Genomic DNA, 131,984 nt, shown 5'->3' with positions numbered 1-131,984 from the left:
TCCACTCTTGTGAAACTTTGGTGGAAAGACAGACAATGCACAAGTAGAGTTGATGTTGATGAATGGGGAAGTTTGAGGAGCTGTAAAAGCACATCAAGGGATCAGGGAAGACTTTCTGGAGAGATTGACATTTAATCTGAGATCTCAAAGATGAATAGGAGTTGGTCAAGTGAATGGTGGGGATCACAGGATAGAAAGAGTTTTTCAGGCTGAGAGAAGAACAGCATGTGCAAAGGCCGTAAGGGAAGGGCAGTGGGACTGGAGCAGAGAGAGCAAGGGAAGCATGCCAGAGGAGAGGCTAGGCTGGTGGCAGAGGCTGGGGCTTTGTGGCTTGTGAGTCAAGTTTTGGATTTGATCCCCTGCAGACCCATGGTGGTCCATCAAGTGTCAAAGTGGAATTAATATGTGTGGATGGAGGGGACACAACAAGATATTATTTGCATTTTAAAAGATAACATTAGCTACAAACAAGAGCCAGACTCAGGAGAGCAGGCAGAGCTGCTGATGGCTTAGCCTTAAGAGGTGGCAAGAAGCTAGAAGCAAGTGGCCCAGATTTGATATATTTTCAGGAGGTTGAACTGACTGGACTTGGATTCTGATTGAATGAGAGGGATGAGGGAGAGGAGGAGTCAAGGACAACTAGTAGGATTTGGCTCGAGAAGCTGAGTGGAAGATGGTACCATTCTCTCAGATTAGGATCAATGGACGGGACAATCATGCCTTTGGTTCTACACATAGAGTCACCCAAGACGTTGAGAGTCAAGATAAGGGAGTACAGGGAGTTATGGGGCCTGACCCAGTCAACGGGTCAAAGAAGGCTTCCTAGTTGGGCTAGCTGATGGCAAGGCCATGACTAAATGCGGCTGAGGGTCCAACATATGAGGTTAGACCTAGGATGGGGACCTTGGGGGATGTGGAAGCTGAGAGAGCAGGAGGCCTGGAGACTTAGAAGAGGACTCAGGGTGGCCAAGTCCTGGGTGACTCTAGCCTTGGTTGGTGACAGACGGCTGGGCTGGGCTAGGCTGGGCTGCCCTCTCCTCCTCCGATAATTAATCCCGCACGGGGGCCGCGGGCGATGACAGGGCTGTCTAGCGTGCACTTAAGCATTAAATGACCAATTTCTGTCAGACTAACTTCCCCAGCCTCCCCGTCCCCTCCTCTGCCGCCCACCTCCCGCCTGCACCCCCTCCCTCCGCTCCCTGCACTCTGAGTTTTTCAGCAACTGATGGCTCCTGGTTCATTTCTGTGGAATTAATTGGTCCCTGAATGAATTCTGTTGACAGGGCAATTTATCATGTGTTTGGGCTGACAGTGCGGGTGTCGGGGGGTAGGGGGGGTGGGGAGATGCATGTGGGGGCTGAGATGAAGGGGAGGAGGGGTTCTGGGTTGGGGTGAATATTGACCATGGATTGGAGTCTGAGAGGTGCCAGCCCAAGGGCTTGGGGTGCCACAGAGTACCCCCAATCATGGCTTCATCCTTTGCTACACATCCTCTATCCCACAAGTTTGAGAGAAAACCCTAAATTGGAGAAAACACTCCAAACTTTGTCTGGCGTCTCCCAACCATTCAATCATCTCCAATGGAGCTGCCTTCATTGGGGAAATTTAGCACCACCCTACATTAACCCTCTGAAGGCAGGAATGGGGCCTGGGGCTGTGGGAGAGAATAAGGGAGTGTGTGTGTGCATGCATGCACGCACACTGATGCACTCAAGGAGCCAAGGACTGATTAGTCTGGGGGAGTAAGGGGGCTGGTCCCCAGGGAGTTGGGCGCTCAGCCGGCCTGGCTAACAGGGGCCTAAGGGACTGGCTAATTAGGGTATTGGGATGGTTTGGGCAGGCAGGGTTGCAGGGGGAGGCAGGAAATGTTGTTGGCCCCAAATAGCTGCTTTCTTTGTTTCCCTCCCCTTGTACCCTATCCTGTGCCCTCAATGGTCCCCACCATTCTCCTGTCTCAGTGCTTGCAGCCCCTACTCCTAGAGACCTCTGGGCAGACACTGGGAAGAGAGATAGGAGAAGGCAGTCCTAACTCCCAGATGGGAGAGATGGCAACAAATAAATAAATCCATGACTCCTCCTTTTCCAGCTTGAAAAGCCCTCCATCCCCTTCCCCATCTGGATGTACCCACTCCACCTCCACAGAGCTTTCTTGCACTCCTCCTGCCACGGAGACTACCTGAGAACCTACAGTATACAACTACAGAAGCCTAGAAGGTCAAAGTAGAAAGGCATCTTAGAAGCCGTCTGGTTTTACACATGAGGAAAGTGAGCCACACAGAGAGAGGGGGGCTTGTTGAAGGTCATACAGTGACCTTGTGAGCCAATTTTTGGGTCCCTTCTGCTCTCTACTTGGGGATGCCTCCATACACATATGCTTTCTGTTCCGCCTCTAGGTTGCATATGAGGGCTGGGAATTCCTTGGGGAGTGACTCTTCCATAGGCCTCTTCCCATGGCAGTTGAGGCCATGCCTGGGCACTTGGGGATGCCCAGTCACAAAGAGCAGACCATGAGAATGGGCCTGAGGTGCTGCTGGGGGTTCCATCAAGTAGGAAGGCTACAAGGAGGAGGAGGATGTGGATCAAGTGGGGGAGGGGAAAGCAGTGTAATCTTGAGGGGCCTGGATGCTGTGTCCTGAGAGATGGTGCCAGCCAGGGCAAGGGGAGCCAAGGACCTTCCACCAGCTCTCCCTGCTGCTGGCTGGCAACATGCCCCTTCTGCTCTTGCAGACTCCCTTCTGAATTACCAAGGAAGATTCTTCCAAAATTCTTTACCCTCCTCCAGGCTGGCCCCAGTCCTGCCCCTGCCACTCTCAGCAGACAGCAATGGTGTCTCCTGCAAGCTCTCTGAGTGACCCCAGCAGCCCCCATCCCCTCGTGATCTTCCTCTCCCCAGCAGAATTCTCTGGTTCCTCCCCACTCCTCACCCCTATGCCTCCCCGCATTCTTTCAGGCCTCCTTCCGCAGCTCCTCATGGCCCTGTCTTAACAGCCTCCCCCCATCCTGCTGGCTCTCACCCTCTGCCTCAGCCAGCAGGCTCGTCCGCATAGCCCTTAGCCTGAAAGAACACTGCCTTGAGCTCACGGACATCATCTCCTGCCTCTCCCTTCCAAATCTTCCAAAAGAATTGTTCATACTCCGCCTCCTTCTACTTCCTCAGGTCTTAGCCACCCCTTTCCCCAGCAGCCCTCCGCCCACGTTCAGAAAGCACCAACTTTCTGATCACCACGTATCCCCTAGTCACCCAATCCAATGGCCTTTCCCTCAGTCATACAATCGAAAAAAGCAAAATTTGGTTTATTCATTAAAAATTATGCTTATATGTCAAAGGCCTGTTTGTCTCTTTACTTTTTTAAATTTAAACTTTATTTTTCAATAAACTCAAAATTACATTTAAAAAGCACACTCACAGAAATCTTACTCTTACCTGGTCCCCATCCACACAGCTCAAAGACAATCAGTTTTGTTAGACTGTTGTTTATCTTTCCAATGATTATGTATATATAAGGAAATGTGATAAAATTCTTATTTTCCCTCTTTCTTACACAAGAAAGTGTGTCCATTGTTCTGCACTTTGCCTTTTTCTTAAAAGTATAACCTTGTCATGTCTCCAAGTCAGTGTCCTTCCTGAGCTAATCCTTAGTGTGGACCCCGTCATCTCTTGCCTGGACATTGTAGTGGGCTCATACAGGTCTCCCTACATCCACTGTCTCCTCGGATCCCACTGCTCATGCAACAGACAGAGAGCGCCTCTGAAAACGCAGATCTTTTTCACCATTCTCTCTTGCTCAAAAACTTTCCAGGGCTCTCATTGCCTATAGAAAAAAATCCAAAGTTCATGTCCTCCAGAACTGTTAAGTCAGAAACTTTTTGGTTGCAATTGGCATTCAACACATTTGCTTAAGTGAAAAAAAAGGAGAATGTATTGGCTTATGACCCTGGAAGTTCAAAAGTGGTCTTGCTTTAGGTCTAGCTGGCTCCAGAGGGGCGAATGATACCAGCAGAGCTCTTTTTCTCTCTCCCTCTCAGCGCCGCGTGTCCCTGCCTGACTGTGAGGGTGACTGCATTCTCAGGCAGGCCCTTTCCACATGGTGGGGGGCCGTCCCAAGGGGTCCAAAGATCTCATCATTGCGGCTCACAGTCTTCAAAAGAAGAAGAGACCCTTTCTCTTCCAATCCCCAATAACAAGCCATCTGAGAGGACTCTGCACCCAACTTGAGGTCTATGTGCTTTGGACAGGGACATGGGGTCCCCACTGGCCACATGGGGGTCTCAAGCCCACATCTATGGTCAGGAGCTGATGGGGCTCTGTGATTGACAGTCCCACAAGAACTACACAGGATGGTGGAGGGGCAATTTCCCAAAGGAAGGAGGGGTGCACCCTTGATGCCCCATAGGGACAATGGTAAGTGCTTTGGGTTGTAAGGAGCAGAGAGTCACCTCAGGTTATGGTAGGAGTTATTCGAGGAGTTCTGTGCTCACGAATCTTACGCTGCACTGCAGGAGAAGTAGGAAGAGCATCTGCCCTCTCTCGCACCCCCCCGTGAGCCACTGAGCCATCTCTATGGGCCACCCTCCTCTGCCGAGTGTTTAAGGATTCCTACTGTCTCTCTCCCTCTGCTCTGGGCTTCTCTCCCTGCCTCAGCCTCCTGCTTAGTCATGACTTCTTCTTCGTCATCACTCCATTCGTTTCTTTATTATATATTTGTTGAACATCTCCCTTGGGCCAACCCCTGACCCAGGCATTAGGGATAATCTGCGAGCAAAACAGACAAAAACCTGTCCTCGTGGAGTGCACATTCTAATGGGGAGGATGGGATTTAAACCAATAAAATGTAATCTGTCAGGTGGTGGTGAAGAGGTTGGAGAGGCAGGGAAGGGAACAGAGAGTGATGGTGGGGTGTGTGCTATTTTAAGTTGATGAGGGAAGGCCTTGTTGATAAGGTAGCATTGGAGCAGAGACCTTAGGGACGTAGGGAGCCGGTCATAGTGCCGTCTAGGGGAAATGAGGTATCAAGTGCAAACGTCTTGAGAAGGCCCGTGCTTGGCGTAACTGAAGCGCTTGGGGTAACTGAAGCACACAGTACAGAGGCCAATGGGCTCAGAGCACAGTGAAGGGGGGAGATAACGGGAGGTGAGTTAGGAGTGGGGGGGGTGGGGGTGGGGGGGCGGACAATCAGAACATGTAGGGCCTTGAAGGTCAGGTTTAGGATTCTAACTTTGACTCTGAGGGAGAAGGGGAGCCACTGGAGGGCTCTGAGTGGAGGAGGGGCGTGATCTGCTTTACATTTTGGAGGATCACTCTGGCTGCTGGGAAGAGACTAGACTGGGGCAGGTGGGAGAAAAATGGAAACAGAAAGACCAATTAGAACTTTTTTTGCAAGTCCAGGTGAAGGATCATAGTGGCTTGGACTGGGATGGTAGAGTGCAGATCATGGAAAGTGGTCAAATTCAGGGTCTATTTTAAAGGTAGAGCTGTCTGGTTTGCTGGTGGATCAGATGTGGGATGGGAACAACAGGAGTCAGGGAAGATTTGGGGTTTTGGCTCAAGTGACTGGAAGAATGGAGCTGCTATCTTTTCTAAGATAGGAAGACTGGGCAATCCCCTCAGGGCCTCCACTGGGCTTTGCATCTCATGGTTAATGGCCTCATTCTCTTCATACTTCCCAATTCTGTGTCCTAAGAGAGCGGAACTGATGGGCTTGGCTTGGATTTGTGCATGAATCCAATTCTGTACTGGTAACAGTGTCATTGGTACAAATATGGTGTCCATATGGGGAGGAGGGGCTGTGAGAGGGGCAGCTTCCTTAAAGGAGCCATTGTGACAGATATCATCTTGACATTTCCAGCAGTGTGCTGGCTCTCAACTACTTTTAAGCTTCATCCCCTGCCACCTCCCCGACCCCCTCTGTCTCTCCCAGGCATCTGATACTCCAGCCGCATTTTGTCTGGTATATTTCCATATCTCCATGTCTTTGCTCCTGCTGTTCCCTCAACCCAGGACACCTTTCTTCATCCGTTTCTAGCTGTCATACTTGGTGCACCTCAGCTGGGTACTCTGTGGGGGTGGGGTGGGGACAGGACTAGCAGAGTCAGATTTAGGTGAGTTCTGGGGGAAAGTGAAGCTAGGAACGGGCCCTATTTGTGTTTGGGCTGGGTAAATGGGGCTGCCGTTAGAACAGGCAAGGTATGGGCAAGGACTATAGAACATGTTTTGGCGGCCCTCAGGCTGATTCCAAGGAGAAATCAGCTCTCCAGGAGGAATATAGCATCAAAGCTCCTGGGCAGAGGTGGTCACTGTAGACAGCGGACCCTTGCTGTCTAATTTGGTATGAAAAAGACCAGAAATAGAATAGAAGGTAAGAAGTTCTGGTGGGACCCAGGTAAGAGGCTCTGGCTCCCCTTTTGATGGATTGAGCAGGGCAGGGCTCCTAGTCTGGGGTACCTGGAGGCAAAGCCAGGCACTGGGGGCCAGGTAGCCTGCAAGATATAATGATGGCAGCATTGACTGGGCCAACCCATGGTCCAGACAACTTCCGGGAACTCACTTGTGGGGCATCAGCAATAGTAAGGAGTTCTGCCATGCTAGGTTTTGACAGGTTCTGAAAAGGATCTCTGAAGTGGGGTGCACATCTTCCAGGGGTGCAAGATAATTCATTTAGATGTGAGATGAGAACATTAGAACTTCTATTTCTATGTATTCCAGTCTCATCCTTTTCCTATTTTATATCTTATAAAATTCATGATATGTTAGTCCAGTAGTACATTTATGAAATTTGTAAATAAGTAAATATACTGGGAGTACATGTTCAGAATTCTTTTTACTGCCAGGGTGTATGATCAATGAAGTTTGAAGACCACTCTTCTAGGAGACTGGTGGTCAAGAGGGGCAGCACCGGGCAGGGTGGAAGGAGGGACTATCATTTGCTAAGATGGGAATAGGGAGGAGACACAGCTGGGGAGGGAGAAGGAAGAACATGGACTTGATGAGGGGCTTGCTGATTTGTTAGGGGGTCCTGCAGTGTCGTGATGGGGGTGAGGCTGGGCAAACAGGCTTGGGGAAAGATAGGCCTCTGGAATCCTGGTGCCAAGAAGGCAACTGGGAGACGCTGCCCCCAGCCAAGGGGAAGGTCACTCCTTAGTTTGCCTCCAGGCCCTGCTTGCAGGCCCCCAGCCATCCCTGGGAGCTCAGAGCTTCAAGAGCCTTTCAAGTGGGAGGAGGCAGAGAAGGAAGCTGAGCTGGGAAGGTTTCCCAGGGGCAGAGAAGGAAAGCATCCAAGGTCAGGGACCAGGTGGAGCTGTGGCCTTTGTGGGAGGGCTGGAGTTGGGAAGTTGCCGAAGGCATGGAGAGGGGATCCTTGTCAAGTATCTCAGGGGCAGCCTGTACAATTCTGACAATCGCTCCCTCCCTTCCCAAAACAAGAACAGAGACACACGGACAGATACACAGATCCTTCACTGCGGACCCAGGCAAAAGAACAATAAGGCACAAGAAGAAACAAACGGTTCTCCTACTTCCGCACCCCCAAACCCATCCAGAGACGTAAAGACCCACGCAAACGAGCAGAAATGGAAGCCACCGACCGACGGGGCGTAGGCGTCTGCGCGCCCTCTCCACCAGTCCTAGCTGCTGCCCGCCAGGGCCCCGGGACTCCGCAAGACACAGGGGGCGCGCAAGGTCCTTTGAGCAGGCAGGTTCTCTCCGAGTCACCGCGGAGCTAAGCACTGTCCGGGCCCAGAAGTAAATGCGCAGCGAGGAAACTTGTGGCACGGGTCTGCGGTCTCTGTGGTCTCTGCGCGGACTCGGGGGATAAAATTGCTGCAGCGCGGATAAGCGGAGGAAGGAGACAGGACAGTAGACAAATTCCCACCCATAGGGAGAAGGCCTCAGACTGAGAGCCTACACCCTACATCTGGGTGCGGGTGGAGAGGCAGGGCGACCGAATCAGGCTGGTATAGACGCGTAAGTCGAAGTTGTTTGCAAAGCGAAAGCTCCCTGCCCCAAGGGCGGGGGTGGGTGGGGATGGGTGGGGGACGGTGGCTACTGAAAGGTAGGCTCGTGTGGGCTTTTGCCTGCTTCTAGCTGCCGCCAAGAGGGCCTTGGCCAAGGGGTGGGAGGGGGGTCGCAGTGGGGGTATAGTTGGGAGGATCATTGAGGGGGTTCTTTAGGATCAACCAATATGAGGGGAGGCCTGTCCCAGAGACAGGGAGAGACAAACCTGGAGCCATGGGGAGTGACATACAAAATTTTATTATTATTTATTATTATTATTATTTATTATTATTTATTTCTCATGTGCACAAAAGAAAGAAAGAAAAAGAAAAAGAAAAGAATCAAAACGAACCGACGCGCTGAAAGTGGCTAAGGAGACCAGAGCTGTCGAGGGATCTTTCGAGGATTCGGCTGGGTGCCGGGTCTGGGGCCCCCGCCTGGCCAGCCCCACAAGGACTGGGATGGGCCGGGCCTCGGAGTTCGAACCTTGGCGCCCTCGCCGCCCCGCTCCGGCCACTGGAGCCCGGCTGGGCGCCGGCACTTTCCTTAAACTATTCTCTTTTCTCGTTTTCTTTTTCAAATAAAAAGGCTCGAAGGGGAGAGAGATCTGGGCGAGGACTCCAAGCCTTTTCGGATTTGTTCAAGGATTTTTATTTTTATTTATTTTCACTTTTATTGACTTTGTTTCTGTTATTTCGAGTCGTCACGATCCAGGGTTGAGGAGACATGCAGGGCGCATCGCCGCTACCGAGAGAGCAACTACGGGGCGGGGCGGCCCGGCCGCCGGTGGCCCAGGGCCCGTGGGGCACGGCCTCGAGGGGGCAAGCCCGGGGGTGGAGCTGCCACCTCTGATCTGGCCTGCGAGGGCGAGGCAGCCGGGGCAGGGCTGGGGGGAGAGGCCGAGGGAGGGACAGAGACAGAGAGACGAGGACGGAGACGGAGAAGGAGGGGGAGAGAAGCAGAGAAGAGGGAGAGCTGGAGAGAGGGGAGAGACGCGGAGGAGAGAGATGAGGAGGAGAGAGCGAAAACACGGAATTACAGAGAAACAGCCAACAAAACAGAGGCGAGAGGAGTCCACAGGACCATGTTCGTCATTTTGCATAGAGATTTCTTTCGTAATTTTTTTGTAACATAAAAAATGCCCCCCTCCCCCAGGACGTGCTGTGCTTTAGTGGGCTTGTAGCTGTGTCCCCCCCTCCCCCCCAGCGAGCGGCGACTCTCACAGCACAGACAGCGGGGCGTAATCTACAGGCAAGGCGGGCGGGCAGCGGGGACTCTACCGGGCGGGGCGGGGCGGAGGGGGCGGGGTTATATACAAGGGACTTTGCCTTCACACGACACACACCGTCTTTCTACAAAGCAGCAGCCTGTTGGGTTTTTGTTTTGTTTTTCCATTTTGCATCATATTAAATAAATGTAGACTTTTTGCGGTTCTGTTCAGTTCCTGCCAGAGGAGGCGGCCAGGGGCGGACGGGTGGGTGGGGGTGGAGCGGGCAGCCCCCCACTTCCACGCGGCCGCAGCCGGGACGCCAGGTCAGAAACTGCTCCTACCACTGGCAGATCGAGAGTCTGTGCTGGAGGAGGGGACCTCAAGTAACCGCTCCGGGAAGACCAGTGCCCGCGGCCTATGGAAACTGGTCCTGCGGTAGGCAGGCACCGGAGAGCCTCCGATGGGCGGCGAGTTAGGAAGGAGAGATGCAGAGCGTCGTGGGATGGGAAAAGGACGAGCAGGAGGGGAAACTGGGAGGTCAGCAGATGGAAGAGACGCTGAGCTAGGAGCAAGGCGGGTCTGAGAGTCTGGTCACTAGTAGGAGTGCCTGGGCCTTGGGGAACCGGGCCGTTCAGGTGGAGGAGGGAATAGCCAAGAGCCGGGCTCAGGGGTGTGGGCTGCTGGGGCCTGCGTGCCTTGGGTCCCAAACTTGGAAAGACCTGACGACCCCAAACCCTGTCCCTACAGCCCGGCCGCTTTCCATTCCACCTTCTGGGGCTGTGCACACTCGGGAGGTGGGGGCAGTCCGGCTGGCGCGGGAGTAAGGACTTTTCCCCGATGGTTCTGCAGGAGGCTTTTCCTCCTTCTGTAGAAAATCGTTTTGTTCCTAATTTCCTTCTCCCAGTCCCTCCAGCGAAGCCACCCGGCGCCGGAGCGTCCGAGGCGAGCTGCTCCGGGGCTGGGCCGCGCTGCAGTTCGCGCTGATTGTGTGTCACAGAGACGTGTCCCCCGCGCGCAACGGCGGGCCCGGGCAGAGTCCCGCGGTGTGGCCGGTGGGCTCCGGAGCTGGCTCGGGCGAGACCGAGGCGAACTGGGTCGGGCCTTCCTCGCGGCGCCGCGCAGTCCAGGCAGGTGGGGAGGGGCGGCGGGCGGGGTTGGGGGCGGCGGGCCCGGGCCTGAGGGTCCCGCCCGCGGCTCCACCCGTCCTGTCTGCCTTCGACGAGGTGATGTGAAGGGCTGCAGGGGTCCTGGGATGGGGGTGGGGCTCGGGCGGTGGCCAGGAGGCTCCGCGTCGCGTCGGTCCTCCCTCCCTCCGGGGTGGGTGGTCAGACGGGGACGATGTGGAGGCCGAAGCTGTCGGCCTGAAGCTTGATGTGGTCCCCGCGGTAACTAGTGGCGGTCATAGGCAGCGGCAGCAGCGGCAGGGGCGGAGCCCCGGGGGGCGGCACTATAATAATAAGGGGAACCTGGAAGTTAACACAGGAGAAGAATGGGCTGGGTGAGAGGACAAACAGGAGAACAAAAAAGGAAAGAAAAGCAAAGACCTCCCGGGGCTGGGGTCTGGCGAGATCCGGGCAGGGAGACCTTGGCGGGGCTGCGGGGCCAGGCGTCCCCAGGAGAGCCTCATTCATAGGGACCCGATCGGTGACCGCCGTCGCCCAACTGCGGACCTTTCAGAGCGGGGCCGAGATGGGGGCGGCGCAGAGCCTCCCAGCGACCGGGGAGGGAAGCGGCGAGAGGCGCGGGCGTCCTCAAGGGATCCCGGGGCCTCGGTGCTGCACTAACGAGCCTGCCCGGCGTGGCCCCCGAAGGTCGGGTCGCGGGGAGTCGGACCCGGGCCGGGAAAGCAGCACGGCCGAGCTGGCCGGCGGGCGGACGCGCTGAGCCGCCGGCCAGCCAGGTGGCGTACTCACTTAGTAAGGCGGGGTTGCTGAATCTCCAAGCCTCGTTGTAGGCCGTGTACTGGGGGTGGCTGTACGGGTTGCCGGAGAACTCGCTCCCTGCGGGCGGGTGGAGGAGTGGGGATCAGACACGCGCAACGCCGGGGCGGACCCGACGTGCCCAGCTAGCGGCCTCCCCTGGGTCCGAGGTGCAGGTGCGGCGGGCGGGGCAGTGCGCACTGTAGGCGTGCGGGCCAGGCGGAGGCAGAGCAGCCTACCAGGTCCGCCTGGGGAGAGCCCGTGGTGGTGGTGGGGGGTGCAGAAGCACCGACGCGCCTCGCACACGGGCGTGGAGGGGCCAGCCGGGCCGTGCTGGCCCGGGGCTCTCCCGCGGAGGCGCTCCAGGCCACCCAGGAAGGGTTTGTTCCGGGTCCGGGCGCTCCTATCCCGCTGCGTTGGGGGCCAGGACCTTTTTAGTGGAGACTCTGGTTCTAGGAGCCATAGCCCCACGGGGTGGCAGCAGGGGAGAGTGGCGAAGAAAGGCCCTCGGGACACTTTGTCCCAGAAAGTCCTAAGAATGGCATCTCAGCACGGTGCCAATGCAAGGGATGGGGGCTATGCTGGGAAACACCACCCTCCCGCCTTTCCCTCCAGAGATTCGATACATGGGTCACGCAGCAGGGGAGGGAGGAGGCGGGAAGCAGGTGCACTGCCCGCCGGTCCGCAAGCGGTGAGCGGAGCGCCCCGTGGGCTGGGAGACGTCGGAAGCTGCTTCCCTCCCTCCGCGGGAGAAAGGCCAGGCCTCCGGGTTTCCCCCTCGCCCTTTCTCCTGTGTGATGACCCCAGACTGTTTACAGTGATCCCTAACCGCGGGTTAAGTAGAGGAGAAGGGGGCCCGTCTCGGAGAGGGAGCTGGGGTGGGGGTGGGAGATGCAGCCACTGGAAAGCCTGTTTATTGACGAGGAGGGAAAGCATGCGTGCAGCAGGATAATGAGCTTCTGAGCTCAACTGTGACCAAGAGGAACTGAGCTATCTCCTTCCCCATCGCTAATGAAACAAGTGTAATTTCCTCATCAGCACTAGATTCTGTTTAACGACTCCCCCCTTGCCACCATGAGCTCTATGCAGCTCCCCACATCCCCACCTCCTTGCAGACTTCCCCCACCTCCCTCACCCCCACCTCGCTAAGACCTTCTCCAGCCTCCACCTACTCATGCCAGGACCTTCCCGGAAGAATCTCCTTGCTCTCAACACTTCTACTCCCTCATCCCAAATCTGGGCGGGAATCCCCCCACACCTCCCGGCTTTCCTTACCCAGTTCCTCTAACTCCCTTCAGTCCCGATTCTACACCATCCTGCAGCAGTCTCCCCCTTTGCCATCCCCCGCCCCAGCCTGCTTACCCAGGGCTATCCCTGGATGGTGGGTCCAGTTACCCTCTTCTATCCATCACCCCTCCCATGAGAGTTGAGATTTAGGGAATGGGCACACAAGAGGGCAGCCAGCGGGAGTGTGTTGCAGGCCCAGTCTCAACCTTCTTAAGACAAGAGTTTTTGGTGTTTGTGCGAATAGGAGCTTCAACTCTGTTTGGCTTCAAGCCCAGCTCCCAATCTGGAGTGAGGGGTTGGGGAGAGCCCAACCTCCAGCTGCAGTCACCAGACCCTAAATACAGCCTCTGCCTCTCTGACCCATACAGCCCAAACCCACCTCCTCTCAGACAGGGGATGGGTCAGAGCCCCCAGGAGCAATGAGGGCCCGGGTTCCTCTGAGATGTGGGGGTGCTCTAGCTTGTCTCTCTGAAGCCAAAGTCTCTGGTTCCTGCCACAGCCTGCCCTCTCTTCCTTTTTCCTTAGGGACTAGCTCCCTCCTCTCCCTGGTGTGGGGTCAGTTCTTGACACTAGTCTTTCCTCTGGGTTGATGTGGACCAGGGTGGCTTTGTCTGAATGACTGACATGCCCCTAGAAATGGTTCTTGGCTCCAAGTTTCCATGGAAACCAGGGCAGGCTCTTCCAAGCAGTGTCAGCTGGCTGGGGGTGGGCTGGGGCACTGAGGGCGGAGCTGAGGCTGAGTGCTCCCTGGGCACAGGCTTGGGTGGGTGGGCACTGGGGTGGGGGCCATGACATGCAGTAGGGTGCACACAAGGGGGCATTTCTGCAAGCTCCCGCCCGGGGTTGCTCAAGAGAGAGGGTGAGGGATCCACTGCAGCCCCAGGGAGAGAAAGGGATAGAAGGGCAGTGGTTTGGGGGAGGGGATATTGGGTCTCCCCCACCCCCAGCCTCAGACTACAGACCACTCAGCAGCTCACCCACAATTTAGTAACCCCCACCTAAGTTAGGCAGCTGCAGCATTGTCACCTACCAGGCACCATTCCTGCCAGGGTTGAGGTGGGGTAGCTTCCCTGGCCAGTGGGGGGCACGTGAGGGGGATAACCAGGCAGAGTGGTGCTCGCCATGTCACGACCTGGAAAAACACAAAGGGGAAGGGGTGAGGCCTGGAAGAGAGGGACCTGCCTCTACTCACACCAGGGTACCCCATGGAAAGGAAACTCTCGGAAAAGAAAGAGCTGTGTGCAGACATGTGGGGGTACATCTGACTGAGCAGGTCCACGTGTGCCTTTACATGTGGCTAAGCTTGTTACCTAAATGTTTGTCCTATGATCAGCTGAGTGTATGCACCTCTGCTCTGTGTAGCTCTGTGTCTCTGTGCATTTGTGTGTGTGTGTGTTTGCCTTTGCTTATGGCTCTCTGTAGCCCAAACCCAGCTGGAGAAGGGAGGGCAATGACCTGGTTTTACTCCTCCTTCCCAGCAAGATATTCGGCTGCGGTCTCTCCAGTAGCCAAATGGACCTTCATCATCTTGCTCACCTCTCCCCTCTCTAACACCTAACTTTCCTTCACGCTTGGAGGACACCCCACCGCCACTCACACAGGGCTGATGGGTATTCCTTGTCCTCTCCAAGTGGAGCTGCAGGTGCTGGGCCTGGCAGGTGTGGAGAGCAGGGGACCAGCCAGTAGGCTATTTTGCTGTTAGTGTTTATGGCATTTAAATGATAGAAAACCATCCCTGAAGCGAATCAAGAGCTTTGAGCCAACAGTGCAAGTGGATCAGATCAAGTTCCAATGAGCAAAACCTGTTCCCCCAACCAGCTGCTGGACTTCTGTCCCTGGAGGCCTCTAGCTAGAGTCTGGAGCGTGGGAGACAGGGCTTTCCTTAGCAGTGTCTTGGAGTGAAGGCAGAGCAAGTCAATATTAGGGAGATACCCATGGTCCACAGACATCACCTCTGGAGCACAGCTGCACCTGAGCGACCTCCCTTCCTTGCCTGCCCCCTCCATCACCATGACGGGGTCACCACTTCCTTTTGCAGTTTAGTATGCTCCAATCTCTAATGACAATAATTTACCCTCTCCCCTCTCCCACACTCCCATGCCCTAGAGACTACTTTATCCTCTCCTGGGTCTCCCGGCTCCCATTTATCTCCTCCAGATTCACCTTATCCTCCTCTTCAGCCAGTACCTCTCCCACTCTAGTGCCTCTGTCCAGCCCTGGAAGGCAAGTTGTGGCTGGAGGAAGTCATAGAAGGAAGCATATCTGGGCAAATTCACTTGCTTTTCGTCAGTTGCCCTAGTCCTCATCCTGCCGATGGCTATTCCAAAGTGCCTCTCTCTCCTTGCCACTCTGCCCTCGAAGGCGAACTTACCCCCTACTTTTCTGAGACCTGTGAGTTTGCTCACTCCTACCTTAAAGCATCTGAGTGAGTCATCCCTCCCTAAGTAGACAGAGATACACCTTAGGTGTTTGCATTTCCAGCTTCCCGCTGTACATTCTCATTAGCTGTCCCACTGTCACCTCAAACCTGACAGGAATAAAAGCAGACTCTTCTTCCTTCTCGAAGGGACCCTCTGAAGACCATCTGACCAAATACTTTGGGATCCTTCTTGTTATAGCCTTTTTCCTCCCCCTCTATATGAGTCAGTCGCCAAGTGTTGTCAATTCTCCGCTGCAACGTCTGTTATATCTTGCAGTCTCCATTTCCTCCACCACCTCTTTAGCTCAGTTCCTGAGCACCTGTCCTTTGTTTGCCACAACATTTTTTTTGCTTAAATTCCCTGCTTCACATCCTTCCCCCCTGGTCTATCCCAAATGTGGATGCTGGGCTAGTCCTCGTGAAACATTGCTTTCATCAAACCACTTCCCTTGTAAAAGCTGTCATTGATTTTCTGTATCTACAGTTTGAATCTAAACCCTGCCAGGCTTCCAAAACCTCCCAGGTACTCTCCCCACCCAACTTTCTTAGCTCTCATTCTCACCCCTCTTTGTTTAGTTTGGCTGTTTTCACTGGCTTGTGTGCTGTGAAACCTCTGTACTTTTGTGGTATCATTTTCTTCTTCTTCATAGTTTCCCTCTCCTTCCAGCACAAGCCTTAAAATCCCTGCTCACCAAGGAGCTTTCTCTCTTCTGAACTTCATAGTGGCCATGCTCCATGGTTTACTATGTCATTATGTTTCGTAATGCATCAGCCCTGTTGTTTCACATTATGGCTTGCTTCCTCAAACAGATCATAAACAAACTGAGGCAGGGTCCTGTCTTCTGCTCTGTCTTGCAGAGTTGAGAACGTGGTAGGTGCTCAATAAATCCTTGTTGACTAATTCTCTATCACTCTATTTCACTTATAGCCAATTCCAGGTGAGTTATATTGTTTTCTATATGTTTCATTTATGTTGGTCTCCTATGAAGAGGTAAAGGCTGGGACAAAATGTAAATGTTGGAATCTGATTTTTCTCTAAAAATGGTTTGCACAGTGGATTATGAATTTTTATAGGATTATGAAAGATTTACAGTGAGGGACTCGTGTATCGTGACTCAGCTTTATCATACAATAGAATGATCTTCCTCTATATCTATCTAATATGGTTAATATCTTACATTTCCTAAAACTCAAGAACAAACAACAGAGTAGAACTCTCAGACAAGAGATCATGTCAGACTCCTAGAGAGATAGAAGGAAGAATTTGTGTTTGCTTTGTTGTGGGTTTTCTTTCATTGACACTTCTGTTGTCAATAAAAGGTACACTTCTCCTGACCATCTCTCAGCGGAGTGGACCTGAAGTAGGCAAGGACAGCAACATCTATCAGTCCCTAGAGAGATTAATAATATGGCATTTACTGGTCAAAAAAGGCCCAAGACAGAGGAGAGTAGGGAAGAGGCAGAGGTTTTGAAATCAGAAAGATGCAGAAACCCAATTCTTCCTGGTCCTGTGCTCTTAACATCTACAAAGCAGCCAGAAAAGAAGTATACGCTTCTTAATAAACAGGAATTTCAATGCATCTGAATTCTGATTTTCAGCTGCATGGTTCCTCCAACCTGTCACACATGAATTCCTTGTAATCTAAGGTTTTGTCACACAATCCCTACCCAGCTTCAGGAGAGAGGAAGAAAGGCTAGATGACTAGACAGGTGTTTCCAGCTAACCTCGCGGCACCCCTATTGCAATCTTTATTTCTATGGGCTTTTTCTCTTGTGAAATGGTAAGGCCAACTTCCACCATATAGAAACTTTTGCATGCTGAAAGGTACCCACTGAACTGTTGATTGAAAGGCGCGTTTCCAAGTTCTATTTAAAAAACTGAATCTGGGAAGTGCTATGCAGACGTTTTTAAAATGTGAGAGAAGAGGCCGGTGATGAGGAAGAGCGCGGGATCCTGCTGTTCTATGTACAGCTGTGCTTCTGCTGCTACAGATTCTGTAATATCATCATCACCACAAAGAGGCACCCATTCAGGACCCCTGAGCCAACAAAGGTGCAAGCCACTGCATACAGAACACTCTCAATCGCTTCATTAGCACACAGGTGACGCCTGAAGAGCAGGAAAAAATTGACCAAACCCTTGCGAGAGCTATATATTCTTCTGGAACACCATTGTCAATAATGGAAAACACATTCTGCAGGAAGTTTTCAAATTACTAAGACTGTCATACCATTTGCCCAGCAGCATTCTTTGAGCAAGCCTCTTTGAGTGAGAAAATATGAATGGGTAATGGAATCTGTGCAAGGAAGACCCGACAGAGCGCTGGGCCTTGCATTACTACAGACGTATCAACAAATGGGAGCGGAGACAAACTCTAAAACTGTAAGACAGCACAGCCAGGTCCTTAAAACAAACAAGCAAAAGCACAGAAAGAGGAGAAAACAGCTACACGGCAGAATACATCAGTTATAAAATATGTGTCATCCAACAGAAGACAGGAAGCAGTAAAGTATTTGCTTTGCTCACTGACAATGCCAGTAACATGAAAACAGCACCAAGAGTCACAAATGGATAAAACCCCACAGATTACAAGAGGATGGGCATTTCATGTTGGATATTGCTTCTTAAAATTACAAAGTTTTAAAGATAGAAGAGCTCTTGAGATGATCAGTCTAACTTCTTTGTTTTAAAGTTGAGAAAATGGAGGCACAGAGGCATAATGACTTTCCCATGGCTACACAGCTAGTAAATGATAAAGCCGAAGTCTGAAGCTGTGTCTGTACCACACTGCCTTTTAATGATTACATGCAGCCAGATACTCCCCAAAAGAGTCAAAGAAAAGGCAAAGAAGTCATCCCACAAGCAAAATCTCATATCGTCACTCCTGTTATTAAGCTGAGGCAAGAGAAACAGGACACAAAGAGTAAAATACTGACACGGAAAGTCTGTAGTAAAACTCCAGGGGTGGAGTATTAATCTCCTTTGAGAGTTTTCTAAAAAGCAAAGAGGCTTTTCAAGAAACAGTAGTAGTTGAGAATCTTAAAGTACCCAGAAGTGTTACAAGCACTGTACTTGATGAGGATGTCTTCTCAGTTCAACTGCAGAAGTCCCTGAAGATTCTAAAGCCAATTTCTGCAGCAATCACTGCATCTGAATCAGACAGTGCACTTTTGTCAGACATTCCTTACCAAATGGGCCAGATCAAATCAACCGTTCTGGAGAATCTAAGTGTAGTTCCTCTTACAAGTACAGAGAGAAGCAAAGGGAAAGACTTTATTAAGAAATTAGAAAAATTTCAGTCATCAGATAATTTATGCTGTTTTGTCAGGTCTAAGATTCAAGGGCAGAGCTGTGTCTTTACTTGCACCTGGACTAGCGAGCATGCATTGAGCGCCCACTAGATGCTAGGCACTATCCTAAATATTCTCTGTGTATTATCTCATCGAATCCTCATATCAACCTATGATGTTGATCTGTCTTTAATTTTCATTTTATAGGTGAGAAACCAAAACTCAGGGGGGCTAAGTATTATGTCCAAGATTTCACAGCTAGTAGATGGCAGATCTTGGACTACAGACAAGTGGTATACTTGGGAATTGATCCTAGAATGACATTCTCAAATGTTGTAGACCCAGAAAATAGGTATTTGGTCCAGGAAAGTAACCTGGGCCTATGCTCAGTGAATCCTTCCTATAACAGAACATCTCATTGCTTCTTGTTTCCTGCATATTTCAGATTCTTCCATTTTCTACAGCAAGGGTTTTACATTGGGGTTCACTTATCCTGTAGGACTCCATAGATACACTTCAGGGAGTCCATATAAAGCTATACATAAAATGTTATAGGTATACATATATAATATCTAGATGGTTTTTATCATATTCTCAAAAGTATTCATGACTCAAAGATTAATAAGCATTGTTTATAAGACCAAAAGAACCTCTGTTCTTTGGCATAAGAAAGATATTAATTTATTTGAAACTGTGTGAACTGTCCCCGTAAAGAAGATCACACAAAGAACAGCAAAATAACATATGAAGGAGCAGAGGAGATTATCCCATGTCAAGGAAAATGTCAGCCTTGGGAAGACCAAGGAAATAATAAGAAGGAAGGAGCCAAGAAGCAGGACTACTCTGAGTGATGGCTCAGACAATGAGACTTATTAGACATAGATGTATACAGCAAAAGTTATATTCAATGAGTTTAGAGATGCTTTTCCTCGGCATCCTTCTCTGAAAATGAGCACTTTTGCTATCTACTTGACACTGCGGAGGACCCTAAGGCAGGAAAACATAACTCTTGTTTTACTATCCTCTCTTCAAGTTTTGTCTGCTTCTCATAAGGTGGTGAAAATGAAGACATTAGATTGCTTCAAGGTTGGCAGTCTGTGCCTGCATTTGATGCAAGCATTTGTAATACTTCCAAGAATACACAGTTATTAAATTTGTAATTACTGCCTAAATATACTGTACATTTATATTTACTATACCAATTATGATCATTTTATGACCAATCCAAGTTATACATAATGCACTAAAGTAACAAATTTTAAATCTATAACAGATGCTTTAAAAGGAGAGGGAAAGAGTTTTCTACGTATTTCATTTTGTTTCTTATTTCCCAGGTTTACAAATCTTCCCAAAGGTTTCTCCTCTTGGCCAGGGGTACCTATGTGAGGGCCCCCAGCCCTAGGCACTGTCTTGGCCCCACAGCTCCTCATGCTGAGGCTTGCCTGCTCTGGGTTCCAGCAGAGGGGGCTGTGCTGCAGCTCGGGGTAGCTGCTCTTCTAGCTGATCTTACTTCCCGCTGACAGCTGGACCTCTAGTCCCTGGAGTGTCCTAGGCAGGGATGCTGCCCAGATCTGTGTGGGCTCAGTGAGGACTGCATCTCACCAGCCAACCAGCTGGACACAACCAGTCATGCTCTTCCCACCCCTTCTCCTCCCAGCTCACTGCCCACATCTGGGCTGTGGTAACCTGCTGGCCTAGGGCCCCACAAGAGGAGGCTTCCGTCTAACACAGCTGGACCATGGATGGAGCTGCAGCCTCAGGATCCTGGGCTAAGGCTAGGGAGAGTTGGGAAGAATCACATTTTCAAAGAGCTGAAAGGGAACTTGGCTATCTTCTAAGCCTGCTCTCTCATTTTACAGAGGAGGAAACTGAGGCTCAGAGAGAGGGGAAGACACCCTAGCCCTCCCCTCCTCTCACTTCTCCTTGCTGCCTAATCTGGCTCTATTAGCAAATTGCAAATGAAGGCTGGAGTTGGGCAGGGGCTGGCACTCCAGAGGCCGGGCCCAGGCTCACTGATGGGCTCCCAGCAAGAGAGCCCCTCGTGCTGGGTGGGCAGAGGTTAAACCTGTTTGCACAGTCTCCCAAGACTCCAGCTCTCCCAGTTCCTCTCTGGCTTTATTTTGTTCTCTGAGAGCACTGAATTGTCAGCTCTAATCCTTCCGAAAGCGCAGCGTTTTTCAGGCGCTCTGTGTAAGTGAAACCCTAATCCCAAGGAAAACGGCCACTTAAGCTGCTGGAGCATTAGGCTGCTTCCCCAGCCTGCCCCGGGATTTCCTCCCTCCCTGCCTGCCAGCCCAGCACCACCCGTCACCCGCCACCCGGGAGGAGAGGCGAGGATTCCAGGCTGAAGGCGGCAAAGCCCTCTCAGAAGTAACAATAGTAGCAGGGTTTGCCTCCCAAAGCTCAGAGTTGAAAAAGTGCTGGCTTGTTTGTCCTGAGGCTACAGCTAATAGTGGGGGAAGGAAGGATTCTGATCACTCTGGGGAGGGAGTGGGGGGGTCTTCCTGTTACTTTGGGGGGTGGCTAGCTCTCTGGGGGAAACAGGCTTTAAGGTCTTGCCTAGATGGCTTTGAGGCCATCAGGACATTTCTGAGCCCTTGGTCCCAATACATACCTGTAACATTCACTGAGACACCACTATTGAAGATTCCTGGTCATTCAGAAAAGGTTGGATTGATTGACTTTATTTAGCCAATATCTTCTTCTTAGAAAGTGCAAAATAATGGAGGAAACAAACTTACTGCCGGGGATCCCCCTTTTGGAGAATTCTCCTTTGGGACACCCCAAGCATCTCTAAACATCTCCAGCAGCTGAAAGGTTGCCGATGACCTAGCTAATCATGAAAGCAATGCCCAATGATTCCTGCTAGGCAGCCCTCTATCAGCCTGAGTTGGCTACTATACACACTTGAAATAAAGATCATTGATTTCTTGAAAATATTTTGATTCAAATTCAAACTGGCTTCTCTCTCTGATTTCTAAATAAATTAGTGAGACCGTGGTGTGGAAGACCAAGCACAGTCCATCTGGCGTGCTCAGGCTTTGGGTCTCATGGATGGAGGGAAGAGATGAAGAGAGGAGTCAAGAGGAAGCCCCAAGGTAATGGGCCAAATTTGAGCTCAGCTTAGAAGACCATGGAACTAAATCTTTGCTAAGATGCCCGGGAACCCTTCCTATCTTCTTCATCCTCCCCATGTCGCTCCTCCCCTCTCTAGTTCCATTAGCAGCCCTACGTGCTTCTGCCCAAGGCATCCTGCGGGAGAGGGCAGTTGATTGCAATTGGGATGGCTGCTGGGCACAGACATGGACATGGGATTGAGGCTGGAAACTGGGGTGGTACAGCTTTTATTCTGCTCAAATTTGACATGACTCTCCCAGTCCTAGTGTGGATTAATACCCCTTCTTTTCAATATCCATCCCCTCTAGAGGTGGACTGGATAAAGGAGGACAGGAACGAGTCCTGATCTGCTGACTCCCTCTGATGCAGGTCCAGGGCACCGGTATTATCTGTCAATGTCTCATTGCTATGGAAATGCCCCCATAATTAAATCAGAGCTGAGGCTGGGGGTTGGAGGTCCTTGGGGATGTGGCTGGAGGCCTCAGGGATGTTTGGAGGAGGCTAGCTTCTTACTGTTGGGCCTTCTCAGCCTAGATGAAGAGTCTAGGGCTCGTGGGTGCTGAGGAGGGGCCCTGTGGCTCAGTTTGGCCTCCACAGTAAAGGGCTCTGACTTGCTGCCCTGTCAAAGTTGCCCTAGTCCTCTCCTTTCAAGGTTGGAGAGGAACTCTGATGTCTGTGTCCTAAATTCCTCTAGCTAATCAGGGGTTTTGAGCCGACAGACAAGGCTAGGAGGCTCCCAGCCTCCTTCAGAAACATTTCTCAGCCTTTATTGCCCTCTCCTCCCCCAGAGGGGCTGGCCAAAGGCTAAGCTGTTTGTTTTATGGAGGGAAATGCTGTCGCATTGGAAGAGGGTTGTTAACTACAGGAAAGAGGCAGTTTCTGGAGGTCCTCAGGACTCCCTGAGTGGTAGGAGGAGGGATTCCCAGGGTCCACATCTCCATCTGCTAAAAGGCCACTTCGCTGATCATCGCAGATGTGGACAAGGAGTCTGAGCCTCCAAGAGTTCACAACTCTTTCTCAGAAGCTGAGCCCACACTGCCCTCACGGGCCCCCAGGATGCCGGGGGCCAGCCTCTGCTTTTTAGCTTTGAACTTTGCCTTACTGGCCTCCCCCACCTCTGTTCAAATTTGCCAGCTTCCAAGAGACCAGCATCTTCTGCTGGCTCTCCTCGCCTTGGGCACTTCTCTCTTGGGCAGCATCCACATTTCTTCCTGGATCTTAGCTGTAGATTCCCTCAGAGCTGCAGTCTCTAGGCAGCAAGAGAAGTTTCTCCCAAGCTCTTGAATAAAAACCACCATCCCCCTTCGCCCCCAGGGTGGGGCAGCTAACAAGGCTCTTTTTTCACCAGGGAGGATGTAGTGTCCTTGTCCCTGGCTCTCTAACATTCAGACATTTTTCCAAAGAAAAGGGAAGATCCTCTGCTGAGACTCCCAGTCTGGGAGCTTGGATAAGCAGAGAACAGGCTCTCCTTTCAGGGCTGCCCGAGGCTCAGCTCTTTCCATGGCTCCTGGACCCCAAAACAATAAGCTATAGGTGTGGTCTTCAGTCTTCGTTCTTTTTGATTTCCATTATCTGATGATTTGCAGAACGGTGGTGGGAAAGGGGATGGGATCAGATTTGTCATAAACACAAAACACACTTTTCTTTGATCTTTTTTAGAATATTAAACACACTTATTTTGTAGTTGCTTTTGGAGTGTTCTATGATCTCTAGTTCTTGGGGGTGTTAATTGTCCTATTTATTGCTTCTGCTAACTCTCCCTCGTGATAGTCCGTATTCACATGATGTGTGTAATTTTTATAGTGAGCTCATCTTCAGCGGTGGATTTTTTTTCCTGTGGGAGTCCCATGTGCCCTGGATTGTACAATGTCTCTACAGAGAAGGTTTGCCCTTCTTCCTGCTGGGGTTTCTGAGTGGCTTACTATCCTGGACAAACTTTTACGTAAGTTCTTGGCTGGGATTTCCTGCCACATATTCATGGTATAAATTAAGGCTCTGAACCAGGGTCAGGTTTGGGATCTCCATTTCTCATGGAGACATTTTTTCCCTCACTAGCCTCCCTGGGCCATTGGGATGAGTTGGTGTGTTTCCCTTTATGGGTCGTGTAGTCCTGCTCTGTTCCTGGGTTTATGTAGGGTAATACTCAGTTCTAGCTTCCTGCTTCTCTTGGGCTCAAGGTCATGTCTCTAGACTGATGTGTGACAACCCCAGCCTCCCCCATTAGGGTCCACCTTCAGCGTGATGCTAGCGGTCTCACATGTGGCTCTGACTTTGAGTTTCCCTCTATTTCTGGCACCAGAGAGTGAGGTTTGGTTGTGTCTTAACAATTCTTGTTGTTATATTTTATCCAGCTGTGTTTTGGTGAGTTCAGCCTGCCTTGTTTCTGGACATCAATCTCATTCCTCCATTACTTCTCTGGGACTCAAATGAAGGTGGCGAGAACTACACTTGCAGAAAGCTCTCCCAGTGCTTGGGGGTGATGCCCACTAGAGGCCAGTGTAGCTCCCTTGGTGCAGCAGCTCTGGGGACCGGTGTAGTCCTCGCCTTCTAGAGAGAACATGGAGAGCCTCTGCACAACCCCTGACTGCCTCCAGCACCGTCTTGCTCCATTTGGCCTCCAGGGTAGGGAATCTCACCTTCAGGGTGGACTTTCACCAGGCCAAGGGACTCTCTAAATGCCCAGAAGCATCTCCAGTGACTTTAGGAGTCCTGAAACTAGTACTCATATTCTCCTCCCAGATCAACATTCCTGCCAGTGTCCCTCGTGCTCCTGTATGGCTGCAGACCTGGACAGGCACAGGAAGGGAGGGGTCAAGGTGAGGAGGTCATGGGGAAGAGGATCTTTTCTAAAGTGATGGGAGACAGGAAGGAATAAAGGCACCAGCACACAGTTGGAGCCAGAGTCCTCACTGAAGAGGCCCTGACCCAGAGATCCCTGGGACTTCCGAGGGCTTGATGGTGGCCCGCCGTGGGCTACTTTGGAAGGATAAGAAGTTGGTAGAAGGTACCAGCCACAGCAGTCAACCTGAGGAAGCCTGGCCCAAAGTACCCCCAACCCACTCTCTCATCTAGCTGGTCCCTTTTTCCTTATCACTTAGGGGAGACTCGGCTCTGTTCCAGACCAGCAGCCTAGAGCAGTGGGCTGGAGAGAAGAGATGCCGCTGAGCTAGAGCAGCCCAGCGGCGGAAGGGAAAGTGGGTGATAAATTTAAATAACCAGCTTGACTTGGCAGCTTGCTGAGTTGTGATGCAGTGAAATTAAAATCTCGGCAGAACTTGCAAACACTACCCAGAAAAATCAGTCTCTCTCCTTGGTTCCATGATGGAAGGTGGGGAGGGGAGGCTATCGGGCCAAGCCCCAGCCTCTGGCAGCCACCCTTGCTTGCAATGTGATTAGCTGTGTCCTGGCCCACTGGGCCCCACTCTCCCCTCCACACAATAGTCCAGGCTCCTCTCTCCTCTCAGTCCTGACCTTGTGGAACAGCTGTATCAAGTGGCTGGTGAAGTTTGAAATCAGCCTCCAGCGCCAGGAGGTGGCAGGAATATCAATAAGGTCGGCTCTTTAGGTTGGGCTGGGACATTCCTGGGCCAGTTTCCTCAGGACTCATCCCTGAAGGTTTGCAGCCTCAGCTTCCTGTCCCCCAGGGAAGAAGATGAGCTGGGTGCCTGAGACGTGGGGGGTCAGGAGGGCTCCTTAAACACTTTGGTGCACCCAAGCCAGGCCGTGGGCACAGGATGACCTCCCTGCTCTCTCGCTGTGAGCACACACCTGGCCAGAATCATCTACCCGAAAGGGCCTCCCCTCTGCTTCTTCCACCAAAGCCCTTCATATTCTCCAACAAAATAAACTTTTTAAGAATCTTTGAGGGGAATTTCTACAAATACACCCAAAGCCTCTCCCATATCCCAGCCATGCTTGGAGCCCAGTTTGCACAGATGCCAATATCTTTCTAGAAAAACTCACCCAAAGCCCACCTCTCTCATTTCTGCTCTCCTTGCATCACTGCTCACTGCTACCCAGAAAGTCCTGGCCCAAAAGCCAACACGCTGGACCCACTTCTGAGATGGCCCATGAAGTTTCTGGGCACTGCCCCATTTCTCACCTTGACAGTACCTCCAGCAAATTCTGTTTGTCCCCATAATAAACACATCATGAATCATTCATCTTTAATAGATTATGCAAATTAGGAGGACATAAAATCAACAAAGATCAATAACTGCAGCCGTTTAATTGCCAGCAAAAACATTTTAAGAATGAGCATAATCTGCAGCCCTTTCTCGGGTAATAGAACCATTAATCCAAACACTGGATCTTGGCCTAAATGTAGAAAAATCCGTCCCTGCCCCCGCCCCCTCCCACCTCCCCTCCCCCACCTCTCCACACACTTCTCTCTTTTTTGGTAATTTCCAGTCTCTGAGCGAGTTTCCCCGTCATTACCACTGGTGAACAGCTCCGAATGTTAATGGTTCTGCTTTTGTTACTCCTCGCTTGATTGAAATGTCGCATTCAGATTGAGATGTTAGTGCTAACTTGCCACCTGGGAATGTCAAGCTGGGTCTGAAATGAACTTTTCTCACACTTGGATCCAGATGGATCAGCCGGAGATGTTCCCAGGCTGAGCTGGGACCGTTCCAGGGCCATGGGGGGGAGGCGGGCGGGGGATGCTCAAGGTGGAGGCCCTTTTCTGCACCAGCCCCAGTTCTCCTGCAGCAGGAACCCTACTCCGAAGAGCCATCTCTCCACCCCAGGAAAGCCCTGCCTTCTGGCCTGTGGCCCGGGGCACGGGAAGCACAGCTGGGCTTAGAGAAATGTCTCCTGGGCTCTCTTTCGCCAGCTGCCTGGGGTGGGAGACCTTTAAGAAGTGACCGCTACTGCTCTCAGCATATCAGGAAGAAGGCAGCAGGCCTGGCCTGGGCCATCTCTCTGCCTTTGGTCAGAATACCCAGCAGCTCAAAGGGCTTCCTAGTTGGGCTAAGGAGGACTCATTCATGCCAGGGGCCAGTTGATAATAGACTATGTCCTGACCCGGTGAACCCGGCTAAAGTTGTCACTCCCAAAAGCCCCGTCCAATTCTCCAGCACTGCTAGAATGCAGCCTCTGATTGCCTAGCCAAGACCTCAACTCTGTCCAGGCTGGAAACAGTTGTACCAGGACACCTTTTAAGGGAACCTGGGACAGCTAACAACAAGGCCCCTGTTGGAGGCTGGGTGGCGCATCTCAGGCCTGAGTCATGCTCAGGTCAGCTCAAAGTCAGACCCAGGGCCCTATCCTACAGCGGGGCCATGCCTGCTCCCTGTCTTTGCCATTGGCTGTGACGCCGGCTGCTTGCAGCCCTGCTGCCAGGTCCCCAGGCTGCCTCCACTCGCCTTACTCGGCAGGTAACACCTCAGTGTCTCCCAATCCCCACCAAGACCCTTCTCAATCATTCTGTCTCCCAAGGAACAAACGGCACATTGGCTTTAGTGACTCCAGGATAATTAGGTGAATTTTAATAACACCTCAATGTGTGTCTCTCCCACTTGGGCACTTTCCTGGCCCAGAAACCCTACTGCAGTGCCAGGCACCTTCCACAGCCTGCAGCTCTGTGGCCTGGAGCTTCATCAGCTGGGCCTTCCCTGCACCACACCTCGGCCTTCTTCCACTCTAGCTGCCTCTGCAGCTCCTAATCCATGGGAGCGTCTAGATTTGTACCCCTCCCCTTGCATTTGGCTGTGGGATAGGCTTGACCCCACCTGGCCTTGAAATCAAACCTTGGTCTTAGTGATTTCTCTGGGAAGCGGAAGGGCTAGAAGAATTGTGCTTATCTTTAACCACAGAGCTAGTTGCCATGCCCTGAAGCCTGAAGCCACAGCCACCCAGGCTGCCCAGAGGGAGGAGAAAGCAGGTCCCCCAGGAGCCTTGGGAGCACAGGAATGTGGAGGCTGGACACTGGGCACTCATGCTCCATTCTTGCCAGGCTGGCCTATTTACCCTCTGCATTCTTCTGCACACATCCCAGCAAGAGGCTCACAATTCTGGGCACCTTGGTGGAGGCAAGAAAAAAGGCAAAGAGCAAGGCAAGAAGAAGGGCAGAAAGAACCAGCAACATCCCCTTCTGGCTTTGACCTTTCCAAGCTAGAGCTCACAGGGACCCTGACCACAGTTTTTTCTTCTCACATCTGCACACGTCTGTTCAGGAAGCACCCTGGTTTTTGGAGGCTCACTCTCTGCAGATATCATGGCAAGAGGCCCACTTGTCACACTGGGCCCCAGATGGCATAGACTGAGGCACCCCCACTGAAAGCAGTGCCCCCACCCTCCTGGAAGCCGCCTTACCGGTCACAACGGGGTATGTCTGCGTGCCTGACACGTTGCTGCCCAGCTCGGGGTTGGTGGATGCAGATAGACTTGACTTGACTTCATCAAGCCCAGGGGTCAGGGCTGGGAGGGAGTACTCGTTCCCCTGGGGGAGAGAGAAAAGCGACAGCTCTCTATTGACGCACACACGCCACTGAGAAAGGGCTCAGTGTGCAGATGGGGAGGAGGACCGGGGAGCCCTCCCAGATGGGGTGGAAGGAGATGGCCTCGCAGAGGGAGGGGAGAGAGGGCGGGGCAGCTCGGCAGATGATGGAGAGTTTTGTGTGGCTGGGGGTAGAACTGACTTCGTGAAGCTGGAGGTGCAGCCTATACATTATCGGTGGTTAGCCCAGCACCCTTGAAACTTCTGTAGCATCTCCTGCCTAAGAAGCCCCAAGGGCGGAGTGTAGCAGTGGGGATCCCCCTGCTTAGAGGCAAGGGGTGTCTTAAGGACCCCCTGGAGTGCGGGGCCCTTGGGGAGGAGGGGTGAACCATGACACGATGGCAGAGGCAGTAGCTGGGGGAAGGGCCTAGTGGGGCCTCCAGCCTGGCACTGCTGGGCTGGGATCGGGTGCTGGTGCCCCTTTTTTAAAAACAAACAAAGACAGCCCCACGGGCCCCTTGCTCTCTGCCTGTGCACTGGGGTATGAAATTGGGGAGGGGGAGAGTCCACATGGCTAACAGAAGGGTGGGAGGGGGCCGGTCATTGACTCTGAAAGGGTGTCCTGCCCGAAACACTCGGGTAATTGCCTTTTTATTGCAGCCACCGCCAAGCCAGACCCCAGAGCTGGGCAGACCAGGAGCCTACACAAAGCAGGAAAAGTTGCTCTGATTAATATTACGTTAAATTAAAACTGATTTTCTGCTCTTTCGGGTCCGTTTTTTTCCCTTCCGCTTCCTGGCCCCCCCCAGAGGGCCCCCTCCCCTCCTTGGCTGGATGGGATTGCCTCGTCATTTCCAATTCCTTCTCGTATTGATCTTCCTGTAGAAATCAGTTTTGTAATTAGCTGCAAATTAGGCCTTCTACTGGGGGTGAAGCTGCCCCCTGATTTATCACCAGAGTAATTCGCTGTGATCGGAGAGAAATTAAAATGAACTCAATTAGGCTTCGGATTTGCTTTATGGGCCCTGCTCCGAGTTTCAGGGGGAAAAATGACTGTGCTGGTGTTTAATAGTCTAATGAAAGTAAATAAAGGTTATTCATTGTAATACAGCCGGGGACTCGGGGAGGGTGCACTGAGCCGCCCGCCTCGGCCGGCTCCTCCTTTGTTGGTTTATGGCTCAGGGCACCTTAAAAAGACTTTTGATTTTTGTTTTATGAAGACAAACAGCTTATGGGATAAAAGGACGGGCGGGGAGAAAGGCGAGTAGCTGGGAGCTCGTGGAGTCCTGGAGCGGAACTGTGCCGTGTGGAGCCTGTGGGGCTGCGCTGGTGTGTGCATGTGCGTGTATGTGTGCAAGCACAGCAGACTGTTGTGCTGCGGTTGTGGGCCTGGCCTGGGCCGTAGGTGTGGGAGGAAAGGGTGTGTGCTCCCGTGTTTGAGCGTGTGCACGGGGGGCTACACGGATGTGTGGGTGGAGGCGGGTGCTGGAGGTGTGCTGGGCTGGTGGTCTGGAGGGATGCCTGCCTACTGGCTGGCGGGCTGTGCTGTGAGCACCTCGGGCTGTGTGGTGGGGAGGAAGCAGGTGGGTGGAGTGCCTGTGCACACGGGTAAATGTGAGGAAGTCAGGAGATACATGTTTCTACGTTGTGTGTTGTGCTGGTGTGTTGTGGGCTGCATCCCATGCTGTGGGTTCTGGACTGTTCTGTATCTGTAGGAAGTACTGGGTCTGAGAGGCTGTCAGCCTACCTAGGGTCACACTGGACAGCTGGATTGGGGAGCAGGAGGCAGGCACAGTGGGCTCTCCTCCTGACACTGGGTGAGCACAGATTTTCTGTAGGACCTCGTGGGCATTTTGTTAAGGGACAGGGCAAGAGGATGTTCCTGAGTGCCCTGCCAGAAGCACGGATGGCAGGGCTGGAAGGGACCTGTTATATCATATGTTCAAGCCCTTCATTCTACAGATGGGGAAACTGAGGCTCCGGAAGGGGATAAGACTTACCCAAGGCCATACTCGCACCCAGAACTGATCATTTCTAATTACTATATACCTTAATGATTTTTCTTAACTCTCCGTAATGTCCTCTTGTGAGTGTGTTCATACAGCACACACACAGTGCACCTATATGTAGCACACACGATGCTGGGCGTGCACATGGCTGATCCATACGCACTTTCTCCAGAGGCCTGTTCTGCCCAGCGTCTTTCCACTTCTGCAGGTAGAAAGCTCCTTCCTCACCTGTTCTGATTTGATGTGCTCTGATGCCTGGAAGACGTCAGGGTAGGAAGGACGCTCAAAGACCCGATCCAAAGCTTCCAGCTGCTGCTGGGTGAAGGTGTCAGCTCGCAAGTGCTTCCGCAAACTGTCCACGCCACTCTGGGAGTCTCCATTGGGGACTGAGCCCTCGGACACATCTGGAGAACACACGGACACTCAGGCCATCAGCACAGGCCAGCAGAGGCACAGAGCAGTGCAGTGGGCAAATGGGGCAGGCATCTGGCTCAGCCCCCAGGGCTTTGCACCCCTGTGAGGACCCCCTTACTCTCAGCTTTGAGGCTGGAGGGGCTGGCCATGCCTCAGAGATCTGGCTGAGGAAGCCAGAGCCTCTGAAGGACCTGGGAAGAGAAAAGGAAGTTGTCATAGCACAGAGGGCAGGAAGGACTAGGCAGAGGTGGAGCCACAGGGGCTCCCAAGGGCTGTCTGCCCAGGGGTGTCTCCCCTGAACCCTTTCTGTTCCCGGGCCTGAGTCAATCTGGGGGAGGAGCTGAGCGTCTCGGACCAGCATTATGGAGCCTGTGGAGAATTGAACTCGGCTCTGAGATGAATATCAGTTCCACTGACTCCAAGGGTGGAAAATCATCAAATCTCCGAGGCTGAGTGTAACATGGAGACTCAGCGAAGTAATTAACTTCACCACTGAGGGAGGAGGGGCTCTGAAAGCCAAGCCGAGGCATTCTATTTGCTTTGGGTCATGACTGAGACCGGAGCAGGAGGACAGCAGGAGGAACGTGAGCTGTAAAACACCGCCTTGGGCAGAGACGAAGGACAGGGTCTTTGTGGATGCTCTTGTGCCCGGCCGCCCTTCTCAGCCTCTGTCCCTCACCTGGACTCTGGCTAGGTCTCCATCAGAGGCCAGCTCCTTGGCCACCTAGTTCCTCCTGCAGGTTTCCACAGGGAGCTGAGACTCACTCCATGAAGGAAAGGGCACAGTGGTGCCACACTAGTGTCCACTCCCTGGGGCTGCTGGCCTGGCCTGTCCATGTCCTGCTCTACCCAGCTTTCTCACCACTCTACCAGCCTTGCCTCCCGTCCTTGCCCTCCCGCATTGGGTTCACTGGAGTTTTCAGAGTGTTTTCTGCCACCTCTCCCTGAACCCCCACCCTGCAACTCCCCTGCCCGAGGCTGGGTCCTCCCTGGATGCAGCTTGGCCACTCCTTGGCTTCCCTCAGCCCAAGACCAGCTGGGGAGCCTTGGGCCTGGGGCCAGCCTGTGCTGTAGGCCCCAGGGTGTTCCTCTGGGACTGTTATATATATCAGTTTATAGGTGATTATACGATATGATCTAATCAATATTGCATTATATACAGTAACACCGTACAGTATCATTCGGGAGACCATAGAAAATATTACATATTGATTAACCTCAACCTGCAGCCATCCTCTCTTGCTGGCCTCCCAGATGGAGCATGGGGGTCTGCTTTCCAGATGGGGTCTCCTATCTTCCCTCCTCTCTATTCTGGAGGGGGTGGGAAAGCAAAGAAAGTGTGTGTGTGTCTCTGTGTGTGTATTAAGTCTGGGGTGGACAGACAGACACAGGGGCAGCCTTGATGGTATTCCTATGTTCCCTATGTTCCTATGGACACAAAACTTGGTTGTCATGTTTCTTTCTGTGTAATGTCTCTGGAATGATTTTCTGTCTCAGAGGGTGTATGTGTCTCTCTATATGAGTTAGGGTGGGGCATATTTATTTTTCCCTTTTGTGTGAGTATTTTCTGTGTATATGCATTTGTACATGTATAAACATCCAGATAAACAAGTGTCTGGGTATGTGTAAGTGACAGAGTGAGAACCTTCCTAAAAGGATATGTGTGTTTATGTGTGGGATTGCATGGGGAGCGTGAGCACACAACCCCCATGTTTCTTCTGTGCCTACTTCTCTTTCAAGGATGTGCCATCATTCTAATTCCACCTCTTGGAGCTATTTGCATGTTCTACCGTGTCTAATTCTCCCTTGCTGGAGTCCTCCTATCTTTTTGGAAAGCCCTGCTCACAGGGCCGAAGGAGGCAGTGAGTATCTTTGTGTGTGGTTATTGCAGTGTCACCAATGGGTCCTAGGGAGTAAAGTGTGCATTTGTCTGTGTGTGCTCACACACTTTGTGCATGAGTGTGTGCATATGTGTGGGGAGACTCATACCATGACCCTAAGTAGATTTGTGTATATGCCTGTGTGTGGCGTGGCTCAGCCTGTGTGTATGTGTGTGTGTGTGTGTGTGTGTAGGGGCTGAACTGGAGCTTTGTCCTCAGGTCACTGGCTGGAGGAGTCTCTTTTCCTTCATTTATTCTGGGGCCCTTCAGATCTTGACAAATCTGTCACTCTAAATTTGCGAGAGATTATGGTGCTCTCTCCCCAGCCCGCAGAGAGGTGATATATGATATCTGCTGCCCCTATTGATTGCCTGATCTGGTGGCAGAGGCCGGCGAAATGAACTTGAAATGAACATCATGCCTCAACTCATTGTGCGTATAATACACTACTTAATCCCACATTTTTCAGCCGCTATGGAATTCAATTGATCAATCATGTTCCACTGATAGTACTGTTTTAGGGGTTATTGCTGCTCCCTCCACTCACTGACCTTTTTATTTATTTATTTTTTTGTATACGCAGGCCCTGGTGATAAGACAGGTTACAGAGGCAGCAACAGAGAGAAAGGGGGAGGGAGGCAGGAAAGGCAACAGGAAGCCTGCTACTGGCAGGGAAAGGAAAAAAGAGGAGAAGGAAGGGGTGGGGGAGAGGAAGAGAAAGAAGGTGCTAGAGGAGCAGGAAAGCAAACTGGTGTGATGAAAGCATGCAGAGAACCCCCAAGAGAGGCTGCCGGAAGCTTGAGGAAACTCCCCAAAGGAGAAGGAAGATGATGAGGAGGCAGGAAAGGCAGCAGTAATCAAGAATGGCGAAAGAGCACACAGAAAGTTCCAGGGGAACAGGGAGGAGAGGCGCAGGAGCAGGGAGAAGGCAGTGGCATTACTGTCGGGGATAGGGAGGCAGCCCTCCCAATCAGCCACAGGGCCCATAGGCTCTCACAGGCTCTCTCCAGAGGATGGGGTGGCACCCTACGAAGGCAATGAGGAAGGGTGGGAGGGAGGAAAGGAGGCTGGGAGAACACTGGGGTCAGAGGTGCAAGGAGGAGAAGCTCAGGGAAGGAGGAGGCACAGAGGCAGCAGAAGGGCAAAAAGAGAGAGAAGAAAGAGAAAAAGCTTCCCATGCTGGAAGCCTAGGGAGGTGTTGGCTGGGGTGAGGGCACTTGCCACAGGAATAAAACCAGCTGGCTCTGCTTTCCTCCAGCCTAGGTATCCAGCAAAAGAGGGCAGTCCAGGGCCTGGATGGGGGTGGGTTTGGAGGGTAGGGTGTGGAAGAGGAAAAGGAGTGGAGAAGGAGTAGAAAAGAAAAGGGAACACAGAAGAAAGACTAGAAAAGGAAGAGGAAATGAAGCGGTTGTCAGTGCCAGTCACTTGGAGGGTCCTCCACAAGACAATGGAGAGAAAGAGCTCAAAGTGGGACTTCCCCAGGGTAGAATCTCAGAGGCGACAGTGAGGTAGAGAGATAGAACTGAGCTATAAACACTGGTAGGCCCAGATACTGAAGGGCTCTCTGGCAGAGCTGGGCTAAAATAGAGATGAGGCAGAAGCAAGTCTTGATCTAGGCTTCAGAGTGAGCAGGGAAGGAAAGTGTGTAATTAGATAGCGTCCATCCCCTCGTGAACTCCTTGTGGCCAGGCACCATGACCAATGCATCTCTGTGACTCCAGCGCCAGGCACGGAGCTGGGCAAAGAGTTGGTACTAATGAATGATTGAATGAATGAATGAGGCTCTCCTGGGTGGCAATCAAAGCCAGACCCCTGGCAGAAGGTCTGTGGACTGGCCTGGCACCCCTGGTCACCCAGTCACTTGTCAGGCAAGTCCCATGCAATCCTAGCTATTAGACGATGTGGGAAGAACCCCCCAGCAGGCCCCTGAGCAGCCTGATGCTCCTTCTTCACATGCCCCCACTTCTTGTGGGTTTCTAACAGCATTAACTCTGGTCCGTAGGAGGCCCTTCCCACCCTTGTCAACACCATTGTGTCCACCTATGGTGCCTCTAACCAAGGGACAGAGAACATTATGTTCCTAGTTAAGAGCAGAACTTAAACTTGGAGCTGCAGAACTGCCATCCAAAGCAGGTGGCAGAGGTTGCTTGAGAACAGGGCCCAGAAATGGCCTCTACATTGGACTCCCCACACCAAGGCCCTGGTCACAGAGAGCACAGTTGAGATAAAATTGGTCTATCTTCTTGTGGTGGGAGCTGGTTCCAGGGAAGGCCTTTCCTAAATAAAGAGAGGAGGCCCTTGGCCTTCACCTTGATGGGATAACAAGTCAGGGCTCCAAGAAGAAGGCTGGAGTGTGGTGGCCATATGTCCTGAGCTTTCTGGAACAATTCTGATTTCCAATATTCTTTCCCACTCTCCTATGTTTTCAGATTCAATTTGGAAAATGTGGTTGCTGTAGGTCCAGTAACACCTCTAGAGCAAGTAAGCGGCCATGTGCTAGTCAGTCTCCATTAGAGAAGGAGTCAGCCCCATTCTCCTGCTGTCCCCTGCCCGGCCATTAGCAGCTGACAACACTGAGAGCTTATTACATGCCATCGAATCCCCCCAAGAACCCCAGGAGGTAAGTACCGTCATACCTATTTTAAAGATAAGGAAACCAAGGTGAAGAGAGGTTAAGTAGCTTATCCAAGGCTGTGCAGCTGGTAAATGTCAGGATGTGAAGTTAGATCCGACTCCAGAGCCTGCCCTAGACATCATTCAACTCTGCTGTCTGGGTGCCAAACCCAAGGCCCCAGCTGAGGGCCACTTGGCCCTATCTGGGAACATGGTTCCCCTCCCAGCATCCCCACTTCTCTGCCTTGCACCCTCCCTACACTGAGGCTATGGTCCTATGGTCCTATGGTCCTAGGGCCTATGGTCCCTGAGCTGGCTGAGCACAGACTGAGGCCAGAATGATTAGGGGACACCTGGTCCATATTCTTCATTTCACAGTAATGAAAACTAGCTGGTTGGGGGGTGAGAGGGGCGGGAGGGGAGGTGACCAGTCTAAGGTCATACAACAAGGTGGCAGGACTCTCAGGACGGGAGCCCCTTCCAGGTGCTTCGTCCACTACAGCATGAGCACTCTCAAGGAGAGTGCACATCACAAGTCCTTTCTGGAAAGAAGCAGGATATAAATAAATTAATTAAATTAAACAAACTGCTGAGTTAAAACTTTGACGTATATTGTTCTTCCAAGGGGAACAAAGGCTCACGCTGTCTTCTCCTCTGACCGCTCCCTATATGCTTAGCGGTTAAAGAGAAGCTTTCATAGACATTAGATTACTGGAGCTTCCTAACCACTCTCCAAGGTAGGTAGGGATTATAATCCTCTTTTTACTGGTGAGGAAACTGAGGCTCAGAGTAAATGAAGTGCAGGTTAAATGAGGGTAAGTGGCTAGCTCAAGGGCATATCCACCTGGGACCCCGCCCAAAGAAGGTGCACCACGGACAGCCGTGGACTGAGCAGCAAAGAGCAGCAGCTGCCTCCCAGCCAATGTCCAGAGCATGGGCTCCAGCAGTGGGGCCCCAGTTTCCACGCAGATGAAGAGAACTTCAGACAAAAGATCTTCTTGACTGGGAGGAGAGCCACCAGCATGGTCGCAGTGGTTACTTCTTGATCATGAGCAAATTATTCTCTTCTCATCTTAAGTTTTTCCATAATGTCCAGGCTTTGTACAATAAGCATGAACCACTTCTAGAATCATTAATAAAAATGTCTTTTACTCCTCCACAAAAACATCTGATCTCCTCATTCACTAAGCCTTGTCACTCCCCATCTATTCCTGGGCTGCCCTGGAGCAGAGCCTTACTGCCCACCTCTCTGACCCCAGGCCAGAACCCTCTGGATGGCCAACCATGAGTAGGGTTGTCCAGTGAGGTCTCGTCAGCTTGGGGAGGGAGGTAGTCCCTGAACACCATGTCTTAGGGATGATGGCTAGGGACAAAGGACAAAACTGAAGTGTTCTGTCCTCCTTGTGTGTTGACATTCTACTTGAATTCCCAAAGTAGTCACTGCAGGGACAAGAGAAATTCTTGTGCACTGACCGAAAGGTAAGTGGGGGTGATGGTAACAGACAGAATGCAATAATGGCATTTCCTGGGTGGGGAAGCACCAAGGCCCATCAAAGTCCCCCAAGTCAAGAGGGGCTGCCCAGGGGCTGCCCACAAATCCCCAGAAGAAGGAAGGAGGCATTTGAGAGGAATTCTTTTAAAATATAGTAAAGAACTACATTAACTTCAGTTTTCTAAGCCCAGATACACATATCTACCTGTCTACGGGGAAAGTGACAACATTTGGGCTTTTGCATACACTCATTAAATCCATTCAACTTTACGAGGCACGCATGATTCTTCTTCTCATTTTTTAGAGGAGAGGCAAAATGATTTGTTCAACATCATCAAACTAGTAAGTAGCAAAGGGCAGATTTGAGCCCAGAGATGTCTGACTCCAAAGCCCTCTCCACTCTATCAAATGTGCCTTCTTCATCCAAGTTCATCATCATCATCATTTATTGAGCACTAACTATGTACTAGGCAGGCTTGAGGTGCTTTACACACATTATCTCTAATCCTCACAGAACACTTGCAAAAGAGATACCATTAGTTCATTTTACAAATGAGGAAGCAAGCTGAGGGAGAATAGAAAACATGGGCAAGATTACACAGCAAAGAAGCAATCCCGGGGAGAGTAACTCAGTTCATCCGCAGACAGAAAATGACCCGATACAGGAAGAGAAAAGGGGGGGTAGGCGGGGGGAGCAGTGGGTGATCGGCCTCAACCCCTAGGGGGCCAGGGGAGCAGGAGGAGTCAGAGGCCAGCTGTGGTTGGGGTGGGGGCTCTATGCAAACATTTGCTCCATATCATTCTGGACTGGCAGCCTTGGCTGCCCTCTCTCTTCTTGCCTTAGCTCTTCTAACACTGCCTTCCTTCTCTGAGGGGTTCACCCCCAGGCCACCCCCAGTCTCCCCAGCTGCCAGTTGTTGCAGTTTCAAACTCAATTGTTCTCCTCGGTACTGAGGCAAATGGAGTCATTAATTACCTTCTATCGGCTGGGCTGAGTTCAGAATGCGATCAATATCCCCGCTTGTCATTCAGGGCAGCCGGCCTGTGCAGCCCCTGCCCCACCCCCATGGCAGCACAGGACCGCGGAGGTCTGGGCTGCCACCCTGGCCCTCCCACCAGATTGAGAACAGGGAGTGAGGTGTGGGATGCTGAGGAATGGGGCTGCCTTCCAGACTGGGAGAAGAGCAAGGATTAATGGAATGGGGAGCGAAGGAGAAAAGAAAGAGAAGGAGAGTGAGGGAATGAGGAGAGGAGGGAGTAGTAAAAGGAGGGGAGGAAAGACAGGGGAAGCCACGGTGATGGGAAGCAGGCAGAAACGGAAAGGAGAAATAGGAAAAGGAGGAGAGAGGAGAAAAGGGGTGTGCAGTGTGCTGGGAGGGGCTGGAGAACGTGCTGGAGGAAACACTGTTTGTCCAAGGATGACATTCCCCATTGCCTCCCATCCTCAAACTGGACAATCTGTGAGACTGCCTCGGCCAGGAACCCCAAGCTAAGCTCAAGAGGAGGGCACAAAGAAGCCCTTGGCAATCCAGCCCAAAACTTAGGCTTTGAGCAAGACTAGGTTCTGCCCAGCCTTCCAGCCCTGTCAAACCACCCGGTATCCTTGACCAACCCCAGCTTCTAAATACTCCATGAGTACATAAGAGCGTGAAGGGCGGGGGTGGCTGCCTGGCCTGTCTGGCTGGGCCCATCTACACCCATATGCCTCTGTGGATATTAACTGCATTAGTGGCCCTAACATAACGCTGAACTGGGGGTGACATCTCCTGGGTTGAAATCCTGGCTTTGTGATTCACGTCCTATATATATATGACCTTGGCCAAGTCCCTCGAGCCTCTCTGGATTGAGTTTCCCCAGTGTATACCAGAACCTTGCTAGCTCCTCCCTCAGCAGTATTCATTTCTCCTTTCTCTGTGTTCCAGTAGCCATATATCCAAACCTCTATTGTCGAAATAATAATAATAACTAAAATTGATCCAGTTCCTATTAAGGTACCAGACACCATGCTTAACTTACACCCACTGATTTAATCCTTACAATAACAGCAACTGACATTAAGTACTTACTATATATTAGGAACCCATCTAAGAATTTTACATGTATTAACTCACTTAATTTTCACCATAACTTAAGCAGGAAGCTTCTATCATTGTCCCCATTTTGTAGATAAGGAAATGAAGTGTAAAGGTTCAGGAACTTTCCTAAGGTTAGGCAGCTACAAGTGATGGGGAAGGCAGAAGCAAACCCAGGCAATGTACCTCTGGCAGCTGAGCTCATAACCTGGAGGAACCTAGGGCCAAGGAGGTTAGGCAACTTGCCCCAAATTACTTAGTGTAGTCAGCAAGTGGCAGACCCAAATTTAGAGTCTATACATATCATAGTTATTTTTTAATGTTTGTTTTCTCCACTAAACTATGACTATTTTGAAGGCAGGGACCCATCTTTTTCATTTTTGTAAACCTAGCATAGGGCCTGACACATAACAGGTGATGAAAAATATTGGCTGATTTGTCAAAAAGAATTTCAAAAGCAAAGGTTGATAAATTCTTAATCTGCCTTGCTCAGTGGTTTACCTTTTAGAAGGAAAAAGAAGCAGCAAAGGAAATTGCTACTCTGGATTCAGTGTCATCACATTTTACAGCTGGAAAGTACCATGGAGATCATTTAATCCAATTCCCTCCTAGAAATTAAAAAAAAAAAAGGCCCAGGAAGGTTAAATAATTTCCCATGTCACACAGCTAGTCATCGTTAGGATGGGAACTGAGGTTCTCAGCCCAGTGCCCTTTCCACCATTCCAGGCTGATAAATTCTGACCAAGAAAGAAAAACTGACAAAAGGGAAGTGATGGGGATCTGGGGAGAAAGAACCATCTCTAGAGTTGACAGTAGGAAAAGAAGGGAGCATCGGACAAAATCTGATTTGAGGAAAGCCAACTGATATGTGTTGAGGGAAAGAATGGTCATGTGATCCCATGGCAAGAGATTCTAGAAGGGGATATAATTCTATAAGGACAGGATGCTCTAAAAATGAAATTCCGCCTCTACAAGCTCAAATAATCAGCCTGACAAAGTAAAGGGAGTGGGAGTGGGGGAGGGGTGGAAAGAGAAGGATGTTTAAGGAAAATCATTGTTGTTGCACACGGATAAGCTTTAAAATATGATGAGCCTAGATTTTAAAAGGACATGTACATCGAACAGTGGAAGATTATGCGGCCATTAAAAAATCATGTTTTCGAAGAATATTTAATGATATGTGAAAATGCTCCTATATAATGTTAAGTGAAAATAGCAAGATACGAGCTATATATACAGTATCATTCCAGTTTTGATAAAAATTATAAATATAAAATTATGCATGCACAGGAAAAAAAAGACTGTAAAGAATATACTAAATTCCAACGGTGGTTACCTCTTGATGATGAGATTACGTGTGATTTAAAAAAAATTTACTGTATCTCCCAGATATTTTGCAATGAGCATGTATTACACTTATTATCAGACAAAAGTAATTTTTTTCTCCTCTTATAAAGGACACAAAACAGACGGAAGGAGGGGACTACAACCAAGGATGGATATGAGAGGAGCATGAGCCTGTCAGGAAGACAAAAGCTCAGAACAAGCTGAGACAACAGAAAAGGGCTGGGCAGCTAGGTTTGGAGGAAGAACAAAAAGGAAGGCAGGTTCAGGCTGAGTGCTTGGGAAGAGGAGGTGATAGTGAGAGAAACGAGAGAGAAGGCAGAACTTCAGCTTCCCTTTGTCTTCTCCACCAAAGAAAAGAATCTCCAAAAATGGGACCAGCAGGAGTTGCCCAGGTCACGAGAAGCCAGGCAGGTAATTCCTAACCATTTCAACTGAGTTAACTTTCCCAGGCCCAGAAAATTCATATATCAGAACCCTGGGGGAAAAAGTAGATAGGATCCTAAAAGTTTTATTGATAATCCTTGAGAAGTCACACTGAAAGGCTGAGGCAGTGACAAATGCCATCCCTTCTTGCAAAAAAGGGAAAAAGGTAAACTTATGCAAACAACACTAATAAATTTAATGTTAGGGTCTGGAAATCTTTTAGAAGAAATGATTATACAGTTAGTTTGTAGGCACTAAAAAAGAAAACGGTGATACCCTGAAGCCTGCAGTCACTCACCAAGAGTAAGTCGTGGCACATTAACTAGATACCCATGCTTACAGCAAATGCCATCCCCACTTAGATTCCCTCAGTTACCCTGGTTGGAAGCAACTGCTTTTATTTTAAACACTCATTATAGCGCTTCATACCTTGATCATAGCATCTATCTCATCTTGCTCCTATAATGATGTGCACACTGCCTTGCTACTAGATCAGAAGCTTCTTGAGGTCAAGAACTGTGTCCTATTGACCTTTGTGAATCAGTCCTGCCATGCTTTATACATAAAAGGCACTCACTCTGCTCATCAACTTAAACTGGATTTTTTAATTGATTAAGGAAATGCTGTGGATGCAGCATGTGAATATCAACATTACACAGAGAATCTCCTCCCTAACTTTATGGGCGAGATGAAGAAAAGTGAAACGGTTGATGGCTGTTGGGCTTAAATAGTACGTCAAGCATTCGTTTATCACAACCAGGAGACAGCGCTCCATTGTGGGCCAAGCGGCTCTCCTTTAGTTTAAAGGAAAAGAACTCTTAAACAAAACCTACTGGTATGATGACATAGAAGACATCCTTATGATCTCAATTGGGGGAAACTAAGAGCCCAAACCAACAAGATGAAATTCAACAGGGATAAATGGAATGCCCTATGTTTAGGTTAAAAAAAATCAATTACACAAGTGCAGAATGGAGTAGACCCGACTTGATAGCAATTGATGTGAAAAAGATCTCGAGGTTTTAGTTGACCACGAACTCAATATGAGTTTGAGTTTGACATGGCTGCTAAAAAAATCGAATGTAATCTTCAGCTACATTATGGATGTAGAGTCTCCAGATGGAGAGTGGCAATGGTTCTACTGTACTTGGCATTGGCTAGACTGTCTCTAGAGTTTAGTGTTCATTTAAGAGGGACTTTAACTGTCAAGAATGAATTCAGAGATGGGTAACCAGGGTGGTGAGGGACCTCCCTCAAGCGCAGGGATCACACCACATGAGAAACCGAAATCCACCCAGGACTCAGCCCCGTGTTTTTCCAGGTGCTCAGTAAATCAGGTGGAATGAATGGAAAGGAGGGAGTGAGGGAGGAAGGGAGAGAAGAGAAGGTGTCAAATGGAGATCTTTACCACCACTCTTTGTGTGTGGTTAATGTCCTTACCTCTATTTTAAAGATGAGGAACTAAGTTTCAGAGAGATTATGTAATTAATTAGCCAAAGGTCCCAGAGCAAGTAAGGAAGGGAGATGGAGCCTGCATCCAGACATTTGGATTCTAAGTCCTGTACTCTTCCCTCGACACCACACTGACTTAGTATAAAAGCAATGCTGAGTATAAAGGCAATGACAACTGTCCATCTATGCCCAATGTCCAGGCAGCGGCTGTGACCTGTCAGGCAGAACTGCTGGAGGGGAGAGTTCTATCTGAATGGCAGATAAGACCAGATGACCTGTAAGAGTCTGTCTCTGCCTTGTCACCACTCTCAGCCAGCCACTGGCCTCCCTCCATATGGGAGATGTCCCTGGAGACAGCCTCTCGAATCTTACCACTCCCAGTCTGGAGTCCCCTTTCCTGCTTGCTCCTCTGGCCTCTTCAGGATTCCCGTTGAACACTCAGCTGCATGGTTCAGCATTTAACTAACAGCTCCTTGTCTGGAGTGTAGCCTTGTTCCCCAAATGGATCATAAGTTCCTTGAGATCCACGTCCTGGTTATTTGCTCCTCTCATACATCCCAACACAGTGGGCACTTGGGCCCACATTGATACAAAGGTCTCCAGAGAGGTAAGTTTTCTCAATATTCGACCTATTTATACGTCAAAGCAAATCACAGACACTCAGCTCTCTGAAATGGTTTACAGGAAATCTGCCCAAGGACAGAGGGATGGCCTGAGTGATCGTTTAGGGTCCTCGTATTTCCTAACCAACCTGTAGAGAAGAGGGAGATATGGGGAGACCTAGAACCCGAGAATTGTACTAGTGCAGCTACTTTCCTGTTTTGAGTAAGTTAGCTTCCCTTCCCTCCACCCCCCCACCCCACCTCCCTTACCTGTAGGAAAGAAGGGCATGGGCACCCACTGCCAACAGAGCCAGCCTGAGTGTGTGTGACTCCTTATGTGAAGAAGTAGAAGCAGGGTGAGCTGGCACAGATGGGGGAGGAGCGGAGGGAAGGCCAGAGGCAGTGGGAGGAGAGCCAACAGGTAGTGGGGGAGAGAGGACAGATGCACAGGGAAAGGGGAGGGGTGCGTATTGGGTGGGTTTGGGTGAATTCCCCAGTGATCAACTACCCTGCCTGAGAGCATGCGCTGTGCCTCCTGCTGGCCTGCTGGTAGAGGCTGGGGCTCCAGGCTCAATGACCACCAGTGGGAAAGGATTTCTGGCCCAGTGTCTGTCTGTGTAGGACCAGAGTCCTCCGTCAGTGTCTCTGGGCTCTCAGGGAGGGGCTGAGGCCTTCTGCTTGATGCTGGGCTCCAGCTGGGGCCAGAACCAGTTAGAAACCTCTCTGGAGCCAGAAGGGAAGGGGGCTTTGTTAGCTCAAAGGACACAAGCAAGGCGAAAAATTACATACCAGGCCGCCCTAAGTATGCTTGTTTAGAGAAACTGCTTGCATTTATGAAGTCTTTGGTGCGGAAAGCAGGGTTGCAAATGACTGCATCAGAGCGACAGTAAAGGCCATTAATTTCCTGTTATGTTTTCCTGTGTTGGGGGCTTTATTAATTTAATTTTACACTGTCGAACAACAGCGAGAGCTGACACTGCCACACCGCCACGGCTGGGGTTTTCTTTTTGTGTGTGTAGCAAGGCTTTGCCTGACATGCAAATCAACGCTATTACCGGAACCAATAAAGACGTGTGGAGGGAAGAGGGGAGGGATAAGGAGGGGGAGGAGGGAAGGAGGGAGGGGAAAGGAGAGAGAAGGGGAGAGAAAGGGCGAGAGCCATCCTTGGCCAGTTTCTGCCTCCCTCCGTGCCTTACGTCTCCTGGCTTCCTGAGCATCCCCCACAATCAGCAATTTCTGCCCATCCTTCACTTTCCCTTCTACTCTTTTCCTCCCTCAACTCTGCTTTCAGATGACTCTACCTCTGTTGTCCTCCTCTGTCCCAGTCCTGGTAGAGCTTGAATAGGGACATAAGTTCCAGGGAGAGCTGAGAGATGGGCTCTCCTCACTGCCCGTGCCCAGTGGAGGCATGTCATGAGAGCACAGGGGCAAGAAATGAGATGTTGCCAACCCCGCAGTTGGGAGCAAACACCTTTGCTATAAACTTCCCTTTCCGGTCATTTTTCCCCTCTAGACTCCCCTCTCCTCTAAAGTCAAGGATCCCAGCCCACGTACGCATTATTAGTGCATACACACTCATGTGCTTGTGTACGTGACGAAGAGTCTAGAAAGGCAGATATGCTACCTTGTTTAAAAGTCCCTCTGAGAGCTCCCATATCCTAATCTTGTCAACCACTTATTTCCTTTGAATTCCCCCCCAAAAAATTGTCTCTAATTGTTTCTCCTCAAGAGACTTCAGCAGCTTCCTTCAGAAGCCGCAAAGTACCCAGCGCCTCTAGACTAAGTGCTGGAGAAAAGTGGATCCCCAGCATCAGAAAAAGGCAGGGTCCTGGGAGACCACATTCTGGTTTCTTTTACTACCTAGACCTCATCCCTACCAGCCCAAGACTACTGGCACTGCCCCTCACCCAGAGCGGCTGCCACTGCTGGTTGCCCCAGTGGTCCACACTGCCCTTGGCCCAGCTTATCACACCATCAGTCCACCCCGATGTCCACAGTGCCCATGTGTCTGGGTTGGCCACGCCACCAAAGGAGATGGAGATGGGGGTGGGGTGGTAAGAAGGAAGAGAAGGAAAGCTCCTAGAGTCCTTCCTACCAAACACCCGTCTGCATCCCTCCATCCCAGGCTTCAGAGTCTGCCGGAGCCTAGGGAGCTCCGTGTGAGTCAGTGAGACACACACACACACACACGGGGGTGGGGGGGAGAGAATATGTGTGTGTGTATGTGTGTGTCCGTGCGTCTCTCCCTCTGACAGTGGCTTGCTCGTACTCCTGCCTGCACTTTCTGCTTCAGGAGCTGTTTGGTAGGCTTGGAGAGGCTGCTGGATGGAACCCAGCTCTCCCTAGGAGGAAAGCATAAACTTCATAAACTGCATTTACTTTAATGCAGGTTCCTGGGGCTGCTTTCCTCAGGCTTTTCTTCCCTCCCCTTGTCCGCTCTGTCTCGATCACATTTTATCCCTGCCCCTATGTGCACCCAGACCTCTCTCTCTCACACACACACACTAAAGCCAGTACTCCTGAAAAAGAGGAAGCCTGGGGCAGGAGGAGAATGCGCAAGGTATAAAAGCTCTGTTTAAGGGAGAAAGCCCTAGAAAGACCCCGTGGGATGCCCATGCACTTGTCTCCAGTGGAGAGGAGCACAGAGGCTGCTTTCAGGCAGGCAGGTGTGTGCCTCAGGGAGGGAGGGATGCTGACATTTCGGGAGATGGCCAAATTAGGAGCCACCTGAAGGCTGGGCCACAGGGCTCCAAGGAAGGGAGGGAGAAAAGGCGAGGCCTCCGCACAGGTTGAGGTTTGTGAGGCCTCCCTTGTCTGGTGTTGTCAAGGTCAGCAGGTTCGGGTTCATCGAAGGGTCAGGATGGTTTGAATTACTGGCTCCGCGGCAACTCTGCTCTAAGGCTCGTGATCCAGGCCTAGCCCTCCCCCAACCCTCCTTGCCTTTCCACCCCCACGGGGCAGAATGGGGAGGGTCCCCTGAGAGCCCTACGGCCACCAGGGGCCTGAGGAAGGCAGGCAGGGGAGGGGTCCTTCCCTGGACTCCAGGGCTCCTTTTTGTGTAGCCAGGAATGGTCGGGGAGGCTGCTGGGACCCACTCCTCTAACAGACAGCAATCCTGGGTGTCCCCAGCCCCCCTTCTCTCCAAACCCCTTTTCCAAGGGGGCCTCCATGTCCCTGCCCCCCTGGCCTGCAGAGGAGGAGGCACCCAGGGAGGCGAGCCCGTGAGCAGCATGCCTGGGGGACAGCCTCAGTGCCCGGCTCCTCCCTCCTGCGTCCAGAGCCTGTGCTTGCTTAGGGGAGAAGGGCAGAGCTGAGGCAGCGGATTTCTCGCTTGGTGCCCTTGCCAGGTGGGGGAAGGAAAACGATGCCTACCTGCCATGGTAGGAAGGCAGTTGCCAAGTGGAAGACTAGGAGTTGAAGACATACTCTAACAAGATGGGCATGCACACACGTGTGCACAGGAGTGTACAGACGCGGGAGTGTGGAGGAGGACCTGAGGCCTTTGCTGGGAAAGTTGTAATACTGTGTTTTCCCCACCCCAGTGTCCAGTGGTGGAGGACACATACGGCCGCCTCTACCGCGAATCTGTACGTTCTCTCCTGGGGGGTGGTGTCGACCTGTCTATTCTGACTTTTTGGCACTTCATGAAAAACAATACTCTTTCATGTTAAATCTCAACATACTTCCTTAAACAACTAAACATAATTCTTTATCCACAACAGCATGAACTGGTTGGGAAACTAAGGTGGTTGATGATTTGGCTGCAGCCTCTGATATAAACACAGGGATTTATGTATAGATTCATGCACCTGTGTCAGCTCCACACAGCATGGCTACACCCTGCTATGTCCCCACAGAAAAAAGTGAGTCCATGTGTGCACAGGGTCCGAGACAAAGGTCTTCATAAAGCACGGACATAACCTATACCTACGTCTGTATAATGACATGGTCAGTATTCAACAGGCTCATGGCCAATATTACCCAGAGAGTTTGGCTAAAATATGCGATCCAACTAAGATAGAAAAATTCCTTCCTCGGGTATGAACGGTCTAATTTCCCAGGTTACTAGGAAGATATAATCGTAACAATGAATGTGTGTTCATAAGTGAACTTTTTTTTGGTGTCTTAGAGAATGCTGACCTTTGAACCTTAGTTCTTTCTTGGACTGGAGTGGACATTAGCCAAGTTTGGATATTTGTTGGAGAATGCACATAGGCTGAGCTTTGTTAATACTGTCAAACTCAGGCACTTGTCTAGACAGATGATTACCTTCAGGTAGATCTGGTTTCTGGACTTTCATATGACCTGCCTCATGAGGGGCAGTCTGGGACCCATGCTAGGTAGGATAGTATGTGTGAAATCACATGATTCCAGCAATGATCCACAGAGTTCCTCTCCTTAGAGAAATGCAAAGTCTGCTGGGCTTCCCTCTGCCAATATAACACCTTCTTAAAGTGCCCAGCCAGGGCCTGGAGGAGAGTGAAAGCAGAAAGAGGATCTACAAGTCCCCACCCACCGTGTAAGCTCACTTCAGAGCTCTGAGAAGGGAATCGCATGGCTGGGTGGGTATGTGTGTGCACAGATTAGGTGGTGAACAGATGTAACTGTGCCCAAGTGCCGGGTTTAGGTTAAGGAATCAGTGCAACCTCGTTTTATTTACCCAACGTAGTGCAACATCACCGTTGTCTTCTGGGCCCTCCTCAGCACCCCTCCCAGCTCCTTCAGGCTGAATCCTGTCCCACTAAAATGGTGTGTACTCAGCGAAACTTCCCCAAGCTCTTCCCATGCAGAGAATGCTCAGATCCCTCTCTGCTTCTGCCAGCCCCCTGCCTCTGGACCAACAGGCACCGTGGGCCTGAGAGAATCACGCTCTGGCTCCTGCCTCTGCCTCTACATGTCCGCCCATGCAAGGCTACCAAGGGGCGCTCACCTGCAGACTTCCCCCAGCAGCCTCCTCCAGGACCGCAGGCTGCACCCAAAGTCCCAGGGCCTGGCAGCTGGGCAGTGGCAGCCTCTCCTCTTCCCTGGGGTCCTCTTTGCCTGCCTTTTCTGACACCAGCACTCCTCCCGCTGTCCCTCCAGAAAGAGAGCGGGGAAGAGAGGACGGTGACCAGGGCACGCCTGGTTTACATTAATGAGATACACCGAGTGTAATCCAGCCATGGAGGCAGCCTACAAAAGGAGGCGATCGCGGGCGGCCAGGAGCAGAGCCGCTCAGGTAATTGGTTTATCTATCTGGAAGCAGGGGGAGCAATCTCAGCACAGACAGACTAGCAGTAAAGTCTCTTCCTTAAGGCTATTTCCTTTGTCTTTTCAATTGCTTGCACATCCATGTGAGAGAGGGAGAGAGTGTTAAAGAGAGAGGGAGAGGGAGAAATGTTAATTTGTGAATTAATGGCTTTTCTCAGCGGAATTGTAAATTCAAATGTCACCTCACACGGTGACACCACGGCTGGTCTGCTGAAGAAGCAATGATAAGATCCCCCACCTCCCTCGGTGCCCCTCCCTCCCCAAAGATAGCTGTGGAGTGGAACATGCTACTTTTAATTTGCAATAACAACACAACAGAGGTATGCGGTAATGACTGCCTTCTTCCACCCTCCTCCTGGCTTCCTTCCCCCCAGTCCAGTTGGCTCCCCATTTCCTCCCTCCCCACCTCTTTGCTCTTCTGAAGCAACACCTCACCTTGCCCTGGCTGCCCCCCACCCCACCCCAGCCAGGGCCTTATCACATGCTGGGGGGGGGGTGGGGGCGCCTTTAGAATTGACGATGCTGCAACCCTCTCTTCTCCTTCAATAATCAGGGAATTAATGACCCTGAAGTTAAAGTGAGGCTGATACCGAGGCCCTGCCCAGCGTTGGGAAAAAGCCTTCATTGTTTTCAAGCAGGAGGCGGGCAGCAGTGAGGGAGATTCATGGATGGAGATTGAATATGCAATTTTCTTTCACCTTGCCAAGAGCTGCCCCTGGGCTGTGCCTGGCCTAAATTTTTCCTTTTACCATCTCTGCCTTATCCGGCCCTCCCACCTCCCTTCCATTCTTTCCAGAAAATTACCTTCAAAATTGATTTCCACTTTTACAAACAAATATAATGGGAACACAGGAAAAAACTTGGGCCGTGATGAATTAGGGCTGTCAGGTGCTTCCAGGTCTCCTTTGCTTTTGTTTTACTACCCGATCTGCTCTTTGTTTTTCCAAGGGCTGGAAAAAGTGCCCCCATCCACTGAGTGCCTGACCCTCCAGGCCCCCAAACCCAGCAGTGGCCCATGGCGGAAGTGATCTAGGCCCTAGACTCTGTTAGCCTCTTGGTTTCCCAGCCACCTCCTCCTCTTCCACTCTCTGGCCCTTAGGAACCCACTCTAGGAAGTCTCTAACCCGCCCCCCCCAGCTATGTCCCCTGACCCCCACACCATGTTCCCTCTGGCCCCCATACCTCTTAAAGTCCAGACCAGATGCAAACCTCCACCTCCTCTAATGTGGGCAGGATCAGTGTATACCTCGACTAGAGCAAATAAGAGACAGACAGACACTAAGAGATCCCGAAAGACAGGCAGGTAGAAGACCAGGGGGCAAGACCACAAGATTGGGAGGCCAGGCTCCTCTTCAAAGAGCTGCGAGGGTTCCAGGTGGCACCTCTCACAGCCTGAGGGTGTAAGGGTTCCCAGCTCCCAGCTGCCTAGCCTTGGGCCCCAGGCCACCCCTGGAGGCAGGCTCAGAACAGCCCACCCATTTGCCAACAGAATGCAGGGTGATGCCTACGGGCCCTTTGGGCAAAACTCTATATGCACACCTGTGCTTCATGGACCCTTAACACACTCAGGCCTGACTTAGAGCTCTCTCTGCTCACTGGCGTTGGTGGACGTGCACCTGCTCACATCTGATCATCTCTTCAAGTATGTACACTACCCAGAAAACTGCACGCCTGCCTAGCGCATGGCCTTCCACATCCCCTCTCACTCAAAGATCTCAGAATGGTAGAAAACTCACACACACCCGCATTTGCATAAACCAGGTAAAAAATTACAAACATACATTTCCCAAGGTAAATATATAAACTTGCATGTGAGAGCAGAAATGCACTGCAATAGATAGAGGGAGGGATGCCTCCAAGTTAGTACAGAAGGGCTCCTATATTTATTTATACACATCTAAAATGCTGGGGGATGATAAGAGATGACATGTGGCCCAACCAAAGACCCCAGAGCAAATGAGTAAGCAGAGGTGGGCAAGGGCCCTCCCAATCACACAGGGGAGGCTGACATCTTCCCCCCACCGCCCTGGTCCCATCCAGGTTAACTTATCCCAAGGTGAGCTTCCCCAGGCTGCCCTACTTAAAAGGAGCTGCACCAAGGTTAGGGAGCCTGTGCCCAAATAAGTTTCTTTCTGACACGACTTCATTTCCTCTTGAGACATAAACCTGCCAATTAGGCCTTCCTCCCCAAACACACAATGACCCATCTTCCAAGATGGAGTTGGCTCAACACTCTATAGCCATGATCTCATGTCCTCTCTATAGTCCCAATGAAGTGCTGTTACCACCTCCATTTTACAGAGAAGACTGAACCCATGAAGGTTAAGTGACTTGCCCAAGGCACTGAGATTGAAACCCGGCTGTGCCTCACTCCAGGGCCCACATCCTTCCCCACTGGGCCCCACTGCCCACCCGTGCTGCCCTCCATGGACTTCCTGCCGGCCTCCACCCTGAATCCTCCTTCCTGGTGGGGTCCTGCCTTCTCTTGCCTGCCGCCAGGGCTCCTAGACAGGGCAGGCGCTGCTCATTTCCACAGCCTAATCCCTCATTCGCTCCAAGTCCAACCTGAGCAGCACACTCCAGGACTTCTAGGAGGGAAACTAAGGAACTAAACCGCTTCTTCCAGTTACGGCTTCATCCAAAGCAGAAGGGAGCTATTAAAGGCAGCGAGAGGACTCAGCTGTTTGCAGCCGTACAACCTGCCCTGCCTGCAAACGCACAACTGCACCAGTTTGGCACCACTCAACTGCACAACTCATTGTGCACCTAATTAATGGAATGCAGAATCCCAGCCCCCTGCAATCCCACACATCAAAGGACGATACCAACACTCCTCCCCTCACACAGATCAACAGACTCACACCATATGACTTCATTTGGATTTTTGGACAAGTTATGTAATTGCTCTGTGCTTCAACAACACTGATGGACAGCAGTGCTTTGGGCTGCAGCCGAAAGCAACTGGGTGAAGGCAAAGGACTTTGGTTTTTCAACCTGAAAAAAAAAGACAAGAATCTCTATCCTCCAGCCACGTAAGCCAGGGCATGCAACATTCAGGGAAGTGGTGTCCCTTGAAAGGACCCTAATATACTCACCCGTAATTGTAGCCAAAAAGAGGTAAATATTTTAGCAGGGTACTGAATAGGGGTCTACCTTCTCAGACTGATGGACAGCCAGTCTTCCGGGTGCTTTGTGACAAAACTTCCTCATCTACCCCTCGTCTGTCACCTATCTCATTCTGGGAGTTCCTGGACTCCTGGAGGCAGGGGTGTCAGAGCTTCATCACTAGCACATTTTTCAAAGGAAAGTCTGGAGAGTTTTCCACACTTCCACAGGCCAAGGCATGAGAAGGCCTCTCAAGCAGGCTCCCAGTCACTGTCAGGTTCCTTTTTCCCCAGAGTCACAGCCGATAGGCCCGTTACTAATACCCCACGGATCTGAGCACTGCAGATACTAATAACGCTGTCCTTATTCCGAGTGCCAATGCCAATAATGCGTTGGGTATTATCACTGTGAACACCAATAACTGCCGCTGAGATAGTCTCCATAATGCCAGCACACGCTGCCGTGATTGTCCTCGCTAATGCCCACCACCGTGACATTGTTAGAGCTGAAGAATAGGCCGAACTGTACCCAGAGGCAGGAGCGGGAGCGGCTTCCTCGAGGACAGAGAGGCTCACAGCTTGCCCTCGGGGTGGGACATTTCTAGGTAGATGCCAGAGCGTGGGGCCAAAGGAGGACCAGCCTAGCCAGGGCAGCAGGGTCCTTCTGGAGGGAGACATGCCCCTCCACTCTCCAGAGGTCTAGTCTCCTGACATGTGTCCCGTTCCCATCCCAGCACCCCTCAGTGCCCCAAGTCAGTTTTCTCTTGTGCCTGCAGCACTGGGCTGGTAGCTGAAGGACACACCTGAGTGTCTGTGCAGCCCATGCCCGAGGCTGCCTCCTGCAACCGGCCTGCCAGCTGCTCTGCTACCTTGGCCTGACTGCAGAGTTGGGCTACATCATCTTGACACATAATTATCTCCCCTATTCTTAATCATCTGAGCTGCTTCCTAATGCAAACAGGGCCTGGCTGCTTGGAGGCACCCAGAGTGGGGGAGGGGGAGGATGGGCTGTGAAAGGTCTGCCTTTGCTCTCGCCTTTCCTTTCCTCTCCCTTCCCACCTGGGTCCAATGGATCAAGTGTGTGTTGGGTGGGGTGGGGGGGGGGAGGGCAGGTGGTTGCAGAGGGGGAGATCAGGGAGAACTGGCCTCCTTCATAGGTTCTGGCCTCCATCAGGGAAAGGACCGTTCCATCTGGTCTGGGGCTGGTGAAGAGGAGCAGGGAGTCAGAGCAAGAGAACCACATGCCCCTAAAAGAAGCTGGGCTCCTGATCCTTCTTGCCACCTGGCTAGGCCTAGGAGGGAAGTGCTTAAGCAGTAAGAGGAAACTTACAGGCCCCCATTATCCTTCACCTAGAAAACTTCAACTGCCTCCCGAAAGGACTCCCCTCTGCCATCACCATCACCCTGCTGGAGGACGGTCTTCCCAAACCCAGCCCTGCTCTTTTCCCTTCCTGCGCAGACACTTTCAGTGGCTACCCATGCCTGCAGAAAAAAGTCTAACCTCCATATATGGTCCAGTCTTGGCCTGATCTCCTGTGACCCTAACCCATCGACTTAGCCTGACCTCCCATTACTTCCCCTCATGCCTTCATCCCAACTAAAGTGCCCCTGTATTTTCTCACCACAGTACCTTTGGTCACAAGGCCAGTCTATCACATAGAATTTCACACTACAACTGTCTTTGAACATGCCCCTCATCCATCCCTCAGGCCCTGCCCTCAAATTGCAGCCTTTCCTGGCAAGTTACCCCCTCCCCACTCTGAGCTCCCACAGCCTGCAGCACAAGCCTCGATCACAACGCAGATATCAGATGGGCCTTTCTGCTCTCTGGGCTCACATGTTTTACACGCCCCACTAAAGGGTAAGCACCTAAAGGACAAGAATCATATCTTGTTCTGCTTTGGGATCCTGTAGCACCAAGCCTTTCTTGCAACTGATGCACAGGAAGGGTTCACTGAGTTGAATTGACTTGAAACAATGAATGTGACCAATTGCTCAGAGAGAAGAGCACTCTGTTCTGGGCCAGCCAGGCCCAACCCAGGGTGGCCACAGCCTCACGCCAGTGCCTCCTTACCCCTGGCCTCCTTTCATGGCCCATAGGAGCCCAGGAAGCAGAGGGCATGATTGGATGATTGGCCCCAACCACAGACCAATGGGGGAGAGCAGAGAGGAGATCCTGTGGCCTCCCCTGGCCCCTGGACATCTCACATTCTAAAAAATGCGGGGGGGGGGGGGGGGGTTAAAGGAGAAACCCTTAGGGTCTGAGACAGAATCTTCCAAACCACTGAGGGTGCCAGGCGCTTGGCTAAGGCCTCAGTGTGGGAAACCCCCAGGGAGAATTGGGACTCAGGGCGTTTACCCAGCCTCCCCCTGCCCATCAGGGGCTGCCGCCAAAACAACCACAATGAAATTTAGTGAGTGGCAAAGGCCGTGGCAGCCAAATGGGTTTGGATATTTTGGAAGAAGGAGAAATAGAGCCAGACAAGCTGTTTTCCTGTGAAATGAGGCCATTAGGGCTTCTGGAAGGAGGCCAGCACCAGGTCATCACTGTCTTGCCAGACCCAGGCCTCTCCTACACTCTGTCCCTCCTGCTGGAGGCCAGGGCTCTCACACTCCCTTTTCCCTCAGCCTAGGCCCAGGGAATCTCAGCTTTGTCCCTTTTTTCTGTTCCTTACCCTCTAAAGCTGCCCCAGTCAAGAGCTTGTCTATGCTTGGGATGACTATATGATTTATTGTCCAAACAGGACATTTTTAGGAGAAAGAGGAGATGCTGACTGGTCAAGATGCAGAGACAAAAGGCATAAATTGGGATGTCCTGGGTTAATTAGATGTATGGTCACCCTCTTTATGCTTATCTTTAGAGGATTCTGTCTATTTCATGGGAGGTACCCTTAAAATCATATGCCTTCCTTAGACCAGGAGGTTACTGCTTCCCCAGCAGGGACCATGAGATTGGGGCAGGAAGCAGGCTCCAGACTGGTGTCTCCATTTGTCTGGGCCTGCCAGCCCTGTGCCCTGGCCTCATGCATCAGAAGAGAACCAGATGGTCACTAAGGGACCCCAAATATACAATTGAAAAACACCTTCTCCGAAGCTCATTGCCACCACCCTCTCCTCTTACTTCCTTTCCCCTCTCCCCCTCCTCTCCACTCCCTTCGTCCTTTAACTCCACACCTAACAGTTGTCTGTACCTTGAGGAACTATAAGGAATGAGGGGAAAGGCCAGAGAGGAGCCTGAGTGGAGCCTCCTCCCATGGAGAAGAGTACAGAGGGCCCATGTCCAGCTCCCTGAGTGGTTATAAAGGGCATAACATCCATGTGTCACAGAGAAAGGACACTAGGGTCAGCTGTACATGGCATCACTCCCCATCTCCTGATGGGCTGGGATCAGGTGAGGACAAGGAAGGTTGGCCTTTCATTCTGGGGTCAGGGACCAGCTGTTCCCCTACCTCCAAAACCTTCCAAAGGTACAGGGTTCATGCTTCTCCTCCTGGCATCCCACTGGGATATTCAGGGTGAGTCCCAGAGGAAGATGAGGTAGTCAGGGCTGCTGAGCATATGGTGAAGCTGATGGCCCCACCAGCAGCCTGCCCCCCTCTCTCCAGGAGCCAGCAGGACAGTGGGGGGACCTGGGCTTTGCTACTAAAACTGATCTCACAGCAGAGCAGCTGCGAGGCCAGGCCGAAACCGGAGCTCTGAGTCCAAGGACAAAGCATGCACAAGGGAAGCCAAGCCTCTTCCCTCCTCCCTACCTTCATCACGTTTCCTCTTCTCGCCGTTAGAGCGAGGGATCCCCAGGATCCCGTTGATGGAGTAGGATCCCACTGGATCATTGGAGGCGCTGGAAACAGGAGGGGAGGCCGTGCTGGGAACTGGACAAGAGTAAGGAGGAAATACCATTAGGAGAGCAGTTGTGAGTGCAGGCCAAAGCCCCAAAGCTCAGGCAGAGAGAAGCAGAGGGAGTAGGAGGGATGGGGAGCTCACATCCCCTTCATCCTCTGAGGTTTAGGGGAGTGGCATTGCTATGTACAGTGCAGGGTATTCACTTCTGTCCAGCCCCGGGCTGAGTGGCAACCAGTCAACCCCAGGCCTTCTCTGCAGACCTATAGATTTGACTGGAGCCCTTGAACTCACTTCCCTGAAGATGGATGGAAACGCCAAAGCTGACTGAATCTAGAAAGCAACTCGGCAGTCCTGTAGAGAGAACAGCTCCTAGGATGCCTCCTTGCACAGCTCGTCCAATCTCTGGGGCCAGGCAAATCCTTCGAAAGAAACCCCAGCTCACTGTCTCTCAGTCTCCTGGGCTGCGTCTTTATCAGTCCTGATTTAGAGTCTGCGGCTTTCTAAGATCTGTCTCTGATTCTCTAAGAGACACAAGAATGGTCCCCATAGTCCCCAAGAGTGTTTAGCTCCTCTTTCCCAGTTGCTTCTGGTCTTGGAATCACTTGAGAAGTTCCTAATTTCCCCCTCAGGGCACAGGCTAGTGAACACATTCACTCCATGGTGATCAACTCAGGTACAGCCCGGCCCAACCCTCCCTCCCAGCACACGCTGTAACCCAGGCCCTGTAAACAACAGCTCCTGCCAACTCCAGGAGGGCTGGGACCGGCCACTTCTACTTCCTGCTGGTCAAGAGAGAAGGGAACAGCTTCCAAGAGGGGAAGCAGGATAAGTTTAAACATAGCCCAGCTCCTCAAACCCCAGGCCTCATCTATGGCTGTAGCAGCACCATGCACCTTGGGCCAAAGGGAAGACAGTATGTGTGTGTGTGTGTGGGGGGGGGGGGGGGGGGTGGCAGGTGCTCTGGTAGACCTGGTCATGTCTCTGAGAAGACATGAGCAAGGGTCAGTAAATAAGGAGGTTAGAGAAAGGCAGAGAGTTACCAAGGGCATGAGAGAGACACAAAGAGATCAAGAGAGACAAACGAAGAGGAGGGAAAGAGAGAAAGAGAGGAACAGGTCCAGAGCTGCACCTACAGAGAGAAGAAAAGAGAAAGGGATAGGCAGAGAGAGGAAGGAAAGGGAGAGAAGGATAATTTTAAAATTAAGAAAATAAAAATGGAGTAAGAAGGTTGATATGAAAGAGGGCGGGGACAGGTAGAGAGAGAGAATCAGATAAAAACCAAAGATAGAGAAGGAGGAGGAAGGGAAGGAGAAAAAGAGCTAAAGGAAAAATACTGACTGAGAAAGAGAGGAGAGAGACAAAGAGAAAGAGAGAGGCGAGACACAGACTGACAAGGCGAAGCAGCTGTGAGATGCGGATGGAGGCAGAGAACCAAGCCTCTAGGGGCTCAGGGAGAGCATAGACTGGGTAAACGACCAGGTCTTGGACCTCAGAGAGGTGGGTGGTGGGCATTTCCCGGGGCTGGAGCTGAGTTTCCCAGGTCTCCTAGGTGGGGACCAGCTTCCCCGCTTCCCTGAGCCCTCTTACCAATGGTGTGGCCAGGGGCAGTCACTCCCGTCCCAGCCCCATCCGGCGTTGGGTGGAAAGGCTGCTGAACTTTGGTCCTGATGATCCTGCAACAGCATCGCAACAGCATCACACATGACATGCCCTCTCCTGCCCCAGCCAACTCCAGCCCAGCCCTGCAGAGGAACTCTTCCAAGCGCCTCAGCTCCTTCCTCACCCCTCTGCTCCCTGCACCCCTGCCGCAAAGCATGAGCCTTCCCCGCTGTTGGCTCTGCGGATCCAGTGTAGCGCAGCTCTGGGCCCAGGCTGTCTGCATCCTGTCCTGCCGTGTGCGTTGTCTGAATTGCAGTGTGATTTTTGGTAGCAAGGATTGGGGCAGCAGAGCAAGTGGAGCACAGCATCCCTCCCCTTTCTGGGCGTGGGGACTGCCCTGGTGACTTGCTGTCCACCCTCGCCCCCTCAACCACACACATCTCCTCCTGGGAACAGGACTCCCTGGGTCTGGAGATTGTTTTGGAGCTGGCTTTCTGATTGGGACTGTATCACAGTCCTCCAGAGTTGAGGGAGGAGGCAAGATGTCCCCACTTCCTGTGCTAAAGAGAAGTAGCCAGGGAAAGCCTGGGTCACAGATGACCTTTTGTCCCCAGGATTCCAACACATCACATGGTCTCCCCTTGCCAGATGTGAGGCTCTGAACAACTTCTTGAGCCCATTTAGTGGTCTCAAACAAGTGAAAGCCCTGTCCAGCCCACTGGCCTGATGGCCTCCTTTTCTGAGGTCTCACTTGGACCACAGCTTCTTTACCAGCCTAAGTGACAAGCCTACTGTCCTCCCTGTGCACTCTTGGGGGTGGGGGCCCAGACCAAACATCCCAGGGCTGGGGGTGAGCCTGTGTGCCAGTGATCCGGAGGACCCAGGGCTCAGTGATGCAAAAGACCAGCAACCCTGCAGCCAGGACCAAGGAACACGCCCCTCCACCCACTGGTCAAATTAGGTGCCCTTGGGAGCAACTTTTCCCAGGGCGTTGCTCCTCCCGCAGAGAGACATGTGAGCCAAGTCCACCTCCACCAGCCAGGTGAGTCACAAGCCCTGACTGGACCTGAGCACTCACAAAGGCAATAGAGATAAGGCCCCTGCCTCACAGCGCTGGAAATGAAGTTGTGGGGAAGGAAGACAGCCACCCAAAGAAGCTAGGTAACCCAAGGGGCCAGGCAGGAAGTGCCAAAAGGAGGCAGAGGAGGAACCAGCCCCCTTGTAGGTGAGGGAATTAGGAAAGAAGTGACAGAGGAGGCAGAACTTGATGTAGATCTTCAAAGCAGAGTAGGGCTGAACTGATATATATATATCTATATATATCTCTCCATATATAGATATATAGATATATGGACACGTAGGAACCAGAGGCACGGAGGGTAGTGGAGAGGGCACTGGGTCGCACGGCCCTGAGTCTGACTTCTGACTGCCATTAAGCGGCTACATAGCTTTGGGCTCATCATTCTACTTCTGGCCTCAGTTTCTTCAGCTATAAAGTAAAGAGGCTGGACTACAGGATCTCTGAGGTCGCCTTCCCCAGTAAAAAGCAATATGATTCTAAGATGAACAAAGAGGCCATGGGGAGGGGGTTATAAGCAGGTGCTGGAGGAGAGTAGAAGCAGATCATGGACGCTGAGGGAGCACGCTGTGTTAGGGGTTAATGCCTGGGCCGGTCAGCCAGAAGGGTGGGGAGTGTAAGGGAGTAAGAGGAAGTCAGGCCGCAAACTCTGAAGTGATAATGATGAGAGTGATTTCCCACTTATTGAGCATCTATTATGTGCCAATATTATACGCAATTTATATTACTTACATATACTACTGTTAATTCTCACAACCTCAAAAGTAAATACTATTATCCTCATTTTGCAGACTGAAAACCAGAGCTGACAGAGGTTAAGTAGCTTACTCGAGATCACACTGCCAGTTAGAGGAGAGTTAGAATTCAGTCTCTAAAATGTGTGCTTTTTGTTGCTTTGTCATACATCTTCAACGTATAGGAACCAGGTTTAGAGAGTCTCAAGCCGTGAGTGACTTCTAAACTAGAGGGGACATGTACAAACTGATCCTGGTAAAGCAACACACACGCAGGAGGCCATCGCAGGCTGATCCCAGGAAAGAAAGGGAAGAATCTGCAAGTCATCGTCAAGGCAGGATGACCAGAATTTGGCAACTAACTGGAGTCGACCAAGGCCCTAAAATCCCAATTCCGTGTACCTGGAAGGCGGGTGGGGCTTTTTTGGTTTGTTTTTTAAAGATTTTATTTTTTTCCTTTTTCTCCCCAAAGCCCCCTGGTACATAGCTGTATATTCTTAGTTGTGGGTCCTTCTAGTTGTGGCATGTGGGATGCCGCCTCAGCATGGCCTGATGAATGGTGCCATGTTCATGCCCAGGATTCGAACCAGCGAAACCCTGGGCCGCCGAAGCGGAGAGTGTGAACTTAACCAGTCGGCCGCGGGGTCGGCCCCAGGCTGGGGGTTTGTACTACTGTCAGGAATAGGGACATGCAGCGTTTGAGGTGGTGGGTAGCATCCAGGTGGGCCTGGCCATGCACCAGCTGGCACAGCAGATATGGATTTGAGAGACTGTCAGAGAAAGGGGTGTTGATAGGGACAAGAGGTCTAAGGAGCGGATACCAGAGGACACCTACTTTCAGAGGCTGGGAAAAGAACCTGACCTTGCAGAGGAGACAGAATTGGTTGTACAGGAAATGGCAGAACCAGGACTGGGCAGTTTCACCTAAGTCGATGGAGAAGAACATTTCCAAAAGGAGAACATAATCCACAGCATCAATGGTGACATAAAAATCGAAGGGAATTGGGAATAAGAAGAGGCACAGATTTGGGAATTCTGGCGACCACCAGTGACCTTGGGAGAGTGGTCTCAACAAAGCAACCAAGGCAGGAGCCAGACAGAAAGAGGTTAGGGAGTGAGTAGGAGGAGAGGGAGGCAGTGAAAGTAGACTATTGCCTTCAAAAATTTGTAGAAAAGGAAAGAAGAGGAAAGTGTGGAAGCCAGAGGACGGAACTGGCAGCTGAGTGGAGGGAAGGCTGTTTAGGGTAGGAAAGACCTGGATTTAAGTTTGTAGGCTGAGGAGGAAGAAGCAGTGAAGAGGGAGAGACTGAAGTTGCCTGAGAGAACGTAGACGATTCCGAGAGAAAGACCAAGGAGAGAATGGAACGCAGGGCATGGGCGAGCAGTTAGCCAGAGAAGGCATGTTTGGAGACAGTCAAGAGCTTCGAAAAGGAGCTTTTACAGCTTTATCTCTCAGCAAAGCAGAAGGGAAGGTCATCTCTCAAGAGTTAGGGGGAAGGTTTGGAGCATGATCACGACGGGAAACACCAGACAGTAGCTAAGGGCAGTGTAGACTGGTCTAGACAAAAAATCTAGAAGGAGGCTGAGCAGCTCAGAGCCACTGCCCCTAATTCATTGCAGCAAAAGCTTCTGGGGTCTCACTGGGCCTGCGGGTGGCTCTGGCTTCAGGGCTGATGGGCTCTGGACTAAGGGAGCCCCAGGGCTGGGGCTGGGTGAGACGGACAACTGGATGGCCTTGCGGAGTTTCTGTCTTTGTTACCCAGAACCTCTGACCCCTGGGGCGCTGGTGCAGATTTAGCTGAGGCAGCAAGTGATGGAAAATCACTACTCCCTGACAGCAGCTTGGTGGTGCATGGGAGAGGAGCTGGGCAGGGTGTCTGCTGTGAGTTACTAATGCTCTTGGTGTCCATCAATGCCCCCCAGGCGGTGGGCACTTGCCAATCCTCAGAGCTGATCTCAGGGAATTTAAGAACCTGGATTGGGGAAACCAGATGGTCACCCATTGGCCTCCTTCCCCGGGTTCTTCTTCCTCCTCCTCCAATTCTTTTTCATTCTTGGCCCCACAAGACAGCCAGACACATCTATGGCCTCCCTGGCTGCAGGCAGGTTTGGCTTGGAAAGTCAAGTCCTGGGATATGGATCCTGGGAGGGTGCAGTCGGGAGCCTTGAAAGGCGCCCCTCTACTGGGGCCTGGGAGGTGCCATTCCCCGTTTCCATGGAAAGCTGTTCCTGCCAGGGTCCCTGCTCCCCACTTCTCTTCCCAGCACGCCTTCCTTCACAGGGATGCTCCTTCTCCTCCCGCCTTTCCTAGGACCTTCCAGGGTCCAGCACAGGCACTCCAGGCACTTGGTGTCTCCCACAAGGTTGTTGGCAGAGCAAAGGGATGAAGGGGCAGGCTCCGAGCTCAGACTGCCTCAGGCTGAGTCCCAGCTCTGTTACTTATTGCCTGGGAAACCCTTGGCAGTTTCTTATTCCCTCATCTGTAAAATGAGATAATAATACTATCTACTTCCTAGGACTGTGGTGAGGATTAAATAGGATAATCCACGTAAAATGATTAGTATGATGATTGGCTCAGTAAATGCTGCTATAACAATAACTACTGGTGTTATTATTCCTGTGGGTGACCCCTAGGCCTGGCTGCTTTCTATGTAGGGGCTGAGCCAGGTGCAGGCAGGAGGCCTCTCAGCCCAATTTGCCGCAGCCTTGTCAATGCAGCTGCTGCGGAGACCCTGGGAAGAGCGTTGAGAAGACAGGAAACAGAGCAGCAGGTGTCACAGCCTGACCCCAAAAAAGGTGCATCAGAAAGACTCTCAGGGAGACGGACTGGGGACCTCTGTCTGGGGGCCTGAGCGAGGATCCACAGTGTGAGCAGCAGCTCCTTCAGGACCTAAGAGATGCCAGGGGCCTGGGGCAGAGCTTTAGAGGGAAGGATGACAAGGCAGGTGAAGTCACTCCCTCTTTGTTAAACTCCCCGGAGGCCTCCGCCTCCCACCAAGCTGGAGAGCCAAACAGTCTCATCAGCTCTGCGAGTTAGAAGGAAAGCACGTAATGAGTCTCTATGAACAGTTTGGTAAACTCGTGAAGAAACAGAGCCGCTCTGAACATTGTAAGAAGGTGCTAGGGACATTCTTACCCTCTCCTGGTTCTACTCTCTCTCCTTCTGCCTCCTTCTCTGATTCCTCCCTCCGTGTTTCATGTTTTGTTTCATTCTCTGCCTCTCTCTGCCCTCTGTCTTTCCCTGCCCCTCTCTCCATCTCCCCTCTCTTTGTCTGTCTGTCTGTCTCCGTGCACCCTGAAGTCCCACTGTGCCTATGTGAGTTTATTGATTCCCGGGAGCTGGGGGAAAGCGGGAGGCAGGGCTGGGGTACAGGCTCAGGGATGGAAATAGAAGGCTATAAATTATTTGTGACAGGAAAGCAATAGTGGCAGAGTGCTGAGCACAAGTCCTGTGTCACTATTAGATTCCTTTTAGCCTGATGACACTGTAAAAAAGGTTAAGTGTCTGCTGGAATCGTACACCTGGGGGGCCGGGGCAGCCTGGGAGCAGAACAAGCCACTGAGAGCAGGTATATCAATTCTCCAGGCCAATAATATTCCTCTCATTGATCGCCACGCAAAGTTCAAAAATCTCATTACAGCCAGGCAGACCGGGAACTTTTTACAAATCAATAGAATGATATAATGTATGTATACTTAGTACAAATGTATCTATTCATCTATCCATCCATCCACAGTCTGCCTCAGGGTTTCCAAGTTAACCTACCCATCATATTATGTTATGTTATGTATGATATTATATTGCATTATATTATATGATAATAAATGGGGTGCAAAAACTCCCCGAGGTGAAGACAAGAAGAGGTCCTATTAGCATTGAGGTGACCTCAGACAGCTCACCTTGGATAGAGTTAGGTGGCAGCATTTCCAGGACTACGCTGCTCAGGATTTCTAGGAGCAGTGCTTCCTTAGTAGAGGCTCCTGTAATCAAAGCTATTGTCTACTAAATATTTACAGTGTGCTAGGCAATGTTCCATGCTTCAGATAGTTTACTTAATCCTCATATAACCCATTTTGCAGACAAGGCATATTATAATTTGTCCAAGGTCACCCATTCAATAAATGGCAAATCTGGGGTTTGAATTCAGGTAGGGCCCATACCCTTGACCACTAAGCTATACTGGCTCAAGGAGAGAGATACCCAAAAGCCCAGAATCCAAACTCCCGTATTCTATTTCCAGTCTCTTGTTCTGAGAAACAAAGGATAAAGGGCCCCCCTGAGCTTCAGTGTTCCCCTCCAGAAAATGGGAGTAACAACACCTGCTGGGACCAGCTGTTGCCAATATGATATATACATGGGATCCCCAAGCATGTCCCCATGAAATCCTGTCCAGCTGCCTAGAACAGACTGCCTTCTCCACGTTGGAATTACCTCCCCGTGGAGCAGCAGGCTGGCTCCAGGCCTGGTCATATCATTGGTTTGCTCAAAGGGTCTTTGTGGCAAGAAGTCAAGTAGCTACATACATGTGTCATATACATGTATAAATCAGTTTAAATCGTCCTGGGGTAGATTGGCCACTTCAGAGTCTTTGCAGGAAATATTTAATCTCTGGTATAGGGAGGAAAGTCTTTCCTGCTTTGGTAAATCAAAGGAACCCCAGGGTAGAGAATGTTTCAGACTAGCTGGCCCTACTGCCCTCTGAGTGAGACGAGTGGTGGGAGGAGCCTCTGCCAGTGACTTCAGGCTGCCTGGGTATTATACGCTGGTTCACTCCAGAAGACAAAACTATATTTGCTTCAACAAAGGATATTTTGCCCAACAAATGCAGGAAATTGCTTCCGCTCAGGCCTTTGAGAGCTGCCTACACCAAGCACATGTCTCTGGCTCAGCCCCGAGGCAAGTCAGAGCCACACAAACGGCTGGAGACTTTTCATGGCAGAACCTCCAGTGAGATATCCTAGATCATTCAGGAAAATTTTGCCTCTCCCAAAATGGTTCCTACTTCTCCCTACTCCTGAGAACTCTAAGGAACTGGAATCTCCCCACTGTACATCCAGGAACTGAAAAACTGAAATTTACTATCTCCTCCCGCTAGAAACCCAGAGGAAACAGCATCCACCCTGCCCTTCCCACTGGCAGCCTGGAAGTGCTTCACATGAACCATTTTCCTCGCTTTGCAGTTTGTGCAGAGTTTAGAGTTGTCTGCCCACACCCACGCACACGCCCTGCAGGTTTCAGTCTGGACAAGTGCCCATATGTCAGGCAGGGTTCTGTGCATGAGAACGGCCACTGATGAGGAGAAGGCCATTCTTCAGAGCTGGGGGCAGGACCTTGCATTCTGGCTGTAGCAGGATGCGGCTGGAATACACAGATTCCAAAGGTAGCAGAGCTCCTCCCAAGAGCCTCTGCCTGTTTTGATGCTTCTCAGAGGTCATAACTGAGCTCCAAGAGGGAGAGCCTATTAACAAGCCTGCAGAAGGGCGTCCTCAAACTACTGTCCTTGAACCATATGCATTAGAAACTCCCAAGGTGCTTGTTAACATGCAGATCCCTGGGGCCCACTGATGGTAGTGGGGCCCAGGTATCTTTATTTAAGCAAATTCTCCAGATTATTCTCAAACTCTCTAACATTTGAGAAGACTAGCGTAAGTCAGAGGGTGAGAAAACCATCGTTGGGAGAGTTGGGAGAAAGTCTTGGTTAAGAAGGCTCCTTGCTCATCCTCTGTCAATCCACATTTCCCCCCATCTGCTAATCCTGACTCCAACTGACACAGTAACCAAAATTCAAGAAGCTCTCAGTTCCTCTGTGGAAACTAGACTACAGGTTAAAAATAAATGTAACTTCAAAATACTTTTTGGTATATTCCAGGAGGATAGATTCCCAGTGGGTTCTTTAGATAGCAGGCATATTTTCTGCATCAATTTAGGCTTCTAAGACTGGCACTGAGGGCAATAATCCTTCCACCACGTGTCCCCGGGAGCCCAGGCCAGATACAATTTACCAGGCTAGATGGGCCATGGGGCTGGCCCAAGGGGGCAATAGTGATGGTTTATATGATGAGTGGTAAGCATATGGATTGATTTAACTTCAAGATATGCATAGGTTTAAAAATTAAGGGGCAATGTGTTTAACTAACCATTTGGAAACCAGTCTGCAGTGCATGCCAAGCCCAGAGCGTGACCAGACTAGATCCTCTCACCACCGGCCCTGCCCTCATCTGTCAGGGCTTCCAGGCTAGAGCTGGGGTCCACCAGCTGTCCACCCACGGTCCTGGCTGGGAGGCTCCCGAGGCGAGAAGACGGCCTGAGACGATGATGGTGAAGGGGTGCTGCTGTAGACTCAGCGCTGGGAGAAATCCTGTCTGCCCATCCTCCTACCTCTCCTCAGGCACGAGCACCTCCCTCTACAAGCGTAAGGAAGCCTGGGGGAAGGGCCCCCCAGCTGCAGCAGAGGTGGGGCCTGCTGGCGAGGGCCTGGCCTCCCAGCCTCTAGCCCCTCCCACCTCCCACCTAGTTACACCAGTATTCAAAACCAACCTATGGTCTCCCTCTGTCTCCTCCGGAAAGAAGGGGATGTGGCTGAACCTTACAATGGCTTCCCATTGCCTACAGGATAAATTCAAAATTCCTCAGCCTGGCCTTCAAAATCTTTCCCAATCTGGCACCACCCTGGCTTTCCGATCTATTCCTCTCTGTTCCCCTCTTCCCCTCAGGGTCTGGCGCAGAGCTAAAACCTTGTTTTCTTGCTTTCTCAGTTCACACAGAATCCTCCCCTAGACTCTGAGTTCTACCAGGGCAGATGTCTTGCCTCTTTTTCCCACCATTGTATTTCCAGCACCTGGCAACAGTACCTGCCACAATGTAAGGACTTAAAAACTATTTGGTGAGGGACCGGCCCGGTGGTGCAGTGGTTAAGTTCACACATTCTGCTTCCATTCACCGGATGGAATCCTCAGAGTGAACCTATGCACCCCCTGTCAAGCCATGCTGTGGCAGACGTCCCCCATATAAAGTAGAGGAAGATGGGCATGAATATTAACTCAGGGCTGATCTTCCTTAGCAAAAAAGAGGAGGATCATCGAGAACATTAGCTCAGGGCTAATCTTCCTCAAAAACACCCCAAATAAACCCTACTTATTGAATAACAAATGAGTGTTATTATTAGTAATAATAATAACATAATTGTAAGGGCCATAGTGAACTAATATATTTTTGCTATGTGCCAAGCACTGTGCTAAGCACTTTACATGGGTTAATTTATTTCTCACAACTTCTTATGAAGATTTTTATCCCTTTTCTACAGATGTGGAACTGAGGCTCAGAGAAGTTAAGTAACTTGCCCAACGTTGCACAGCTGTTAAGTAGCAGAGCCAGGATTTAAAACTGGGAGCTTGACTCCAGAACCCATGCTGCTAATCACTGGATAGAAAAGTCAGTCGTATTCAAGAACAGGTGGTCTAATCTATGAGAAACTGGGCCTGAATAGAAGAGCTGCATATAATAATAGTAAAAGTAATAATTATTAATTATTTCATATTCACTATGAGACAGGTATTGTAACAAGTGCATTTTCTCATTCAAATCCCAACTACGACTCTGTCAAATAGGCATGTTCTCTGTTTTACCAAGGAGACCCCAGAGAGGCTAAGCAACCTGCCCAAAGTCACATGCTTAATAGCACTGGAGCCAGACTTTGGGTCCAGGCCTGTGACTCCAATGTCTTGTAGGCTTAATCATATTACCTCTTCTGGAAATTTCTATATTAATAGTTCTTTGTGTTTCTTATGTATTTGGGCAGGAACAAATTTTTCCTTCAGTCTTTTCACATCCATGATCTGGACAACTGAGCAAATGTATATGCACACAACGAGCAGAGATTGCCTGTGGCTCTGACTCAAACCGCTGCCCCTTTTCTGTGCACGTGCCACAGTTGTATTTGATAAGCATCATGTCTGTGTTACAAATGAATCTCAATTTTAGGTTAAGTGGCTATGGTTTCAGTGTATTTTATATGCATTTTTAGGTTTGGGGGTTAGATTTTCCAAATTCCCTATATCTATCTATCTATCCATTCATCCATCCATCCATCCATCTACCTATCCATCTATTTATCTATCTATCCATCCATCTATCATCCATCCATCTATCTGTCTATCCATCCATCTATCATCTATCCATCCATCTATCTATCTATCCATCCATCCATCCATCCATCTATTTATCTATCATCTATCTATCTATCTATCTATCTATCTATCTATCTATCCATCCATCCATCTATCTGTCTATCCATCCATCTATCTATGCATCCATCCATCCATCCATCTATCTATCTAGTTTCCAAATCTTGCACATGATTCTGTGGTGATACTGCATACAGATGTGTTTCTCCATTTCTGTTTCTAGAAACTATTCCTACAATTAGCATATCTTTATATTCATGTCTGCTCTAATGCATTGATCCAAGATTTATAAGACTGGATAGATTTATCAAAACCTACTTCATGAATCTCTGCCCAGTTATGCCTATTTCTGTCAAATATGTAAGCCACAGTCATACATGACTCCACACTCATCGCTGTTCCTTTTCAGGATATTTGAGATGCTCACATCACAACTGTGTTTTTATATTGGTCTGTGCACCAGTATTGATGCGCATAAATGTGCATTTGTATACCTGTGTATCTTTCTGTCTATGGCCAGGGTGGGGTGGTGGTGGGGGGGACGTGGAAATGAGAGAATTATTAAATGCCAAGTAGATGTACAATAAATTCCATTGATTTTATAAACTCCAACTTGTCTTCAGTCTCCTTCCATTCTTTATCCTGGGGGCATTGCAACAAAAACCTATTTTAAATACCTTTACTTCCCCCCCCCTTCCCCAAAAAAGTGTCAATATTTTATTTGGATTTTTAACTTCGCTCCATAACAGTTGTTTGACCTCCTGACTCGTGCGAGTCACATAAATTCTGGGACTTTATTCAGGAGCCATGTTCCTGCTATTGAATAAGCAATTTGGGAGGGTGAATTAATGACTTGTGCTGTTGCTGGAAAGTCCCTGAAGAAATATTAAAATTGCTTGCAGACTGAATCGATACTCAGTGAACACCCAGCAAGAGGGCTTCGGCTCTGGAGCGGCCGCAGAAGGCAGGGCTTGGTGGAGGAAGGGGAATTCCTGCTCCCAGCTTGGCGAGCCCCTTTCCAGCCCAGCCCCACCTTTCTCTCCATCCCTGGAGCTCTGTCATTTTCAGTAACGGCAAAGTCTTATTAAACCCCAACCAGGAGAGAGCTGATTTGTCCTGTCTCAGGAAGCAGGCTCAGGGGACAGTTTACTCTCTTACTAGCAACGAGTGCCCGGAGGCCCTATTGGAGGTGATGGTCTGGACACATCCACCTGCTGGAGAACCAGGATGGTGCTGCTGCTTCCTTGCAGGCTGCGCTGTGCTTGGGGATCAGGGAGGCTGCAGCTGTGACCATTTCCTGCTGGGCATGCAGAGGGCTGGGTGTTGTACTGCTGGCTCCATCTCTGTGTGTGTCGGACAGGTGTTTACCACCACTCAGGTGGCCACATGATCTCAGCCTTTGTGTATGGGTGTGCCTGTGGGATGGAGAGTTTGAATTGTGTTGGGTGTTACTGTGTATCGCATTGTGCAAGGCATTCCAGGCAGCTGGCTTACAGTTTGTTACTCAGTGTTTGGTAGCATTGTATCGAGGTGACTGCACTTGGTGTAACACCGAGTTGGAGGAATTTGAGTATTGTTTGCTGGCAATGTCTGTGTTTCTGCTTTGAGTTATTGTGTTCGTTGATCATATCAGCATCTTTTTTTTCATAATGTATGTCTCAGAGATTAGGTTAATGGGTGTCTCCTTGGTGATGTGGGCTGAGTAATGATGCTAGATCTGGGTGGTGGTGTATGATTCGGTAATTGCTTTCTCCGTGTGGTTGTGGGTGAGAGGGCCCATCCTTTAGCTTTTTCAGCTACTCTGGCTTGGTCATTTGCACTGCTTCTTTCTAGAAGGAAGATTTTAGAGACACAGGACAAATTTCTTGTTGATGACCAAATGCACAGTTCTATTTGTCTTGGAAGCCAACTGCCCCTGCTTGACAAAACAGTTCTGACCTCACCACACTGACACAGGTCCTGTTGCTACCCTCCCTACATCTGCCTAATTTGGAGAGTTAAGCCCTAGGCCAAACCCTATGCCTGTGGGGAGTCTAGATCACTGATAGAGCTAGAGGAGGTTGGACGGGAGTAAACTCCCCAATTCCAATGGGAATAACAACGTGAACTCTAATTCCAAGAATCCCCAGTTTGTTCTACGCTGTCGGTCTGGCCATCTGCATCTTCCTCCTTCCCAGTATCCCCAGACCCTGTGGCTCAGCACTCACTGGGCCGCACACACACACACCATGGAAGAGCAGAGGAACACGTGCTAGACATGACTTTCTACTGGGGTGCAGGGTCTTGGTTCTGAGCTTGTAAGTAAATGTATGAACACATCGCTGGCCATGAGACTGCAAAATATACAGAGCTCCCCAAGAGGGGGTGCACGCCTGCACTTCCTTTGATCAAAAGTTGATGTGAGGTATGGACTAGTGGATAAGCACATGAGTGTTAGAGCCAGTACTGCCTGGGTTCAAATCCTAGTTCGGCTACTTAGCCTGTGACCCGAGCAAGTTACTTAACTTCTCTGTACTCCACTTACCTCATCTAGAAACAATCCTATAAAGCCCTATGGGGTTGTTTATGAGGCTTAAATCAATTAACACATGCAACATGCTTATAACAGTTCCTACTGCAGCAAGCACTTGTTAGCCATATTATTATTATGAATATATAAGGCTTACCAAGTAAAGCAGCCAAAAGATTGGTCTATTCATGCACACAAACATGTCCACATAAGTGCTGATGTACATAAAATCCTGTGATAAATCAAGGGGTGTGTGTGTGTGATTTAAGCAGAGAAGTGCAAAAACTACAGTCAGGTAGGGGCAATCAGATGGGGACAGGGGTTAGTTCTCTTCTTGACCTTCTGGTCCATTTGGACAATGGCAGAGGCTGGGCTTGACAGAGTTCACCACTGTCCACCTCCATACAGAGGGCTGCATCCAGCCCCGTGGTGATGAATAGGCAGAAAGGAAAATGGTGGCCCTTACACATTTTACACTTATTAAAAAATTTTAAGCATGATTAAGATCTCAGGATTCAAATTTGGCTCATTTAAAATATTTATTTTCTAATTTAAAAAGTCAGGACCTTTATCAGCTAATAGGTGTAAATGAAGAATAGTGGAATCTAGGTGTTAAATTTAGGGACTAAGGAAGGGTTAAGAAAGGAATCAGATAAGGGAAGGTCAAGGCATTTGGGTGTAGATCTTATGGAAGTCCCTTGAGCTGAACTTGGTGACCTAACTAAGTCGAAGCGGTGGGGAGAACTTGGGCCTCAGTCTCACCCCATGGGCTTTCCTATTAAAGATGGGGAGCCAGGACACATCATCGTGAATATGGGAGACTGGTTTTCGTCTCCACTCTTGTTGGGCACAGAGGAAGTAGGAGAATTTGCGGTTGTCCAGTTACTTTAAGCCATAGCATTGAATACATTAAGCCCAAAGTAAATTTTTTCTCCTAAATTTTTTTCTTAAAATCTTTTATTCTAGGGGCCGGCCCAGTGGCTCAGCAGTTAAGTGTGCACGTTCTGCTTCAGCGGCCTGGGGTTCGCCGGTTTGGATCCCGGGTGCGGACATGGCATCACTTGGCAGGCCATGCTGTGGTAGGCGCCCGACATATAAAGTAGAGAAAGATGGGCACGGATGTTAGCTCTGGGCCAGTCTTTCTCAGCAAAAAAGAGGATTGGCAGCAGTTAGCTCAGGGCTAGTCTTCCTCAAAGAAACACAAACAACAACAACAACAAAAAATCTTTTATCCTTTACAATGGAAGTAACTGCAATGATCATCAACCTCCCAAAATTCCCTGGTCTATCCAGATATGTGAGACAGTAGCAGACAGATTTGGTTTGAATTTGTCAAATATTTGCTCGCTTCTTCCTCTCGTCTTTCTTCATCCTTTGTCTTATCTCCATTTTCTCTCCTCTCTTCCCCTCTCTTCCTGTTTTCCTCTCCCTTCTCTCCCCTCTATGACATTAAAGAATCAGAGAACCCTTCAAACTCATTGAATAAGGATTTTTTCCATCACTGTTTCATTTTATCTTTAAAAAAACTACAAAATGCAAAGCACCGCAACCCATGAAAACGCTGTGAATCCCAGAGAACGACAACCTTCAAGTCTTCGAGCAACAGCGGGCTTATTCCAGAGAAGAAGGTGCAGCCACATGAAGTTCACACACACACACACCCCTATACACACACACAGACACACGCAGAGACTGGGCTCTCAAAGTGGACAAAGGGGGCAATTATCTGACTAATTCTGTTCAATGGTCAGATAACTGAGTCATAGAGGGGTTTTTTCCTGGATATACACAAACCAGGCTCCCTTCCTAAATCTAGCTGGGCTCATAGTGGACCATAATTCTCACAGGCAGTCATGATACATAATTCTGTTCACACAATATCCTTTTGGCTCCTCCAGCTTTTTTATTTAAAAGAGTTCAATGTTTATGCACACACAAGCCAGAACTCACACACACTGACATGGATACATAACCAGATATATACACTTGATGATTACTATTACTATAATAATAACCAACATTTGTGGAGCTCTTGATATCTGCTAGGTGCAGTTCTAAGCAAGTTCATGTGGATTAATTCATATAACCCTCATGTGAACCTATGAGAGAGATCATCCCCACATTAGATGAGTGAAGAAACCGAGGTCCAGAGAGTAGATGACATTTACCCATAACCACACAGTCACTGAGGAGGGAAGCTAGATTCAAACTCTGGCAAACCATTAATATAGGTTTATGTGAACTGTCTGGCACATGGCAGGTACTTAGCAAAGGTTTTCTGAATGGATGAATGAAAGAATAAACGAATGAAAGACCATATCTACTAAGAACCCTGAGATTCTCCTTTAAGATGGCCAAGTGGCTTCCCTAACAGAACTGGGCCTAACCAACAGCTTAAGCTTATTTGGACAAAGAGATTTTTCCTCCCACCAACTTTCAGGGGAAAGTGTCCATCAGCTGTGTTTGTTCAGATCCTAAATGCTCTAAGTATCAGCTCTCCACTTGACTTTTGGGCCGAGCTCAGCCTCCCTTCAAACCAGAAATGAGATTCAAATGCCTCAAAGATGCTTTCTAACCACAACACTTTATTTCCAGACTATTTTCCTCTGAAAATAGGTGTTTCTCAATGAAATGATAATGGGTGTGGATGCCGTGCCTGGATAAAAACTAAGAGATTCAATCAATTATGTGAATGTCTTTAAATTGCCAGATATTTGGCGTCACATCGACAACCTTTATAGATGATTGACTAAAGGTTTTGGTTTTCATCCAGATGTTTGGGAGTTGCCAGAGTCATTAACCTGTCTGTCAGCAAGCGCTCCTGCATTTCCAAGAGACATAAGCGAACACTACAGAGGAAAAGAAGAACCCACAAGAAAACAGACTAAAGAGGGCAGGGGTGGCAGTTATTTGACAAAACTGGTCAAGCAGACTCCATTCTGGGAATGGGTGGCTACCTTGGAGAGCCATTGGAACGCAGACCCAGCTCACAAGAGACTCGCTTGCTCGAAAACCTTTAAAAAACCTTACGAGACTGTATCCTTGACTGCCTAGAGAACTCTGCTGGATCAGATCCCTGCACGGTGGAGCTGAGGGATCAGCCCCAGTGTCTGGCACAGAGAGCCCACGTTGTGGCCAATCCACCCTCTTCACGCTGACATGGCTCCGGATGCCTGCATGCCTGTGCGCCTGGTATCTCTACGTAGCGTCAGTCCAAGCTGTAGATTTTGCAAAGCTTGGCATAAATCTGGCTTGTGACTTTGTACTTGTACCCCTATTTGTGATTTAGTGCTCTGCCTTTTGTCATCTCTCCTACCTCCATTTTCTTTCCCTCTCTACTTTTTAATGCTATTTACAACTTCCTTATCCACAGAGCAGCACAGCGATCTTTCAGTGCCTTTACTGACATACCCAAATGATTTTTCTTACCCAGGTTTTCTCTCCACTCGACTTAATTTATGTTTTGGTAAAGAGGAACTTTAGATTGTTCCATTCAATAGTATTTAGGGTTACCACTTTTATCAAAGGCATCATGACACTAAAAGACTCCCCGCAAGGGATATTTGTTTATTCTTATGAGTGACCAGCTCTCCCTACGTGCGAGAAGGCTGTGTGCGTGCAGGCGTGCATGCACGGCGTCCTCGGTTTGTGCCTCTATGCTCCACTGCCCTGTGTCAATGCCGCTTGGCACTGGCAGGAAGAGCCAGTAAAACCAAGATGTGGACAGCAGCTGACCCTCAAACTGCTGGAGATAAATCCAGGCCCTGAGCCCTCCCTGCTGATGACCGCTCGGTTCTTTTAGGAGAAGGCCCATATATGCCTGGCAGGGCTGCTTCCTCCAAATCCTCCCTCCCACACACACCCTTCATCCCAGAGCTGCAGAGGAGGCTTGCGATGGCATTATTCATAAGAAAGGTTTGGGGGCTTTTCTCCTAGAGGTGTGAGTTGGAGGAGGAAGGTGGGAAACCAGGACAATGCTTCCCCCTATTTCTGGATCATCTGTTGCCTTTTTCTCCTTCTCTTTCATTCTTTCCACACTTTCTCCTCATTCTAACTCTATTTGACCTTGAACTCTGGCCTCTCCCTCCACACCAGAATGTGTCCCAAGGGGGACAGCACCTCCAAAGAAGCAGTTACCTGGCCTGACAGTCCTGGAGACCAGTAGCCAGAGGGGCCAGCCCATCACTCCACTCCTGGAAATAAATCCCATTGTATTTGCATTTTAATTTTCCACATAAACAAAGGCCCAGAGTACTCGCTTGGGCAGCATCACTGGATGAATTTAATTAGAAATGAAAAGTTTATAGGGCCCTCTTTAATGCGATTAATGCTCAGTTAACATTTATCACATTCGTATGCTAGAATCGCCTTTTCTCAGCAGCCACTGGCCATGAAATGAATTTCTCTCAACTTTTTTTTGTACCCACCCTGGGAGGTCAGCTCCTAAGGAGGCTGCACTGGCCTCCCGCCTGTCTCCCTGGGGACAGGAATTACCTAGTTGAAGCCAAGTTAAGGGAAAGGGGGGGGGGGGGGGGGGAAAGGGGGGAGGTGTTGGGGGGGGGAGGGGGGGGGAGGGGGCGTAAGAGTGGGGGTGAACCTGACTTCTAGGAGGAGCTGGACCTGAACCAGGGCTGTACCCCCTGCAGAGAGCTGAGTGCTCAGCCCAACAGACTGGCTAAAAGGCTTCGGAGCCTCTTTTCTGATGAAAGAAGAACCCCCTTCCCAACACACCCACTCAGTGCATTTCTGTGGCCAAAAACAGGCTTTAGCTGGGGCTGGTCGGTGTCAGTCACATGTGGCTCTCACTTCTCTTCTCCCGTCTTCAGCCATCTTTCTTCTACTTTCTCTTCCTCTCTCATCGGGGCTCTGTTGGACTGTCCCTCCCAGGCCCATGGTGACTGGGGAAAGGAACCCAAGTGTCAGCCTGGGGGATACCTCCTTCGCTCTGGCTCTCCCTCAGGCCAGACAGTCAGATTCAGTGGAGGGCGGCCTGCCCTAGTGAAGCAGCGTGGAGTGGGGGAACACGAAACCTCTACTGGTCCCTAGAGGAAGGAAGGCCCTCCTTATCTTATCAAATTCTCTTCACTCTTCAATTAGAGTCTACTGAGATTGGCCTTCTAACCCGAACCAGCTAACCTGAGTAAGGAGGAGGAGAGGGAGGAAGGAAAGGGTAGGGGATGGGGGGAGGAAGGGAAGTTATCCCTCTGCAGATGATAAAAGGAGACAAATAGCTTGACCCTTGTCCCTACCTAAATGAACACTCTCTTTGAGGACCTCAGCAGACACAGCCCAAGCAGCTGCTACCAGTTTTCTTAATAGTGTGTTACATACACCCACAACCCAGCATCACACACAACTCTGCACCCTTACCACTAGCAGAGCAAAAGCACCTGTGCACACACACAGACTAACTATCAGGACCCTCTGTGTACCTGACAGGGCCCCAGCATCAACCCATCAGGACATCTACCATCCATTCAACCCCGTACTCTGTGGATAATGTTTGCTGACCCCCAACAGGCGGGTTGTCTACATGATGGCAGAGGCTTTCATTCTGGGACCAAACAATGCCTTCAGCTGGACTCTGAAGAGCAAACTACCAGCTCCCTGTTCAACAAGACTGACTCCTTTGAAAAGCTCCCCGGAATGCCGGGGCCACTGAGACAGCTTCTCAGGGCACGAATGCCAGGTTCAGAGAGATAGCAGGATCCCACACACTCCCAAAACAGAGCCACACAAAGGCCCCAACATGGTCACCAACTTCTCTTGGTATGACACACAAGGCAGGCACCATCGTGTCCTCTGGAATTAGGACAAAAGGTCACAGGAAAATGGGCAGAATGAGCCTCCTCCCTGACCATCTCTGTGGCCTGTCAGGCGGGACGCCGCCCACAAGGCTCCTGATTTCCTTCAACTTCCTTCCCTAGCCCTGCAAAGACCCTGGGGCCAAGGGGCAGCATCAGGCCCCAGGAAAGCTGCCCCCAGTGCTTGCTCCCATTTGCTCAAGCTCCGGGGCCACTGTTGTTCTCCCTTCCTGCCCCCCTCCCTCTCTGTCAGTCCTCCAAGTACTCCTCTCTATCTCCTGACCTTACAGTGCCTATAAGGTAGATACAGTTCGCCTTCCAGCCTGCTTCCCTGTCTCCCAGCCTTTCTCCCCCTCCTGCCAAGAGCTGCCAGGAGCTGCCTGTTGTGTTCTCTGGCTGCCTCTGTTCCTGGATGGCTGCAGAGGGAGCTTGCTGCAGAGAAGTTCAGGCAGGGCCAAAGGCAGGCGGAGGAGGAAGTCCAGAGCAAAGTGGCTAGAGGCTCCCAGGTGGAGGGGGCTCTAATCTGGAACACTCAGGAAGTGGAGACCTCCCTCCCTTCCTCTTGGCCTCTCTCCCACTCTCCCTTCTGCCAGGGACCAGGATGGAGCCACTGCACTGCAGCAGCCCACAGCCACTGCTGGCCTGCCATGCAGGTGCTGCCCGGTATAGGCGGCCGGCCGGGAGCTTCAGGGCCTGTGACTTTACCCCTATGCCACTTCTTTGCTCAGCCACCTTTCTCCTCCCTGGCTAGCCTCCCCTTTTCTCCTTTACCACCTCTGAGCCTCCCCTCAGGCCCCCACCAGCCTGGTCTACCAGCTGCCCAGAGCTCTGGCTCCCTCAAGTCACCTCCAAGACCTTGCAGCGCTATCAAAGGCCTTGGCTCGGATGAGCAAGATCCAGTCCCCTCTTTTCAAGCTTCTGTGGTTCTCTGCTCTGCACTCTTGCCATACGCTGCATTTCCAAGCCAGCCTGTCCAGGCAGAGCCAGCTCCTAGCCCCTCCCTTCCACCCGTCAACTCCATCACCTCCTTCCTTACTCTCCCAGTCCCCATCCTGACTTCTGTCCTTCCGTTTCCACTCGCATCTCACCCTCGCCTCCCCTAGCTATAGGGAGTTACTCTCTCTCTCCCACCTCCCTTCCTCAGGGCCTTCTGGGCTAAAGGGCTCAAGGAATGTCATATTCCCCTGCCACTGCACTGAGCTTACTGCTCTGATCTGAAGCAGAGAGATAAGTTATGTCCAGTTACACAGACCAGGGGCTGCAGACTGCTGGCCCATGAACTGAACCAGGCCCGAAGGTGTGTTTTATTTGACCAGCACAGAGTTTTTAGAAACCAAATCTTACTGCCCTCTAGGCTAGGCCTACATGCTTTAGCTCCTGTTTGTCTAGCTCTTACCACCTTTGTCTCATCCTCTGCAGCCTCTCCCATTGACCTTCCCTGCCATGGCCTCGGGAGGCATTTGTGCTTGTGACCCCTGCAGCCACACGGCATCTCCATCATGGTCCCTCACTAACACGTTTCTTTCCAGACTGGACTTCTGGGCTCTACTTCTCCCCCACCCCCATCCCTACAATAAACCTGAACCTCTCTAGAATGCCGACTCTGTCTCTCTCTCTCCCACGAAAAACACAAAATATCTCTTTATCATATTCTTGCAAAAACCAGAAGGAGTCCATTTATTTTTGTGGTTGTTGAGGATGAGCTACAAGAGGAGCCTGGCTTTATGGCCTCTCCTGCTGCCTGCCATTCCTCTCCTACATGAGAGCCCCCAGGTCTACACAGGGACTTGCTCCTTTGTCTCCAGTTCCAGATCATTCTCCTCTGGTTTCCCACATCCCCAACAGCTCCCCTATGTCAAGCTCCCCACCCCCCAGAAGGCCCCAGGCAGCTGCTTCTGCCATCAGGCCCCTCCTGGTCTCCAAGCCTTCTCCACTTCCCAGACGTGCGTTTCTTACACACAGCTCCTTCGTTATTTCCCTGGTACCTGGGTGACTGGGGAGGGATTTGGAGGCTTGACCTGGGGCCTGGCCCTTGGGAAAGCTGTGCCTGTGACTGTGTCCCAGGGCTGCTGCCTGCCTCCTGCTGAGAGGAACTGCAGGGCCCTTGGTGGGTCACTGCACCACAACTCTGCAGGAAGGGGATGCACGGGGAAGAGCATCTTTGTGGCTGCTTCTGCAGTTGGTCCCCAACGAGTTCTGCCAACTGGGCTGGGACTCAAATGTCGAAACAAAGACAGACAGCTGATCACATAGCTCTCCATCACAAAGGTGCCATCACTGTAGCAAAGCCCCTCTTATTGGGGACTAACTGGACTATGGACTGTTATAGCACAAATAAAAATTGCAGGAAAATTTGGCCCCAGTTTGCCCAACTATGAAATGAGGAATCTTCAGCCCAACTCTATCACTGCTACCCAGCACTCCAATGACCACCTCACTCGTTGACCTGATGGGCCCAAGGACAAGGTGTCCAGCTTTTGTTTGTGACTGCAGGTCACATCCTGTGAGCCTTCCTCCCTTTCCTCTTCTTGGCCTCGGAGCCCTTTTAGCCAAGAGCAGGCATAGATAGGCACAAACACACACAAATCCACACATCCCAAAGATATCAAACTCTCTGCCTATCGATCATCATGAATAAATTCAAGCTGCACCTTTGCAGCACCAAAACAACCTGTTCAAGGGGGAGAAAAACATCTCAACCCAGTAGTTTACAGAAGACAGAGAAAGCCAAGGTGATGTAATTCTCCCTCGATGTTATTCGGGCATTGGTTGTCAGACACCGTTTCCCACTGCTCGGATGTGTCAGGGGCCCTTCTCTCTGGGCTCGGAGCTGCACCGGGCGGAGCTGCACCACAACTGCTTCCCTGCCTGAATCTGAACTCTGAACTCAAGAAACTTTGCCTGCAAGAATCCAAACCTGGGGGCAGGTGGGTGTGAGAAGAAACAGCAGTGATCCAGAGAGCCGGCAGGCCAGGCCAGCACCCTTTACTGCAATCTTTTAAAGAACAGGAAGTGAAAAAGAAATTCTTTCCAGCCTACAAAGTTTCCTCTTACTGCAAGAACTCCAACTCCAGGGAGCAACAAGGAAGGGCCAAGGACAAACCTGAGCATTAAGGGGCAAAGCCGCAGAGCAGCACAACTGGAAAGTTGCAGGGCTGGAGATCTCGGAAGCTGGGAGCAAACAACGGAGCCCCTGGTTTGAGGTGTTCCTTTGTCCTGCTGAGAAGACTGGGAAGCAGGACCCCATCGCATAAGCGCTCATAAGGAACCCTCTCTTTGACGTGCAGGCTCTTGGTGGTGGTAGTGGTTTACCTTCTGCACCAGTTAGTACTATTGCTATATTTTCTCTGGAAGCCATAATATTCTTGTCCTCAACATATACCATCACATACACAACCATACTATTCCGTGTGTACCAGAACAAGCCCGTTTCCCAACTGTTCCCTCCTGCCCCAACTTTCTACCATGCATCTTATCCCCCGGACCTACTTTGCACAATCATTCTCTCCTTGTGCCAATATGCACACAAAGCCCTTGCTCTCCCCTGCCACAAGCCACTCTCTCCCAAATATTCCCTTCTCCAAGCACCCCGTTTCCCTTCTGCAGGGGTTGCTCCTGCCTGGCCCCATCTCCACTTGGTTAATTCCCCCTGTGGCCCCTGTATTGAACTGTTGTGTTGTCCATTTCCCTGTGACAAGGGCTCTGGTTACAGAGTTATTGATTGGTTTTCATGCAGACAGATGGGCCCTTCCCAAGCTCCCATCGAAATCCCTGGCTGTATGGGTTGATTGTTGCCTCTTGGGGTGTAGGATTGCACTGGAGACCACCCTCCACGCAACCTCCTTTGCCCAGGCTATGGAAGGTAATAAATGGAGGCAGCCTGGGCGATAATAAAAGCAATTGAGTAGGTTACCTGTGCAGACACAAGATTTATGCCTCCTCATATTTGATGTGATTGTTTTATTGAGTTCTCAGAATAGTTGGGATACTATATTTATTTATTTAGAGTTTTCCCTCTCTTTTCTTCTTTGCATCACCCTCCAAAACCCACCTGGAGCTTTCATTAGGGACAACCCCTCCTGTCTTCCTCTTTTCAAGAGTTGCCAGCTGAGGTAAGAACTCAGGGCAAACAGCCATTGCTCTCACCTGAAAGCCATTTTGTGGCCTGACCGCCCACTCTGAGCCAGCCAACAGGGAAACAGTCAGACCAATGTGACTGCCAGCCAAGAAGTCTAAAATAACTAAGGGAACAAAGATTGCTTTTCAGGAGGACAACTCCAGCTCATTTTAAGAATAAGACGACCAACAGTCATGACTATTTCACATGTCATTCTAATGAAGGGCAACCTCAGCAGCAGGAGACCCCCTCTGGGGAAGGACAGGTGAGCAAGGCTTCTCAGACAGTAACCAGCATGTCCATCAGCTCTCTGTGGCCTGGGCTGGTAGGCCCAGGGCCACAGAAGGCAAGTTCTCTGTCTTTATTTCTCCTATGCCTCTGTGGGGAGATCTTCTTAGCCCACCAACTAGCCTTGGCTCTTTGCTGTGAGACCAAGAGCCCTGACCACCCTACAGCTGCAAGGGTTTGGAGATGTGGCAGGCAATGCTGCCCCTTTGGCCTGGCTTCAAGCCAAGCCAGGTCCAAGAGTCAAATGTGCCATGTTCTAGAAGCTGACTTTCAGAGAGGGTGATACAGACCCCAGCCCTGAATATGTCTTCAGCATTCCCTTGACGAGAATAAGTGGCTCCCACTTTATTTGGAAAGGTCCTTGAATGAACAGCTGGTAGACTACTGTCACCCCACTGCCAGACCTCTGACGGAGAACTGCGAGTGACACAGATGGAATTCCTTAACAGCACTGGGGCTGTAGCCTTCTTGGAGCCAGTGTTGCCACTGCGAGGAGAATGAATGTGCTGCTTTAGAGCCAAACAGGCTCAGAGAAAGTATGGATAGCAGGTGATCAGTGAGAAATTGGCTCTGGAAGAGTCCACTGCAAAGGTCTAGGGGCAGGGAGTGAACTGATCCTAAAGAGTGTGGGGCAGGCTGCAAAAGCCGAGAGTGATGGCTTTCTTGTCAGCTCATTCTAAGAGAGCGCCCTCAGGGGGTCTTCAATAACCCTAGACTCTATCTGGAGTTTGTGCCTGTTCTTTCAAAGGAGCTGTATTCCCTGCCCAGAGCAACAGCCAAACCAGAAGACTTTGGCATATAATCAGGAAAATCCTTCCTCCTAGTCAATTGCTCAGCAATGTAACTAGGTGACTTTTTTCCCTTCCAGTAGTTTGGGTCTCCCTCCATCTCTTCCCCACTCCTGGCCATTTCCCACACCGGGTTTCAATATCAAGTTACCTGTTTATAAACACCCACCCTCTACAGCGGCAGTGTACAAGCTGAAGTGCTGGCAACTCTACGCTCAGTGATCAGTGACGCAATAGTGAGAACGATTCAGATAAATTCCACATGCTAAGCAATCCAGTCAACCCTCCGGATTTTTGACAGTGGTCTCTGGGGGTGACGGTGGAGTTGGGAGGCCTCCCCGACCCACTGTGTTGGCTCATAGAGGTATTTCTATGAGGATTTGCCAATAGAGAATGAGGGTTTGATGTCCAAGCCTTTATCGCGACAGGATCAGAGAAAGCCAAAACCACTTTTAAAGCATGAAAAGCAATTTAGTTTATAACCATAACAGCATATTTTAAGTGCGGCGGCAGCATCTGTTTTGGGGAGGAGAAGATGAAAAACTTTACAATTTGGCTCAGGTGGGTAAGCATGTGTGGACTTCCTTTCTTGCCAACCACCGGCATGCACACCTTTGCTCCTAATGGTTATAAAGTACCCAGCAAAGCGGGCACCTCAGCAACAGTAAAGCTCTAAACTCAAGAACCACCCATTCCCCAGTGCACCACACTTTATGCACAGAGGAAAATCTGCAGGTTCTTCCTACAGTGAGTGAGAATTCACAAAGTTCCTGACCTCACCAGTGCCAGCAGAAAGATTCTGCCTTTATCAGGGTTTAGGGTGAAACAAGGCATCTCAGATAAACCTTCCTCCTTTGGAGCAAAGCACCTACAGGGATGAAGCTCAGGGCATGGGGCCCAGAAGCATCCCTCCAGCCAGACTCAGCAGCACACTGGGAAGCCCCCAGAATTCTTTCCAAAATATGAACCACAGTAGGATTCTGTCCCAAAGCAAAATCGAGAATGCGCTGACTGCTCCTTGGTGACAAAGCAAGCCGAGAAGCCTCAATGCAGACCCTGGGCTGGCTGCCCATGCTGCCAGGGTCTTCCCTGTTCCTCTCCTCCCACACCCTCTCCATCTCCTGCAACACCTGCCCACAGATGGCTATACACCCAAAGGAAGCCTCCATGCCCCAAAGGTGACAGGGCCCCTCACGGAGCAGACTGTGCAGCCGTCTGAGCTGTCAAGCTGAGGTATTTTTTCTCCACTCATCCCACTCATGATTCACTGCTCTACTTTCTCCCACTTCCAGTGGGTGCATCTCAAGGCCTCTGGAACTTGATCCTGGGGTCACCTGTCTTCTGCTTGCCATGGCTTTTCAGGAGGAGAGCATTCCCAAACTTTTGCATAAGCCAGCTTCCCAAAACACCTCAGCCAGTGAGGGATATACTCACTGTTGGGGAGAGGGGGACAAGGGGTGCTAGACCGGGTGCTAGGCAAGGGGTGCTACCACCACACCTGCCTTGATTGCCGATTCTCCATCCATTGAGAGAAGCAAATTGCCTTAACCATACATATCATGGGTTCCTCCAAAGACTTGCAAATCCTTCTGCTAACAGCAAGCATTTCTCTCTAATGTTCTCCAGAACACCAACAGCCAGTCTCAGCAACGCGGCTCCTCAACAGAGCTGCTCTCCGACCCAAGCCGCAGTTCCTACTCACTCCCAGGACCAGCAGCCAGCCAAGAGGCTGAGTCCCTGATGGCTCAGAAAACAATGCTTTGTCCCCTTTTCTTCACCAACGGCCACTTCTGCCCAGCTGCAAAGCTTCCCCAGCCTCCTCCTTTGGCTTTTAAATGCAAAAGACTCCTTCCTCTCCCAAACCACCCAGCGTCTTTCTCCAGCTCTATCCATCTTTCTCCAGCTCTACCCAGAAGATGTCTGAATGTCAAACCGCTATGCTTTCAATACCTAGCTGAGCCAGGCCCAGGGAGCTGGAGGGTTTTCGGAGGGTGTATAATTAGCTGATCAGTATTATGTTACCCTGTTCATAACTGAATAACCATTTTAATACAGATGGCACACACTGGGATAATTTCTGGGGTCGCCTTGCAGTACGTTACAGCACGAGTGTGGCAGAGGGAATCTTCTTTAGCCAAGGTACATTCTACCAGCTAATTTTACCTGCTGTTTTCAGGATGATTTGGGATAATTCCACATCATTTGCAAAATATTAAAAAAAAAAAAACCTTGATACGTGATGCCAGTTTCAGAAAAAGGCACCATCTGAATTATTAGTTGTCCTGATAATGAGCCTATGAAGAGAGCAAAGAATAACATGGGTATGAAACCCTCAGCCTTCTTCTCATTGGGGGATATGCCTTAAAATGAGGGGCAGGAGTTGAAAGGCTGGCCAAGGCTGTCTGGAACTTGTACAGGGTCTCTGATGACATCAAGCTGTACAGCTCTGTGAGGTTGAAACCACCTTGGGTTCCGTCATCTAAGTGCTGTTTTTATGTGCTGTGCCCACCACAGATAGGTGGTGCACACTGCACACATGTACACACTGGCCGGGTGTACATACACGGAGTGTGCATATGTGTTCTCCTAGAGAGCACACTGGAGTGGCTTGGGGATTGGGAGACTATCATGTGCTCCTATATATCGAAATGACTCCAGCCTGTCTTATCTCCACGTCCCCGGGCCTGTCATCAGTGCAGACTTACGCCTGGACATAGTCATCCTACATGGTTGGAGGCATCTCCTAAGCTTCAGCCTCAGGGTCCGGAGCTCTCCTTTCCTGCCCGGCATCCCACTCCTTGTCCAGACCCTCATCCAGTCCCTGCCAGTTGCTGACTGATGGCTCTACAGGCCTGGATACTCATGCTTGTAGGCCGGAAATTTGTGCAAAGCTGACTAGCAAGGCCCAGGCTCCCAGGAGGCAAGCTTTGTGGGAGTTGGCAGGGAGGGTGGGGGAGCCAGGACAGGTGGCTGCCCCTGGAGAAGGGAGCATGCCTTTAGAAAGGGAAGTCTGCTTGGAAGCGATGAATAGACACTGGCCATTTTAAAGGCTTCGGCTGTGGGCTGTGATTGTCTCTAGATACCGAGGCGCGTAATCTTGGAGTCTTAATTACCACAAACACTTGGATTCATTTCCAGGATGCCGGCGGCAGGGAGAAGCCTGGCAGGGAACACCCAGCCCCAAGCTAAAGACAGCCCTGTCTGTCTGTCCATCTCTCTGCCTCCCAGGTCCCCTCTTCCTGCCCAAAGGACTTCAGGGCTGGGAGCAGGGAGGAATGGTGGAGGCTGGAGAAAGAACCAAGACCCGGTGCTGGGAGCTGCCCTGGTGGGCAGGAACTGGGAGCTGGAGTCCCACCCTGCGGCTGGGGAGGCTGGCTCACCTGTTGATGGAAGAGACGCTGGGCACTGTGTCGTTGTCGCAGATGCCCTCAGCCAGGAGCCGGTCTCGGATCTCCCAGGCAAACATAGTCGGGTTCTGTCGCTTGTATTCAGCAATCTTGTCCACCACTTTGGGCGTTGCCACTTTGGGCTTGGAACCACCGATCACTCCAGGCTTGATGCTGCCGGTCTCGTAGTACCTGCGCCCGGAAGGCCGGCGGGGTCAGCGAGAAGCAGGCCGTAGCTGGGGCAGGGGGGCTGCAGGCTCCAGAGCCACTGAGCCACTCTCCCGCTCGAGGCATCAGCGCAGAGGGAAAAGGCCCAGCGTGGCTGAGCCGGCTTCCAGAGGGCGCTTGGCTAGGGCCAGGGACCAAGTGGAGGATGAGGGGGAGGAAAAGAGGGATGATGAGGGGGACACTCCCTCCAGGGAGGCAGTCATGCCAGGGGCTGCGTGCACACCAGCCGGAATAGGCAGCCCTGGGAGGGAAAGCCTGGCCTTTCATTCGGGAAGAGCAGGAGGAACAGCGGTTGGAGGACTCCTGCCCGCTGACTGGGCTGACCGGGGCTGAGGCACCACCTCCAGCCCTTTCCCACTGAACGCTGAACACAGACCTCCTATGGGAACCAGAAGCCTCCTTCCACCTCCCCAGTGCTGATTTTCCTTGCCTCGAGGACCCATTTTCACAACTCACTCTATTCCTCCAACCCACCAATTCGAATTAACTCTGGTAGAAATGGCGTCCCTCCCTTACTGAAGCCGGCACTGGGGCTGCCTCCCCACAAGGATCCTGGAACTGGGCAGGAACTGGATGACCCGGCTCCACCCTCACTCCTGGGGCCAGGGCCACCACCTGAGCGCCCACTCTCCCGCCGGTTCCTCAACTTTTAGCCAAGTTCTCAGGCTAGCGACCCAAGGCAGGCCAGGAAAGGAGACAGAGCATCTCCAGGGGCAGCTCCGAGGCCCTCACCTGCCCAGGATTTTGCTGACACAGCCGTGGCTGACCCGCAGCTGCCGGGAGATGTCGCAGGGCCGCACACCCTGGTGGGCCAGCTCCACGATGCGCTGCCTCACCACGTCGGGCAGGGGCCGGCCGTTCACAAACACCCCCCCGAGCTGGTTCACACCCCCGTGCCCTGCTGGGGAGAGACAAGAAAAAAACACAACACCCCACACACAGCAGGGACCGACCATTAGTCAGGGTCCGCGGCCCAGGACGTGCGAAAGGACCAGGCAGGGCGGAGGGGCATGTTACCGGACTCGCGGGAGAACGTGGCCCGCCGACCGCAACGCGGAGGATTGAGGATTGGAACCCAATGGGCGGTAGAGACGCGGAAGCGCAGACGCTGGGCAGAGGGCTGGACAAGAACTCGGCTCTAAGACAAGTGCGACGCCAGGGAGAAAGTGAGGGAAGGAGTGGAGCGGCGGGGCGACAGAAAAGAAGGAAGAGGGGGAGAAAAACAGCAAAGGGGGAATGAATGCCAGCAGGAAAAAATGTAGGAAAGAGGAGAAAGGAAGGGCCGGGCAGAGGAGGAACCAGCGCGGAGTGGGGTCCCGCCCCAGCTGCAGGCAAGAGGGAGTTGTCGGTGCATGCGAGGAGGTGAGATTGGAGACGGATGATTTTGGGGAATATGGGTCCAGTTGACTCCATACCCAAGGGCTCGGAGCACAGACCGGGGCTAAGTGCTTAACATAACCCCCTTTTGCTCCCAACCTCTTTCCTTGTGTTTATTTTTGATGGGAGTTGTTTTCCTACCTCCTTCCCTGTGTTTTTGTTTTGTTTTTCGATGGAGAGTTTTTCTTCCCTTTATGTTTTCTATCTTCAGATATTTGGAGGGCCATATTTCCCCCTGGCCTCCCTAGTGTGTAAAGTTCAAAGAAAGCCAGGTGGAGGAAGGAAGGCTGAAGAGGCAGGGGCCCGGAGTCGGCTGTGCTCAGAGACCGGGAGGCAGCGGAGAGCTGCGCGGCTCCCGGCAGCACCGGGGTAACGCAGGCTGCTTGGGCTCGCCCGCCTGCCGCGCTGCGCCAGACTTGGGGCCCACCTCCTCGCCCAGGGTGCGGGGTACACATCGCCCAGGCGGGCTGAGGGCTCACGGGGCAGCCGGTGCAGCCAGCCTGAGCCAGCTCGCGTCCCTCTGACCTCTTAGAGCTCGGCAGCCGCCCAGGAAACCGCGCAACAAGGGCGTTTGCTCTGCTGGCCAAAAGGAGGGCGCTGGGTCTCCAGTCCGACTCCAGCAGGGGCTCCCAACCTCGGAACTAAGGTGGTCACCGGATACTAAGCCTGAGGGCACTGCCCGGTGCCCCGTTTTCCCTGGCCTACAGCAGTCTAGAAATCCTGCACCCAGAGCGATCAACCCGCAGCCGCAGTTACTGAGCAATCCAAGCGCAGAGACTTCTGGCGGCCGAGTTGGGCCGGACCGGGTCGGCAGCCTGCAGCCCCCGCCCTACTAGCTTCAGGCGACTTTCGGAGAAAGCGGGGACATCTGCGCCCTGCTCATTTCTCTGTCGTCCCCTTCTGGGGGGACCAAGAGAAAGGGCAGGCGAAACCCCCTGGGAGAGGCCTCTGATCTGGAGGCTGGGGGCGGACGGAACTTCTATTTTACCCCCCCATCCCCGCTAGTCTCCCTACCTCTAGCCCCACTCCTCACCCCTCCCCACCCTCCAAACCCCGATCATCAATAATTTAGGCCCCGGGAGAACTCGCGTTACCGTTATGAAAAGGCGGCAGCTGCGGGCAGATTAAAGATGAATAATTCAGCCTCCCCGGGCTCCGGGCCCGGCCCCTCGTCCCCAATCTAAGGGGTGGGGATGGGAAGGGGGCACGGTGGGAGTCCAGGTCTGGGGACCGGGAGCCGGCGCTGAGTCGGGCCTGGAATGCGCCACTGCCGCCGGCGCCGACTAGGGCTGTGGCCGCTTGCCGGCCAGCCTGCCAGCCCGCCGGCCGGCCGGCGCGGTGATCTCTCCCTTCCTCCGACCACCTTCAGCCTTGCTCCCGGTTAGGTTTCAAAGTGGCACCCAGTGGACAACCGAGACTTGGCGGATCCCCCGCGGAATCGGCCAGAGAGGAAAGCGAGAGCAGAGGCAGCCGGGCGAGGAGGCTGGCGGGCTGGGCGAAGGCAGCGTGTGGAGCCGGTTCCACTCCCTCCGAAAAGGAGCCAGGCTTTCTGGCTCGGCTTGTGGCGACCCACGGCGGCCCCAGGCCCCTGGCTCGGATTTCCTGTGCTTGGAAATTATTTAGGAAAATATATTTCATTCCCAGGAGTATTTTTAAAAGCTCTCCCTGTAACGCTAAATACATGCTTAGAGAAAAACATCTCTCCCTCCTCGGTTCTCTTGCCTGTAGCAGAGATCCAAGCCAGATCTAAAAAGTTTCCCTGTGAAAAGTTACAAATCATCCTTAATTACTAATCTACAGAGGAGAAGTTTTCTATATAGAATCTATCTTTTTTCTTAAAAAAAAAAAAAGCTGTCAAAAAATCTCTCAATTGTTTTCCAAGCTAAGGACATAGGACATACGACATGAATTAGATAAATTCAAATTTCTTTAAAATAATTCCCTTTTTCTATTTTTTCATTTCTTTTCTCCCCTTCTCTTTTTTTCTGTAACATCCTTTCCGTTTTCTTTCTTTCATTTCCTTCCGCTTGTTTTGATTTCTCTCTCCTTTCTCCCTGGTGTTGGCATTTGCCTTCCTTTTGTTCCTTCCCTCTCATTTTCTTCCTCTTTGCCTACCCCCTGGCAGGGTCACTGGCTGGACCACCCTCACCAGGGAATGGGAGGCCGACAAGGAGCCTCCAGAACTGGAAGCAGAGCTTCTCGGCAGATATCTCCAGGGGCCGCCTGGAAGGCTCCTCTACTTGATCTCTTGCTGATTTCGATTTCTCCTTGGAACCCCTCTTTGTTTTTAGAGCATCTTCCAGGGAGAGGCGGAGAAAGATGACCACCAGGTCCTGCCAATCTCAGACTCCCAACTCAAGGAGAAGAGAAGGAGAAGGAGAGATAGGGGAGGTAGGAAAGAAAAGAAGAGGAAGGAAGTATTTCAAGCCAGCCCACAAGAAGCCTTGGTTGTGCTGGCAGGGCCCAGAGATACTGGGAGCTGAGGGTCAGAAGGGGGCACCCCACCCCCACACTCAACTGCCTGATTGTCCTGACACTTAGGCTGCCCACGCTAGGAGTCTCGTCCTGGACAACCACACTCTAAGTTTGAGGAAGGTAGAGATAAGGGAAGGGAGGAGGAGGCAGAGAGAGAGAGAGATAGAGAAAACACAACACAAAACCCTGAAAACTGCCTACCTATTAGTCCCCTAGCCCAAGGCAAGAGGGTGACCAGGGAGTAAGGTGGCTGGAGCCAGAGCCAGGGGCTGTGGATCCACCAGCTAAGGAGGAGCAGGTGGAAGGCAGGCAGGCAGGTGATGGGCACCAGCGAAGGTAGGAAAGCAGGCAGAGGGAGAAGTATGGGAGACAGAAAGCAGAAAGCAGAGAAACTGGAGGCTTTAGAAACACTGGGAAATGAGAGAAAGAAGGAAAGCAGGGGCCGGGAGAAGCCAGCGTGGCCTCCAAGATGGGACATGAACGCAGGGGGCTAGGGCCGCGCCGGGATGGGACAGGGTAGGGACTGGAAGCCCCGAGCTGGGACAGGAGCCGGGCGCCGGTACTCACGGTGCATCGCGGAGAAGGGGTCTGCTTTGCAGTGCATATCCATGGGGAGGCAGAGGAGCGGGAGCAGCGCGGCCGCCGCCGCCGTGTCGCCTCTCAAACTCAACTTCAGGACTTGAGGAGAAAAGGGAGGGACGGTGGGGGGGAGGGTGAGCGGGCGCCCGGCTCCGGCGGGGCGCGCGGGGGCGGGGGGCGCCGCGCTGCGCTCCCCGCAGGGACTTCTCCCGGGCCGGCCGGCCGGCCGGAGCTTGCAACCGCAGTGGCCGCAACTTCCCGCCGTCGGGGCGCGGGGCTGGGCGGTCAGCAGAACAGCCCTAAGGTGGCGGGTCGGGCCGGGGGGATCTGGGGGCGCATGGCGCACGCGGCAGCTGGGGCCAGGACTGAGGCTGGGCGGGGGAGGCGATATGCTCAGCTCCCCTGGAACCTGGTCATCCGAGAGGCAGCTTTCGGAGAGAGAGGCGGCTTTTGGAGAGGGCGAGGAGCTGGGGCGGCCCGAGGGCGCCCAGCGGGGGCCGGGCCGCTCCAAGTGCTGGTGAGTTGTCGAAGTTGGCAGAGAAGTAGCAATCCTCGGGATGTCCGAGCGGGCGCCTTCGGGAGGGGAGAGCGCAAGCCGGGACCCAGCCCCCGGAAAAGGCAGGCGCACACCGCCGCGGCCGAAGGGCCGGGAGGGAGGAAGGGAGCCGAGCGGCGCCGGCAGCACTAGGCTGGCCCCAGGTGGGTTGCGGCTGCGAGAAGACTCGGCCGGAGACTGGAGCCGCGGCTCCGGGTGTGTGTCTCTCTAAAAGCTGCAAAGCCCCCTCCAGACCCCCTCCCCCTCCCCGCGCTGGGAGATGGATGACTTGTCAGACAAAGGCAATAGATTCCACCACTCTGTGATTCGCCAGCGCCGGAGCCCCGAGCTTCGGCGAGGAGGGCCCCGCGCCTGTCACTCCGGTGCCGGCGAGGGGAGGGCAGGGGAGGGGGAAACGGGAGGGAGGGAGGGAGCGGGCGAAGAAAGAGGGAGGGAGGGGAGCGGGCCAGGGGGAGGGGGAAGGGGAGCCCGGGATTAAAACTACGCTGAGAAACGAAACTCGCCGATAAGATAAACGTTAGATAAGGATAAAGAGCGGCCAGTCTAATGAATATTCAGGAAACGACAGAGGGCCGCGGAGCGCGCTGCGCTCAGAAGCCGGGCTCATAGTCCCAACTCACCCAGCCCTGCCATCCACCGGCCAATGCCCGCATGGTCCACGGGGCCCCGAACCCCGTCCGCATCCCTAGTGCTAACCCTCTTACTCTCAGCTCCGAGTTCCCTTCCGTTCCTCCCAGGTTCTTCCTTCCTCTCTCTGGTCCTTCCCTTTCGTCTTTCCCTCCTGAGGTACCTCCCCGCCCACACACCCCCCAATTCTCATTCCGGGGCAAAGTGCCCCAGCAGTTTGTCCTCTCCTGTCCCACGCGCAGCTGCGCGTGGGGCTTCCCTGGTCCCCTTGTCCGTCAGGGTCTGAGCAGCCCAGAACGCTCTAATTAGAATCGAATTGGAGACCTCCAGCAAGGACCCACCTGCCTCAGTGGGACCCAACGGACAATGGGAGAGCACAGGGCCTTTGCTCCTGGACCCTTGGATGGCTGGGGAAGGGAGGCTTGAGGAGGGAGACGGTGCAGAGCGACTGGTCTTGACTGCAGAGGACGTGGGAGACCAGGGCTTGCTCTCCCCGGCTGGGGAGAAGAAGCTGCGAACGAGGCTGAGCGCCGCCCGCTGCCACCTCGGCGGATCCGGAGCTAGTGCAGGAGGCGCAGCGCGCTGGGCCCGGCCCTGCTCCTGCCAGAGCCGCTGGCCCAGCCTCCGCAGCCCTCGTCCGCACTAGCTCCCTCGCTCGCTCGGGTCCGCTCGCACGCATCAGGCAGGAAAAGCCCTTTGTCTCCTAACTGGTTAAGTACAGAATATCCGGGAGATCTTTATGAAATATTTTCCCTCGTCTCATAAATCATCTTGGCACTTCAGCTGATGTTTTAACTCTCTCTCCCTCCTTCGCTCCCTCCCACCGCTTCCCTGGGTCTGCGAAAGGGCGGCTCAGGGAAGCCCGCGCTGCGCTCCGGCCGGCCGCCCGGACTCAAGGCTCCTCTGGCCCCTGCCTGCAGACCCGGGCGCCCGCGGAAGCTCCGCGGACTCGAGCTGCTGTCCCGCTGGCCGGAGCCCGGGCGGCAGCGAGAATGGGGACCGCACCTGCCCGACTCAGCCAAGAGGAGACTCCTACTGGGCCTCTTGCACCCAGGTTTTCGGTGCGTCCTTAATCCTCGGGCGGGGCTCGGGCCGGGCTCAGCCCCACAGGGTTCTGAGCCTCCCACTCATTAGGGGGCCGGATCTGCAGAGATCCTAGAATTTGCCCTTCTTCCTGGATCCTTCTGAGCCCGACCCACTTAATCCACCTGCGGAGTAACTACTGGAAGGAAAAAAAAAAAATCCCTCTCCGCCAGTCCCCTCCCTCCCAGCCCCCACCTCAACTTCCCTCGGGAGGACAAGCTGGTTCCCTTGGGCGGGAGGTGGAAGGCGCAGGATCCAGCCCCGAAGGTCAGTCTCTTCCTCTTGAGACCTGCAGATGGCGCTCCCGGGTTTGCTTTGGCCTCACAACCCCACGAACACGCACTAACTTCGTGTGCGGAGCGAAAAAGGAAAACCGAGTTCGCGCAGCCTAAAAGGAAAGGCTCTCAGGCCTGGGAGCAAGGGGCTCTCAAGTGGTATTGCTTACTACAGCCTTGGGCTTCCTTCAAGGAGGTAATTAACCCAGAATTGGGGTGGCGGGAGGCATCAAGAAAAAGTCTTTACCGAGAGGAGCTCAGAACTAAAGGAGCCCTTTGCCCCAGGCCTCCCTATGTTGGTCTAGGAAGTTGTCTTGGGGAGCCTGAACTATGGGAGGAACAAGACTGTGGGCAGAATCCCCCTCTACACATAGACTCAGATTTTTCTAGAACCAGCTAGACATAGCCCTGTCACACATACAATGAAGAAGTGTGGGTGCAGAGAACAGGCATTTTCACATACTGGGCAAGAGAGATTTTCATGTTTTGTAAAGTAGGGGACTTACTGAACAAAGTGTGCTGGAAGTTGTTCTCACACACCTATCCTTCACATATACCCCTGAGGAGTGGAGACCCTTCCATGATAGTCCAATTCCCCAGTAGCTCCTAAGATTCCAGAAACTCCCCTGCTCCTAGGACCCTTTCCCCAGCATTGCACTGGCTGGACACTCACCTCCCACCAGGCCAGCCCCTGGTAGCTTCCTCTGTAGCTCCAGCCCATTCCTGGCTCTAGAAAGTCAAAAAGCAATGCTCCCTCATTAGAAACCCTTTTAGCCAAGGCTCTGCCTTCTCCTAGGGCTCCAGGCTGAAGGGCTGGCCTCTCCCTCTGATGCACCCTTTCCTTGTCTTCCCTTTCTTCTCTATAGCGTCTAGTAGACAAGAAAAAGGCAAGAAAGGAAAAAAGGGAAGAGGAAAGAGGAAAAGAAACAGAAAGAAAGAAAGCAACTCAACCCCAAACACAACCCGGGCTCCGACCTGTCAGGGTTGGTTGCTTTTCCTGTCTGCCTCTAAATGAACCTTTTCTCTCTGGTGTTTTCAAAGCGGCCCTTCCACCCCCCAACCTAGGGGCATTTACACTTCAAACAAGGTGCCCGCCTCCCTGCGGAAATTTAAAGGCAAATAAACTTTTGGGGAGTTGCTCTGATACCCATCTCGGGATTTGCTTCATTAGCCGCCTCTGTGCATCTGATCTGCCCAATAAATCTTCCTTGTGGATCTCTGTTCCATTGCCTTCCCTGCTCCCTTCCCTACCAGGCTCGCCTGGGGCCCGGAGGCCCCCCACCCTTGCCTCCTTCCTCACCTCACCGCGGAGCTGCGGGGCCTGGCTCTCCGGGTGTAGGTGTCCCAGAGGCAGTGGTCCGCATTGAGCTCCCCCCACAAGTGTACACGTGCACAGGCGCTCCAGCCCAAATCAAGCGCGACTACCACCGCGAGCTCCCAAATGCGTTCTTGGATTGAGGGTCCTCGAAGTGAAGTGCTCACATAGACCCTGTCCACTGTCCGCGCTTGCACCCGCTCCCTTCGCCGCTCTTCTGCTCGTTTCCCAGTTTCCTGTTCCCCGGCCCAGCGCTTTCTGCCGGGGCCAGGAAAGGCAGAGGCGTGGCTGCCTCCCCTCCACAGGCTGGGGCCTGACCCGGGCCCAGGTTCCCCACACCGAGCAGTTTGGGGAGGCGGTTGGGCGGCGGGGGGCCTGGCAGGCATGCGGGAGCTTCCCAGGCGTGCCCCTCCCCCGTGGCCTGGGCTGCCTTCCTCCTTCCACTCCTTCCACCTCCCGGGGAGCGGCAAGGGGAGCCAGGGCCAGGGCTCTGAGGGAGGGGATTAGAAATGCCGAAATTAAATGTATCTCCCTAGGAAATGCTCCCCACAGCGCGGACCAAATTAAACGCATTAAAGTTCGGGGGTGGGAGGGGGGGAGCTGTTTAGAACCAAGGGGGGAAAACTAGTCCGAAGGGAAGAGAAGCAGAAATGGAGGGGGGAAGAGATGAGGGTAGAGCAGAGCAGCAGCCTGAGCTCCTTTTCTGAATGAGTGCCAGTTTTGGAAGTCACCACCACCATCACAAAAAAGAGAAAAGTTCGTCTGACAATCCAAGTCCGAGACTGCCACGGGCCACTCGCCCCAGGCCCCATACGCTGGGCTATCAGACCCCAGCAGTCGGTGCACGCACCCCGGCCCCCTCTCCAGCTCGGCCTGACCGGCTCCCGCCCGGCCCTTTCCCCTCCGCCTCCTCCCCAGCCTCTCCCCGCCCCTCCCCCTTCCTAGCCCTCTGGTCACGTTGGAGGATGGTTTTTTTTTTTTTTTTTGGAAGAGCTTCTGGTACAATATGGAGCACCATGGGCTGCAATTTCACACTCCACGGCACATTCCCCCTAAAGCTACTTTCTTTTTTTTCATCTGAGACCCCCTAATTTCTGCTTCCTCGCTCCCTCCCTTGCTCCCTCCCTCCCTCCTGCTCTCACTCTTCTTTTCCCGCTTTTGTTCCCAATATTTGGGCTCCCTGCGTGAAGCCCGGGGGGCCTGACTCCCGGCTGGCCCCGCCCGCTCGGTCTGTTGGTCCTGTGGAGGCCGGGCGCACGTGCTGCGCCTTTATCCTCCCCGGCCCCTCCCCCCTTCAACCCGGCTTCTCCTCACAAGAGGTCCTAGAGGGGAAATGACAATGCAAGCCACTTGGCCACCAAAGCGGCCTCTTAGCGGCACGGGCTTGCCAGGTGGCTGCCACCGGTGGGCCACCCTACTGGGGAGCCGAAAAGATAGTCAAGCCAGGAGAAACTGGGGCAGCAGGTCTATAGGGTAGGAGCGGAGGGCTCCGTCCAAGAGAGAACAAGCTGGGGGAAGGGGGGCAAAAGGCCCAGTGAGGCCCTGATACTCCAGGTTCTGACCTAAACACAGCCTGTCCCCCTACTCGCAGACACACATGGTCCTCTGCACAGCTAAAGGGGTCACTCAGCCCACAGGAGGAAGCAGCAACCACCACACGCACAGTCTCTCCACCAATTTGAGTCTTAGTTTCCTTGCCTGTAAAATAGGGATATTTACACCTGTCTTGGCTGCTCCATGGAACTAGCCAATAGGAAAGCATTTTGAAAACCAAATATTTCTATAGTAGATTAAGGAATAAGTGTCTAGCTTCTGAACTCTTAATCTTCCACAAAAAGGGAACAGAAAGGGTCTGGGTGCTTAGGCAGGGCAGGAGGTGGGGTTTTCCATCCAACTTCTATCCTATAAATGTAACTAAAGGATTCCTCATCACCCCCCTTCCTGTGTTCCTCCCTTTCAGGATTCTTTTCCTTCCCATTGACTACACCACACTGGCACATGTTTATCACTCTGCTCCCTGTCTTTCCTGCCACTCCTCCATTCCCACTTCTTCCTGAACCCTCACCCCACTGCATCAGCGCAGCTGCTAGAGGATCAGTTAAATCCTCCCCCCTCCCACCCCAAGAGCCCGGTTAATTGTGGCCTCAGGCGCGGTCCCCTTCGGGCCTGTCTGCCAAAAACGCTGGGAGGAGCTGGCCCGGTGGCAGAGACTTGGGAAGGAAATCCCGTCCAGTCCGGTTCCAAACAAAGAAAGTTGGTCCTCCCAGGACCTGCAGTCAACCTGCCAAAGCCAGAGCGGAGATGGGACGGTGGGGACAGACCTGAGCAAGCGGAGGCGTGGGAAGGCGGAGAGAGGAGGGGAAGAAAGGGACATGAAAGGGGTGCTGAGGGGACAGAGAAGGCACCTGTCTCCCAAAGGCCTGAAGGGGCTGGTTTGGTCCCCACCTGACCAACTGCCCCTTCCCTTCGTCCCCAAGCCAGGGTGAGAGAGTCCGAGTGAGACTGAGTGTCGGTGGCGAAGTAATGATTAACCTTCTTCTCAGCCAGGCCCTGAGCCCGCAGCCTGACCTGGCTGTGGTGGAGGGAGACAGCGCCTGAGGGCCGCCGACCTCCCAGGTGTTACCCACCGAGATCAAGGGGGCTGCGGAGGAACAGGGCAGGCGGTAGCAAAGGGCAGCCCAAAGGGAATGGAGCGCAGGGCAGGAGGAAGGCAACTCCAGATGCTGGGCAGACCAGGGGAGCGAAATAGCCACAGCCAATGCACAAGGGAAGGAAGGGGCCAAACGCGGGCGAGGGCGCGCGGCTCCGCAGCGCTGAGGAATAGTTGGAGAGGGGCGGGAGAACCCCGGCGGGCTGAGTTTTCCCGGAGTTGCGAGCAAGAACCAAATCTACTCTCGGATCCATCCGCGGCGCGCCCGCCCTTCCTTCCTCCTCTGCCAGCAGCTGTGCGGCTGTGAGGAGCAGGCGGAGAAGGCGCCAGAGCCGGGAGCGGGTAAGGCAGGGGAGACCCGCCAGCGAAACAGGGAAGCGAAGGGCAGGGCCGCCCAGGCGGGGGACAGGCTGCTCGGCGCCGCGAAGTGGCTGGAAACAAAGGACCGGAGCGGAGGGGAGAGGGGAAAACGGGGGAGAGACGGGCTGGTGAGACAGGGAGAGGACCTAGGAAAAGGGTCGCTCTGGGGACCGACCGAGGTTTGTCTACTCCTGCCGCCTCCGCCCACTCCAGCCTGGAGCCAGGACGTCCCGGGGGCTCACTACCGCTTGGGTTCCTGGGCGCTGGGCCTGTGGCCTGAGGTCGGGGCAAGGGGTCTTGCTGTGGCTGTGGGGGCCGTGTGTATGTGTGTGTGTGTGTGTGTGTGCGCGCGCGCAACGGTTTAGGCAGGCGGGGGATGGCGGTAGAGAGGGGAGGGCCTCCGCTGTCGGGTTAGACCCCTGCCCCAGGCGGCTACAAGCAAGCCTCCGCCTCCGCTCTCCGCGGTCCAGAGCCGTTCATTCCCCGAACTTGAAACAAAAGGGTTGACCCGAATCCCTCAGGAGCCAGGGCAAGGGCTCCTTCTGGAAAAAGTGCTTTGGTTTGAGACTTTAAGGGTTACCCTCATCCAGGATTATTTCTCAACTTTCTGTAACTGTTCCTAGGAAAAAAAAAAAAAAAGATGCAAGTAAATCTCAGAAAAAAGCCCGGTTCCCAGTAGTCGGCTTCGCCATGTCCGGCCCTGGGGTGAGGTCTAGACCCGCAGCTAACCAATATGTTGGAGAAACTAACTAATGGAGGGAGGAAGCCTCCTTCAATTTCTAAATCAATTAAGGAGAATTTCTGATGTGTCTCCTTGGGGACTGAACGACTCAGTGCGGAGATCGTGTGAGTGTGAGTGTTGTGAGGGTGTGTAAAAGGTGTGTGTGTGTGAGGGGGGTGGAGAAGGATGTCCAGGCAAACAGCTGTGTCCCAGGCGGGGCTGAGATAGGAGCTCAGGACCCATATCCAGCACCTCCCCCCCTCCTCCCTCTGCCCTCAACCAAGCTGCTCCGAGGCCAAGGCCTCCGCAGCCTCTTCCAGCGGGGCCGCCAATCAATCCTGCAGGTCAACACAGCAATTAATAACGGGGTGAGGAGGCCTGGAAAAAGAGGGCGGGGAGGCGTGGGGCTGTGTGTCCCCCAGGCTCTGAGGGCCCGGCGGCGGGACGAGGGAGTGGGAGGGGTCTCCAAGGGCAGAAACAACCCTGGGAACTCAGTGTGGGCCCGGGAGTGGGCCCAGGACCCCAGGAGAAAGAGGCAGGGGACCAGCGACAGGGAGCTAGAGAGGCAGCTGGGACAGGCCAGCGGAGTAAAAGGGAGAACATCAAATAAAGCTCTTATTTTTACGGTTCTGAGGGTATAGGCGACGATAGCCGAAGACCACAATTGACCTAGAGATTTTCTCTCCTTTCCCCCTTCCCTCGTCTTTTCCTGGCGGTTTTCGCTGCTCCCGAATAGGCTCAGCGAGAGTAAATAAAACCCGCATCCTTCGCAAACCCGGCTGCGGCGGTTGCGCCAAAGCATCCGCCAGACACGCTCGCTCTCCCGCGCGTCTCATTGACATTTTGAACTAGCTGGATGGGGCCAAAGGGGACACGGGGGCCGTCTGGGGGCGCTGGGCCCCCGGGGAGCTGTGCCCCGGCCAGACGTGTCTAAGGAAGAGATGAGGGCAGAGGGGAGGCAGGGGGCGGTGAAAAAGAGAAGGAAAGAGAGAAGGCGGCTTGGAGGGCGGAAGACTCCGGGTCTTGGTGGGGCCGCCTGGAAGGGAACGGGGGTTTCCTACTCTCAGACACAGCCCTGCCTCCTGCCCAGCTCCACAGCTCCTCCCCACCCTTCCCCACTCCGCGGCTAGCGGGAGTGCGATGCTCGCGGAGAAAGCGGAGAAAGGAGGGAAGGGGAAGGGAGCGCGGTGCGCAGCTGGTCTTCCCGGCCGCTGCCACGCGCGCGGGGAGAGCGGCTACACGACCAGGAGCAGGTAGGCGCAAGAGCCCCTGGGTAAGCACCCTGGTTCCTCCTGGAGTATCCTGAGCGCCAAGAAACTTGAGGGGAGGGCCCTGAGAGGCACTCAAGAATGCCCCCACCGCTCTGCCTTCTCCTTCCCGAGGCGCTGGGGAGGGCGCCTGGCTGCGTCTTCTGGGAGCGGGCCGGGGAACAAAGTCCTTGCACCTCAGGCATGCAAGGCAGGGAGAGCCGCCTTCGGAGAGGGAAAATGGAAAAGTGGGAGTGTCAGGAGCCTGAGCAGACTGGACAGAGAAGGAAGAAGGGGTGGGGGCAGGAGGCAAAATAGATTCAGAGTGAGGGAGAGAGAAGCCCTGTGCAGGAGAGGAAGAAAGGGGGAGAGAGGTTCGCAGGAAGGCCCAGCCATTAGGTCTGTCCTTGGGCTGCATATTTATACGGTCGAGGGGGTGCACAGATGGGCTCTCAATTGAATTCCATCTTCAACACCATCAGAGATTGATTTTGTACTCGCTTTTAATTTTGCCATAATTAATTAGATCATTACAACTGTTTGCTATTGATCTCCCTACTTAAACCTCTGGTGCAGAGGGGTGGCCCAGAACCCTAAAAGCCCAGGAGGCCACAGTTGAAACCCCTGGGGGGGGCCAGGTTCCCTAGCAGGGACAAGGCCTCAAAGGGGGAATCGAGGCAGCCCAGAGACTGGGCCAAGAAGCTGGAGGGAGGGCAGTGCTGAGGGTGGAAAGAACTAGAACCTGAGCTGGTGAGGGGTTGGAGGGAGGGAGGAGAGGAAGGAGGTTTGGGGAAGGTGAGGAGGGATGCCAAAAAGGGCCTGGAGTTAGTCCTTGACCTCTGTGGAATTGTTTGGAAAACTCTTGGAAACCTGATCCAACCCCCTCTTGCCCCACCAATCCACAAATAAACTTGGGTCCCTGGCTGACCGCCCCTCACTACACCAGGGTGCCTAGTGGGCAGACTGAGCTGGGTTGGCAGGCCTGGAGGAGAGGGGCAGGAAGGGAAAAAAAGGAGAGAAGAGCCCTCTACTCCCTTGGCCTTTTGGGTAAGCAGCTTCAGATTCTTCACCCCACCTGGGTCGCCTGGGGCCTGCCACCCCTCCCCTTGCCCCAGGCTTTCCTTGAGTTGTTTATTTTGGGGGCAGAGCCTTCTCTCCACGCAGGTTCAGCACATGTCCACCAGTGCTTAGACTTTGGTTCGCACTCAAATACACAAAACTCTCACACACTTGCACCCAGCATGTCCCCATCCAGTGGCACCCATGCACACACACACCCACACTCCATTCCCACTAGAAACTACGGTCTTCCCAGTGCTCCCAGTTTGGAGGAAGTTGTGCAAAATATTTGTACACTGAGGGAAACTGGAAAGATAACGCACGACAGAAAGGAAAAGCCAGGTTGTGCAGAAAGACCAAGAGAAGTTGTAAAACTCATGTTTTCTGGGTGGAAACTTTTTAGTAGATTTAGAGGACACCAGGAGGGAGGGCCCAGGAGGCCCCAGTGGTGAGGAGAGGCCGCAGAGCCCCAGGCCCCAGCCGTTATAGTGGCCCCGCCGGGGAGCACAGAAAGAAAAAGGACTGGAGTCCGCCCTCGGCTTGGACGCCCCCATCCCTCTCAGATGCCACCCTCCCCGCCTTGCCCGTGGCGCTGACCGATAGCTGCCCGCTCTTACCTGCCCGGCCCGCGCGCTGTTCCATGCTCTGCTCCCTGCGCTGCCGTCTGGGCCCGGGTCTTGCTTCTCGGCTCTTCCGCCGCCCGACAGCGCGTCTCGCCTTTGCCGCGGCCGCCCGGAGATCTGGGCGCAGCCACCCGAGACCGAGCGGCTCAGATAACCCCGGCTGCCCGCCGCCTCGGCTGTGCGCTCCGCTCGCCCCCGCGCTCGCACACCCGGCCGCGCCGAGGCACGGCCACACGCCGAGGAGCCTCAGGCTCTCCGCCCCGCGCATACGCGCGCACACGCACCCAGGCCCCGAGCCAGCCGCAGGCAAGCCGGCACCCGTGCTGCCACAGGCACCCAAAGACCGAATCCCCAGCCTTGACGCCGGCACACCCTTTCACCCCACCCCCTCTGCTTCACTGTCACACGCTCCCCGGCAGCCTTGCAGCCTCACACGCAGGGGCGTCTTCACTCTCCTACAATTCCCAACTTTGTGCGATTCCCTGTCCCCACGACTCTCAGCACCCGCCCCATTCTACTTTCTCAACCGTCAGGCTCCACAGCCTGCCACCCCCACCCCCCACCGCCCGTCTTGGCTCTCGGCCTCAGTTTCCAAGATCCCTTATAGACCTACCCCAACTTTCTCCAGCCACATGGTCGCTCCCTGGAGGTCCCTGTCACCAATGCATTGTGGCACTGCTCACTAAATCCCTCACAAGCTCTTCTGCTCAGGATTGTTTTTCATTTTAAACTTAGAAGAAAAGGAAAAATTCCTGGCTTCCTTGCCCTGACGGAGATGGTGGGGATGGGGGAGAATGACCAGCTCCCCCCCAAGCTCCTGTCACACTCTCATGACCACGCGCTTGAGCTACACCATTCCACAATCCTCTGGTGCTCTCGCCCCAAGTGTCTCGGACCCTCAGATTCACACCCTCTCCAAGCACAACCTTCATCCCTGATCAGAGACTCACGTTAGCTTTCTCCCACAGCCTGCCCTCCCAGACTGGAATTTATACTCCTCACACTCTTGTCACAAATTTTCCCTTAAATCTTTCATTCACCACTTTTGAACTCCCACGTCCTACACACTCACACAATTCTTGAGCACTACTGCTCCCATTCCTACCCCCCATGTATGCCTTTCTAATTTACCCCACTGTATATGCCCACCCACTTGCCCACCCTGGGCCTCCCACTTTCACACAGCTTGGCTCACCTGTGCTGAGTAACCCTGAGGGGCTGTCAAGGACAGTGCTGGGTAAGCGCCAGAGTGCAGGCAGGGGTCTATGACTGGCTCCATCTCTTGCACACACAGGGCCAGACTCCAGGCAGAAAGGCAACAAGGCAAGGGGCAGGGCCCAGGTCCAGGAGGTCCACTGGGCCCATTTAGGTTAGAAACTGGAAGTTCTTCACTGGGAGTCCCATCCACTTCAGCTGAAGTTCTTCTAGAAAGACTGTGCAACTAAGGACAGGAAGCTGGAGCAGCACAGGGGCCCAGAGGCAAGACCAATCTCATGGTTGCCCAGTTTAAATTTTTAAAATCTTCCTACAGGAACATGAATTTCTATCAGGCAAATCATAGCCAAATTACCATTCTACCAATATTTGTGATTTAAAACATCAGACTTTGTGGGCATTTCTTTTCTTTTCTTTTTTTAATCAAACAGTGGTTTTCTAATCTATGAGCACAAAAACTTAAAAGTGAAAAAAAAAATTTCTTGCTTTTTGTTATACGTAGAGCAACATTTCCAAGGACAAGGATGAGAGAGCAACATGCATAAATAAAACCCTAGTTACACACACACCACACTCTCATGTAGTTACTCCATTACACACACACACACACACAAACGCACACGCAGAGTTAGCTTCTCACTCTGTCACCTACTCAGAACCAACCACGCCCAGTCACACACAAGGGCCGTGACCTGCTGAGTCACACCTTCACTGCACAGCTCTTTGTGCCTTTGTTACCTCTTCTCTAGAATAGTGGTAACAAACCTTGCCTTTCCCTCAGGTTTCTCACGAGAGAACGTGTGGAAGTAATTTATAAAACATGAAGGATGACCACAGACACATTCGTTGCTCTTGCGCCTGTATTATCAGAGACAAGAACTGACACCCAACATTGCAGACACACAGATAGCAGGGAGGCACCCACTGGAGAACCAGGTGTTTTGAACTGGGTACACACACGCTCAGCTCAGTGTCCCTGCCTGCTCCTAAGCCAGCTCGTCACAGTTACCTGAACACAGGGCCCAGGGCTGGGGCAATGCCGGGGCTGGGGCCTAAGCCCAGAGGAAGGCAGCTGAGGCCATTGTGCTAAGCAGCCTGTCGCATACCAGAGGGACCAAGAGGAGGAAGGAGCTTGCTTAGCTCTTGGCTCTGAGATTCTTGGTGCTTTAGGGACGCAGGAAACCTGCAAAGTGATGCCAGTCAAAGGGCCCAGCTCTGTACCTCAGCCTCCCTCCAGGCTCCTCCCTCAGCCTCCGCTTCTCTTTGTCCCCCAGCCCTCACCCCTGTCCCACACTGTCTCTCGGGCCCTTTTGCTCATTGCCCGCCCCATTGATTGAAGGTCTCTCTCAGGTTCTCCAAGGAGTCCCAGGAAAAATGATCCGCCAGCCTATTGATTCTTCATTAGAATTACATTTTCACGTGCGCTAAATTGGTTTTAAAAGCTTTTTCTGTTGTTATTGTCTTGTCAGACCCTGTGGTCCAGGGCAAACCAAGTTTAAACGTTGTGGCTTCTTAGGAAAAAAAATCACCCGGGCCAGGTCTGTGATTACTCGTTTTCCTGCCTTATTGTTGTCGTGATGACAATTGTGATTTGGTTTACGTGTCTTTAGGAAAAGGGCCCTGCAGGAGGCTGCTCAGGCTGGTGAGGTGGGTGTGTGTGTGCAGAGGGCTCTGAAGCCCCTGGAGGAAGGACACTAGAGCAGTTTTTCTTCCCCTGAAAATAATTTAGCACTTGAACCTGTATTAATTGCTTCTGGGACAAGAGGAAAGGCGAAAGTTTTAAAAATCACTTTTATTTCCTCCCTTCCCTTCCAGATTAAATAGAGGAGAAGTAGAAACCACAACTCCACTTATTAAAGCTCCCTCCCCTTTCCCCTAAATCGCTGGGGAAGGGGTCTCAGTCCTTCAGAAGGTGCTGAGGAAGAGGATGCAGCCCCCTGCCTTGTAGCAGAGCGGAAGCCCAGTCACAAGAATGTTTTTAGTCATCACACTCTGTGCTGGGGGGGGTGGTGGAGAGGGGGAGGAATGAATCCAAATGAGGGGGGAGAAGTGCAAAGAGAGAGGTAGAGACTCCCATAGAGAAAGGGGGGTTTGGGGAGCAAACTAGCACAGAGAGACAGACAGACAAACACAACCAGGGACAGTCTGATGGACTGTTCTTTGCAGAGAAGCACAGGTCAGACGAGGAGGACAGAAGAATGAAAGGACGGAAGACAGAAGAAAGAGAAAGAAAGGAAGAAAGGAAGAAAAAAGAAAAAGAGGAGACACTGAGAAAAGGAAAAGTACAGAGGAAGGGGAAGAGAGGGAAAGAGATCAAGGCAGGCAGAGGAGCAAGCCCTGGGGAGCTCCTCCGCCCCTCCAGCCCCCGCCCTCCTCAGGGCCTGGCAGTTGGCAGGCTGTGCTGGGGAGTGGGCACCGGGCAGCGGCTGGGCCCAGGCAGGAGAGCTGAATGTCTCCGTGATGTGTTTATCCTCTAATCAGTTCATTAGTTATAAACAACATGACATTAGAAGTTAGGAGGCAGTTGATATTAATTTTTATTTAACTAGTTGATGTTTAATCCGTCACGCCAGGCTGGGTAGCAGCGAGAAAGATCTTCCTGACACAAAACCAGTTAGAACTTCATAAGGCGCAATCAGTGTCCGCGCATTGAAACAAACAAGAGAGACGGAGACAGAGAGACAGGGAGAGACAGAGGCAGCCCCACCAGAGAGTGAGACTGCAAAGGGAGCGAGGCAGGCGGGGAGAGAGCTAACCTCGGACAAGCGCTGGGGGGAACTAAGCTAGAAAGACTGAGAGCGCCGAGAGGACGGCTCGGCGAGGGGCTGGCAGCCCTGAACCCGGGCTCCGAGTGGCGCGGCCCGACGCAATAGTGGGGGTCCCGGGGGTGGCGCTCTGGGAAGGCCCGGCTGGGGCAGCGGCGGGGCGATCAGCCAGGGCCCTGCCAAGCCTCGCCGCTGCAACCACCAACGCCTTTCGCCCTGGAACGCGTCGGGTGTCTGGCGGCCTGGCGGGAGGCCAAGGGTTTATGTCCCAGTGAGAAGAGGCTCCGACTTTCGCAAACTGTCCTCTCCCGGGTCCGGATGCCGAGGACCACCCCCCCCCCCCCCCCCGCCCTCCACTCCTGTTCTGCTCCCGGGCAAGAGAGGAAAGGAGGAAAAGGCGAGGAGTTTGTGCCCAGCGGCTCAAGTTTGACAGAGTTTGCAGCTGTCACAAGCCAGGGCAGGGTGTGTGCGTGTGTGTGCTGGGGTGCACGGCAGTGGCGAAAGAGGAGGAAGGAAGGGACTGTCTGGGGGTTCTGCAGGCGGCAAAAGGCTTTCCCCCCGAGTTTGCCAACCCCTCCACGAGCGTCCCCACGTGCTGGGATCCTAGCAGGGACCAGGCTGTGTTGATCGCGGGCTCCTCGGGTGGCCGTGCCCGGCCGCGAGTCTGAGTCCGCCAGGCTTGCCCAGGTTAATCTCAACCCTGCCCGCAAGCACGAACGCTCGGCTTTTTCCACCTTAACTGCGGGCACCGGCCGGGCACTGGCTTGGTCACGGTTTCCTGCGCCGGCACGGGAGGAGGGGGGAAGGGCCGGGGCTGTAGTTTTCCGCCTTCGCGAAGGACACTGTTTGGAGGGGCAGAGGCATCCTCGCCCGCGCGCAGACTCAAGCCGAGCATCTCACCATTTGCATGTTAATCTGCCTCCACCGCGAAAAGGAAATCGCTGAAATTCCGAAGAAAATTGCCTCTCGCCAGCGGTTAATAGTTAACTCAGACGGGAAAGTTCCCAGGGAAAGGCGAAAGCCGGGGCGAGAGACTCAGGGGAGGCGGCCAGGGCGGAGGCCTGGGAGGGCTGCGGCCCAGCACTGGCCTTTTCCCTCGCCCGGCGGGCTCGGCCCGGCGTGCCTCCCTTCCTCGGCAGCGCGTCCCCCACCCCGTAATTAGCATCGTTTAGTTCACAAAACCCTTCCTGGGAGAAATCTGTTCCCTCGTTCCGGGGCTCGGTTCAGCACCTGATTCCGCCGGGTGAGGAGAATAAATCACTGCGGCGGCAGCGGCGGCGGGGGAGCCGGACCCGAGCCCGCCAGACTGGGGCTGCCGGAAGAACGAAAAAGTGAGAAAGAGGCGGCGCAGTCGGGAAAAATGCGGGGAGATGGCGCAACCCTACCCAGGGACAGCGAAGGGCCCCTCAAGGGAAACCCAAAGAAAGCCAGGGACCCAAAGGCAGAGAAAGGGCCAAAATAGAAAAGGAAGATATAGAAAAAGACAGAAGAGAGGCAGAGACAGAGTGAGAAAGGAAAGCGAACGAAAAGAAAGGGAAAATGAGGAGGGGAAAGAGAAGTTAGAGAAGAAGAAAGAAGAGCGAGGAGGGAGATTAAGAAGGAGGGAACAAAAGAAAAATAAAACAAAACCAAAAGAGCAAACGCTTTTGTTTATCCACAAAAACTCCCCTGCGAAGCTGGGCAGTGAAAGGGCGCCCCGCGGCGGCGAGGGTTCGAGCGCGAGGGCCGCAGGCCCGGGAGGCCGGGGCAGGGAGCGCAGCCCGCGCGCTGGGGGCTCTAGGCCGGGTCGCGCGCGGAACCGGACTCCAAGTTGTAGTTCCAGGGCACAGGGTGCACCAGAGTATCTGCCCCTGGAAGGAATGGTGTTTGTGTGGGAGGTGTCATCCTGAATCCATGGCCGGGAGGGGATGGGTAGATAAAAGGAGCGCGGCTCTTTCTTGGGCGCGAGTTGGACGCCTGGGACCTCCAGCCCTGGCGCGAAGGGAGGTGGGGACCCCGGGAGGGCGGGGTTCAGTCGCTTAGCGCAGACCCCCGCCCCCCAGCCCCCTAGCGTCCCCGCAGCTAGGATCCTCACCGTACCCCCTTCAGCAGAGCGAGGCAGAGAACTCTCCCCTGACAGATCCCCAGCGCCCAGGCCCACGAGCCGAGGCGCAGCTGTGAGAAAAAAGTAACACAGCGAGAACCGCGTCCTGGCGCCAGCGGAGGGCGCATTTCCTGAACTGCCTCCCCGCGGCGACTGAGAGGCTCGGCGCAGATTCCGCTCCTCTAGGGGCCAGGCCTGGCACTGGGCTCCCCAGGCCGGAGAGTGGGAGGGGGAAAGGAAAGAAGCGGAGAAAGAAGCGGGGTAGGGAGCGGGGGCGGTGCAGAAGAGAAGCAGAGAGGAATGAAAAGTGGAAATGCAGACCGGAGGGAAAGGAAGGAGGAAGGGTGTTAGGGGGTGTCTCCCCTCCTGTCTGATGAGGTCTCTGTGTGGACAGAGGTGGAAGCGCCACCTCCCCGGTCTCACTCATTGTGAGCCCCTGTGCTCTGGCGCCCCTAGGACACGGGGCTGGAGACTGAGACATTAAGGGGACCTCTGGAGGCCTGTGTGCCTGTGGGACTGAGGGTGAGGAGTGGAGGCTTCCCTGACCTCTCCAGGCAGCCCCTGGGATGACAAATGCTCAGAAACTTTCCAACCTTTGGGAATTCCAGGTCGATGTAGTCCAGCCTACTCCACTTCTCTCCCCCCTCCTGCCCCACCCTCCTGCCTTGTTTGGCAGGCCCCCATCAGCCACAGAGCTGGACTAGAGGAAGGATAGCCCAGAAGACCTCCAGGAGGAAGACCGGCAGCTCAGTCCTTTCCTACTTTTGCAGAGACAGGAAGAAACTGATACCTAGACCAGAATCCTTTGGGCTGGAGAAAGTGGGGAGGCAGCCACCAACTGAACCAGCTGGTAGGGCACCAGTCCGTCCGCACACGTGGGTCTGCTCTGTGATGGACACCAGGGTTGTAGAGGTAAATCAGACACTGGCCCTGCTTTCAGGGATGACATTCCCTGGTGGCAAAGAGAGAGCTTTGGCAAGAAACTCTGGGAAGGGTCAAGATATGGACTGGGACACAGTGGACACAGGCCCAGAGAATGCTTTATAAAGGAGATGGGGTCTTGAGAAAGATGATTAGATGCACCCTAAATGCAGGGGTAGCTGGGTGAAATATTCCCAGGCAGAAGCAGATCAGGAGGAAAGGCATGGGGAGGGGGCCACAACCCACCTAGGTGGGGAACTGCAAAGGATTCCGTGAGGCCAAATGGGGGTGAGAGGTGAGGCCAGGGAAGTAAGGCTGGGAGTCAGGCAGGGCCTAGATCAAGGAACACTTTTGCTGAGGAGTCTTGATTTTCTCCTTTAGGCCATAGGATGTCATTGAGGGATTTTAAGCAGGGAAGAGAACGGAGCTGATTTGGAGGGGAAAGACCATTCTGCAGGCATGGACAGTGGGCTGGAAGCAGAGAGAGCAGCAGAGACTAGGGAAACAGTCTCAGCAAGACAAGAAGGGAGGTCTTGAAACAAAAAAGTCTGAGGGAGATAGAGAAGAGGGGGTAGATGTGAGAGATGAAGGCAGGAAGGTCAGGACTTGGGCACAGGTTGCGTGTGTGTGTGTATTTTGGGGTGAGATGATAAGTTAAGGTCTGTCTAGGTCTCTGGGTAACTTTAGTCTCAACTCTGACGCCTCCCCTCACCCTCCACCTCCCTCACCTTGCCAATCCTCCCCCTGTCATGGTAGCAGAAGTGGAAACCCATGTATCAAGGCTGGAGGCAACACTTTTCTTCCCATCTCATGCACCCTTACCAGGCAGCCTCATAGAATGACATGCACTACAGAAGAGGATATCTTCTCACTAAGCCCAAGACAGAGAAAGCAGCACCCAAGAGTGAAAAGTGAAGCTGGGTAGTCCTGAGGTAGACCCCACCTTTCTCGGTTCTAAGATGTACCAGTTATGTGACCTTGGGCACATTCCTTAATTCACTGAGCCTTAGTGTCCACATCTGTAAAATGAGGACAAGAATATTTGCCTTATAGAATTATTGGATGGTATAAAATAAGGCATATCTTAACACTGACACGTTAGCTCATTCCCCATGCCCACCCCAGGCCCAGACCTCTGCATGCACTGACAGAGCACTGTGTCCTGCACAGGCACAGGGTGTCAGGGGTACAAAGAGCAGTAATATAGATACTCTGGAGAAGTAATCAATCCAGAGGGAAGGCCAGGTGCCCCACTGGAGCAAGGTTAATAACAACAGCAATAAAAACAACTAACATGTCTGAGGGCTTACTGCATGTCAGGCATTTTTTAAAGCACTTTATATATATTAATTCCATTAATCTTCGTCTACTATTATTAACCCCATTTTAAAGATGAGGAAACTGAGGCACAGAGAGTTTTAGCAACTTGTCCACAATCACACAGAGAGTAGGTGGCAAGGGTAGGATCTGTACCCAGATACTGCCTCCATAACCTACACTCTTAAGCACATGCTGTGGTGGATATTTCTAGTGCCCGAAGGGATGTCATTGGGAGAAGAGACGCTGGCTGTGGCTCAGAGGTTGGATGGGTCTGAGAGGGTTCCTTCAGGGCATCCACTGGGTAGAACCCAGGAACCCTCCTCCCCTCTCTCTTCTGGATCCTCACACCAGTCCCCTTTCACCACCACCATGCTCTTCTCCCTTCTCTGCCCAGGGCCTCTGAATCCCGAAATTCAGAGCTGGCTCCTGTGACCAGGCCAGCCAAGTCTGTGAGGCTGCAGGGCCACCAGCCCTCACCCAGCCCTGCAGGAAGCTCAGAGCCCCACCCTAAGAGCTGTTCTCTGTATTGGGAGATTCTGATTTTTCCCAGCCAGGCCTGGTACCTCTTCACGGACCCTCAGGCTTTTCCAGCTTCCTGGCCTGCAGCCTCAATATGGGGCTGGGGGCTCCCCTGCACGCCTCACTCCAGTTGGGCTCAGCCTCTGACTGGGCCTCGGTGGATCCTGATCCTTAACACCAGCCACAGACAAGAATTCCCTGGACTCATCCTGATGCCCCCACACAGCCGTGACCCGGGTTGTCCCATACAGATCCCTATGAGCTGCACCAACATGCCTGGGAACTGCAGAGGAGCACAGAGCACCCATGCTCTCCACTGGCTCCCCTGGGTCCACACAGCAGGCACTGTGGCTGTCCTCAGAACTGACCTCACTGTGGCCAGAGAGCTGTCCCCCCCCCCCGCCCCCGCCCCCGCCCCCGCCCCAGGAAGCTGGGACCACCCTGCAGCCCCTCCTTTCTCTAGACCCACAGAGGTCTTTCTTTGCCCCTTTTGGGCAGGAGTTATCCTTGCCAAAAGACAGAATTTGAAGAAGTTCTGGAATGACCTAGATCTGTGGAGACTATCTCTGCCTTCCTTTAACACCAGGTAAAGTGAGGCAGGAATGAATGTGTCTGTATGGGGAGAAGGAGGCTGGGCCTACATTGTGGGGGGGCACGTGTCATTTTTGACTGGAATTTAACCGATTCCCCATCTAATATACAGAATGGCCTCTTCTAAATGACCTGAGTTCTTTAAAATAGTCACTGTAGCCAGGCAGATATTAGTCCCAGAGGGCCCGCACCATGGAGCAAAACCCCTTACAGACTTCTTTTAGGCACCTGCCTTCCCAGTTCACAGCCTAGTCTTTTGGAAGTCTTCCTCCAAGACGCACAGGGTGTTAGGCAATATGCCAAATCACTCAGAGCCGCCACCAGGGATGAAGGTGACTGACAGATGTAAATTAGAGAGGAGCTTTCTCTCCTGCTGCCCCTTTCCACCCCCAGCCCCAACTCTTCCTCAAGGAAAGTTGTGAAGCGGGTGATCAGCACCCCTGAAATGAATATATCCCCTCTGAAGGACAAGTTGCTCTCTAAGTCTTAGTTTCCTCATCTGCGAAGTGGGGAGGCTCATCCTTTCTCTGCAGGCGCATGGAAGCGCCCAGCACAGCTCTTGGCATACATAGGGACCCCCATAAATGTCATTGTTATTATTGTATGTCTTTAAAGGGGCCTGCGCGGCGTCAGTCACAGGCTCGGCGTTCACGGGCACGCCTCAACACCCGTGTCACCTAGGAGCTGGGAGGGTGCGCTTCCTCCGGCAGAGCCGCACCTCCTCGGCCTGGAGCTGCGGACCCCCCTGGCTCCCGGCCTCAGAGCCGGACGCTTGGTTGCGCAGGAGCTCGGGCCGGGGCTGGAGGAGGGACTGCCAGAAAGATGGGATGGCGGGTTGTGGTGAGGGATGCACGATGCGCGCGGGAGCCCTCTGCCTCCCCCAGCTAGGGTCCGAAGCAGGCCAGGCCGCCGCCGCCGAGGAGGCCACCGGGCTGGAGCTGCCCCGGGGCCGGGCGCGTCCTCCGCGCTCCGAGCGCTCTAGCCCGCGGCCCGCCCCGCCCCGCCTCCCGAGCGCCGGCGCTCGATTAATAATCATAAACCCCCCGCTCACCCTCCTCTTAAAATTAATAACTCTGTAATTAGAGTCATTCCAGAAGCCTCCTGAGCCGCCGAGGCCGGCCGGGCCGCCGGCCGCCCCGCGCCGTGGGTAGGAAGGAGGAGGAGGCAGGGCGCGGCGGCCGCAGCATCTGCAGGTACAGAATGAGAATTAAAATCGCTCTCAACAATCCAATACACTTTTTATCAGCCATCTATCTGAGAGCCGGGCCCATTCATCATCCGAGGCATTCTCCCTGAAAACAAGACCCATTCAGATTTTATACAAATTATCATATTTATCATCGTCTCCAACTCCGGAGTAACATCTCCGCAAAGTGTCTGCCGTCTCCCCGGGGAGCCGCGCGGCTCGGAGCGCCAGAGCGCCAGCCCGGCAATTCCCCCGCGGAGCCCCCGCCCCTCGCCCCGCTCCCCCCTCCCCCCCAGCGCGGGCCCCCGGCTCCGGCCTTTGATCCGCTGTCTCTGCTTTGCCCCACCGCTCTCTCTCTTCTCCCCACTCCCCATCAATCTCTCTCATCTCTCTCCCGCTCTCTTCTCTCTCTCATCTCTCCCTCTGGCCTTTGATCCGCTGTCTCTCTGCTTTTCCCCTCCCGCTAGCACGCCCTTTTCTCCCTCTCTGGTCTCCAGGGTCTGGTCAGGTCCCCCTCTTTCTTTCTGTCTCCATATCTTTCTGCTTCTCCGGGTCTTTGCTTTCTCCCCACCCAGCATCCCCATTTCCCTGCCAGAACCAAGAAGCAAGAAGCACGATTTGAGGTAGAACAAGTTGAACCTCCCCTCATGGATGAGGAGTGTTGCACGGTGGGGCTCCCCAGGTTGATTCCAGGGGTCAACTCAGGCCCAATTCCAGAAGTTTGAGGAAGTGAAGCAGGGCCACACAGAGACATGTTCCTACCAGGCACACACCACGGCTACTACACACTACAAACACAACCCCCACACACCACATAGCCTCCACCACCCCCCCCCCCCCCAGTCCCCTCATGCTGAACACACACAGCCTCCAATATACTCACAGCCCCCCACCACATACACACCACACATGCAACCCCTAATACACACACAGCCCCCATCAAATACATCATACACAGCCCAGAACACACACAGCCCTCAACACACACAACCTCCTAACCATATTCATGTAGTCAATCTCTCTATACACACCCCCCCATACCACAAACAGCTCCCCAGTACATACACAGCTCCCTGCCCCACATATAGCCCCCAATACATACAGATGCTCATAGGTGCAGGAAGACACACATGTCCCAAACACACAGGTGTCCTCTCACATCCTCCTACCCTGATTCTCAGCTCCCCTCATCTCTCTCTCCTCTTTCTCTCTCAGCACACACATACACTTTAGGCAGGAACAGGTCAGGCACCACAGCCTCTGGAACAACTCCTGGCTTCGGTGGGGGAGTTTCCCTGTAACCAGCAAGACTGCCCCATCCTGCTCCTGGAAGAGCCCCACTCGCTCTGCACTGACCCCCGGGGGGTTAATGAGGTCTTCCCAGTTCAGGCCTACAGACATTGGGATGTGTCTGAAGGGGCTTTTATTCAGATTCTAAGGAGGGAGACCTCACAAAGAGTGACAGCAGGAATGTTCAGAACACAGGTTTCTGACGCAAACAACCATCCGTGGGTGACTGCTTCTTTTTTGGCCTCAGTCCTGGGGGTGACCCTGCTGGGCTCCCTGGGGGCAGTGAGGCTCCAGCATTATGCTGAGGTCCCCTCTGACCTAGCCCATCCTCAGTTTCCCCTCAAAAGCCTGCCTCTGTGGGTTACTGTGGAGGAACCTGTGGCTGTGTCTCCTGTGGGCTGTTGGTTGGTTGATTGATTCATTCATTCCTCAGTCATTAATTCAACAACCGTTACTGGGTGCCTTCTCTTTGTCAACTCTGTGCTTGGCACAGGAATTACAATGGTGGACAAGAAATACCCAGTACCTGCATCCGTGGGGATTACAGTGTAGAGCAGTGCTGTCCAGTAGAACTTTCTGTGACAGAGTAAATGTCGTATATCAGCACTGTTCAATATGGTGGCCACTAGCCATATGTAGCAATTGAGTACTCGAAGTGTGGAAACGTGGCTGAGGAACTGATTTTTAATTTTATTTATTTCAATTTCAATTTCATTTCATTTCACTATTTAATTTAATTGGGGCTAATGGCTATTGTATTGGCCAGCACAGGTGTTGTGAGCGGGTTAGTCTTCATTTCATTAAATGGGGTAGGATATATGTGAAAGAATTCTCTCCCTCTTTCCAGAGCTGTGGAAGGCTTATGAGTATGAGTGAGGGGCCCTTGAGTAGGGCTCCTTTTCCTGTTTGTACCACCAGTTCCCTCCATGCTAGAAGAACACAAGCCACCCACATGTGCATGAACATAAGAACCCGTACCCCAAAAACAGGCCCATTCTAAAAGTTGTAGATGAGTAATTCCCCATGAGAGAGTAACAATGGCATTTCTTGAGTATTTCTTCACTACCAGACACTATTTGCATATGCCACATCATAAGTCTTACCAGAGGTTCATAAACACAGATGCCTGTGGAGGTAGGCATAGTTGGGAAGGCAACAGGAATGGAGGTTCTGGGGCAACTGGAGAGGCAAGGCCTCACTAAAGGATGTGATTGTCATGTAGAAGCGGAGGCCACTGAGGCCAAGTGGTCTGATTTTTTAAGAGCAACCAGGAATCTTGGTTTTTCTTTGAAATTCATTGGAAACTATCTAAAAAACAAAACCTAACCAGGCAGATGATCAAATGACAGATGTGCAAGGGTAGTCATTGCAGCTTTGTTTCCAGATTAGAAGAAATCTAAATGTCCACTATTAGGAACCTGGTTAAGTGACTTATGACACATCTATTCAATACCAGGCAGCCTTAACCAAGAATGAAGTGAGTCATCATATATAGATACGGAAAAATCTCCAAGGTGAATTAAGTGAAAAAAATAAGACATGGAACAATGTGTAAGGTACCAGTTATTAAGAGAAAAAGAGACACACACAGACATGGAGGCACACACTTGTATCTGTATAAATTAGCTCTGGAAAGATATACAAGAAACTGGAAACAGTAGTTGCCTCAAAGAAGAGGGCAGAGACGGAAGAAAGACTTCTGTCTGAATAATTTTCCCTATATACCTTTTGGTATGTTTTGACTTTTGCACCATCTGCATGATTTACATATTTACAGTATAGGCTGAGTGAAACTAGCTAAAGGCAAGTTATGGCTTTTGGGCCTGAAGTTAATTATAAACTCTGATCCTCATGGGGTGTCCCTTTGAGGTGGGTATTACTGACCCCATTACACAGATGAGGAAGCTGAGGCTCATTTGGATTAAACTTGCAGAGCTGTTCAAATTTATACAACGTATTAGTGGTGGAGCTTCGATTCTCACCAGGTCCCCTGGCTCACAGGCCACAGCACACACTGCCTCTTCTCAGAAGATGGGAGGAATAATGATGCTAATAACACCATCGTGGTCAACAACAATGCTTATTGGGAACTGTTAGTACCAGGCACTGTCACATTTAACCCTCACAACAATCTTATGAATTAGACAGCATTATTATCTCATTTTACAGATGAGAAAGCTGAGGCAGAAGGGTTAATTAAGCTGCCCATAGTTACATTGGCCAGGGTGTGGTGGAGCTGAGATCCTTACCTGGGTATACTAACTCAGGTTCAGTGCTTAATCATCTCAATGCACATAGAGAACTCCACATCCTATTTTTGTACCCCTGGTGGCTCATCCCAAGAATGCTTTGTCACACCTCCCTGGGGGCTGCCACTGACCCCTATAGTGTGGACCTAAGTACATGTTTATTTGCCTAGACACATTTGCACAGCCCCAGAGCAGATGCCCTCAGGGGACAGACTTCCTGTGTCCTCTTCCAGGCTGTGAGAAATGGATATCTAACTGCCAGCAATGGTCCTTCAGATTCCTTATGACCTGCCCTGCCTATTTATCCCCCTGCACTGCTCCAGGCTGGAGAGCAACCAGAGTTGCTTCTTTTCTCCCGGTAAATGTAAGTCTGGCTCCAGGGCCCCAGGCGTTAACAATACCAAGTGACTGTAGATCACATTCTCTTTGGAGTCCCTTAACACCCATTGAGGAAGGCAGAAAAGGATTACTATTCCCTTTTTGTGGATGAGGAAACTGAGGCTCACACATCACATACACACACACGCATGAGCACACACACTCACGTGCTTGTAAGAATTAAAGATAGGGGCTGGCCCCGTGGCCGAGTGGTTAAGTTCACGTGTTCCGCTTCGGCAGCCCCAGCCCGGGTTTTGCTAGTCTGGATCCTGGGCGCGGACAGGGCACCGCGCGTCAGGCCAAACTGAGGCGGCATCCCACGTGCCACAACTAGAAGGACCCACAACTAAAATATATAACTATGTAGCGGGGGGATTTGGGGAGAAAAAGCAGGAAAAATAAATAAATAAAATAAAAGATTGGCAACAGTTGTTAGCTCAGGTGCCAATCTTCAAAAAACAAAAAACAAAAAAAGGTAGAAGCAAAAAAATATATATATATTGTGTTGCAAATTAGTCCACTCATTCCATTATCTCAGGGCAATGCCTCCAAAGTCCCTGTCCCCATCTGGGAACCATAGAGAGAACATTACCTGGGGCCCCAAGCTGGAGATAGAGGAAAATAGCAAAAGAAACAGAGAGGTAAGGGGAGAACCATGGCTTCAAGCGAGAAGTCCCCCATTGGTGACTTGAGTCGCATGGCTAAAATTGTGGCTGAGTGTGACTAATGGTCGGTGTAGCTCTTTGTGCACAAGGACATGTCTATACTCCACTGGCTCTCAAGGCACCAAATTCCCACACAAGTTTCCTCTCCCCACAACAACCCTGTCCTCCTACCAAGCCTGCGCCAAAGAGCAAGTGAACTGGAAGGTCCGAAGATTCTCATCCTGCCCCCTAATCCCCTCAGCCAGGCCTAGATCCCTAGTAGGAGCACCAACTCCAGTGCATGATTTAAGGAAGAATAAGCAGGCGATACTGAGGGAGTGCCCCTGCCCCCCGAAATGTGCCCATGCTTATGTGGGCAAAACGCAGGCTTTGCAGGATCCAGAATCTTGGAGGGCCCAGGGCTAGAGGCAGCCATAGAGAAAGATGGCAAATCTCGCAACCGATTAACTAACTAGGCCTCCCCTGGGGCCTCAGGCGTCACCTCCAAGAAATCTGTTTAACAAATACTTATAAGGTACCTGCTGTGTACTTGGCACTATTGTAAGCACTTTACAAGCATTATTGTTGCTGTAACAAATTACCACAAACTTGGTGGTTTAAAATAACACATTTATTATTTCACATTTCTTGAGCTTAGAAATCGAAAATGGGATGGCAGGCCTGTGTTCCTTTTGGAAGCTCTAGGGGAGAATTAGAATTCTGTGCCTTTTCCAGTTTCCGGAAGCCACCCGCATTCCTTGGCTCATGGCCACATCACTCCAATCTCTACTTCTGTCCTCACATCTTCTTTGACTCTGATACTCCTGCTTCCCTCTTACAAGGACCTTTGTGATGACATTGAGCCTGCTTGGATAATCCAGGATAATCTTCTCGTCTCAAGATCCTTAACATAACCACATCTTCATAATCCCCTTTGCCATGTAAGGTAACATAACCACATGTTTTGGGGATTAAGATGTGGACATTTTTGGTGGGTCCGCCATTATTCTGCCCAGCACAGCAATATTAACTCATCTAATCCTAACAACAACTCTATGAAGTAGGTGCTATTACTATCCCCATTTTGCAGCTGGGGAAGCTAAAGCAGCCAGAGGTTAAGTTTGCCCAAAGTCATACACTAAGTACATGACAAAGCTATGTAATTCAATCCCAAGCAGCCTGTCTCCAGAGTCTGCTCTTAACCACCACACTGCAAGTATTTGGGAGCCTGATAGAAACAGATGCTCTCTGTCTGCACCTGCAGACACACACACTCCACATACTTGGATGTCTCACAGAATGTGTATTTTCCATACACATATAACACTCATATACACACACTTTTCACATACATGTATTCTGCTCACATACATATGTATTACAGATACTTGAATATACACAAAGTACCTGGACACACACATTCACAAACATCCCCTCTGCTCATATACTCATACTGAACACATATACACATGCCCCTCACACACACATACACATTTATGCACAGTATCCCATACAGAGCCCATGCATACATATTCTGCAGACATAGCAAACATATTATACTTTCTATGCTATTTGCACACACAAACACTCTGTGTTTACAACCACATGATGCCGTGTGATATATATGCCTTGTACACGCATGCACAGAGAGCCATGCAAACATATATCCTCTCTATAAACTCATTTTGTAACAAGATATACAATGTGCCTGCAATGACACACATATCATGTACAAGGACACCATGCGCACACACTCAGCAAATACCTGTGCTGTCTAGACACATATCTTACCTGCCCATAGGTTCTATGCATACACACATATACTTACATAGGGACTCACTTGGCATACACACATATTATGAACACACACAGTCTGCCCCCCAAAGTTCTGTGTCCCACACACCCTACCTACATACACATTTAAAGAGCATGCCTATGTTCTCAAGAACTATGCACACAGATACAGAGACTCTGGGTACACATCCTGCACATGTACACATATCCCACCCTGAATACATACATTCATACACACATACAATCCTTTCTTAATACATTTTATATGTACATCCTGCAGTTACAGAAATGAATATCCTATTCAGCAGGACTGGATGCACGGTGAATTGCCTGCTTTAAATAGCACTTCACACAAAAAATAACCTCACAAGTGTACAGCCCTGCTTGAGTGTTTGAGGTGCTGCCTCAGGCATTCCCCAACGCTGGCTGGATGCGGGTTATCCCCATTTTCCTGGGGAGGAGGCTGAGGCTGGGGAGGGGCGGGGCCAGCCCAGGGCCGCCCCGCCCCCTCCGGCCGCCTCTGCCGAGGTGTGATCAGCCCCCCGGCTCGTATCCCTCAGCCCAACAGAAAAGTAGTTCCAATACCATGTTTGTTAACTAGGTTATCTAGGCTGTGGAAGATTTTAATGTTGAATTTTATAGCTTTACCACGCTCTGCCGTCCTTGTGAATATTGTAATATTGCATTTTTTACAAGTTACTCTTCTGTTAATGTTCCAGCTAGTAACTTTTATAATCCTCCTCAATGAAATTTTTTTGTATTCTTCCGCACCGTTAACCCCAATGGCGGCGCCTCGGCCCCTGGCAGGAGGCAGATACGAGATGAATTCCTCTTTAATCAGAAATAATAATAATAAAAACACACACGCGGCTCCGCTGCCTCTCACTCCGGCTTCCCTCGCCGCCGCCGCCGCCTCTCAGGGCCGCCGCGGGCCCTGCGGCCTAGGCCCCGGGCGGCTCCCGACGGGCGGCTCCGGCAGGCGGCGCGGTCGCCCGGCGTCTGCTCCCCGCGCTGCTGCCCCCGGACGCCGGGGCTTTCCTCTGGCCCGGACTCTAAGCCCCGCGCACCCTCTCTCAGCCCGCGTCTGTCTCTCCGGGCCTCTCCCGCCGCCTCTGTCATCACGGTTGCTCCCTCCTCCGTCCTTGCCCCGGCCTCCGTCCTCACATCCCGGGCACTCTTCCGTTGTCCCTGTGTGCCCTTCTCCACCCCTGCCCCTGTCGGGGATCTCTTCTTCCACCTCCCTAGGTTTCCTCTCAGGCTTTTCTCTTTTCCACCGCTTCATCTTCTGCCTTTCCAGTCTCCACATTGTTCTCTTCTTTTTTCTTCTCGGAAGACCAGATGCCATTTGGGGTGGAGAGTGCGGAGTCCTGGTGATGTGAGATGGGGCTTTGGACGAGGTTGGGGCTGGGCTGGGATTGGGGGTCCACTTGGGGCCGCTAAGGAAGGGGAGTGTCAGAGAGGGTTATGGTGTCTGTGGCCATGCAAAGAGACGGGGTCAGCTGGGGGAAAGGAGGAGGATGTCCAAGAATTGGAGGTGAAGGATAAGTCAGAGAGGCCTGGCTCCTGGGGCCCGGGGAGAGAAGGCAGCTGGCCAAAGGAGCCCTGGCTTAGTGTCAGACATATTCCCACCCTGTGGTCCTCTTCTAACTAATGGAAAAGATCCACCATTGAAGTAGGGGAAAACATGGGCTGTTACCCAGAGAGATGAGGGCTGCAGTTTGGGAAGAGTCTTGGAGGAGGATTGTGTTGCATGCTTATGTGCATGAGGTGAAGGGCCTATCTTGACTGATGATGGCACAAGAAAAGATCCAAGACTACAGCAGACCACACGAGTTCCTTCAGTCAGTCAACAAATATTTATTGAGCATCTACTATGTGCCAGGCCAAGAGCTAGACCCGGGGAACACAACGATGAGTTAAAACACAGTCCTTGATCTCATGGAAATTATGGATGAGTGGAAGTGACAGATATTAATCAAATAATCACACGAATATATGAATATATCTTTGCAAACGGGGATCACGCTAAGGATTTCTGAGCTGGGGGAAGAGTACATCCCTGTGGCTTTCAGGGATCCTATGGGGGCTGGGGCGGGGGAGGGGGAGCTGATAAGGGCTCTATCTTCCAGATCTGACCATTAAGGTACTCTCCTCCCTCATCCTGCAGAGGGGATCGTGGTCCCACACGCGAGAACAGAGGTGCCCAACATCTGGAAATCAGAGTCCCAGCGCTGCTGAACATCTGGAGCGCTAATCGCAGGAGCCGAGAGAGGCCCCGGAGGTGGGGTCTGGGAAGGGGATGAGGGGCGGTATAGCTCAGCTGACGGGGCACTCGATGCCCCTGTGCTCGCGCCTCCCCAGTCTGCACCAGGCTGGGAATCCGCCTCAGCGGAATACTGAGAGCCGCCCCGCGCCGCCAGTGCCCCTGCGTGTCCTCCCATCAGCGGAGCCCTAGGTCCGCTAGGAAAGGTTAATGGCCCTGCGCCCCACTCCCACCTCCACTGCGGGCCTGGAGCGTGCAGGTGAGGGGGATATGGTTAAACGACGACCAGGGGAGGGGAGTGGAAGAAGGACCAGAAGGGAGGGGTGGGGGAGGGCGGGGCGAGGCGGGGCGGGGGCGCCCGGCGCGCCTGTGCGGAGCTCGGAAGCTGCGAGCGCCCGCGACAGTAAAACATCTGTAATGTGCCATTCGCCGCTGCTCGCTGATTGCTCATGGATTAAAGATTAAAATCTCGGCTTTGGCAGATGGGGAGAGAGAGGAAACTCTTACGAGCACGTTTTGCATCTGCATTTCATTCTGCTCGGTTCCCTGCGCCATGCCTGGTGGCGCCCACCCTACCCCTCCCACCCCGCTCACCCCGCTCCCGGCTCCCCCTGCGCGACCAGGCTGGGCCGGACCTCTCGGGCCACCGGTCCTCTTCTCACCCTTCCTGTGGCTCCGAACCCTAGTTACCTGGCCCCCATCGTCTCGTTCTTATCTGGGGTTCTTGGCTCTGATTCAGTGATAACCTCTCTGCTCGGATGCAGACTCCAGGCAAGACACGATGAACCTCCCCAGAAAAGGGGTACGCCTCATTCCCCGGGCTGGGGACGCCGTCCGCATGCCCACCGAGCTAGGCTGCCTGCCCCTGGCGACTACGGAGACCTGGGAGGGCTGGGACGCACAAGGTGGATCCAATGGTAGTACTCTTGGCCCTTGGAGATGGTGACAAGTAATTGTGGCGTTGCCAGATGGGCTCACCTGGGCCGATGTGTCCCCTCTGTTTTTCACACTGAGCTGCTATGCCGCCAGGGAGCGGGATAGGAGAAGGGACCCGGGTCAAGGGGACTCTTAGGAGCTTTTAGGGCTGGAGGCACGCTCCTGGAATAGGGCCTGTCCTGGCTTTCCGATAATCCCTGCAAATTAACCTGGTTCTGGACCACTGAGGAGCTGAAATGTGTGCTCATGTGCTCGGGCACCTGGGGCACATCCACTGGCTTCCTCATTTTCCTCTCCCTCCCAGAATGCGTCCCTGGCATCAGACTTTGGTGGGGAGGGAAATCCAGGCTGAGAGAACTAGAGACAAAGGACTGTCAGAAAGACAGACGGTATCAGAGAAACCAAAAAAGGAACAAAAGCTGCAGAGCAGCATGGCAGATGTGAGCACCTGCATCCGGTGGTGGGGGAAGAAGGCTGCGGAGATGGTCACAGAGGGGGCCTGCCTGGGGTCCAGGCCCCAACTGGGAGGAGGAGGTTGGTTCAGGGCAAGCAGAAGAAAAGCTGAAGAAGGATGCACGAGAGGAGGGTCGGTGTGGCAGATGTAATTAATTACTGCATATTAAAATGTTTGTTTACAGAGATGAACAGCGGCCAGAGGTCTGATGGTAATTAATTCACAGCATTTCGAAGCCCTCTTTGAGCCCAAACCCCTCTGGGAGGGCTGGGGGTGGACTGGGTGAGGTGCTGGCTTGTTCTTGCCCTCCTCTCACCAGGGATTGGAACCCAGATTGCTGATACTGGAGGGAACCTCAGACAGCGCCTACTCAAGCCCCATTGCACTCCACACGCTTGGGGAACCCAGGCCAGACGATTGGTGATTAGTGGTATTTGCTCAATGCCACCAGCTAGTCAGTGATGGAGCCAAGACTGTAGTCCCTGTTTTCTTGCTCCTAGAAAAGTGTTCAAGGCCAAAGGAACACTGAGGAGATGGTGATCTTGGGCAGAGATGATATAACAGAGAGGGCAGAAAGGAGAATTGGGGCCAAAGAAAGGGCTTGGGAAGGAGACAGACTTAGGGCCCATTGTGGAGAAAGGACCAGAGGCCACGCACTCTGGAGAGGTAGGTGGGACAGCGCGATCATCGGAAAGCAACTCCTCCCCATCACCACACCATCCTGGGCCATGAGGAGAGAGGCAGAAGCAGTTAGTATCCCTGGCCTCAGAGTCTGACGGTCGGGCAAGCTCTGCCACTCCCAGACTTGGGACCTTGGGGAAATAATGTCTTTTCTCTGAGGCTCTGTTTCTTTATAAAAAGGACACCTCCCTCAGAGCGTAGATGGGGGGAGTGCACTGATTGTTAGTACTTTCACAGGGGAAACAGAGGCAATGGCGCTGCCTCTGCTCCTACCTCCTCTTCATTCACACCCAGTCACACTCAAGAGTGGAGACAAGCCATATTCACAAAAATCCTTCAGCTCATTCATTCATTCATCAGGGAGTCAGCTGAGGGACCACAGGCGGCTGTGTGGGGGTGGGGATACCAGGTGAAGAGGAGATCTGCCCCTGTTCTGTAGGAGCTCACAGGATCACAACCGTGAAGACAGTATGAAAAGTGAAGGCACCAAAGAATGTCACCTGAGTGAGGGGTACAGTCAGGGGATAGGAGTCCTGGGGGGAGCCAGGCCTCAGGCTGGCGACTCCAGGAGGGGAGGCTTCCTGGAGAATCTGGGCCCTAGGCTAGGCTACAAAGGCTGGGTAGAAGGGAGGTCGGACTGGAGGGAGAGGAAGGCTCTGTGGTGGAGGTAGGCAGGGTCAGTGGTTCCTAGGTGGAGAGCAGGACGGACCCGCTCCACATGGGCCTGTTATTTGGGGGGGCCTAGTAGGAGGATCCCTCATTTTCTCCCTCAGGCTTTGCTCCTTCCACACCAAATCTGGGGTTGAGGTCAGGTGGTAGAGCAGGCAAATTTTCCTTCATATCTCAAGACCAAGAAGTGGGGTAGGAGCCTAGGGGAGAGGGGTAGGAGAGGATAGGATGGCGCAAAGGTTGGGTTGAGGCGTGCAGAGAAACAGCTGGAGAAGGATGACTGAGGGCCTTTGAGGAAACCAAGGCATTCATTCCCTAACATCTGGGCTGGAGGAAGGATGAGAGCAGGAGGCGGTGACTGTAGTATTTGTCTGGGGCTGTGAGGGACAGGCTGAGTGTGCGTACAGAGGGGCCGAAAGTGCGCGTGGCTGTGAGTATGTTCTTGGCCATGTGGCCATGACAACAAGAGTATGTTTACAGGTGTGTGAACACAGGTGCGAGTGTGTGTGGATGTGTGCCAGCATGTGAGCATGCCCCTGAGTGTCTCTCAGTGTCCACGTGGGAGGAAATGCTGAGAGGCTACTCCTGTATGTCTGGGCCTTTCTCCAACAGCCAGGGTGTCTCCCAACGTACGCTTAGCGTCTGCAGGTGAAGTGAGGGCTCATTCCTCAGCCTGGTCTGACACCTGGGCCCTTCCCGAGTGCATTAGCCTGCCTCCCAGGGGCTGGAGTGTGGACCGGAGCTTCCCTCCTACAGCCTCTCTGCCCTGCGCGGCTTTTATACCTCTGCAGGGATGTCACCTGCAAGATATGTTTATTGCAAACCCTCCCTCCCCCTCAAAGACAAAGAAAACCCAGGAGATACAGATAAGCAAAAAAGAAAGGAAAACCCACCTGTCAGTTCACAACCAGAGCAAGCCCCCTCTACAAGTTGATGTATTTCTTTCCAGTCTTTTTTCTATGTGAACACGGTGAAAACAGAAGCAGGGTCGTGCAATACTAACTATTCCGCTGCCTCCTTTCCCCCTGCCATCGTGGACAGCTGGGCTGCCATGGGCCTCGCCAGGTGCCCCTCTGGTCCCCATTTCTCCTCTGGTCCCCACTCCTCCTCACCCCAGCTCTGGGGCCGGCCGCGCGGCAAGGGAGAAGCTCCTCCTCCTCCCCGCCCTGGGACACAGGGGAGGACTTGGTAGCGACTTGTTGGGCTTTGTTGAGGGGGCCGGGGGCTCCTTCTGGGGCGCTCCAGCCCAGCTGGGCCTGCAGCGGGCGGGCGAGCGAGGCGCACGGGAGGAGCCGCGGGAGGGACGGGAGCGGAGGGGGGCGGAGCGGAGCTGTCGCTTCCCATCAGGCGGAGGATTGTTCCCGACACGCGCAGGCCCCGCGGCGTTTCTGTGTCAGGGAGTTTTGCCGGCGCCGTGACCCATGCGAGGGGGGTCGGGCTGCGCGCGGGGAGCGGCCAAGAGTGACCAGAGCGGCCGGCCGCATCATCACCACCTGGCCGGGTCACTGCTTCCCTCTCCTGCCGCGAGCGCCGCGGAGCGGGGGAGGGACTGGAGGTGGGGAAGGGCTGAGTTTCTCCCAGTAGCACTGCCCCTCCCTCCGCCTTGGGGAAGGTCAAGTGGGAGAAGCATTTCCCACGTAGAGGGAGAAGCGGTTGAAATCACTACCCTGGGCCTCAGTTTCTTCCCTTTGGAATGGAGGGTCGGTCTTTCCTGGTCCTGAATTGAGGATGCTCTCTTCCCTGAGAAGTGGATGAGGCCCCTGGCAGAGAATGCAGTGTCTGAGGATGGCAAGTCCCCCCGAGAGGCATAGGGTGGCCTAGCCAGGCTTGGGGTTGGCCCCAGAGCCAGAGCTGCTCAAATAGGACTGGAACCTGGTCTCTCAGAGGAGTCAGGCCAGGGACCTGGAAGGCTGGGGGTGGGGTCTCTATGCAAATAAGATGATAATAGAGGTGTGGGTGGCCGAGTTTCCAAAGGAGCAATGGAAGGTGGAGGAGGGGCTGCACGGAGGGAGGGGCCGGCACCGACCTCTTCCCCCTACCCACTGGTCCCATCTGAAGTCCGAGGCTCCCATCTCCAGCACTTAATGATTTTGATGGGCCCCACCCGCGCACCATCCGGGCCTTTGTGTCTGCCAGACCAATGGCCCCTCTCCTGGGCCCACCCATCAGTCACCCGGGGCTCCAGCTGTTCCCAGCCTTTGGAGCAACCTCGCCCGGCCGTCACCACTACAAATTGGCTCTCAACAGCCGCTTGGAGACTCCTTCTCTGCCATTGTCTCGGGACAAATGGCCCTTCCCCCGGCACACCGCCCCACACACAGGCCCAGCCCAGGCTGCCTGCGGCTTCTGGGAAGGGGAGGGAGAGCCCACCGAGCTCTTCCCAGAAGTCCTTCTTCTCTACCCCCAATAATCTAGCCAGGCTGGGCTGGCAGACAGTCCCCACTGCGCAGTTCTGACCTAGACACCCAGGGTCCTTTTCTCAGTCAGATCTGAGCTTTATGAAGCTGGAGACTGAAAATCCTCCTTCTGTTTCTCTCAGCCTCGACAGCTGAAGAAGCTCACTATGTGCTTGTTGACTGAAGCTTAGCGAGGAGTGGAAGAGGAGGGAGGGAAGGATGGGCCGAGGAGGGCAGGGGAACTGGGAGCCAGGGTTCCCAGGAGCCTCCTCCGCCAAGCACAGAGCCAAGACAATTACATGCCTAGTTTTGCTGATTGCATTAAAATCATTAGAATGAGGGATCTGAAAGTCATATATTAAGGGTAGAATTAGAAAGGGCTTTAGAGACTGGTGCGGGCACCCCCAAAGTGAATCTGGTGCAATTAGCTCAAATCATGTTACCCAAACAGACACTTTCACATACTGTCTCAATGACCTCCTTCCCACACCACCCCATCCTCTCTTTCCTTCTTCCCTTTTCTCCCACTTATAGGATCTCTGCTCAAACTCTTTCTCCTTACTCTTCCTCCTCTTTTGCTCCCTTCCTCTCCCACACTCCACCTTGCTCCTCTGCCCCTGGCTTGCCTGGGTTGTACCATATTAATGAGTAGGCCTGAGAAGACACAGTGAGTGAGGTCTTTGGCTTTAGGGGTGGGAGACAGACCAAGACATCCCCCACGGCACCTGCCCTTGGTCAGAATGCCCATCCTAGCATCTGTCCCAGCGTCTGCCAGGGCAGCAGGAGAGTTGAAATGGTCTGATTTGGGGTGGGGAGGGGGGGTGGGGCTGTCTGCTAGTGTCTGTGTGAGAGGAAGCCTGAATGTCAGAGTCTGGATGAGATTGAGTCTATGGCTGCCTTTGTGAGGGTGTCAGTGTGTGCGTGTGTGTGTGTGTGTGTGTGTGTCCCTGCTGAGCCTTAATCCTGTTGGTAGCTAGTCTTCCTCCAATGGACATTGGTCAGAGTTCTGGGGATGGGAGCCAGAGTGCCTCTCTTTTGATCTCAAGGAACAGAAGGAGCAGTGGACTAGGGCCTGAGCTGCCACCCCCCACCCCAGCTCAGGCCTGCCTAGACCGGGCTGCCGTGGGGAGAGTCTGCTGGAGCACTGGTGAATGGGCCTATCTGGCTAGGGGAATGGTGGAGAAAGAACAGGGCGTGAGTGGGGATTGAAAATGGAATTGCCAGTCTGGAATGAATGGATGGTGGAGTTTCTCTTTTGTAACCGGGAATAATTAAGATAGATGTGCGGATGGATTAGCTGTCCTGCAAGGTCAGGAGCGCATTGCCGGATCACTCTATTATTTCGCTGCGCCACAGCTACCGGCTAACGCCTTTTTCATGATATTTTGAACATCCGCACAGAAAAAAACCAAGTGAGTGCACGAGAGATACAAATGGATCGTTTGGTGGAGAAATCCGTCTTCGTCACCGCCGCCAGGCTGGGATTAATGCGATTGAAGGCTCCTCCAGGCTCCGCCAGGGAGACGGGCTCGGGGAAAGCAAGAGAAATTGGTTTGTACCCCTGGGAGCACGATTGATGGTCCCGGCCGCCAGGCTGGGCTGGGCCACCGTGTTCTCAGGCTGGGCTGGGGGCAGGGAATGGGTCTGGGGCCTGACCTTGGCCTGGGGAGGGCCCTGCCCTGAGGGAAAGACCTAGACTGGGCTGGAACCTACAGGAGCTTGCTTTGGAGGCTGTGAATGTGACTGTGGGAAGATCTCAGGTGCTGATGCCCCGGGTGGGCTGAGAGACTTTAGGGTAAGAAGAGGAATGGAGGGGCCTGCTCCCCAGTGACACCCCTCTTTCATGAGTGAACAAAGGGATGCCACTAAAGTCTATCAGGACATAGGATCTGGGGAGAGGGTCTGGACAAGGGCAGTGTGGCTCATTTACCCTCAGAGCTGAACCGTGTGCCAGGCGCCATGCTAGGTGTGATGAACACAGTGTGGTTCCTGTCCTCATGGAGCTTGTAGTCTAACTGGGAAGGCAAACGGCAAACAAGTAATGCCCACCAAGTGTGATGGGACTTGTGATAGAGAAGCCCACAGCGAGGGGAAAGGACGTCAACTAAGAGATTCGGCAGGTCTTCCTTCAGACGTGAGGGCTGAGTCTTGAAAGAGGGGTGGGATCTACCTAGACAGGGAAGGGAGAAGAGTGGCATCTTATTGACAAAGAGGACAGATTGTTTGAAGATCTAGAACTTAGGGGCTGATGGAGAACTCTTCACCTGCCTGATGGAGGAGATAGAGTCTACCCTCAGAGAGGTCAAATGACTTGTCCAAGGTTACACAGCTAGCAAGTAGCAGAGCTGGGGCCAGAACTAAAGTCCTTGGCCTTCAAGAGACTGTAGAATCCTGCTAGTCTAGTAGAAGAGACAAGATCTTCAGTCTCTGAAAATGGTTGACATGTGAGCCTCACTGGGAGGCCTGCATCAGAAGAGGGAGCGGGGCACACCCATGTACTCACTAGGCACGAGATTGGCTCAATGGATGATCAGAGAAAACTTGGAAATTGTTGTTTTTGCTTTTTTACTTGTTAAAGGTATGGGTATGGTAAAAATTTAAATATCATACATTGGCATGCAGTAAAAATTAAGTCCCCTCTGATCCTTCACTTTCAGTCCCTATATTCTCCTTTCCAGAAGCAACTACTGGTGTCATTTCTGTGTATAGAAGTGTTGTATGCACATATTGTAGAAACATTCTCTATATTCGTAAATGATAGCAAACTAAAGGCATTGTTCCACTCTTGTTTTTTATTCATTTAACAAATTATTTTAGAAATTATTCCGGAGTAATACATAAAGTTCTCACTTGTTATTTAGAACAACAGGGCAGTATTCCACTGTGAGGAGGTACTGTTACTTATTAAATGGTATCGATGTACACTTATGTTGTTACTGGTCTTCTATTGCTGCAAAAAATGTCAAAGTGACTAGCCGGGAAGTAGAATTACTGGACTAAAGCGAATGTGTCAGAGGGAGTTTGGGCTTCGGGGTCGAAGGGAGAGAGCAGTGATGTACAAGGAGTAAGAGAGGCAGAGGGCGAAGGGCTGGGGGCGGAGGTGAGGATGGAGGAGAGAGCAAGGGCTCGTGTCAGGGAGGCTGCAGGCTGGGGTCCCAATCTGGGCTCCGTTCTTTACAAGTTCTGTGTCCTTTACTAGTTCTGTGTGATCTTGAGCAAGTTATTGAACTTATCTGAACCTTTTTTTTTTTTTCATAAAATGAGAACAGTATGAACCTTTGTTATGAGGTTTAAAAATTTCCATGATTATGTGTGAGAAAATAGGTGGACATACTCTACAATAAAAGCAGCAATTATTATTGGGTAGTGGTATTTCAAATGTTTTTTATTTTTTCTATTTTCTGCGTTATCTAAACTTTCTATATTGTGCATGCATTATTTTCACAATCAGAAATAATGCAAACTATAGACTTTTTGGTGGGACTGGGGAGGGATAGAGGCAGAAGCCACTGCAGGCTCAAATTTGGGCAGCATTACTTAGCAGAGACTACCAGGGGTGGGTTGAATTTACAGAAGAATAAAGTTGGCAAGACAGCATATCAGGTGGTGGGACGTGAGTGAGCAAGGCGTGGAGATGAGAAAGCGTCCAAGGGAATAGCAATCCAGTTTAGCCAAAGCAGAATCCTTGTACTCATTTTATCCATTCGTTCCTTTAAACAGCATTTGTGGAGTGCAGATTCTGGGCCAGGCAGTGTGCTCTGCCCTGGGGACATGATGGTGATCAGAAACAGGAACAGGGGCTGGCCCCCGTGGTGTAGCGGTTAAGTTCGCATGCTCCGCTTCAGTAGCCCAGGGTTTGTGGGTTCGGATCCTGGGTGCAGACCTACACATCACTGGTCAAGCCATGCTGTGGCAGTGTCCCACATACAAAATAAAGGAAGACTGGCACAGATGTTAGTTCAGTGGCAATCTTCCTCACCAAACAAACAAACAAAAAAAAACACAGAAAAAACAAAGCAAAAGAAAAGAAACAGGAACAGCACCAGTCCTTGTGGAGCTTATGGCAATTAAATAAGAACACGAAGAGGTATAAGTTACTCCTATGAGAAGGTCTACACAGGAACAATGTGGGCCTCTGATAGAGGGGTGTGGCCTAGTCAGGGAGGTCTGGGAAGGCCCTGGAGGAAGTCCCCATTAAATTAAGGACTCGAAGGACAAACAGATGTTGACCAGGCAAAGAAGGAAGGGAAGAGTGTTCCAGGAAGAGGAAACAGCAAGGTGGATGACCCAGTGGCAGGAGGGAGCCTGGCGGGTGTGAGGGACAAGTGCAGAGAGCAAGTGAAGAGGACTGGAGAGATTGGTGGACCAGCCTGTGCAAGTCCTCACAGGTTGTGGGAAGACTTTTAGACTTTATATGGAGAGCAGTGGGGGCCATGGAAGGATTTAAGGCCACAAGTGACATGGTCAGGCTTGTGTTTGCAACAGTCCCTGCTGGCCCCAGAGAGTGGAGGTGTGTGAATCAGTGAGGAGACCACTGGGGCTAGAAGGTGGTAATGTGAAGGAGAGGAGTGGTGAGGAAGATGGAGGGAAAAGGATGAGAGTAACAGAAGAGGAGGGGGAGAACAGGCTGCATGTGCATGTGTGTGTGTGTGTGGCCCGTGGGTGTGAATGTAAGGCCACGCTGAAGAGTTGAATCACTTGGCCACCTGGAGCCATTGACAATGACACACCAACAGCCACCATGCGTAGAGTGGAGTGCCTACATGTGCTGGGCTGTACGTAACTATTTTTTGCATGCATATCTCATTTAATCCTTGCAACTACTCTATGAGGATGGCACTCTTATGGATGAGGTTAAGCAACTTGATGTGGTCCCCTGTTACTTAGAGGCAGAGCTGGGCTTTATACTCTGCATTCTGGTTCCAGAGTGTAACCACCAGGCTACACTGTTGTGGAAGCGTTTTTGAGCAGGAGAAGGATGTGATCAGGGTTGTAACTTTGGCAAATTAATCTAGTGGCAGTGAGCTGGATGGATGGGTTTCGGGAGAGAGGCCCAGAGACTAATATTTCATTTGGGCAGAAGTGAAGTCAGAGGGTCTGAGCCATGGTGGGACTAAAGTCATAGGAGGGAAGGGATGGAAACAAGGGCCGCTAGTATAGATAGGATTTAAGTGAGGTATTAGTTCTCTATTGCTGCTGGAAGGATTCACTGCAAATTTAGTATCTTAAAACAGTCCCAGTTTTTTAATCTCATATTTCTGTAGATCAGAATTCTGAGTGAGCTGGATTGGCTTCTTTCTTAGAGTCCCACAGGCTGAAATCAAGGCGTCAGCTGGTCTGGCTGCTTCTCCGGAGGCTGTGGGGAGGAATCTGCTTTCCTGCCCATTCCCGTCAGCAGAATTCGGTTCCTTGCGGTTGTAGGACTTAGGTTCCTGTCTTCTTACGGGCTGTTAGCTGGGAGTCACTCTCAGCTCCTAAAAACCACTCACCCGTCTTTGCATGTGGCCCTTCCATCTTCAAAGACAGCAACAGCACTTTGTTCTCATGCTTTGAAGTATCTCCGACTTCCTCTTCTGCCAGCAGCCAGAGAAAACTCTGCGTTGAAAGAGCTCCTTGAGGCACCAGCCCGGTGGTGCAGTGGTTAAGTTCGCACGTTCCGCTTTGGCAGCCCGGGGGTCGCAGTCCGGATCCTGGGTGTGGACATGGCACTGCTTGGCATCCCATGCTGTGGTAGGTGTCCCAGATATAAAGCAGAGGAAGATGGGCACAGATGTGAGCTCAGGGCCAGTCTTCTTCAGCAAAAAGAGGAGGATTGGCAGCAGATGTTAGCTCAGGGCTAATCTTCCTTAAAAAAAAAAAAATCTCGATTAGATTAGAGCTCCCAGCTATCTCCCTTTGCCAAATAACATAAGCACAGGAGGAACATCGGGGAGTGCAAGTCATGGGGCTGTCTTAAAATTCTGCATGACCACAGGAGCACTTGTGTTTCTATGTCTTGGAAAGCTGGATGAGGCGGGGTGGAAGAGGTGATGTGGGGACAAAATAGCTCTGAGGTTTGGAAACTAAGTAATGGGGAGCACAGTGGTGACGACTCTGGGAATGGGAACTTGGGGAGAGCTGATTTGGGGGTCTGGGAAAGATCATAACCCCGACATCTAGGTTGATGCACAGAGCAATTAGAAATTATGAGTTCCCTCTCAGGAGAGTGGTGATATTGCGAAACTTTTACTATTTTATTGAGATATACCAGAATACAGTAAAGAACATTAATCCTAAGCTTACAGCTCAATGAGCTTTTGCGTATGCAGACACCTGTGCTACACTGCTCAGATCAAGATTTCCAGCCCCCGAGGAGTTCCCTTGTGCTCCTTCCCGGTCATTATCTCCCACAGGTCACCGCTATTCTGACCTTGATCACCATAGATTCATTCTGCCTGTTCTTGAGCTTCATAGAAACAGAATCACGCAGTATATACTCCCATCAGATAGTTTATCAGGTGCCTGCTGTGCACCAGCACTGCACCAGGCTCTCAGCATACAACAGTGACAAGACAGACGAAGTCCCAGCCCTCATGGAACTTAAGTTCTGAGGAAGAGATCAGTACTGTTGGAAGCAACAAGATGACCAAGGGAGAGAGTGTGGACAAAGAAGGAAGAGGATGCAAAGGGTTCCTGGACCCAATTCCAACCAGCAGGGTGTCCAAGAATTCAATTCTGACACTATCTACCTGGAGATAGAGTCAAATTCCACAGGTAAGGGGGTTGGTCCCGCAAGACCGCCCTCCACTTCAGACACCCGGGTTGTCACCTGTGCTTCTGTGCTCCCTGTGCTTCTGACCAACTGGCTATAAATCAGAGATTTCCACGACCCCCTCCTCCAGTTCAATTAATTTGCTAGAATATCTCACAGAATTTAAGAAAATCCATTTATCCACTAGATTACCGGTTTATTACAAAGGATATTAAAGGATATGAATCAACGGCTGGATGGAAAGATACATAGGGTGAGCTCCTGAACAGAGGCGCTTCTGTCCACCTGGAGCTGGGGGCCCAGCACGGCGGTATGAGGAAGCGTTCTGGTTCCCCGACATGGAAGCTCTCTGAAAAAGGGCCAGTGGCCTGTCCTTTTGGATTTTTATGGAGGCTTCATTACGTAGTCACGACTGATTAAGTCAATGACCATTGACAGTTGATTCAACCCCAGCCCCCCTCCCCTCCCTGGAAATCAGGGGGTGGGACTGAAAGTTTTAATCATCCGATCACATGGTTGGTCCTCCTGGCCAGCAGCCCCCACCCTTGAGTGGGTCAGGAACTGAGGACAAGAACTCCCATTGCTCTTTTTTTGGGGGGGGGCAGGGGATTGGCACCTGAGCTAACAACTGTTGCCAATCTTTTTTTTTTCCTGATTTTTCTCCCCAAATCCCCCCAGTACATAGTTGCATATTTTAGTTGTGGGTTCTTCTAGTTGTGGCAGGTGGGATGCTGCCTCAGCATGGCCTGATGAGCAGTGCCATGTCTGTGCCCAGGATCTGAACCAGTGAAACCCTGGGCTGCCGAAGCAGAGCGCGTGAACTTAACCACTCGGCCACAGGGCCGGCCCCCTCATTGCTCTTACCACTCAGGAAATTCCAAGAGTTTTGGGAGTGGTGAGCAGGAACTGTGTATGAAGACCAAATATATCTGAGAAATATATTTTGGTCACCTGAATGACCAAACATATATTTCTTATAAATCACAATCTTGCAGAGGATGAAGATGAAACAATGAGAAATGCTTAAAATGGGGTCGGTGGGAGGGCAGAGTGGTCAGAGGATCAGAGAAGCCGGAGCATGCAGCAGTGCAGGAGCCGAAGAACAGACGCTTCGAGAGGGAGGGAATGATCAACAGCCTCACATGCTGCCGAGAGGTTAATCAACACATATTTATGGAGCACCTGCTTCGTACAAGGCTAGGCACGGAGTGGAATACAGAGTGGCATAAAACTCCCAGTAATAATGATCTCTAACATGTCTATAGAGATAAGAGAAGGCCCTGGTGGGGAAAAACACCATAAAATTCAAATACAATCATGTCATCACCCTGCTTAAAACCTTCCTGCGGCTTCCCGTTGCCACTGGGACTAAGACCAAAACCTCACCATGGCCTCCCAGGCCCTGTGGTGTGGCCTCTATTGACTTCTGTAGCCTAATCTCTCTCTCCCTGTCACTCTGACTCTCCAGGCATCCTGGCCTTTTTCCTTTCCTTGTTCTACTTCCTCCTGCCCCAGGACCTTTGCACACATCATTTCTTCAGTCTAAAACACTTTCCTCCTTCCCCCAACACCTAGAAAGACCTTAACTCTACTTACCATTATTCACAGCTTTGCTTGATGTTGGATCTTCAGGGAAGACTTCCCTGATTTTCCAGCTTAAAATAGTTCCCTGTGTTTTGCACTCCCACAGTTTGCTTTACGGAACTTTCTTTCCTAACACTTATCATGGTGAATAATTATATATCTGTGTGATTATTGCATAAATGTTTCTCACTCTCACTAATAGAGACCTCTATGAGAGCAGAGACTTTATCTGCTTCTGATTGTCAGTGATTCCCCAGCACCCAGCTCAGTTCTGGGCCCATATTGAGGGCTCGATAAGTACTTCCTGAAGGGATGAGCTTCTGAATTTGAAGTCAGGAGGCCTGATTTACGCCCTGGCTATGCGACCTTGGATAAGTGACTTTTTTTACCTTCCCTGGGACTCAGTTTCATCATCCATAAGATGAAGGGGTAGACTCCCTAAGGGCCTCTCCAGCCTGATGTCCTCAGATCCGATGACTCACGCTCATAAAAATGTCACTGGGCTGTCCGCCAACACATTAGTACTGATATTAGTTAGTGCTGAGTAAGAAGGTGTGAGACATCAAGTGGTGTAAAGACAGGACAGAGCAGTGTGATCTAGGATGATCAGAGAAGACTTCCTGGAAGAGGTGGGCAGAAATGAATTAAATAGATGGAGAGCAAAGAACCAGAGAAGCACAAGAGGCCCAAAACATGACAGGAGGCCACAGGGAAACTGGCCTGGCTGGAGCCATCGGAAGGATCCAGCTCCCTTTAAATAGGAGAGGCCCTCTGTATTAGTTTCCTATGGCTTCTGGGACAAATTACCACAACTTAGTGCTTAAAACAACAAAATTTATTATCTTGCACTTCTGGAGGTCAGAAGTCCAAAATCAGTCTCGCTATGCTAAAGTCAAGGTGTTGACAGAGCTGGCTCCTTCTGGAGGCTCTAGGGGAGAATGTTTCCTGGCCTTTTCAAGCTTCTAAAGGCTGTCCTCATTCCTTGGCTCATGGCCCTGCCTCACATCCCCTTTTTCTCTGACTTTGACCCTGTTGCCTCCCTCTTATGAGGGCCCTCGTGATTACGTCGAGCCCACTCAGATAATCCAGGATAATGTCCTGATCGTGGGATCATTAACGTAATCACATCTGCAAAGTCCTTCTTACCACGAGGTGACATATTCACAGCCTTCAGGGATTAGGACAGTGACTTCTTTGAGGGGCCCTAGCGGTCATTCACGTGGTCTCAGGAGCCAGAATACCCCAATTCAAGGCTAGGCTTTGTCACTCATTAGTGGCTTAATCCTAGGTAATTTATTTAGCCTCTCTATGCCTCAGTTTTCTCATTTGTAGAATAAGGAAATAGTAGGACACACTTTATTTGTTTGTTGTCTATTGCTATATGACAAACCACTCCAGATCTTAATGGCTAAAAACAATGATTTTAAAATTTTTTCATGCTGGGAGTTTCTTCTGCTCTC

The 131,984-nt window shown here is 52.1% G+C and overlaps 1 protein-coding gene across 1 annotated transcript; it reads right to left on the bottom strand.

Annotated features, from left to right (window-relative positions):
- Window positions 1-10,511: 10,511 nt before the first annotated feature.
- PAX2 (paired box 2) lies at window positions 10,512-97,823 on the bottom strand. The gene is given in 14 exon segments (XM_046654923.1): window positions 10,512-10,624; window positions 10,626-10,666; window positions 11,114-11,200; window positions 13,437-13,538; window positions 27,549-27,675; window positions 29,910-30,085; window positions 48,409-48,477; window positions 54,083-54,202; window positions 55,761-55,846; window positions 82,655-82,852; window positions 83,621-83,786; window positions 87,308-87,418; window positions 90,534-90,589; window positions 91,161-97,823. Coding segments are annotated over 14 exon segments (1,839 nt in total). The 5' UTR covers window positions 91,562-97,823; the 3' UTR covers window positions 10,512-10,525.
- Window positions 97,824-131,984: the final 34,161 nt, after the last annotated feature.

Source organism: Equus quagga, chromosome 2 (assembly GCF_021613505.1).
Source record: "Equus quagga isolate Etosha38 chromosome 2, UCLA_HA_Equagga_1.0, whole genome shotgun sequence".
NCBI classification, from domain to species: Eukaryota; Metazoa; Chordata; class Mammalia; order Perissodactyla; family Equidae; genus Equus; species Equus quagga.
This window is presented reverse-complemented; position numbering and strand designations above follow the sequence as displayed.